We start from the raw sequence: 132911 nt of genomic DNA, 5'->3' as shown, positions 1-132911 counted from the left end.
AAAAGAAATCTAAGGGTATGTGAACTAGGTCCATTTGGATAGTTCCACATAGTCATCAAGGAACCAGGCTCCTTCCAACTTAACACAATCCTACCTCTTGGGAACAGCTGCCTCCACAGCCCAGAATGAGCCACAACCAGTGGTCAGGCCATCGTAACTGCTCTCTAGGAAGCAAGACAGAGGGAGGAAGGGTCTACCAACAAGCAAATTCCCACAAGTCCCATCCTTCTGCTTCTCCAGCACTGGCCAGAACTTAAGTCATTATGTCAAACCTTCTTTTTGGTGGGTACTTTGTCCTGCTCACTGTTGGGCTTCAGAAATCAGATAAGGGGAGGGGTATGAGGAGGAAACTGCCCTCTGTGCCACCATGCACATCAGTATTCTCTCATCCTTCTCAAAAGTTCGCATTCCAATATCCTAGCCCACAAACCCATCTCAAACCTAGCACACTCTTGTCAAAGAAAATGTAACTAAGGAAGCCGCGTGGCCATGAGTGCTTATTTATTGGTCAAGGAATGATGGAACCTTCTAGTTCTATTCTTTTTTTACGTTAGGAAAACGCAATTAGAGTTGATCTTCAGGGTCAGTAGAACTAGCTTCCTCTTAAAAGCAGTTCCTCACCTCCTCTTTACAAGACTAGTTACTATAGCTGCTTCATTTATAAGAAGTTACTAATTCTTTAGTATTTCACTAAAGAATCTCATTTCAGGTGCTTTCTGCTAAGCTTCTGCCTTTAACCCTCCTTTGCCTCCTCCCTCCTCAAAACTTGGACAAACACATCACGCAAGGGAAAAAAAGCAACATTTGTATTGTTTTATTTGTCAGAATTTCCAGAACCAGGGTCTCTACCGGACAAGTAGAAAAATAGAAAAGTTGACTACTTTGAAAAGGCATCTATGACAAACAAGAATACACTCAGAAAGGGGCTCACAGGACTCCGGCAAATACAGAATTAAGCCAGAGCAGTGTGCCTGGAACAACAGAAAGGAATTTGTGTCCCCACATTTTGAGATCTGTGTTTCCCTACAGAGCTGGTCTACAACAGAAGCCTCTCGTGGCCCCACTAGCTGGCCCAGTCCTGGAACCGAAAGCAGTCACTTGCTATTTTCCACACTGTGTTGCTTGGTGAAGCCTGGGCTGTCAGGATGAAGTTTTGGTTAAAGTCCCGTTGTTTGTTGCCTTCAAACTTCACTGTTCCACAGATCACAACAAGAACTGTGGTCTGGCTTGGGGTGGCTTCATCATGGACAGGCTGGCAGTCTACCACGTTGATTTGGAACTCACTGGAAGGCAACATTTCAAAAAACTCACTCAAGGACTCTTGTCCCGAAACAGCATTTCCATTCCACACCAGGGTGGCTGTGCCCATGTACAAGCGGGACAGCAGTCGCCGCCGCTTATCCATGGTGCTGTAGTACACATTCACAAACTCCTCAGCAGCTCTGCAGGCCTGATCCACGTAGGTCTTGAAGTCCACTGATGCCATCTCTGGCCCTGCTGAAGGAGGCCCAGGTGCTCCTGTGCCTGACGGAGCGGGGGCTGTGGAGCAGGAAGGTTGAACAGAACCCGTGTGAATGCCCAATTTCGTTCTGCCCCAACAATGGAATAAGTCTCCTTTTCTACTGGTGGCAAAACAATTACATACTGTAGGGAGATGACTCTAGGCTCAAATTTGGCTGATGCCTCACCTTACTAAGCCTCAGTTTGCTCATTTTAAAATGGAAATATCACCATTTGTGACACAGTTGTAATGTGAGAATTAAACAAGACAGTGTACAGCAAGTGCTTAGTTAAAAAGCCTGATACCTACATGTTCAAAAAATGGTAGCTATTACTATGAATTATAAGAATCTCATTTTGTAAAAGATAGTGTATTTGACTATGGAAGGTCATTTTTTCCTGGAAGTGTGGACCAGGTGTGACTGCCCCTAGAGAAGTGGAGAAACAGCGGATCCTGGATGAAGACAGTAGACCACAACTAAAGGAGAAGGGGCCCAATAAAGACCAATCAGATGGCACATGATCCTCAGCTGGTGGCAAGTCTGAGAAAACCTATCAAGAGCTCACCCAACAGATATTGGGAGAGCAAAGAGAAGGCAGGTTTCTTAAGAGGATAAGAGAGCAAATGTCACTAGGACAGTACCAAAATAGTGGTCACAATTCTCATGACAAGCAAACCTGGCAGCTGACTGGGAATGAGAAGGAAGGGCTCCTAGCTTCTGTGAGTACAAACCTACCAGGCAAGTCCTGTGAGCCAAAATGGAAAGACAAGTTAAAAATGGAAAGGCAAGTTCTGGGGCTCCTGAGTGGCTCAGTCTGTTAAACATCCAACTCTTGATTTCAGCTCAGGTCATGGTCTCAGGGTCGTGGGATCCAGCCTCGCATCCAGCTCTGAGCTCAGTGCAGAACTGGCTTATCCCCCTCCCTCTGCTTCCCCGCCCCAGCACTCTCTCTCACTCAAATAAATAAATAAAAATCATAAAAAAAAAAAAAGAATCAAGCAAGTTCTATGGGATAGAAGGTGGGGGGGTGGTGGCATCAAAAAAAGAATAACTGTAGATGAAATGTCAAATTTCCTTAAAAAAAAAAAAAAGGAAGTCCAAAAGCATAAAGAAATATTATTATTTGCTTGTCTCAGAGTATGGTACATGTGTTACAGTTCTCTGCTCTTTTTTGCGTCATTAAAATATTTCACTGTAAGCGGGGCACCTGGGTGGCTCAGTTGGTTAAGCATATGCCTTCAGCTCCGGTCGCTCAGGTCTAGACCTTCAGTGGGCTCCCTGCTCAGTGGGGAGTCTGCTTCTCCCTCTGTGTCTCCCCCTGCTTATGCCCTCTCTGTCTCTAATAACTAAAAAAATCTTCAAAAGAAATTAAAAAAATAAAATATTTCACTAAAAGAAAAAATTCATGACAGAACATTACTAAAGCAAAGGATATGTTTAGATATACAAACAAATTTTTTACGTCAGAGACTTTTTTTTAAAATATCAGCTCATGAAATAAAGATTTCACAGAGTTGGGAAAAAGTCAAGTACTCTTAAGGGCTGAGCAAAGTGGAGGCTTCTGCCTCAAGTAAAGAACTGTTAAGAGCAGGCAGGAGCTTGGTCCTAGAAGTAAGCAGTGACAGGACCAGGCAGACAGAGGTCTTTGCACTCCCTCCCCGGACTCAAAGTCAAGCCTCAGCAGATCCGGATTCTGAGCTGGGTATCTGCTGCCTACTTTACATACATCATCTCATTTAATGGTCACCACAAAAGGATGAAACAATTTTACAAAGGAGAAGGGAGAAACTTAGGGGTTGGATCAAGGTCCTGACAGCAAGCACACTCCTGATTTATCTTTAGAAGAAGGCATGTGGCCTTTGAAAATGTCAAACTATGTTGTCCTTTTACTTGCTTATCCTTTACCTGCTTATCCTTTACTTGCTTATTCTTTACCTTTACTTGTTGTCCTTTACCTGCACCTAGGAAATCAAGTCTCTAAGGGCACCTTTCCAGGACTGCTAGTTTGAAGCTGTCCTTTCAAGGGCCTCAGTTCCTCTCTTGCTGGAATTCCCGGCCACCTGACATCCACATTACTTCTCACCCTGACGTGCCCCAGTCCCTCCACCATCTCAAGTCATTCTCAGAAAGCCTCCCACCCCCCAAGTTCTGGCAAAGCGACTTTCCAAACATAGCTTAGCAACCTGTCCTGGCCCCATTCCCTTAAGATAACCACCTCCTTGTCTTGTGATTCTGCTACCTACAAAGCTAACAGCTCGCCCTTCTCTATCAAATCAGGGAAAAGAATCATAAAAAGCGAGATAAGTATCAGGCTGTGACGATGCCGCCTTCTCTCGGCAGCCCACACCGTCAGGTTCTTTGGAGCTGGACCAGAGAAGATGCAATAGGCCTCATTTCTGGCGGTGAGTCGCTTTTCATCAAACACATAAAGTCAGCCCGCCCTGGCCATCTCTGGCCCGAGACCTGCTCCAGTGCCCCGACTCTTCATCGCCAAGCGGATTTACTGCTAAGCACTTCACAAGGGCAAAAACCTGAAGCAGTATTGCAATGACACCACGAGGGAAAGGACAAAACCCGGCTGATTCCTGACAATGGGGGGAGAGAGTGGGGGTGCACGTGGCAGATGTCTCGTGAGTCCCTGGGCCGGCCCTGGGTCTTCAGACTGACGGCCGCGGGGGACGGTGGGGGACACTTACCTTCGCGGCTGGTGACGTCCGGGGTCAGCGCGGGCGGAGGTGGCGTCCTCGGTCAGCGGGGGGGCAGTACCCCCGGTCGGCGACCTCGGTCAACGTGGGTGGCTCAAGTCAGCTCGGGCGACCCTGGTTAGCGGGACGGGGACCTCGGCCAGCGCGGGCGTCTCTCGGTCAGCGCGGGCGGCGGCGCCCCTACCGGGCGCCCCCCCCCCCCGCGTCCCCCAGCTCCACGGAAGGCCGGTCCCCGAAGGTTGCGGGGCAGGCCTGCCGAGGCTCCGCGCTCCTCCGTCGTTCGCCTCAGGAGGAACCGGCAGAGCCGCCCTTCTCTCACCCTTCCTCCGGGATCCGTCCGCGTCGCCGAGATGCCTGTGCACCGGGACCTGCCGGCGCCGTCCGCGGCTTCCCGCGCGCGGCCAGCTGCGCGCTGCGCAGACGCCAGGGCCCACGGCTCCGCCCACTCCCGCCTCCCTGTGACGGGCAGCTGTGTCAGCCGGCGGGACGGAAGACCGGGAGGCTAGCTCCGCCCAGGTGTGGCTCAAGGGAGGGAGTGGCTTCCGGGAGAGGCCCTTTCCCAGAAGACCACAGAAAATCAGCGGTCGAGTTTTCATTGGCTCAACCAGTCATAAAAACCGGTCCAACTGGTTAGTTGGGATTCTTGATTGGATGAAATCTCCTAGGTCCCGGCCCCGGAACTAGAGGTGCGTGAGGTCTCTCCCAGTTGAGTGGAGGCCCGCTTGACAGAAGAGAATGGGGAAGGTGTGTGAGGCGGTCTCAGATACTTGCCCTACGACCTCCAGTCACCTGCAGTTGGGGTAACTCTAGTTAAAATTCTAGTTAAAAGACGACTTGGTGCAACGCCGGGGATCACCACCAGCAGCAGTGACCCAACTAAGGCTTTTACACAGACATAGTAAGCGGGGCTCCAGAATGTCCCGCGGTGGCCAAGCTGGTGAAGCCGGCAGAGCCCTTGTTGAACTCTGCCTGATGAAGCATCTCAGCTGATTACTCTCCTCGATAGTTTAAGTCCCTAAGGACTCAAAAGTTGACATCCTAAAGGACACATAGAAGAAAACCCATTTTAGTTAAGTTGGAAACTCAACTAAAAGCGAGAGAAGAGTCTAGGGTGGGAAGAGTCTGAGTTTGGGAAGTAACAAAAGTGTGCCAGAAAGGGAAATAAAGGCAATTTCCTTTCTTGTCCTGGGAATTGTCCAGCTCCGAGGAAAACCGCCTGGCTCCAGCTATGGCCCATGGCCTGGTTGGTATTGTGCTTCTCTTTTCCAGCCCTGAAACTAGCTGCATTTCCGCCAACTTGGAACCCGAACTTTTCTTTAAAACAAGAGGCTCAACGGGATGGAAGCAGTTAGTGTGGGACTTGGGAAACAATTTACAGCGGGGGGTAAAAAAGATTTCTTTAGATACAAGATCCTCAAATACATCCACTTGTCTGAGAGCCTGAATAATTCCTTCAAAACTGGGAGCCCTCTGGGCATGGTGCAGTTTACTGATGTTGCCATGTCTTTAGAGTGTGGTGCATTTAATTCATAAGTCCAGCTCTGAGGCCTTGTAAAAGCACAGGGCTTTAGCCCTGGGAGGCTGCAGAGCCAGCAACAGCAACAGGAGGGTAAGAGGGTAGGAACCTTTCAGGTTTGTGTCTCCAGCATTTAGAATTGTGCCTGACCCACAGCAAGGGCTCATTCAGTACTGTTTGAATGAACAGGCAGGCTGGAGTTCAAGTCCTTGTTCCACAACATTCTAGTTGTGATGAGTCCTCTCCAACAGCCACTCCCCAATGCTTGGAAGCAAGCCTGCTTTTACTCCCCTTGCAGTTCTTGACTTTGGGAGGTTAGAGGCATCCCCGACTCTAAGAGACACCACAGTGGCACTGTATGCCCTGAGCACGCTCCTGGGTTGGTAGGAGACCCAATTTAGGCCACTAAGTCTTGGAGAAAGTGTTTGCTAGGGGATTGGGGGAAAAACGCTTTTTCTCTCTCCTTCCACACATGTGAAATATGGATGGTGCAGCTGCAGCCATCTTGCCACCCTGAGGGGGAGCCCGTGGACAGAGAAGCAGACAGGAGACAGCGAGAGAACTCAGGCTTTTGGTGGCTGTGTTGGGAACCAAATCAGACCTGAAGTTTGGACTTTTCGTTTCAAGAGCCAGTGAATTTGCTTTATTTTTTTTTACTATTTAAAGTTGGGCATAAACATAAAGGTATTTATAACTTAACTAGTGTGACTTGGTGCACTAGCAGAGTGATGGTGACAAACGAGTTAACTTCCCAGAGGCTCAGCTGCCTCATCAGTAGAAGGGAAACAGTAGCAATATTCATTTCCTTCGGTTGATGTGAGGAACAAGTGAAACAATGCATGGTAAGTACTTAGCTCAGGCCAAGCACAAAGGAAGCATCCAGAAAACGTTAGTACGCTTGATGTTTTGCATTGGCAGCAACTTCCTTATTTGCCAACAGTTCCTCCAACAACTGGCTTTTAAACTTGGGACAAGTATAGTGACGAATTAGTAGGATTTGTCACCAAGTCACATGCACATCCTCTGGAAGATGAGCCTGGCTTAAGCAGTGGTGGTGCCAGCAGCCCCATTTGCTGCATGGAGTCCGTTCAGGGAGGAAGGGCTCATCTGGTCATACACGCTGAGCCTCTGGCAGCTCTGAAGATAGGCCTGACTTATGGATGTTGAGGTCTGTAAACACAGGATTGAGCTTTTCCCCATTATCAACATAGCTCTCTGCAGGATCCAACAGCATTTGTTTATCACGAGAGGCTGCATCACTTGGCACCAGGCGATCTACAGCAGTGGCTGGGCAGTTGTGCCCCCAATGCATTGTCATCAAAAACAAATGTGTGTGTGTTTTTTCCCCCATCTTAGCAGAATCAGATGAGCTGCTGCTGGACCAGAGTGAGCTGCGGCTACATTTCTGGGTCAGTTGAGGCCCTGGGTTTTGGGGATATTCTGGGAAGGCAGGAAGAACTGCCCATAAGCTTAACAGCTGAGGTGTGGCCTTGAGCAGAGTAAATGAAGGAGATGTGGAGAGCTATGCCACCAGAGAGAAAGAGAGGGAAAGAGGATGAGCTAGATTACACACACACACACACACACACACACACACACACACACACACACACTCACTAGCTGTGTAGAGTGGCTCCCTTGATTCCTGGTAGTTTCTCATCCTTATTGTGACGGATTTTATTTTCAAAAAAATGGCCACAAAAATATTTCAGTCCCACATGCTTGTCCAGAACCTTGCCTTGCCACACTCCCCTTGACTCAGGCAGGCCTATGTGAGTATGTAACTTCTGAGATAAAGCCTCTGCAAGGCTTTCTTGATACTCATGTGCTGTGAGTAGCCCAGGCCACATGGACAGGCCCATGTGGAGGGGAACCTTGGCAGCCAGCAGTCCTTTGAGTGGACGGCCTTGGAAATGGACCCTCTAGTCCTGGCTTGGGCTATCCGGGGCTGGTGTGGCATGGAGCAGAAATGAGGCTTCCCAGCCAAGCCCATATAGCAGATTTGTGAGCAAAATAAATCATTTTTGCCCTATTAAGCCATAGGGTTCATGGCGGTCTGTTACAGAGCAAGAGAGCCAGGACTCTCTCACCATTGTCCGCAAGTCTTGCTGAGGCCCTGCCCTGAGACTCAAGGAGAAAGTTTCAAGTGACAGTACCTCCCCTTTAAATTTACATCTGTATGAATCAGGTTTGCCACCTGCTGCCAAAGGAACCTTGAAGATGGGGCCCCAGAAGCCACCTTAAAGAATTCACCACTGTCCTGAAGCTGGCTCCCTCCTCATCTCTAAGAATTAGTCGAGACTGTAGAATTAGTCAAGACTGTACTTTTGAGAAGGGTATCAGTTTCTTAACTACAGCTAGAACCAGCTTCCCAAACACTAGCACATGCCCCTTTGCAAGACAAACATATTCTCTGTGAGAAGGTGAGGGGGAGCCCCAGCAGGATGGGCAGGTGACCCCATGAGCACAGGTCAGAACGAGGAGAGGCAGTGGATGCATGATCCCTGCAGCCAACAGGCTGAGGAGCTGACAGGGCTGAAGGACCTGTGTTTCCAGGAAGAGAAGTGTCCCCAGGGGAACCAGATACGGAGTTCATGAGCAGAGCTCCCTCCTGCCAGCACTACCCATGTTTACCCCTCTTTGTGAGTTTCTGCACTCTGCTGGCAAATACTTCAATCTCTTCGCTGACACCATAGCCTTGGGAGCCGGAAGCCTCCTTTCTCTTAAAGATGACATTAGGATTGTCTGCTCCAGTCAGTGTTTCTCTCACTTTTAACCCTGAGGGGATGGTCTTAGTTTTCTGTTTCTAAGCAGATTTCATGAATTAATGTATATGAAGTGGCTGGTGTGCAAATGTCCTGGTTTGGATTGCTTCACCAAGAGATGGAAGTCACTGATTTGGAAGGTGCAGGAGCACCAGTAGGGGAGTGGAGAATTGAGAAAAAGTAGATGTGGTATTGTGATTTATAATAAGAAATATATATTTGGTCTTCTGTTCCTAGCACAGAGCTCCTAAAGCCCTCAAAATTTCCTAAGTGTTGAGAGCCATAAAAGTGTTAATTAAAGTTTTTTGTTATGTTAATGAGGTAATTTTTGGGAAAGCCCTTGGATCTCTGAGGATGGGGGCTGGTTGCCAGGGGAACAAACCTTGTGATTAGAGGGTTGGAACTGTCAGTCCCACTCCTCAACCGTCCAGGAGGGGAGAGGGTCTGAAGATTGAATTTTAATCACTTCTGACCAATAATATAATCAATCATGCTTATGTAATGAAGCCTCCCTAAAACCCCGAAAGGTTTGGGTGCAGAGAGCTTCTGAGTTGGTGAAAACAGGGAGATTTGGGGAGTGTGGGGTGGTGTGCCTAGAGAGGGCATGGAACCTCTGCATCTTCTCCATACCTTGCCCTGTGCCTCTCTTCTATGTGACTATTCCTGAGTTATATCCTTTTATAAAAAAACCAGTCATCTAGTAAGTAAAATGTGTCTCCAAGTTCTGTGAGTCATTTTAGCAAATTAATTGAACCCAAGGAGTGGGGGTCATGGGAACCTCAGATTTATAGCCAGTAGATCAGAAATGCTTGACAACCTGAACTTGCAAATGACATCTGAAGTGTGTGTAGGGGACAGTCTTGTAGGACTCAGCCCTTCACCTGTGGGATCTGATGCTGTCTCCAGGTAGATAGTGTCAGCATTGAGTTGTATTGTAGAGTAACCAACTGGTGTTGGAAAATTGCTTGGTGTGGGGGGAAAAACCCACACATCAGAATTGATGGTCCCAATCAGAATATTAGTAGATTACTCAGCCAGCTCCCACCATGGTCAATGGAGCCTAACCATGCTGCAGAACTCAGCATAGAGCAGCGGCAGAACACAGGCTTCAGAATGCTCCTCCATAGAGGGCAGAGGAGGAGGGAGCTGGGGTATTCACACACCAACAACTGAGAGTTGAGGGGTCCTGGGGAGGGTGTCATTTCCCTGGCATTTCTGGCCTGCTGGCAAGAGGGGCCAAGAGGTTTCCCGGCTACATATGGAGAAAGCCCTTAGGCATTTGGAAATCAGCCTGTAGTTCACTGCTAAAAAGAATACAGCAGGCCCCAAATGGGATCACTTGTGCTAAACCTCGTGCCATCAAACCAAAACTTAATACCTAAGCTAACTGAAGATTCAGCTGCCCCCAGAAATGTAACCTTTAACCAGTCAACATGGAATTACCTAGTCAGCACTAGTGAGATAACCACCCTAGAGGCCCTTCCATTCCCCTTAGGAAGGCAACTTTACTTTGCTAATTTCCTTTTCTGCTCCTTTTTTGCCTTTAAAAACCTTTCCTTTTCTACAACTCGAGGGAGCTCCTTTCTACTTGCCAGATGGGATGCTGCCAAGTTTATGAATTGTTGAATAAAGCCAAATAGATCTCCAAATTTATTCAGTTGAATTTTTGTTATTTGACACCACTGAAATAGGAAGTCCCAGGCTCATGGTGGGCACATGGTATCCACTGCAGCAGGCATTGTAAGTGGTAATGCACAGAACTCCTGAATGACCTGGCACACTCAGTGTCCTTCATAGACATCACTAGAGGGTGTGGCCTGTGAAGTGGCTGGTGACAGGGCTATTGCCCCCAGACACCCAACCATGTGGGCTCACTGCAGATCTGGGGGGATGGGGCACCAACTCTTCTGTGTGCCTCCTTAAGCTGTGGTGCCCTGAGCTGACCACATGAGGAAGAGTAAGATGTCTCCTGCCCTCAGTGAGCCAAGGGGAAGAAAACTATCAACATGAGAGCCTCAGGGAATGATGAATGGCTTGCTTTGGAAATGCAGATCAAAACCCCAGTGAGGTCCTCTTTCGCACCCTCTAGGATGGGTATACTCAAGAAACGGAAAATAACAAGTGTTGTTGAGGATGTGCAGAAATCAAGACCCTCCTCCATTGCTGGAGGGAATGTAGAATGGTGCAGCCACCATGGAAAACCGTCTGGCTGCTTCTCAAAAAGCTAAACAGGGAGTTACCATGTGACCCCACAATTTCACTTCTGGGTATTCCCTCAAAAGAATTAATGACAAGTATTCAAACAAGTATATGAACATGAATAACAAAAAGGTGGAAGCAGCCCAAATGTCCATCCATGAAAGACTGGATAAAGAAATTGTGGTTTAGTCACACAATGAGATATTATTGGTCACAAAATAAGTGAAATGCTGACATATGCTGCAATGAAAACATTATGCTGAGTGAAAGAAGCCAGACACAGAAGGTCACATGTCGTATGTGTCCATTTATATGGAGTATCCAGACTAGATAAATTCAGAGAGATGGAATGCAGATTGGTGTGTGCCAGTGTGCAGGGAGGAAGGGGGAAAAACTGCTTCGTAGGTGAATTTCTCTTTGGAGTGACCTGTGATATCTACAGTGTCTTAAGCTCCTCTTGCTTCTCTGTCTTGCTGTGTGCCATCTCTTCTGACTGACAGAGCACAGGCACCTTCCTCCCGCACTTCACTTTCGTCTCACCGTTGCTTATGCCCCTGTGGCTCCTATGTGGGAACTGGAGTTCAGGCTCTGCTGTCTTCCTCCAGAGCCATTAGGACAATCCAGGTGGATCAAGCAGAAAGAACATGGGAACTTGGAGCTAGATAGACTTGAGTGACCTAACCCTCGGAGCACTTGATTTCCTCATGTAAAATTGGGGCACCATCCCTAGTGCTGACACAGGGATACACAGGCAATGCCTGTCTCTCAGGGGCACAGCTTGTCACGACAGCACCCCAATATCTGCTTCCATCTTCCTTCCTTTCCTTACAGGGATATTGGTTTTTCTGATTAGGAATCTAAGCATACTCTTCAAAGAGATTTGCCTAGGGCAGGGCTCTCACCAAGCAACATGGGCTCCCACTCTTCCTTTCCACCCCTGCCAAGCTCCAGCCACGCGGGGTCCTTGCTGCCTTCTACAGCCCTCAGGCTGCTCTCCCACCATGCCTGTGCTCCTGGCATTTCCCACATCTGCACAGATTCCCTCCAGCCTTCAGGGTCAGTTCCAGGTACCCCTGTCCTCCCAACCTTCCCCACTTTACTGAACTGTCTATGGTGCGTCCACTCTCTGAACGGTTCCTGTGCCCCTTTGACAGCTCTTGTTTTGTGCTGTCCCATTCATTTCAGTCATCTGTGGAAGAGCTCTCTCCCAACTGAGGGATGAGACAGCAGGCTATGTGGGCCCTGCTTTATTCAGAGTCAGCAGAGATGTTTGAGTGGTGAATTGATCTTGGGCTGATCCTTGTTTTCTGAGAGGCAGCTCTCAACTGGGAGATATGGGGGTGTCTGGGGAAGACACTAGCCCGCTGGAGCTGCATGATGTGATGAAGCTGCAGGACTCAGGAAGTAGATCCAGTGAATAAGCAGTGCACTGAGAGGGCCCCATGCCCACCTTCTAGGTCCCCATCCCTCCCAATAAAAGAGATTTGGGTGTCTGTGAAGAGGAAGAAGAAGGAGGAGGAGGAGGAGGAGGAGGAGGAGGAGGAGGAGGAGGAGGAGGAGGAGGAGGAGAAAAAGAAGAGGAGGAGGAGGACAAATAAAAAAAAAAAAAGAAAAAACAAAATTGCACTGGCTTGATGGGCTTGTTGCCTTGATGGGTGAGGAGGGTTTGAATAAGGAACCAGAATCTTGGGAGCTCAGAATCGAGTTACAATAATATTCCTTCTTGCCAGCAGCCTGGGGAAGCTGCATGGAGCAGATGGTGGAGGTGCCTTCCATTTTCTCCTTCCTGGATGAAGGTCCTCTGGCCACAGACTCGGGCCTCACCCAGGGCAGGGCAGGATGCCCCAGGGTTGTGTGTGTGGGGAGCTATACCCAGGAGTCTCCCTTGACAATGACAGAAGGAGGACGGAGGATAAATATCCCTGCTTCAATGATCTTTGGGTAGGATATGCCTTCCACCATCCTCAGGAGCTCCCCAGGGACTGACCCTAGTCTCTGACAGTGTCAACTTGCCCATGGACACACCCTGTCCTGGCTTCTTCCTACACCCCAACAGGTGTATTTTGTGATCACTTCCCCAATGTGCTGCTTACACTTGAGTGATGGTCTCAGAGTCAGCTCTGGGGGAATCTGAGCCTTGAGCAAGAAGAAAAGACTCTCAACATTTAAACTCCTGGGAAATCTACAGAGGTGTTCTTCTGGTCCCTTGAAGGGTCAGTATTTTGTTATCAGGTCTTTTTCAGTGACAAGCAGCAATAAACCCAATCACATCTAATTCTAACAAACTATAAGCAGAGGTTCCCAAACTTGAGGAAGCATCAGAACCCTCTGGAGGATTTGTTAGCTCACAGATGCTAGAGTCTTAGCCCCAGAGTTTCTGCCATAGAATGGACGGGATGAGGACAAGATTTGCATTTCTAACCAGTCCCCAAGGCATGCTGGAACTGCTGGTCCAGGGACCATACTTTGAGAACCACTGCTCTCAATGAGAGAACAAAACACCTGTGGATAAGGGCTCAGAGGTGTCCCAGGGTGAGGGCTGCTGGGAAATCCTCACTGACGCAGAGGTTTCCTAGTTTCTGCTGATAAAGATGACCCACAAATCCAAGCCTGGGAACTAATGTCTTTCATGATGTTAGAGTACTAAATCAAGCATCTTCTCCTCTCCCCTGGCAATTAGTTCAGACCTACCTGTGGAGCATAACTTTCCTACTTCAGAAGCTGTCTGGACTTCTTCAGCCCTTCCTTCTGAGTTGCTGTTTGCAGCAGTGGCCACAGGAGTGCAGTCTACACTTTGGAGAAAGCTGTTCTTGGATTCTGAGCTGGCCTCTGCGCGGATGGCCCCAGGACTGTGAGTCCATTCTTACCGTAAACCAAAGCACTTCATTCCTAGACCAAACATTTGAAAATGTTGCAAAGTCCAAGGACATCTCATTTGACTTGACGGGTGGCTGTGCAGAGGGACTTCTTTGTTGTTGTTTTCTTTCCCTAGGTGGAAGTTTTAGAAGCCTTTTGGAAAAGTGGATGTCCCTTTGCCTTCCCAAAGCAACAGAGCTTATATTTTTTGTTGTTTGCTATTTAGAATCCCTGAGGTCCTGTCTCTAAATGCTGCTTTGTTAGTGTTTTTAGTCAAATGTTTGGCATTTTGAACTTCTGTCCAGGAGTGGTTTCAAGGTACTATAAATGAACAGTATACAATGGGACAAAATGGCTAAAAGGGTGAGTGGGTGGAAGAACCAGTTCAGGTCCCCCAGGCAGCCAGCTCTTACTAGCCAGGTCCAGACCACATGGGGGTGGAGTTGCTATGACACTGACCCCCACAGAGGCCCGCCCCTCGGCTTCTCCCCATGGTATCAGATGGTCAGCATAGGTCAACACTTGCAGTCTGGGCTTTCTACTTCATGGGCCCTTGGAGGTTCTCAAGGCAGTGAGGGATCCCATCTCTGCTGAGCGAACCCTGGGAGCCCTGAGCAGAAGACCTGCCCCTACCCCAAGCCTCCCAGTCCCACCCTCCATAGTCCTTGGAGGGCCTGGCTTCCTGGGACTGCAGAAGGGCAGCTGTCAGCAAATGGCCAGGTGGCTCTATCCACTTTCTAGTAACCATCAGTCCTCTACCCTGAGTGGAAGCAGAGGCTGCCTTTAATTTAATTTAAAAGCTTAAGTCAAACTTCTGGCACATGTATAGAAGAGTTTATAAAGCAAAGCTAGTGCCTCTTGTACTGCCCTCCTTCCCCTCCCAAACCCTGTCCCTGGGGCAAACATTTGCAACTGTTTCTATTTAAAAAATAATTCTACAATAGTCTATTTAAAAAAAATAGAAACAGTTGCAAGTGTTTGCCCCAGGGACTTTGATCTCTGTTATCTCTATAAATTGAAACAATAAACTTATAATTCAATTGCTTGATTTATCAAGTTTAGACAATCTCCAATGACCCCATTACAATGATAGCTCATTTACAAGGTAGGTTCTTAAATATTTATTTATTTATTATTTTATTTTATTTTATTATGGTATGTTAGTCACCATACAGTACATCAGTAGTTTCTGATATCGTGTTCTATGATTCATTGCAGTTCTTAGCAAATTTCATCATGTTTAATGACCTTTAAATGATCACCCCTCTGCTTCTTATTCCACCTGTAATAGGGAATATCAGTTCTCTGCTCTCTCAGAGGAGATTAGCAGTTTTCTCAGCCATCTCTCCTAAAGTCCCATCTTCATACATTGTGAGATGCTGTCACACATGGCCACCCAACCTAAAGACTGTGCTGATTAGTTTCTTTCACAGCTAGCTGTGATGTATGACTCTTCTGGTTGATGAGATAGAATTTGAAGTGCTATGTGGGACTTACCAAAAGTAAGGAGTCAGGGCCATTCTCCCTCCTTTCTCCATTCTACTACCTGAAATGCAGATGTGATGACTGGTGCTCTCACTGCCTTTTTGGGCCAGAAAAAATGTGGGCTATATGCTAATGATGGTGGAGTGGAGACGGAAGGACTTGGCTGCCTTGTGATTTCATGGAGGTGCCTTAAGAACTCTGGACAGCTTACATGTAGACTTCTTTTAAGTGACTGAGAAATACAAGCCTATTTTGTTTACATCATTTGGGGGCTCATTTGTTAGATGCTATAAAATCTAATCCTAACTAATATAGTTGGGAATATCTTTGCATTGACAGTGTCAAGTTTGAGTATATTTACCTTCCATTCTACAATGATTATATCTCTTATTCTTTGCCTAGATGGAATTTAAATATTAAGAACAAGTAAATAGAGTTTACATTACTATGGACACTACAGATCCACACAGTATGTGAGGATTTGCTCTTCTCTCTCTCTCCCAAGACCTGTACCACCCCAAGAACGATGTTCTCAGATTCAAAGTCCAATGTGTTCTCTTGCTCTGCACTTCTTAAATCATGCTCACTTTCCTTTGCTTCCTACTTGGATCATGTCTTTATGGTGTAGCATTTTGTTCTTCTTGGAATTAAATTTTTTAAAAGTTTATTTTAAGTATTCTCTACACCCAACTTGGGGCTCAAACTCACAACCCCAAGATCAAGAGTCACATGCTCTTCTGACTATGCCAGCCAGGTGCCCCCTTTTCTTGGAATTTCTAATTGTTTTTATCTTTGTTGCTCTTGCTCTTGCTGTTGACAGAATAACAATGTGCCTTAATCACCACCTACAGGCTGCCAGCCTTTCAAGAATACATTTCATTGACTGAAATACCCTTTACTATTAGAGTCATAACCTTTTTTTTCTTTTAAAGATTTTATTTATTTATTTGAGAGAGAGAGAGAGCATGAGAAAGGCAGAGAGGGAGAAGCAGGCTCCCCGAGAGCAGGGAGCCTGATATGGGGCTCAATCCCAGGACCTTGGGATCATGACCTGAGCCGAAGGCAGACGCTTAACCAGCTGAGCCACCCAGGTGCCCCACTAGAGTCATTGCTTATGGACCTTTGGATCTTTCCAATTTACATGGGTTTCTTTCAACTGGGGAAATGTTATTCTATTTTTTTTCTGCATGAATTTCTCCTCTCTACTTTCTCTACCTTTTCTTTTGTCTCATAATTTGGACCCCCCCCTTCTTTTGCCTATGACCTGGTGTGATGATAAATTTACATGTCACTTTGACTGGGCTAAGGGATGCCCAGATAGCTGGTAAAATATTATTTTTGGGTATGTCTGTGAGGGTGGTTCTGAAAGAGATTAGCATTTGAATTGGTAAGCTGAAGAAGAAAAGAAGATTGCCCTCACTAATATAGGAGGGTGTGATCCAATCCACTGAAGCCATGAATAGGGGAAAAAGAAGGAGGAAGGGCAAATTTATTCTTTTTCCTTGAGCTGAGACAGTCATCTTCTCCTGCCCTCTGATATCAGTGGTCTTTGTTCTTAGGCTTTTTTTTTTTTTTAAAGATTTTATTTATTCATTTGACAGAGATACAGACAGCCAGCGAGAGAGGGAACACAAGCAGGGGGAGTGGGAGAGGAAGAAGCAGGCTCATAGCAGAGGAGCCCGATGTGGGACTCGATCCCATAACGCCGGGATCACGCCCTGAGCCAAAGGCAGACGCTTAACGACTGAGCCACCCAGGCGCCCCCAGGCTTTTGGACTCAGACTGAATTAGACCACTGTTGTAGTCTGGTTGCAGACTGCAGATCATGGAACTTCTTGCCTTCCACAATCATATGAACCAATTCCTTGTATAAGTCTCTCTCTCTCTCTCTTTCTCTCTTGTCTGTTTCTCTGGATATCCCTAATACATCTGGAAACTAAAAAAATAAAACTTTATCTTGCATCCTTTCCACTGATTTGTTATTTGTCATAATTTGCCACTTATATCTTTATTTTCTTTTTTTAAAAGACTTTATTTATATTTGACAGAGAGAGAGAGAGAACAAGAAAGGGGAGAGGCAGGCAAAGGGAGAGAGAGAGAAGCGGGCTCCCCACTGAGCAAGGAGTCTAATGCGGGGCTCAATCCCAGGACCCTGGGATCATAATCTGAGCTGAAGGCAGAGGCTTAACTGACTGAGCCACCCAGGTGCCCCTATATTTTTATTTTCTAAGATTTTTTAAATGATCTCATGTTCTCTGACTGGTCCTTTTTTTCTGTTCTACCCTACTTTTTTCTTTTCTTTTTCTCCTCCTCCTCCTTCTCCTTCATTTTTAATGTAATGCTTACAATATCTTCTCAGATTTCCCGAGACCATGGTTAAGACCATAGAAACCTCTGGGCAACCTGGGTTCGAATCCTGATTCTGCTATTTACAGATGCATGGTCTTGGGCAAGTTAACTAACCCCCCCTTTCCCCTGTGCTCAAGTTCATCAATCATAAAATGGGGGAGGCAACAGAAGTCCTTGCATTATCACCACCTGTCAAGTCTCTGGTGAGGGCTGTGGTAGATATCATTGTCTCAGGTGGCCACACAGTGTTGTGGATCTCCCATGCCATCTGCTTTTACATGGCTGATGCTCTCCCCTGGGTTCTGGACATGGATCTGGAGAGAAGTGAGTTCTCAGCTGTGTCATAAAAGGTGAGACGGTTTCCCCCTGGACCTTCCCCATCTCTTCCTGTCTCTGTCTCAGGAACTGGCCCTTGAACCCAGCTACCACGCGATGAGAAGGCCTGAACAGGGCCAATCTGAAAGAGGACTTGGAGAGGCCCATGTGGGAAGGAGCCCAGGCCCAGGTGACAGTCAACATTGACATTCGGGTGTGTAGTGAATGAGCCTCGTGCCTCTGAGTTTTCTAGCTGAGGCCCCAGGTAGCATGGAACAGGAACTAGCCATCCACACTGTACTCTACTGAAATTCCTGACCCACACACATCATGAGCTTAAAAAATGATTGTTTCATGCCACTAAGTTTCAGGCTGATTTGTTACACAGTCAGAGTAAGTGCCACAGGCCCTCAGCTGTGACAAAGCACGGACTGATCTGATTGGGTAGGCCCAGCCTTGTGCCCAGGTAAGGGCTGGGGTTTGTGGCAGCAGGCCAAACCAAAGTGCCCCGGGGCACCCAGGAAGGAAAATGTGCTGGATCACTGAGTGAGAGAAAGCACAGGCCTTGAGGCCGTGCAGCTCTGTGTCTGCCACATGGCCTCCTGGTGTCCCTCCCTGCACAGGTCTGGAGAACAGAGGCTTTGGGGAGGACACACAGCCTGCAGTCTTAGGGGGCAGCCATGCAGGCAGCCTGGTGTGTGGAAACAAGGACAAGCTGAGAAGCCTCTCCCGGGCAGAGGCTGCCACACAGGCCACTGCCCTCTGGGGCACATGCAGAGCGTGGCTCCGACAAGAACTCTGCCTGACAGCTCCACGGCACCCATGGTGGTGGCAGGACAGAGGGTGCCGAGGCAGCTGTGAAGTATCTGACGGTCTGGAGCGCTCCTGCGTGAGGCTGCTCACCAACGGAGTTGATCCCAGAGAACAGAAGTCTAACCAAGAAACACTGCCAGAGCTGCTCTTGGAAAAGCCCTTCCGTTTTCCTTGGAAAAGTCTTTCTTTAGTTCAGAGGACACGGAAACCACGAGCTCTTGCCACGTGGCGCACACCCTCCCAGGTCTTGGACTAGAGTGACGGATGGGTTGCATCCAGCTCACCTTTTGTCACCAACAGTCCTCTGGATCGGCTCCCGAACCCCTGCCAGCCTGTGTCACTTTGGTGGCCGGCAGCTATTCTGTGGTCAGCTTCCAAGGGAAGTTTGTCTGGAGCGGTCAGCATAGCAAGAACAGCCAAATGTGAAGTCAGGAGGAGTCTGTCCCAGGAAGTTAAACAGAAGTAGCTGCAGAGCCAAGCTGTTGCCCTGGCCACACTGAAATCCCCACAGTCAGCTTTTGGGCTCCTGGGGACCGTTTCCTCTATCAGGAGCATGGGGAAGTGAGGACTGCGGGTGGCAGTGAGAAGAATAAGGCTTACAGGCCAGAATCCAGGGCATAGGACATCGGTGGTGATAGTGAGGATGCTGACAAAGACACGAATGTCTGAGCATTTCTGACTTCAATTACTCCATCTTGGATCATCACGACAGTGCCATGAGGTATGTCCTAGGTTCGATTCCCCGGAAACATGCTCTGAGGTGGAGATTTGCGTGTAGAGGTCCTGGGGGTGGTGCTGTGGGGAGCCACACCTGGGACAGAGGGAGCCGCTGGGCCGTGATACAAGTGCAGCAGAGGCCTCTGCTGCCTTGGTGGGGGCAGGAGCTTTGCACGTGTGCAGAGACATCTGAAGTTAAGGCAAGGGTGCCTGTGCCCCTGCCACAGTGGTCACGGAGGGGGCAGGCCCTTGGGCGGTGGCTCCCTTCGGGTGGGGGAATGAGTGCCTTGGTCCTGGAGGGAAGGGTAGCTCAGCTCAGTACTCCCTACACATGGGTACTCTCAGGATCCCTTGCTAACAGCTGAGGAAGCAGGTTCTGAGAAGCAAGAGCCTTGCCCAAGGGGATAAACCCACCTGGAGGCGGCATTGTCACGTGGCCCAGAGGTCCTGACCTCATAGCCAGTCTACCTCCCACTTTCCTGCTGTGACAAATGTAATCCCCTAATTGCTGTGACAAATGTGAAGGCCTAATTGAATCGCCACTGAGAGCGGCTGGTCTATCTGAGTCCACAGGAGACGTGCTGGAGCGTTAACAAGTTTGGAGGCAGGCACTCAGGCAGGTGGGTACGTACACCATGGTCGTGGGGAGGTGCATACAGTCCAGCATGCTCAGCCTGTCAGCAGCAATCCTGCGTTCACTGTAATGCCCATCAGGGTTGCCTGGGAGCTATTGTAGGGTCCCAGCATACCCCCATTCACTCCTGCACACCCTTTCCACCCGCCTGACAGAATGTAAAAAGTTTTTATAAAGGCCTTAACTGGGTCAAGTACACTGTCCAGATGGTCTCAGCACCACATCACTATCTGAAGGCTCTGTCCTTGGGGGCAGTCTCTGGGAGCCAGTAAGACAAGCAGAATGCACTTTCCAAGGACAGGAGCAACTGATTGCTGGAGTCCACCTCACAGGTAAACTGGCTGTCCTGTCCTCTCAATGACCTCCCCCAACACTTAGGGAGGTAGTCCCCAGCATTTGTTGCCGGCCTCTCTCACTGGTCACCGGCCAAGTCTTGTTCATCTTGTGGGGTCCAGTTAAGGTTCTGACTCCCCACGATGCTTTCTCATTGAACTCCAACCCACTTCCAGCTCCGCCTTCTTGATATGAGGATTCATGCCGCAGACATTCAGTGGGCCTCCACTGGGAGCTGGGCATGTGCTGGTGCTCAGAGAGGGCAGAGCCCAGCCCCCTGTACCTGGAGGGAAGGTGGGTGAAGATGTGGACTTCTTTAGCTATTTCGTACAGAGGATAGTGACAGTCAGGCCCCTGCTAAGCACCTTAGGAGCATGGAGTCATTTAGTTTTCTGCGAACACTGTGGGAGGCTCGTGCATCTCCAGTGTAGAGAGAATAACCGGAGTATGGAGAGTGGCCACCTTGATGTTCCAGCCAGATACTGCATTGCTAACTTGGGCCTCCCCACCAAGAATGGGCCCCTCCACCCAACAATGCACCACCAACCTAAGAATGGACTTCCTGACCTAAGAACTGGACTCACCAACCTAAGTAAGTATAAACTCCCAGACCTGAGGATGAATTTCCCAGCCCAACATAGATTCTCACCTATAGAGGGGGCAGAGAAGGTAGAGAAAGGAGGGAGGGCGAGAGAGAGCAGGTGAAGGATGGATGGTGGATACTTTTGGCCCCTTTATGACCTGGCCTTGGCAGTCAGACGGTGCCCCTTCTGCTGCCTGCTGCATTTGGGATGGGATATAGATTGAGTGGCTGTCTTTGGAAAGGACAGCCTGGCAGCAGTTATATGACCTGGCACCATGGAGGGTAGCTTTCGGTGTGCTAGATGGAGGCAGAAGGACAAGCTAGAGACCAGTGCAAGGGCTGTATTGAATGCAGTAGCTCCGTGGGTGGGGAACGATGAAATAGAATGAAATATGGTCCAGGAGAAAGTATGGAAGACATGGGAGCTGATTGCGGGTGGGGGGGAGAGGAAAGAATGAGGATGAGCCCAGAGTCCTTACTTGGACCCCTCCGTGTGTGGTGATGCCACCAGATGATGTAGGGGGTACAGGAGGAGGGGACTGGTGCAATTTTGGAGTACTGTGTTAAGACGGTACGGGTGTCCCAGTGGGGAGGCCTTCTTGCACTGGGGTAAGGGCAGGCGAGGCTCTTGCTCAAGGTGTGCGTTTGTGACTGATGACAAATGGAACACAAAGCACAGGCATGGCTGACCGGGTTGGCCTTGGTCCGCGATGTACAAGGAGAAGAAAAGGAGCTCAGCTTTTGGTGTTCCTGGCATGGAGGAAGCTCTCCATAAATGGCAGCCATCACTATCGTATCACATCGTATGTTTTTCCAAAGGTCTCTTGTGTTGTTTGTGTCAGCCAATATATTAGCTGTATTTTACTCTCTCCACAAGTGCTTCTTTCTCTGTCAAATATTAGAATTTATTATACTTCCAGTGGTAGAGCAAAGTGGGCATGGTGAATCAGATGGGAAACTAGCTGCTTTCAGAGTAGAGTGAGCTCAGAAAAGATGGCAGGGGTGTGATGGATCAGCTCACGCGGACACCTGGGGATGCCTCAACGACTCAAGTACCTAGAAGAACAAAGCATGTAGGTGATTCTCTGAGGAAACTCACCAGGGAGAGTTAGGGGAACTTTGGAAGGGTTAAGATGGAGGGGCTTCGATGCAGTTCCTGCCTGAAGCTGCTGGAGAAGGGCTGATCTGGGTTTGATAGCCACTGAGCCCTCCTGCTCCCACTCCTCAGCCTGAGTGGTGCTGGGAGGAATCCAGAAGTACAGCCTGGGCTTTCCTGGCTGGAAGCAGCTCCTTAGCCTCCAGCCCTGGGGATTTCCACTTTGTAGATCTCCATCCAGCACCTTTTCTGAAGCATTTCTGTGCAGGCCTCTCAGCCAAAGTTTTCATTAAGTAGCAGATAAAGGAAGCACCTGCCAGCAAAAAACAAATAGATCACATGTGGGACCCCCGCACCTCAGCAAAGGTGTGAGTGCAGCGGGCTGTCCCCCTGGGCAGTGCCTTAGGGGTGGTAGTATTACTTATCCAGGGATTGATGGAATCCAAAAGACACTCTGGTTTCATGAAAGGGAGGAGAAATGACATTGAGGAGGCTTAGATTATCCATTTCGATTTACCTCTCTCCACACAGAACAGGTGGGGGAAACATAGTTAGCAGAGGAATGAAAACAAGAAAAATGGGACTTAGCCAGTATCAGACAGAGGCAAAGGCAAGTGACGTCTGGGTTCTGAATGATTTGTCTTTGTTCATATGTTTTGGTTGCTTTTCATTGATTATAGCTCTTATAAGTTGAATCCATATAAGGAGGGCTTGAGAAACCTATAATAAAAAACATAAAATGGAAATCAAGGGTTATAAAAGCTGTATTTATTCAGGAAATGGTGATGCTGTTTTATAATACTGAGTGGTAATTAATAATTTTAATGAAAACCCTCAAGGATGAATTAGATGATGATAGGGTTGATGCCCTTCTTACTGACCACCAAGTTACTGATGCCAACTTACTTACCGATCTAAACCGACTGAAACATGCGATCATGTTTTATAAATGGGCAATGTAGAAGAGGAATTTCCAGAGAGAATCTAATTCTGCGCAACATCATTTATTACCCCAGGTGGAAACCAGTTCCATGAGCAGCTATGCCTGGCTTGCTCTGGTCACAGATCCACCAGCGGGAGAGATCAGAGCTCACAGCTGGCCTTCAGTCACCCGAAATAACCTGGGGGCCCTCCATGTTGCACACCTGATCAGTTTCGAACCAGAAGAGGGGTGCCTGGACATGTGTGGATGGGTGGTTGAGGGAGATATTATTGGTGTTCATAGGAAAATAGGAGTTCCACCTCCGGTGAAATGATCCTTTCTTCCAGAGTCTGGCATTTTATTTCGATGATTCTTTAGAAATTATTTCAAAATTTTCTGCTAAGCAGATGTTTGTACAAGTGTTATCCAATAGCTCACCTTTATCCAAAGAAGGTGAGATGGGAGGTCTGGCAGTTTCTATATGGAAATGAAGGGGTTGAGTCTTACATATTTTAAGATTTATGATGGGAAAGAAGGGGGCCTCGACAGAATTCTACGGTGATGGCTTTTGATGAGGCTTTTGGGCCAGAAGGTGAGCTGATGCTCTGGATTGGGTCCCTGGAAAAGGGCCTTAGCTGGTCAGATTAGGCTTTAGGGAGCAGCTGAGAAACAGAAAAAAAAAAAAAGTTGTGCGTATGACCTGTTAATGATACCTTTATCTTCCCAGTCACTCATGCTTAAAACATGGCATTGGTCACCTCTCCCTCCTCCCCCAGGCCCCACCATAGGTCCCCTATTATATTTTCCAATATACTTCGCTTGGGATAAAACACCAAAGAAAAACCATGCAAACAAAACCATCAGGTCCTGTTAGAAGCAGCACATTCTCCAGAGGTCATTCCCTTTCTCCCTTTAATGCCAATAAAACCTGCTTCCCCTCAGCAGGCCACCAACATGTTCTTGAGGAGTATATTTTGGCCTGTAAGCTTGTATGATTTGTGGGTAAATGGGAAGGCCCTGGTTGTCCCAGGGGGTGTGGTAGATCCTGCCCTTCCTGGGTCCTTATACTGGTCATCGCACCAAAGATGCTTATGTCTCTAGGTGGGATAAGCCCCACGGCTACAGTTCTGGCTCTAGCACTCCTATGGGGCCAGGCTGAAGCTAAGGGCCTTGTTCAGCTACTTCCCTGCCTTGTTCTGCCTCCCTCCGTCTTTCTCCTGAGCCCTCCTTCAAATCTTGAGCACATACAGTTCTGTCTCAGGCTCCACCTTTACAAGACCTGGCTCAAGAGGGGCGTCTTAGCTCCTTCTCTCTCCATCTGTCTCATACGTGGCCCTGTTCTTCTCTCTTCCTTCCTCCCCTCCATGACTTCACACCTGGGTCATTGCAAGCACCTGCCATCTTCTTCTACCTGCTCCAGGAGTGTAACACTCCCCACCAATTTAATGCATTTTATGTAAGCTGCTGGATTAGCTCCCTCATACAGATCCTTGTTGCTAAATATCTAGTTTGGTTCTCACACTGTGTGTGGTGTGCAACCATGAGGCTTGCTCAAAATGCAGATTCCCAGTACCCATCTCTGATGTGTTGATTCAGTTAACCTGGGCAGGCCCTGGGAACATGCGCTTTTCATAAGTCCCCTCCCATCCAGACGAGTTGGATTTTGAGAAGTAGGCTTTATGTGAGACTGATTCTTCCCCACTTTTGGTAAGAGTCCTGTGCCCATCTTGTTCTCCTCTCTGGAGCATCTTCAAGGAGAGGATGTGCAGACTTTCATCTCCATGGAAGACAAGATTAGCCCAGTCTCTGAATACAGTCATTGTATGTCATATGTGTTTGGTAAAAGAAAAAAAAAGAAGAAAAGTCAAAAGGAGAAGAAGGCAAGGCCAAGGAGGCACGTGTGTCGGTGGTCACCAGGGGACGCCGTGGGCCCCCAGGTGTTCCACTGCACTTGGTGAAGTTTTTTTGTATCCTTGAGCTGTGTGTGCCAAACTATTGAGAATGGAGGGTAGTCCCTCAGAAGAAGAGTGAGTTCCACATATTGTCTTTGATCGAGAAATTCTCCCAGCTTCAGTCCATCGATGGTGTGCCAAAAAAATGCATCCAAGATGTATCATGGAACAAAGAACAAAATCTTACTTTTTCAGATAAAATTCTGCTGCTAGGGTAGACATTTCAGTTCTCAAGGACATAATCTTTTCAGAAGGCAGCAAATAAGCACATTGGTGAGCATGGCAATGTAGCCAAAGAGAAGGTGTCCCTCTGTCCCAGGGAGACCGACCCAGCCTTATTTAACCTATTTTTTTAAATTGAGGGAGCCCACTATGGGTTTTAGCAGCAGCGAGCCTCAGGGGGTCTGATTGGCTTCAGGCTTGCTGAGCATACATGGAGGAAGAGGACTGAAAAAATGGGTCTGGGTCCACCTAGAAGGCATGGATGGGCACTGGGTGGGAACCTGCTGGGGCAACCACAGGGCCCAGGGAAGGGTGAGAGCCTAAGGTACTGATTGGGAAGGGGGGGGTATCTTGGTGGGACCATGTTGCTGGACAATCAGGAGGCCTTACAGGGCAGCTCACTTTGGGAGGGAGTATGGGTCTTAGTGCACAAAGGGCTGTTGCTGGAGGAGCCCACTGGGCAGGCAGTGGAGAGCTGCTCACTCCATGGGTGTTCAGAACACAGGCCTCAGCAAACCTGAGGTCAACTGGCCTGAGGCGGTGCGGTGAAGCCTATATTCCTGGCCTGGAACAAGAGTGTGGAGTTTGAAACCTTGGTGGTTTGGGAACAGGAGCAACAGCTAGGAGCTAAAGGGCCACGGTGAGCCTGGGGCAGGGCATACAGAATGGCCCCAGGAACCTAGGTGACCGATGACATGGGATGACTCTCCTGTGGGGTCATCAGGGCTGGGGGTCTGCCTCGGGGGTCTACGGCCTCCCTGAAGAAGAGGAGAAGGTGTCCCCAAGGGAGAGGATGCAGGCACACCTAGCTATGACTCATCTTCACCAACTACGACCCTGCTGACCTATTGGAGACCCCTTTTCAAAGCTCTTTGCTCTTGTCAGTATTTCTGCAAGCCTGTGCTTGTTGCTTAGGAACAAACCCTGTGATCTGGAAATCAGATCAGATGGTATTTCGTTTTAAAGAGCTGTATAAAATGATTGCAAGCTTATCATCGTGTACTGTCAGGCTTTGTGACTGGCAGCCGCTCCCAAGTTGCAAGACTTTTTTTTTTTTTAAAGAAAGACAAATTGATGTTCAAAACTGATAACTGTTTTTCAAGATTCTGAGTTAACAACCGTTTTTACTGTCTTAAATAATAGCTACTTCCCTCTGTGTATGGCTTTATACATATTTTACAGAATTTTTTACAACATTTCTGTTGCAGGTGGGTTTTAGGATTATTTCCATTTTACAGATGAGGAACCCCAGGCTGACAGGGTGAGGCATTAGTTGAGGTGGTGGAGAGAGAATGAGCTAAGAGATTCTATCTCCCTTTTTCTCTTCCTCTCCCCCTGCTCTCTTTCTCTCTCTCTCTCTCTCTCAAATAAATAAATAAATAAATAAATAAATAAATAAATAAGTAAATTAATAAATCTTTAAAAAATAATTGATGTATAACGTTGTGTAAGTTTAAGGTGTACGGCATGTTGACTTGATGCCCTTAAATATTGCAAAATGATTGTCACAATAGTGTTAGCTAATGCTTCCATCATATCCCACAATTACCATTCGTGTGTGTGTGTGTGGTGAGAACATCAAGATCTTTTCTCTTCACAACTTTCAAGTATATAGTGCAGCATTATTAATTATAATCACCATGCTGTACATTACATCCCCAGAACTCATTCATCTTTTAACTGGAAGCTTGTAGTCTTTGACCAACATCTCCCCATTTCCCCCACCCTCTCGGTCCCTGGTAATCACCATTCTACTCTTGGTTTCAATGTGTTTGGCTTCTTTGATTCCATATATAAGTGATAGTATACAGTATTTGTCTTTCTCAGTCTGACTTACTTCACTCAGCATAAAGCCCTCATGGTTCATCCATTCTGTTGCAAATGGCAGGATTTCCTTCTTTCTTAAGGTTGAATAATATTCCGTTGTGCATATGTATCTGTCATACCGATTGATTTGCACACACTGACCTGTACTTGCACCCCAGGGATAAATCTCACTTGATCACGGTGCATTATTTTTTAAATGTGCAGTTGAATTCAGTTTTCTAATTTTTTGCTGAGAATTTTTGCATCTGTATTCATCAGGGATACTGGTCTATGGTTCTCTTTTCTTGTAGTGTCCTATGTGGCTTAGCAGGGTAAGGCCAGCCTTCTCAAATGGGTTTGAGACTGTTCCTTCCTCTTCAATTCCTTGGAAGAGTCTGATAAGAACTGGCATTCATTCTTCTTTAAATGGTTGGTAGAATTCACCAGTGAGACCATGTGGTCCTGGGCTTTTCTTCATTGGGAGGTTTTTGACTACTGATTTATCCTCTTGACTTGTTATTGGTCTGTTCAGATTTTCATTCCTCCTGATTCAGTCTTGTTAGATTGTATGTTTCTAGAAACTTATCCATTTCTTCTAGATTATCCAATTTGCTTGCATATAATTGTCCGTAGCAGTCATTTATGACCCTTTGTATTTCTATGGTTATCAGTTGTCATGTTTCCTCTTTCATTTCTGATTTTATTTGTTTGAATCTTTAGCTAAAGGTTTGTCAATTCTGTCTTTTCAAAAACCTGACTCTCAGTTTTATTAATATTTTAAATTGTTTTTTTCTGGTCTCTGTTTCATTTGTTTCTGCTCTGATCTTTATTATTTCCTAACTTCTGCTAACTGGTCTTAATTTGTTACTTTTCTACTTCCTTGAAATGTATAGTTAGGTTATTTATTTGAGATCTTTCTTTTTTCTTAATGTAGCTGTTTATCACTGTAAACTTGCCTCTTAGAACTGCTTTTGTAGCTTTCCATAGATTTCGATAAAGATTTGTTTCCATTTTTGTTTGTCCCAAGATTTTTTTTTAATTTTCCTTTTGTTTTCTTCTCTGACCCACTGATTGTTCAAGAATGTGTTATTTGATTTCCACATATTTGTGAATTTTCCAGCTTTCCTTCTGTTATTGATTTCTTGTCTCATAATTGTGGTCAGAAACAATGCTTGGTGTGATTTCAGTCTTCTTAAACTTGCTAAGACTTGTTTTGTGACCTACATATGATCTATCCTGGAGAATGTTCTGGTGTGCTGGAGAAGAATCTATAGTCTGCTGTCATTGAATGGCATGTTCTGTGCATGTCTGTTAGGACCATTGGTCTGAAGTATTGCTCAAGTCCAACATTTCTGTGTAGGTGTTCCATCTGGATGATCTACCCACTGCTGAAAGTAGCATACTGAAGTCCCCTTCTGTTAGTTGAGTGTTGTCTGTTTGTCCCTTCAAATACATTAGCATTTGTTCAATATATTTAAGTGCTCCAATGTTGGGTGTGTATATATATATATATATATATATATATATATATATATATATATATATATATTTATGACTTATATCTTCTTGATTTATTGGCCTCATTGTCATTATATAATTACCATCTTTGTCTCTTGTTACAGCTTCTGGCTTAAAGTCTATTCTTGATATAAATATAGCAACCCCTGCTCAATTTTGGTTTCTATATGCATGGAATATCTTTCTCCATTTCTGCACTTTGAGCCTATGTTGTCTTTAAAGCCAGAGCAAGTCTTTAGTGGTCAGCATATTATTGGGTCCTTTTGTTTGTTTGTTTAGCCACCTAGCCACTCTATGTCTTTTGATTGGAGAATTCAATTTATTTACATTTATAGTAATTACTGGTAGGTAAGGACTCGTTAATACAATCTTAGTCATTGTTATTTAGCTGTTTCATAGTCCCCTTGTTCCATTCTTCTTCTCCTGTTGCCTCCCTTTGAGTGTTGATTTTTCTGCAGTCATATCCTTTGATTCCCTTCTTTTTATCTTTTGTGGACCTACTGTAGGTTTTTGCTCTGTGGTCACAATGAGGTTTACATATAACATCTTAGAGATATAACAGTCTATATTAACTGATCATAGTTTAACTTGAATCTCATACAAAAACTCCACCCTTTTACTCCCCCCGTTTTATGTTTTTGATGTCACAATTTATCTGTTTTTATATTATATATCCATTAGCACAATTTTGTGGCCATAGTTATTTTTAATACTTTTGTTCTTGAACCTTCGTGCTGGAGTTACGTAGTTAGCACACTCCCACATCACAGTATTTGAGCACTCTGCATCTGGCCACAGGCTGCCTTTACCAGTGTGTTGCATATTTTCATATTTTTTCACATTACTAATTAGCTTCTTGTTGGATTGTCTTTTAGCTCACTGATTGTTTCTTCTGTTTGGTTAAGTTTGGCATTGAAGCTCTCTGTTAAATTCTTTATTTCAGTAATTGCATGCTTCAGCGGCACAATTCTGTTTGATTCTTTTATATGTTAAATTCTTCTATATGTTAAATTCTTCATGTGTGTTCTCCTGAAGTTCTCTGGACATCTTTAGAACAATTATTTTGAATTCTTTGTCAGGCAAATTTTAAATCTCCATTTCTTCAGGGCAGTGACTGGAGGCTTACTCTGTGTGTGTGTGTGTGTGTGTGTGTGTGTGTTCTCTGATTCTCCATGATCCCTGTAGACTTGTGTCTGTGCATTTGAAGAAGTAATCACCTCTTTTAGATTTTACGGGCTGACTTTGGTAAAGGAAGACTTTCAGTTGTAGGTGGGGCATGCTGGTGTGTGCTGTGACCCTGGGTGTAGCAGTGCAGGGTGCCAAGTGTGGGGGTTTGTGGCAGCACTGAGTCTGGTATGCATGATGTCTCCAGCTTGGGCACTAGGATCCACAGTACCAGAACTGGGTAGTCCTTGGCAAGCATTGTAAGGTGGCTGCAAGGGCTGTTGAGGTCCTAAGCTGCTCCTCCAGGTCCAGGGGCTAGGGACCAGAGCAGGCAGTGGTGGTGGCTGGAGCTGGTGGTGTGCACACATTCAGCCACAGAGGCCTGCTACAGGTGCCTATATAGTGGCAGGGGCTAGATAGGTGCAGACACATATGCAGTCTTGGGGGCCAGACTAGGTAGCAAGGTCCAGGGCAAAGTATAAACTTACTGGTGGCTAGTTGCAAGGGCCTTGACTCTTGGCATACTCACATATGTCTTCATAGTATCCCCCTCTGGTGTGTGTACACTGCAGCAGAGGCTGGTAATGGGTGTCAGGCTGGTGGTGTGCAATGCACAGCTAGAAAGGCTAGCCCAGAGTGCACACAGCAGTGGGAGTCCTCTGTGGGGGTCTATGGTGGCATCTGGCACTTGCACAGCTACAGTGGCCTGGGTTGGCTACCCGTGTGGTTGGTGGGCTCCCTGGGGCAGGGAGTAAGGAGAGACTCAGGTGTTCTTGGAGACCCTGCCAGAACTCATTACCAGTCTACCCAGTAGCGGCTAAATATACCTCATATTTATTGAGTGCATCCATCAGGCACTATGCTAACCACGTGACGGTGCTTTGCTGGGCCTCCTCACTCTTGCGTGCTTCAGGTTAGAGATTGTCTCTTGGTTTCCAGATCTCCAAATTCTGGGAAGGAAAGGCAGAGCTCAGACTCTGTCCCTTTACTCCAGGGTCTGACCTCATAGCCCCTAGGTAGAGTGGACTGCGGTGGGACAAGTGGAAAAATGGTGTTCTGATTAAACTCAGAGTAACAACAAAAAGGGCTTGAGGAATGGCTGACTCAATGTCTTCCAGGCTGTCCTGCCTGAGGATCTGAATCCAGACCCCAAATTCCTCCCCTTTATATGACAGGTATAAGCCCACACCCAGCAATAACAGTTTTACAGCCTGGTTGGGGCAGTTTTGCTCCACCTTGAGAGTTCCCAAGCTGGTCTTGGGGCTCTGGGGCAAGGGGAGGGCTCCTTCCTCCAAATGTCACAAGTGGATCACTTGACTTTGACTGTGGGGTACAGACTAAGTGGCAATTTCCACCCTGCTAGGGTGTCCAGACCTCTGCGTGTGCCTTTCTGTCTAGAAGCAGTTCTTGCCAATGTGGTAAGACAGAAAGCGTCAAAGAGCTCAGCCATCCATCGTCTGCTGGAGAAGTCAGTGAGGTTTGTGCAGTCCAGAGTCCTCCCCTGGGAGGTGCACGCACACAAGTTCAGGGTGAGCTTCCACCCCCACAGGTGGGAGTATGGATATGGTCGGGTGATACAGCTCCATATGGCCCTGGGTTGCTCTGCTGTGTGGCTTCCCCTGGGAATGTGGGTCAACCCCATCTCTACGACCCTGCATCAACTCTACCTACTAGCACAGGCGGCTCCTCCTCCAAGAACACCATGTAGTGTCTCTTCCCTAAGGGTAGAGGACGGCTAAGGGTGAAGGAGGAGACCCTGCCTCAGGATTCCTACCTTCCTTCACTCTGTGTGGCCTGGAGCCAAGGTGACTGCTCATTCCAATTTACCTGGGACTGTCTTGGTTTCAGCCCTGAAAGCCCCATGTCCCCAGAAACCCTCATTCCCAGGATGAATGGTCACCCCACCTCCAACATGCCTCTTTCCCTGGCTTAACGCCCATGACCAACCAGGGTTACAGGCATGAACTAAAATCCTAGATTTCCACGACAGGGTCTATTGTCCCTGGCAAAGTCAGGGAGAAGGAGCTGCAGGTCGAAGTCAGCAGTGCGAGTGGCTCGGAACACTTGCATTGACAACGGGCCCACAGTTACCCTGCTGTTGCTGCCACTGGGCAGCCACCCTGGGCAGGGTGGGTCTGCCTAGCATCCTCATTTCTACCCTGGGCACGGTGGTAGCAGAGCGGTGCATGGGGTGGAGGGAGAACTTTACTTCCCGTTTGATATCTTCTTCTATTTTTATATGATTCAAAAAATCTATTTTTATAGGATTCAAAAAAGTTTTATACTTAATTTAAATAAGATCAATCAATGAAACGGGCTAGGCCTTCCTCTCTCCCTTCCTCCCAGGGACACTTGCTATCCATGTTGGCAGCAATACACAGTCAAAGGTTGTCACTGTGAACACAGAAGGGGTGTGCAGGAAGCTGGGCCAAGGCCTGGTGTCATTACAGCAGGGAGGTGTTATCACATGTCATATTATACTTTCAGGGAGGTATTATCATATATCAAGTATTATAATAGTTTGAGTTGTTATCACACATATATCATAGCAGCAGCGAGGTGTTTTCACCTACCATATATCCTAATAGCAGTGAGGTGTTACGTAGCACATCTCACCATAGCAGTGAGGTGTCACCACATGGCATATCCCACTGTAGTAGTGAGGTGTCACCACATGGCATGTCCCACCATAGCAGTGAGGTGTCACCACATGGCATATCCCACCATAGCAGTGAGGTGTCACCACATGGCATATCCCACGGCAGTAGTGAGGTGTCATCACATGGCATGTCCCACCATAGCAGTGAGGTGTCACCACATGGCATATCCCACCATAGCAGTGAGGTTTCATCACATGGCATATCTCACCATAGCAGTGAGGTGTCACCACATGGCATATCCCACCGTAGCAGTGAGGTGTCACCGCATGGCACATCCCACCGTAGCAGTGAGGTTTCATCACATGGCATATCCCACCATAGCAGTGAGGTGTCACCACATGGCATATCTCACCATAGCAGTGAGGTGTCACCACATGGCATATCCCACCGTAGCAGTGAGGTGTCACCACATGGCATATCCCACCATAGCAGTGAGGTGTCACCACATGGCATATCCCACCGTAGCAGTGAGGTGTCACCACATGGCATATCCCACCATAGCAGTGAGGTGTCACCACATGGCATATCCCACCATAGCAGTGAGGTGTCATCACATGGCATATCCCACCATAGCAGTGAGGTGTCATCACATGGCATATCTCACCATAGCAGTGAGGTGTCACCGCATGGCATATCCCACGGTAGTAGTGAGGTGTCACCACATGGCATATCCCACCATAGCAGTGAGGTGTCACCACATGGCACATCCCACCGTAGCAGTGAGGTGTCACCACATGGCATATCCCACCATAGCAGTGAGGTGTCATCACATGGCATATCCCACCATAGCAGTGAGGTGTCACCACATGGCATATCCCACCGTAGCAGTGAGGTGTCATCACATGGCATATCCCACCATAGCAGTGAGGTGTCATCACATGGCATATCCCACCATAGCAGTGAGGTGTCATCACATGGCATATCCCACCATAGCAGTGAGGTGTCACCACATGGCATATCCCACCATAGCAGTGAGGTGTCACCACATGGCATATCCCACCGTAGCAGTGAGGTGTCACCACATGGCATATCCCACCGTAGCAGTGAGGTGTCATCACATGGCATATCCCACCGTAGCAGTGAGGTGTCATCACATGGCATGTCCCACCATAGCAGTGAGGTGTCATCACATGGCATATCCCACCGTAGCAGTGAGGTGTCATCACATGGCATATCCCACCGTAGCAGTGAGGTGTCATCACATGGCATATCCCACCGTAGCAGTGAGGTGTCACCACATGGCATATCCCATGGTAGTAGTGAGGTGTCATCACATGGCATCTCCCACCTTAGCAGTGAGGTGTCACCACATGGCATATCCCACGGTAGTAGTGAGGTGTCATCACACGGCATCTCCCACCATAGAGTGAGGTGTCACCACATGGCATATCCCACCATAGTAGTGAGGTGTCACCACATACATCATACATCATAACAACAGCGACCTCAAGGTATTATCACACACACACCTCACAATGCCAGGGAGGGTGGTTTGAATTTAGAGTGCACAGGAGGCTTCAGGTCCGTGAAGGGCAGCAGCCTCCTGCTGTCAGGCTGGGGCCGAGCTTGTAAGTAGTGTAGCCTGTTGGCGTTTCTGAAGGGCTCTTGGATGACTCTAAACTTTCAGGTGAAACCCTGATCCCGGGGAGTCGAGTTTAAAAGAACAAAACAAAGTAAAGGAGAAGCACAGGAACAGTGGTATTAGTGCTGATCCTCCGGTTGCATCCCAGGCACCTGACCAGTGTCCTCTCAGATGAGGTGCTTCCACCCCAGACAGCAGCCCAGCTCCCGCTGAAGCGGCACCTACACCCTGTCCGGCTCCTGGTGCTTCCTGCTGATCTTAGTGATGGAAACTATGTCCCTGAGGCTTTCCTGAAGGTGAACCTTCTGATAATGTGGTTGCAAGGGCAGATGGACCCGGCTGCTGGAGCAGAGTGAGGAGCTGCTTGCACCCCTCAAGGACCCAGCGCCCTGAGCTCAGAGGGCAGGTCTTTTCCTCCCCCACCCCCATGTCGGGCAAGGGTTTAGCACCTCCAGTCCTCAGTTCTCTCCTGTGTAGACTCTAATAGCAGCAAGCTGGCCTGCGGTGGTGACATGCACCGAGACAGGTCTCCACCGTGAGGCCTCAAACAGTAGCCCCCACCTCTTAATTGTTTTATTGAAACATAATATACACAAAACATCAAAAATGTTCCAAAATTCTATGTGTCTAGCTCCTAGTGAAACCTGCACTCATACTGAGAAGAACATCACCAGCACCCTATAATCTCCCCTATGCCTCCAGCCATTACTCCTCAGTGAAACCACTGTCTGGGCAGCCAGCAGCCAGGATTTGATCTGCCTGCGCTTGAACTTCCCATAGACACACTTACCCAGCACGCTGCTTTTTGTGGGTGTTGCCTCCCTCTCAACATTATGATTTGAGTTTCCCCATGGGGTTGTGTGGGGTTGCAGATTGTTTATTCTCCAGGATAGAGATGGCTCCACTGTGCATTATGCTGTGATCTATTAATCCGTTCTGCCGTGGTGGGCATTAGGGCTGTCGCGAACAGCTTAGAGACTGGCCGCCCAGAGCCCACCCAGAGCTGCAGTCAGGATCCGCATGGCAATGCTGTCCCCCATCCTGGTCTGACCCTCTCTGTATAGGCACTCTGGCTGGGGGTCCAGGAGCCTCGTCTGCACAGAGGGGGGAACCTCAGCCTCCCCAGGTGTCTGGGCCTCATTTAGACTTATGTCCCTGATCAGTCCAGCAGTTCCTAGCTGCATCCATCTGCTCTTTGATGGGATCCCATCAGGAAGACAAGCAGTATCTGGGTTGTGACAACAGAACATATTTGCAGGGAGGGTCCTTTGTTCGTATGTATGGGGGTCTCTGCTGTTATGAGCGAATGATGGAAAAACCCAGGAGTCCTGAGCAGGGCTGGAAGGACAGAGGGGAGGCAGGTGGATGCAGGTTGGTGTTTTAGTGAGAGGGAAAAGAGGGGCGGAGGAGGGGCGTGGACAAGTGCCGGGAGTGTGGGTCTGTGCTGCGCCAAGCCCAGGCATCCCGATGAAGTCTTCACTGTGAAAAAAACCACCTGTGTAGACATTGCACCCATCAGTTATATAATCGCTGTATCATCCTCAAAGTTCAGTCCCTTCGCCCCCAGCTCCAGGCAGCCTCTGCTCTGTCATGGTGTATTGGCCCCTGGTCTTTTAGAACTGCCAGGAATGGAATCGTACTCGTATGGAATCGTATGCTTTGTGTCTGGATTCTTTTGTTCAGCATAAGCCTTTGAGAGTCACCCATGATGTCAGGTGTATGCACGGTTTGTCCCTTTTTACTGCTGAGTAGTGACCCTTGTATGGATGGACCACAAACTGTTCAGCCATTCCCTGCTGCTGGACATGTAGGTTTTTCCAGTTTGGGCTTATTAGAAATAAAGTTTCTAGGGAACATTTGTGTGGAAGTCCTTTCGTGGTGTTGTCTTTTCATTTCCCTTGAGTAAATATCTGGGTGAATTCGTTGTCTTGTGGTTAAGGGTACATTTCACTCTGTGAGAAATGCCAGACTGTGTTCCAAAGGGATCGTGCCATTTCCCCCTCCTGCTGGCTGCGTGTGGGAGAGCTCGCTCTTCCACAGGCCCACCAGCACTTGGTGAAGAGTTACGACACAAAGACTTCCAGCTGCCGAAGTGTAAAGTACAGTCGCCTCTTGCCAGGATTGTGGTTAATTCAGAGCCTGCTGTTTGCTGTGGAGCAGAGGTTCTCAACACTGGATGCACACAAGAGCCACTGGAAAGCTTTTGAAAATTCCCAAGTCTGGGCCTCCCCTCAGATCAATTAAATTCAGAATTTCTGGGGCTGTCCCCAAGCATGACCATTTTTCAAAGCTGTCCAGCTGAGGTTGAGAACTACTGCTGCAGAAAAGGTAGTACCCTCCTCCTTTTGTTGAGGAGGGTGGGGCCTGGTGCCAGTAAATGCCAGTAAATGTGCTGCTCTCTCTCCTTTGAAAGACAAGAACTGGTCCCAAAGGACGTGGCTGCCCGGAGAGTCAGTGCCTGACATTAGGATTTTGATTGCTGAGGCATCCATTCCAGACATGCATCTCGAATGAACATATTGGCAGGTGGAGGACACAGCTTCTGGCTACATAACTACATTGGGAACAGGCTGCCCCACCCATGAAGGTTCTCTCTCAGAAACCGCAGGGTGGCCTAGACACCCGACGACGTGAGTGACCCCACTTCTCCCTTCCTGCTCTTATGCCTTAAATTTGCCAATTCAGAGTGAACCTGTGAAACCTTAGATACCCTACCCTAGGAAAGGCAGAGCCTCAGGTCTGCATGCGTGTTCTCTCTCTCTCTCTCTCTCTTCCCCCAACACCTGGCTGTGTGGCTTTTGAGTATGCTATGTACCCTCTAGAACCCATGAGTAATAAATCTTGTTCCTCATGGTTCCCTGATGGTTTTGCTTAAGAACCGCAAGGGCTGGCCCAGCCTCCACATTGGAGCTGGTGGGGGTGGGGAGTGTCTGTGGGGCACACTGGCAGTCAAGACAGCCCAGCACCTCAGGAGTTGCTAGCCGGAGTGCAACACTGACCCAGACAGGCCGGCCACCCAGCTGTCCCAGCTGCCTCCCGGGCCTCCTTCTTCTGCTTCAACCAATGGTGTTTATTCTGAGCTGGAGTGGGGAGTGGGGGGAGTAGAGGGCACAAGCCAGAGAGGAGGTCCCTCTTGTCTCCATTCCCAAGCGACACCCACAAAACAGCACACGCTTTCTGGGGCCTCTCCCCACCAGAAGCTCCTCTGAGTCTCATTTGCTGGGTTTGCCTCACGTCTCCGCCTTCACAGCCTCGGTGTGTGGCTCTCAGTTATCATGCCTTGTCCTTTCTTCCAGTGCCTGACATGGTCAGAGCCAGTCCTGAGGCTGCACAACCACCCAAGCATTGCTGACCCCCAACTCACACTTCCTGCTCAGATCCCAGAGTTTCAGCCTCAAAGACCCATGCCTCTCTCTTGGGGATAGTAGGGTATCTCAAATCAGTACAGTCAAAACCCAATGCTTGACTCTCGCCCCACCCCACCCACCTTCTTCTTCTCCATCTCTCTAAAGGGCAAATCCAGTCTCCTGGTTATTCTGTCAGAACTTCTACGGAAGCAGAATAACGGCCCCCAAGGATGTCCAAGCCCTACTTGATGGACCCTGGGAACGTGTTACCTCACATGGCAAAAGGTTGTGAGGAAGTTGAAGGTCTTGAGATGGGGAAATTATCTTGGATTATTCAGGTGGGCCTGATGTGATCACAAGCTCCCGATAGGAGAGAAGCAGGAGGCTTGGAGTCCAAGAAGGAGATGTAATGAGGACAAGGAGAGGTTGGAGCATTGCAGCACAAGCCAGGGATGCAGGAGCCCCTGGAAGCTGGAAAAGGCAGGGAACAGATTCCCCCTAGAGCATCCAGAAGGGACACAGCCCTGCTGACACCTTGACTGCAGCCCCTCAGGACCTGAGGCAGATGTCTGAGTTACAGCTGTAAGGTAATACATGTGTTTCTTGAAGCCACTGGTTTGTGGTAATGAATTTGTTAATGCAGCAATAGGAGAAGACTCTGTCTCCTCTCTCACTCACACCTGTGCCGGAACCATCGGCAAAGGCTGTCAGTGCTGCCTCCAAAATATTTCTAGGATCTGACCACTCCCAGTTCCTGCCCTCACCCCCTCACCAGCACGGGTGCAGTAGCCTCCTGCTAAAGACAGCTAGTGGCTCCCCAATACTTACGTTCTTATTTCTCTTTAGGAGTAGAACCATTTTTTTTTTTAAAAATGAAAAGCACCTGGTGGCTCTGAATGGAGACCTGCAATCCTCAGTCTCCCCTGGAGTTCTGGCCAATAGGAAATACACAGAAGTGTCCTATACAACTCCCAGGAAATAAGTGTAAGTGGGTAGAACAGGTCCTTCTTCACCCTTTCTCCACTCTTGCTGGTTGGAATATACATGTGCTGGTTGGAGCTGAAGCACCTCTGGGGACTATGAGGCAGCAATTTAGGCTGTCAGGGAAGCAGATTTTGGAGTCACAATATCAACCTTGATCTGCTTACCTCTTGACTTCGTTTATGTTAGAGAGAGAAAGGTCTGTCATTGATGTCTGTTATTTGAGGATTTTGTGTTGATCTCATAAACACACATGTCCTATATAGCCTTTCTCCTTCTGCCCTCACCCAAGGCCTTCACTGTTCTCTGCCCCAAATCCTCCAATGGCTTCCCTCTCTGACCCAAAACCAAAATCTACCAATGCCAACAAAGTCCCTGCATGATATAGGATATATACCCCCCTTTATCTCACCTACCTCATCTCCTACTCACACCTTCATGCATCTGTACCCACTGTAGCCAAAACAGCCTCTTTGCTTTTCTAGAGCACTCCATGTTTGCCCCTGCCTCGGCCTTTGCAGCTACCGTTCACTCAGGTGGAATGCCTTTCCACAGATACCAACAGGGCTGGCTTTCTCTCTTCATCCTGGTCTCTGTTAAGTGTCAGCTCACCTGAGAGACTCTCCCTGATCCTTCTGTCTACAACAGATCACACTTCCGCACCCCCCTGTGTCTGGTGCCTTGTGTTTCTGCATGACTGCCACTGAAACTGCATATTCTTTGTCTTGTGCACGATCTCCCTTCCTCTCCACAAGACGGGAAGAGCTTTGGGGGCTGGGCTTGTCTCTGCTTCGTGGACAGCTGTACCCTCATTATTAAGAACAGGGCTGGCACACAGCAGGTGCTCGGGAAATATTTGTGGAAAGCATCAATGAACAAATAAGCCACTCCTAGCTAAGGGTCCCAGCTTTTTAAGAGATAAAAACTCAACACAGTAAAACCTTGGTTTCAGAGAAACTGGATGCAAAAACATCCTGAAGAACAGGATGCTTGGAACAGATCACTGTAGAATTTGGGATCTTGTTTTCTGCTTGCCAATTATGGTGGGATGGTGGAGCCTTCGAAGGCCAATTCCTATTGAAAAAGGATCTTGCAGAGCAGAGGATTGGTAAGTCATGGTTTTTCCCCAAAGAAGTGTTTAGTTCTTCTAGGTTGTCACTCTAAACCAGTGGCTCTCAAGGGGACTGATGTTACCCCTGAGAGGACATTTGTCAGTGTCTGAGACACGGTCTGTTGTCACAACTGTGGGTGGGATGCTACTGGCATTTAGCATATGGTGTCAGGGATGCTACAATGTAAGCATGCTACAATGCACACAGCCCCCACAACAAAGGGTTAGCCAGCATCTAATGTCAGCAGGGCTGAGGTGGAAAAGTTCTGGATGAAACATATCTTGTGCAATAGCATTAACGTCATGTTACATTGTACTGTGCTGCATACGGAATTCTGCAAGGTTCTTTCAGTTCAGAGGAAATTAAAGGAGGACTGTGTTTTGCTTTCAGCATGGTTGATCCTTAGCTATTTACAAGTGTTTCCATCAATAGGTCAATAAAAGCCCATAAACAGTGAATAGTCAATGTGTGCCTGCACGCTGATTACATTCTATTTCTTTCTCTCCCACCTCTCCTCCTCCTGTGCACCTGCTCCCTGCCCTTGTTGCCGGACTTTCGCAGACTTACTGTAGTCTGACACTCTTCTAATAGTGAGCAAATGAGTGAATAAATGAATGCATGAATACATGCAGGAAGGAAGACAGCATGGAACTCAGTGTGACTGTCCTCCGCCAAGGGAGCTTCGCAGGGTGGGGTGGAAGGCTCACGAGTGAGCCTTTAGTAGACAACACGGGCTGCTGGTGAATGAAGGGGGCAGCTGGGGGGATGCATAGCATCTGCCCCAAGTTGGTTTATTTAATTGGTCCTCCGTTCTCAAATTTTATGGGGAAAATCCAAATGTGAATCATTTCTAGTTTCTAGGTAATCCCAGATATCAGCTTCTGCTGTTGGACTTTTTCTTAAAAGACAAATAACCAAAAGATGATGGTTTGAAAATTGTGGCCATTTTGATTCTGATGACAAGATCTAACATCCTGTGAAACTCAGGATTTACCAAGCAGGGCCTGGCAGGGGTAGAGCAGGGAAAGGAGGAAGACTGGGGCCTCTGTAGCATAGCCTGATTCAGAATGGCATTCCTCTAAAGGGCCACCACCTTGAGCACCCTGTAAGTGACCTGATTGGCCACAATACCTGTCTAGGTAGCCAACCCTGGGCTTTTATGACAGCACACTTCATTCTCTCTGTCTTCTCCTTCTCTGGCTTCCAGAGTGTACTGCACCCCAAAGCACATTAGAGATCAGAATGTCTGGAATTAGCAGAGGAGAATAGGTCTGTGTGGTTAACTTGGTGTAAACTTAATGGAAACCAGAATCCCTCTCTTGCTTGGCCCCACCCTTTGCACAGCTCTCTGTGTGGGCTCTGCAGGCAGAGAGCAAGGCCGCTCACTGCCCTGGGGCCCGTTTAGGATAGCAGCACCTCACTTTGGGGATTCAGTTGGGGTCAGGGCCAGAAATGGATGAAAAAGCAGAGTCAGACGGGGCTCTGTGCCTGCAAGATCTGGAGTCAGCAACCACACAGGGGAGATTATTTTGGTTTTATCCTCTCTTTGTTGTCAGCTTAAAAGTTGTTTGTTTTGAGGAATAGGACAAACAAAAAAAGGAAGGAGGGAAGGGAGGGAGGGAGGGAGGGAGGAAGGAAGGAAGGAAGGAAGGAAGGAAGGAAGGAAGGAAGGGGATTGGGGTGGGATTAATTCAAATACAAGGAGTTTGTGGAACAAGCTCTTCATGAGAGCTTCCCCTTGTTTGGGTACCACTGCGATTCCTTCTTGTGTTTCTCACCTGGCTTTGGCTGGGGGCCTGCAGGAGAGGGCTTTCACCCTGGGCTCAGAACACAAGCAGAAGTGTTATAGGGAAATAATGGGGACCTTTCCAGAGATGTCTTTCCCACAGAGGCAGAAGGACAGATATGCGGTTTTGCTTTAGGACCTTCTCAAAAGTGGGTGAATCTCATTTCCAAGCAGGGGTTTCAACCCTGAAAACCTGGCTCTGTTCTCAGACTTGCTTGGGGGCCCAACTGATCTTGGAGAGCACAAATGGGGAGGACATTTGTAAAATATTTGAGAAGATCAGCTGAGAGGGTAAGGCATGATCTCCTAGCAAGAGTGGGAAAGGAGAGTCAGTTATAAAACAGACACAATGCCTTTTCTAAAGGGGTGGGGTGGGGGTGGAGGGTGGAGGTGGGGGTGGACACAACTCCCAGAACACTGTCTTAGCAGTTGGGACCAAAGAGCCAGAAAACCTAAGTACCAGTTCTGATTTTTCTGGTTTCTTCCTTCCCTCCTTTCTTCCTCCCTCTTTCTGTTCCTTCCTTCATTCCTTTGTTAAGTTCATTTGCGGAGCACTTTGAGGCCAGTGAGTGCAAGAAAGCCGGGGGCAAATACACAAACATGTACCACCTTGGTTTCCCTATCTGTTAGTCACAGGGCCCTTTGGCCCTGACATTGCCCATGAGACTCTCCACCACCAGTGGATGCCCATGCAAAAGCTTGGGGGCAGGCTCAGCTTCCTGGCATGCGGCCTGAGCAGTCACACAGGGTCCTGCTCAGATGGGCCCTGCCCCGAGGTCAAGGCTTTCCAATTGCTATCCTAGAATTTTTAATAATTTTGAACAGGGAATCCTGCGTTGTCAGTCTACACTTGACCCAGGAGATGATGTTACCAGGTCAGCCTGGGGCTTTAGTTTTTCAGCCAGGGAGGAATTTGATGCGGCAAGGTAGCCTGTAGAGAAGAGGGCAGGACATCTGAGCTCTGCCTTATGGACCAGTTTGAGCAAGGCTCAAAGCCAGGGATGCCCCTCAGAAGAAGAACCCCATTTGGAATGTGAATAAAGGCCATCGTGCTTTGGGGACCAGGAGACCACACGTGGGATAGGGTTGGAGAGAAGACCTCCTCATCTTACGAGAGCCCAGCCCTGCTCCGGCATCCAAATAGTGTGGGAGGCCAGGAGTGGGTTGTGGTGTGCCTGTGCTCAGATCCTTCCAGAGGGGCAGGTGGATATGAATTGCAAGAGATGACAAGGAACAGCCACAGAGGGGACTAGGGATGTGGGGGATGGATGCTGTATGCCACTGCCGCTAATAGCTGTCTTTGTGGGAGCACGTTAGGCCACCTGCTGCCTGTGGTGGTTTTGGGGGTATTGGAGCCATTTTATTGGCACATGGGTACATTTGTACCTGGAGGATTCTGAAGTCCAGAGGCATTTGGGAACAGATTAAATGGAAGTCGGGAGACCCCTGGCTCAGGATTGCTATGTGACTTTGGAGCCTCAGTGTTAAATTGATCACAATAGGAGCTGGGCTTCACAGAGGCTCAGGAAATATTAGCAGCCACACAGCTCCTTGGCAAACCAGACCAGATTCTGTAAAGCTGAAATCAGAGCCCAGGAGAGCCTGGATTCTTTGTAGTTAACTGAACATAAGGGGAGATGGGCCTTCAAAGTCATCCAGAAGGACTGCTCCCTTCTCTGGAAGGAATGGAGGCCCAGAGCTGTGTTGTGTCATTCCTGGGGTCCTAGACAAAAATTCCCACCTCCTGGCCCCCAAAGGCTGCTCCTCCCATGAGACCAGACTAGGCCACCCCTAGGTCCTTTCAGGTCTGCCTGTCTGGTTTTCTCTTGGTTACCAAAGTGTGGTCCAAGAGAGCCAGCTGGAAAGCATTGAGGGAGGCTGAAGGTGGGGGAGGGCTAGCTGGGTCTCCCTAGCCTCCATGCACCTATCATTCTTATTTATGCTCAGGGCTCAGTTCAGATGTCTTTAAACTGGGAAGGCTTCCTGGAGCCTGTTGGCTACACCAGGTGATCCTAGAGCAGCCCTTAAGACAGCAGCTCTCAAACTCCCCATCCATTGTGTGGGCTCTGATCTCCTCACATGTAATTTCCCTGTTTGCCTAAGTTTAGTCAGCTTTAGGTTCTGTTGCTTGCAAACCAGAACCCTTCCTGGTCCAGCAAAAGATGGGGGGTGGGTGATTGTTTGATGTGTCGGGGTTGGGGGGATACACAGGAATGTACTTGGCCAGCTTGGGGTCTGTGGCTGTTCAGCATGGATATCTTGCCAGGTAACTGTGGATGTAAATCCTTGTGACTCACCAGGATGCAGTTGAATTTAATGAGCTTGCTGGGGTGGGAGGGTGGTGGGGAAGGGTACTGCTTCTCACCTGTCCCACTTTCCTTGCCGGCTGAGCTCTCGTTCTTGGGAATCATGCTTGTCTGATCAAACCTCTGGCTCTTCTGCAAGTTTGCTCAAATATTAAGCAATTTCCCCAGTGGACTGCGCCTGGAAATGGAGCAGAAAAATGCTCAACTCCAGAGAAAATTCTGCAAAGACGGGAGTTTTTGGTTTGCCAAGAACAGAGTGTTTGTTTGTGTCAGCCAGGGTCTGCAGGAGCCTTGGGCGACCCCATTCTCTCTTTGAATAGCAATTAATAACAGCAATGACCTTCACCCCAAAGCGAGGCCAGGAAAACATGCTTTCTCATAGATGTGTCCGCTAAATGAGCAGCTGACGCATGCTGGCTGGGTCCTATCTGCTGGATGAATGTTTGTGTGCAATCGCACTTAGTGGGACAGTGGCTCAGGCTCAGGCTCCAGGGACACACTCCTGCTGGTCCTTTTCTCAGGAGTTTGAAGGAACCACCTGAATAAGCCAGGGAGACCTGTGGCAAATGTGCATCCCTGATGCTGGGGCCAGGCTTCCCTCCCAGAAGCAGCAGCCTGTCTCCTTGGGCATCAGGGGCATCTCTTGAGGATATCTGCCTTCCTGTCAAACTTCAGCAGAAGTTTGCACAATCAGATTTGTTTATGCTGTGCCTGACACTGCGATGGATCGTTATAGTAAAGGTCCCCGGTGAATCTCAGCAAATCACCTTTTTGTGTTCATGCCTCTTTGCAGTGGGATGTTGTACTTCTTCCTATCAGGCACCGAGGCCTGTTTCTCCACCCCCACAATCTGGGCTGGCCTGTGAACTGCTTTGACCAACAGAACGTGGAGGAAGTGACACTGGGCCCATTCTGGAGCCTTTAAGTGCCCTGGAGCTCTTGCTGTTCCTTTCTTGAGGCCCTGAGACTTCCATGGTGGGTGGCTGACAGGCCATGTCAAGGAGGACTGAGGCACCCCAGCCAATAGCCATCACTGACTGCCAACCAGATCTGTAAGCGAGGTGGCCATGGAATGCCCAGCCCTGTGTAGGCCGAGTGGATTCGCAGCGGTGAGCCCAGATGAGTGCAGGAGGATTGCCCAGGCAACCCGCAGAAAATCACAGCTACTTTAAGCCACAAATTACTGGGTTGATTTGTTACACAGCAGTAGGAAACTGAAACAGATACACACTTGACTATCTTTTTAGAGAGTGGCTGGAAGGGTACTATGTGGCCATTTTTGTACTTTGAAAGCAGCATTGACTGCTCTATATTGAGCAAAGGTAAATAAGCAACAGCCTAAATTTATTTGAAATTACTCAATTCAAGAAATTCACTCTCCATATCAAAATTTGGTGTATATATTTGGTATATATATATATATATGTTTGGTATTTGTAGATAATATAAACTTGTAAGCTTTGTTTTCTCTTTTATTTTTTGTTTTGTTTTTTAAACTTGCAAACTTTGGACCAAAAATTCAACATCTTTTGCATGTTCTTTCTGAATCGGGGATTATTTTATTTGCTTGCTTATTTATTTATTTATTTATTTTTCTGGAGACATGGCCCTGAATATACCAGAATCAATTTTTAAAGTGTCTTCATGCCAAGTATTTAGGGGTGACGTACCATGATGTCTGGGGTTTGCTTTACATATTTAGCAACTCTTACAAAACTTCATTTCATGGTCTAAAGTTATTGCAATTATTACAATTATTTTTCAAGAGTTCATGATATCTGCTGAGCATGATGGTGACAAAAGATTTCGGTATTGTGTTCCCCCCCCCCACAGTCCCCAGATGCCCTCTCCATCTTCTGGAAATGTACTCCCTGTGAAGATACCCTAGGCGAGAGTTCATGAAGAAAGGCAAGTCAAAGCTGGGGAAGAAACTCAACCAAGAACCATTTTTGGAAACGAGTTCCTGTTAAACTCTACATGAAGGCAGGGTGAACTTGTGGCACCTGGGGGAGATGAAAGCCATCTTCTCCACCTCTGTACTCTCAACAACTGGCCCAGCTGGGAGTCTTCCCAACAGAGGTCTGGGGGGTGGTGTGTTGATAGTGGTGAAGGAAAGGGCTCCCCAGGTCTTTGGAAAGATGGACCATAACAACAAAGTAAAACCACATCTGCATTGAGTATTCTACAAAGAGGTGAGATACTCTCTGGCCTCCAAACTCCTACAAAAAGTGAAGGTTCCTAGTGCTGTCCCTAGCACTAACCATACCCTTGCCTGGCCTCCTGTGGGAAGAATTCTTCACTGAACGACATTAGATGCCAATTTTTGAGCCAAGAGGCGAAGCTGGTCTATTTAACCCCAATACCCACATAAACCTGACATCCCGAACCTCTGCCCAGAATGGAACCCCCACATCTGTCCATCCTCTCTGGAGCACTTCTCTCCTCCTCTGTCCTGGCTGCCCCCTTACCAACTCCTCAAATCACCCCACTGGCCATGCCCTGGGGACACTTCTGCCATTGCCAGATCCTGACATTTGGGGAGTGTTTACTCACTTCTCTGGCTTCTCCAATTACAAGCAAATTCTTGGAAGGTAGGACTGTGTCTTGGTCGTTTCTGTTTCTTGAGCTGTAGCTTGGTGCTTGACCCTGGATGGACACTTGTGTGTGTATTTAGAACAAATAAACAAGGTGATCTTTGAGAGAACAATTCAGTCACTTGTCTCTGATGGAATGTGGAGATCTGAAATAACCTGTTTGTCATGATTTCTATTTCTAAAAATTAAGGACAGGGGCGCCTGGGTAGCGCAGTCGTTAAGCATCTGCCTTCGGCTCAGGGCGTGATCCCGGCATTCCCTCTCTCTCGCTGGCTGTCTCTCTGTCACATAAATAAATAAAATCTTAAAAAAAAAATTAAGGACAGGTAAGTCTAATATCCCTTTTGCCAAGGATCATTTTGGGAACCTGAAAATGTTGTGGAGAGAATTTTCTGATTTCTTTCTTCCTATTTGTCTTTGTAACTCCAGAGACAAACACAAAGGCAAACACTTAATCTCCCTTTATCAGTCAAAGCAATGAAACAATAGCAGTTAGTTCAGCAACAGCCCCAGCTGTCATGACAGCAGGTGGCTGAAGGCACCTGGCCAGCAGTGGGGGAGACAGACCTTGTCTTGCTATCAGTCCTGCAGTGAAGGACGTCACTCTTGGCCTCACTGTGGACTGCTGGTGAGCAACCAGCAGCGGTCCCAGTGGACTTGCCCTGCCAGCTTTTTCTCAGAAAGTCTAGAAGTGGACAAGTCAGGGCAATGCTTCCTTCCTTGAATTCATGCAGAAAAAAGTGGCTCTTTTCTTGTGATTAACAAGTTCTGCATTTTGCCTTGTTTTTCTGTCCTGTGGAGGGTACATACGAGAAAACGTAAGCATATGACAGCACTTTGCATCATTTCTTGTCTTCTAGGATTAAGGATTACAAATGAAAACCTGAAGCTTCCTTGGTGTTGCCCCATATTTCATACTCATTCATCCATTCATTCATTTACTCATTCATTCATTCATTCATTCAACCAACAGATTTTTTTTTAAAGATTTTATTTTATTTGACAGAGATAGAGACAGCCAGCGAGAGAGGGAACACAAGCAGGGGGAGTGGGAGAGGAAGAAGCAGGCTCCCAGTGGAGGAGCCTGATGTGGGGCTCGATCCCATCACGCCGGGATCACGCCCTGAGCCGAAGGCAGACGCTTAACCGCTGTGCCACCCAGGCGCCCCATCAACCAACAGATATTAACTGTCAACTTAATGCCATTAGAAATGCAGCAATAAGTGATGGTCATTGTCCTGCCCTTGAATGGTGAAAACAGACAGATGGACACACACACACACAGACTGTGACAAAGAAGGTTGGGACACACTTGTGTGTTATGAAGCAAACGAATAGAATGAGACAGAACCCAGCCCTGCTTGACCCACCTGAGAAGAAATGAGCCATAAAGAATAAATGACGAGAGAGTAAAAAGGTGGACTGGTTTTAGATAGAATTGTCAAGAGAAGGCCTCTTTAGAGAGGACATTTAAGCCAGGTTCTTTTTTTTTATTTAAGGATTTTGTTTATTATTTGACAGAGAGATAGCACAAGCAGCGGGAGTGGCAGGCAGAGGGAGAGGGAGAAGCAGGTTCCCCTCTGAGCAAGGAGCCTGATGCAGGGCTCGATCCCAGGACTCCAGGACCATGACCCAAGCTGAAGGCAAACACTTAACCAACTGAGCCACCCAGACGCCCCTAAGCCAGGTTCTTAAAGATGAGGAGGGAAAGATCATTTTAGGCAAAGGGAACAGTTAATGCGAAGGCCCTGAGGTAGACAAGATTTTGGAATGTTGAAGGAGTGGATGGATGAGACTCATGGCTGGTGCTCAACGTTGGTAGGGAAAAAGTGGCACAGGATGAGGCTAGAGGGGTCTCTAGAGACAAATGACTTTGGGCCCAGATGCCAAGGAACAGAGAATTTTATTGGGAAACTAGTGGAAAAGTTTAAGGCATGGCAGTAAGAGAATTCATGTACTTTAAAGGGCATCGACACTTTGGCTCTGTGGAAATGGGTTGGAGAGCTGGAGGTGATGGTGGGGCTGGTGGGTGTGGTGGAGGGGGTGGGGAGGGGGTGGGAGATGTGAGGGGGTGGGCGGTAGGTGGAGGCAACTCGGAGACATTCGAAGTATGTTTGACCCTTGACTAACACGGGTTTGCACTGTGTAGTTCTGCTTAAATGCAGGTTGTTTTTATACATTCAGTATAGGACTGTAAATGTATTTTCTCTTCCTTTTGATTTTCTTAATAATATTTTCTTTAGCTTATTTTATCTTAAAATACAGTACATAATACATACGACCTACAAAATATGTGTCAATCAACTGTTGATGTATTGATAAGGTCAACAGGAGGGTATTTAGTAGTTAAGTTTCTGAGGAGACAGAAGCTATATGCCCGTATGCCCATAACCCTTGTGTCATTCAAGGGTTGCCTATGGTTGAGGAAAGAAGTCACAGCGGCCAGGGGAGGTAGTAACAGTAAAAACAGAAAAGGAGTCACGGGTGAGATGCATTGGAGATTGTATCCACAGGAATTGCTTCTGGGGCTGGGGAAAAAGGAAGCATCAGGATTTCCACAGCTGAAGGAAGCCAGAGCCTCTTCTGAGCCCATGCAGGGCTTGGGGGCCATGAGGCACCCATGTGGGGCAGTCCTGAGGCATTTGGAAAAATCACAACTGGAGCACAGGCAAGAAATTGGTCGGAGTTTACCATTACGAGTCATCATGATTAACAGGGTTATTTGCCTTCCTGGGAATAAACGAGCTTGTCTAGAGTGAGGAGGTGGTTCATGGCCAGAGATATGGGGGCCTGGCCCATGCCACCGGGGCAGGTGGTAGACAGGCTGGGCTGGGGATACCTAGAGCCTGTCTTGTGTCCAGTGGAGGGGAGAGGAGAATGAAGGGGTGGGCAGTCAGGGGAAGGAGCCAGTGGGCAGGGGGTCCCTGAACACCTTGAGTACTGGTGTGGGACACGCAGGGCCCCGTCAGTGAGAAGAGGAGGGGAAGAGGCAAGCGCTTTTGTTTTCACCTTTGTTCAGGGAAGTAGGAGCAGAGGCCTTGAGCAGGAGAAGGAAGAGGGAAAGAGGGCAAAGGCAAGCAGGACTCTTGTAGGAGAAGCCTTGGGGACCCGAGGACTGCCGGGCGTGTCGGGGTAGCAGGTGTTTTGCTGGACCCTGGGACCCAGGCTGGTGGGGTGTGAGGCCAGGAGGGGCTGTCGGTGGTAAGCTGAGGGAGGTATTAGCAGCCAGTGTTGGGGTGAAGCAGGCTGAGCAGTGGGGTGTGGGAGCCTGGGAGCCACAGGACGGAAGGTGGTGGTGGAGACAGGGTGGTGTTTGAAATCTGACTCCAGCTGTGGTTGAAGGCGATGGCTAAAGAGGATGCCAGTAGTGACTTCTCTCTTGAATTCCCTTCTCTATCTTGCTAATTACCCACAGTGTGGTTTTTTCAGAGGCTCCAGGGGTGCGTCATCGGAAATGTCACTTCTAATTGGGAAACCACGTCACCCCCGTCACACGGCTGCACGCATCAGGCTGTCCCACGGCCCCTGTACAGACAGCTGTGGCAGGAACGTGCTGCACAGAAGGCTGCAGACAGACCCCAGACAGAAGAGGAACGCCGCCAGTCGTGGAAATGGGGCCTGAGGTACAGACAGAGAGGGAGAGACAAGGCCGGGCCATGGGAGAGCCACAGGGGACGAGGCTGGCCGCGGGCAGGAGGAGGAGAGGCCTGGGCTCCCAGGCACTGGCTGACCATCGCCCTACACCTGCACAGTTGTCCTTTGCCACATACGCATTTCCCCCAAACCCGGGAGATTTATAATCTCCCACAGTGTCCCTGAGTCAGGAATTCAGACCGGTGGGTGACTTGTGTTTGCTCCATGATGCGGCCTCAGCTGGGAGATGTGACTGCCAGGGACAGCAATCATCTGAAGATTCATCCACCCACAAGCTGCGGGCTGCTGGCTCTTGGCTGGGACGCACATGTGTCTCCCTGCACAGGCTGGGCTTCCCCACAGTGTGGCTGGTCCCCTGGGGAAGCATGGGGGTGCGGAGGGAGAGAGAGAGAGAGGGGAGCAGATGCTGGTGGTAGCTGACTCTTGTTACCTTCCTCACGTCACCAGTCACAAGGCATGGTGTCCATCCTTCCTTGTGTGAGGTATTTTGGGGTGTAGGGGATGTGGGCTTACCTGTGGGTGTGGCTCACATTTAAGAAAAGCTCTGGCATGGGACCACCATGGGCCTCTTGGGCACACAGACTCCTTCACATCTTCTCAACTCTGTAGAAGAACCACACATCTGACTGACTTTTTTATTGACTCACTCTCATCTCAGAGTTTTGGAAAGAAGTTCTTAAATGGAAAGAAACTAAGTACACCTTCTGGCTGATTTGGGGGAGAGGAGTCGTGGAAAGTTGTTCCCAGGGGATTCCTAGGCAGAATCTCCCGGAGACTGGAAGCTCTTCATTCCGTGGAGAAGGGCCTGTGTGGGCTTGTCAAAGGGACAAGGAAGGACATGGGGTGGAACTCAGGAACTCAGCGAGGAGTGGGCGGGCTTGGCTCCGAGAGTCTGGCTTGGCTTGGGCACTGCTGCACTTACTTCTCTGTGACCAGGCCTCACCTTCTCTCTCTGTCTTTCTCTTCTGCTTGCTCTTTTGTAAAAACAATACCGTGTGCAGACTTAGATAACCCAGGTCATGCAGGTAACTCTCTCAGAGGCTGTGGCTCAGGGCAGGTAAGTGAGCGGGGTAGTAAGGAACACACTGGCCTCAGCAGGAAGAGGCTTTACTGGCAGGGAGGAAGGGAGGACTGCCGTAGAGAGAGCTGTGACCTGAGGTCTGCGGTGTGTCCAGGGTTAGACACTAAGGGTCTTCCTTTCATAGGGCAGACTGGACAAAGCTGAGAAGAACATCGGTGCAGTGGGGTGAACGGGTGGAGGTGGCGTGGTGTATCACCCCAACATCCGCCTGTTCTCGGGGAGGGGGGCGTGTGGATGGCCGTGTGCGGGCTCAGGCTGGGGGTGAGCGAAGTTCAGGGTCTGGAGAAAGGAGAGACTGCTAACCCAAGTTTGACTGGGGAGCATTTTGTTCAGATTGGTTAGGAGATATGACACAGTTCAGCTAATTTGCTAAGAGGCAAAGAATGGGGGTCTGGAGGGCCTGTGCTGGCCTTGTCACAGGTAAACCGGACAGAAAGGGTGAGTCTCATCTAAGTTGTGCCGGGAAGTAGTCCTTTGTCGTAAGCTCTTTCCAGAACTCCAAGGGTGGGGGATTTCTTACCTTCCTTGTCTTCCAGGAACCCTGGGCTCAGGTAAAGGTCGGCCTTCCCTGGTGGTTTCCAAAGACAGGCCTGTGTGCACACTGACTCACACCTGCTGTGGGCCAGGCCGGGCCTGTGCTCATCAGGACTGAAGACGCAGCGGTGAGCGAGCCGGCCTGGCTCTCTACTCAGCACCGTGCGAAGTGAGCTCCCCGGCCTCGCAGGTGCTAGCCGCAGGTGGCTGATTTTGTAAGGTCCCAGCAACGCGGCCGGCCCATGCCAGGGCCCACTGTCCCCAAGGTCTCCAAGGGGCCATGTATCCCTGCAGGGGCCACGGGAGGTTGGGGTATGGGTTGCAGGGCACTGGGGGAGGATTTGGGTCCCCATTCTGTGGGCTCATTGGCTTCTGACAAGTGGATATTCCTCTCAGGGTGGGATTAGAGTGTTGATTCAAGGTGTTCTCTCTTTCTGCAGCTGAGGTGTGTCTGGAAAGATTGTCTGAGAATTCCATTACATATCAAACCCATTCATCCTTTTTCAATCATTTCTGTACCGTAGTACAGCTTTCAGAGTAAAGAGCTTACTGTAGCTTTAAGTCCTCATTCTCCTGGGTCAGTTCACATGGTCTGGGAAGCCGTGCTTATGAAAGGGCAGGTTTGTCTCCATCCCATGTCATGGCCTTCTGGCTTTTATGTGTCGGAGCCATAGCACCACGTTTGGATCGATGCATCAGTAAAGCTGCTGTAGCAGGATAAACCCAGGTCTTACGTATCATGTGCCTGTCCCATATGAAACATAATAGTTAAGCAATCCACTCCTTTGGGATTTTTTGAGTAAATTTGGATTTTGTAAGTTTCCTATATTTTGTATATCATAACTCAATGATGGTGAAATTTCCTTGGGGTCTGGTTTTCAAAACACTGAGTGGGTGTGCAGTGACCTGCACCCGATCACTGGAGATCTGCAAGCTTAGCATGGTGACGGGCGGTGCAGGGCACGGTCGGCTAGAGTACTAGTTAAGCACAAACAGTCTGTGGAATGAGGCAGGCTGGGGCGGTCCCCGACTTCTGGAATCAGCAGCTGTCAGCGAGAGGTTATGGAGTTCTGTGGGTTGGTAAACATTTTCAGACAGCCCAGGGTTTCCACCCAAGATGCCGCGTCTGTGGAGAGAGATGACTTCAGGGTCCCGTCTGTGACACACGCTCCACGGAAGGCTCATCCTGGCCTTGGTTGACAGCACGAGGAGTGGAGTGTGTCTGAGGGATGGTGTTGGGCGGAGACCTCAGCCCTTCCTCATGAGACCCATAGAATGAACCCAGAGGGGGGATAGGGGAAATGTAAAAGTAAACATTAATATTGGGGAATCGTGAGTAAGACACAAAACGAGACTTGCAACAAAACAGCAACCCACAAGAGGTCACAAAATAAAGGACACGGTACTTTGGTAAGGGGCTGTTGCTGTCTCCTTGCCCCCCCTTAGTGTGGCTCTGCCCTGCCCAGTGCCCCTGCGGAGTGCACCCTGGGAGTGTCTCCAGTCCTGCGAAGCTGCAAGGACACAAAGCACCCCCCGCCCCGGTTCAGCCCCAGGGCATGCACCACTTCTAGGATTGCCCATCCCTGGTGCCTCATCATCCCTGGCTTTTTCTCTTATATCAGAGTGTCTCCCTCCATTAAAGGCTCCTATCTGAACCATCTGAATCAAATTGTTTTCAGCCAGCACCCCGACGAAATAATAAGAGAGAAATTTTTAATGACGCAAAAGCAGAGCAGGCTTCCTTGGGAGTTCCTGCCATTAGAGATGCTCAGGGTGACTCTGGTTGATGTGTCAGTTCAGGAGGCAGATGTCAAGATGAAATCTGACATGCAGGAGATTTACTGGGCAGCTCCCTGTCTGTAAAGGAGAAAGGGTCAAGGAAACCAGTGCAATGCAGCTCTGATACCTGGGAAAGGAGAGTGTGAAGGATGGACTGTTGGGGAGGGGGTGCTCTGAGAAACCTTAGCAAGCCCAAGAAGAGCCCTGGTGCCAAGGTTGCCCAGGGGGTCCCACTCGGGCAGGATAGCTGGCTCTAGGAGAGGCTGCCGTGCTCAGTCTTCAGCTGGGAGTAGCCTGGGGAGAGTGAGGCCTTGGTGGAAATGCCACAGTGGACCCAGAGGTGTGACAACTGAAGGCTGTCCACCAGCTTCTCCTGGAGACAGACCTGGATGGCACACCTCCATGGGCGCTGCCTTTTGGGAGATGTCTTGGAGGCCAGGGACCTTGGACAGGTTGACCTCCAGATTCTCTGCATGTGTGTCTGAGCTCATTTTAGGTCAGGCATGGGCTGTCCCTGTCACTGCCTTCCTGGGCGGGACTTGTCCAGATGAACTTTCCCGTCACTGTCACCACCCTCTATGGTTAGGAGCTGCTATCCCTGTGGCATGCCAGGAAGCGAGTCCTCCGAGGAGAACTTCCTGCCCCCACAGAGGAGGACAATGGATTCCTGATCTGTACACGGAACATTTGACACAGATCGAGAGCAAGCCTGGTGTGTATGCAACCTGGTATGTACAGTGTGCGATTTTGAGAATGCAGCCGCAAGTAGACTCTGAAAAAATATTTGGATGTTCAGCTGCTGGGTGTTCCATGTTGCAGATGCCATGGATGATGGAGAGGTGACCTGAGCACTGGACCTTGGTTCCCTGCATCTTCTGCTTCATATGCTGAAGGTTTGAGGCAAGAGACAGCAGCTTTGCACATTCCAGCTGTTGTCTTTAGTCCATCAGTGACTTTGGCAAAATGAGACAGTGAAACCAGCCAGCAGTGCATGAAAAGGGTACCTATCACCATTTGATGTGTTATACAATGGGGCTTATTTACATCCTCAAATTTTCTAGATGGTTTTTGAGGTATGCATTATGTTCAGTTAGTTGCCTACTGGATGCTCAGCTTTATAACCTAGCAAGAGGTCTCAGAACTGCTGACAATAATGATTACTATTTATTGAACACTTAATATGTGCCAGGCAGTGCATGAAGGGTTCTTGATATATCTTTATTCTTTTAACAATTCTATGAGATAAATGTTATTATCCCCATTTGTAGGATTGAAAGATAATGCTCAGAGAGAGGGTCAATAATTAGCTCAGTATCATACCTCTTATGCGTGGGGGATCGGAGATCTGAACCCTCTCTATGAAATTCTAAACCTGTGCCTTGACCAGAAAATCAGTGAAAAAAGGACAGAGAGCATCGGAAACTAGATTATACCTAAGATCATTGCTATGATATTGAAGCAGGGAGAAGGGAGGGAATGTATGTCACACCTTCCCCTGCCTTGCCTTGCAGATCTGGAAAGCTGCTTCTTAGCAGAGCTGTAAATACAGTGTCTCCTCATCCTGTTGGACCAGAGACATGGCTCCTGGGGCAGATGGCTCTTTGTAGAGACCCTGTGGACTTAGCAACCACTTCCTGTTGAGACTTGCTAAAACACCTCGACAAAACTATCCAGGTCTGTTCTCCCTTCAAGCTTTCCATCATCTGCCACATGCTACATAATATTTTGCTCTTTTAACGTACTATCTGAAGGAGAAGTAGGATAAGGAATCAGAGGTCCTCCAGGAATGTTGTGTAACCACTGCTGGCTGCTGCCCCCATGGTGGATCAGCTCCCTGGAGTGTGTTCTCCTCTTCAACCCTGTTTGCTGAGAGAAAGGGGTCTTTAACATCCATGGAAAACCAAGCCCCAGAGTCACGTCCTACCTGTCCTACATCATGAAGGCTCTGGCCAGCAAACTGTCACCCCAGCACATTAGCTCCAAGACAAGTGGGATCTATTGTGGCCGCACTGCCTATATTATAGGTGGGGCCAGTTCAGGCACAGTTTGATTTAGTAAGCAGATGGGTGAGCAGTGGTCATTCCGCCCACCTCCCTATTCTCCTTCTTGAGGCCATGAGTGTGCAAGGTTCATGGGTTGAGATTCATTGGGATCCCAGGAAGTGGCCTGAGATTGGGTGGTGTTTGTGTTACGGAAATCCCTGGTATACATCCATGCCGTTGAGATTTTTGTCACTTTCAGCATTTCTGTGGCCCATTTCTGTTTAATGGTATTTCTGTGTTGCTGCAACTTAATCCAGTAAGTTTTCTCTGTTCGTGTCACTGGACCTTTTCCTTAAAATAGCTATCCTTGTTCCTCTGTGCCCCCAAGGGGATGGTCCCTTTTACATCCCCTGTGCAGACTGTCCTTATGGTAGGAGTAGATTCCTTTGTCTTCTCTGACCTCACTGTCTATTGTTTTCTGCCAATAATGACACTTTGTGGCACAGACGCACAAGAACATCCGTAGTTCTTTTGTTGCAGCTCGTGTGGTTGATTGAAGATGACTGGGCATTTGTTGCTACTCTTTCCAATGAGAAGTGGCATCTGATTCCCCTGGCCTTAGGGACTGCTGGCCCAATAGAATGTTCCAGGATGCTCAGGCCATGACAAGCAGCATGGTTTCCGCCCTGCTCTCCTGGGCTGGCCTAGTCTCAGGACGTTTCCTCTTGGAGATTCATTCTTACAACCTGGACCCCATATTGCAAGAAGCTCAAGTCGTATGGAAAGGTGATGCCTAGGCACTGTGTCAAAGGCCCCAGCTGAGCTCCCAGCAACATCTGGAGGCCATGTGAGTGAGCCATTGCCACACAAAGTACCATAGATTGGGTGCCCAATAACCAAAATTTGTTGTCTCTCTTTAGGAGGCTGAAATCTGAGGTCAAGGTGACAGCACGTTTAGTTCCTTCTGAGGACTGGGAGGGAGAAGCTATTCCATACCTCTCTCCTAGCTGCTGGGGGTTTGTTGGCCATCTTCGGGGTTCCTTCTGCTGCATTACCACAATCTCTGCCTATATGTGGACATGGTGCCCTCCCTGTGTGTGCCTGGCTTTGTTTTAAGTTTCCCCTTTTTATCAGGGCACTAGTCGTATTGGATTAGGGGTCCACCCTACTCCAGTGTGACCTCATTTTAATTTACCTAATTATATCTGCAATGACCCAATTTCTAAATTAAGGTCATATTCTGAGGTCCTTGGGGATAGGACTTCAACATGAATTTTGGGGGAGCAGGGCACAATTCAACCTATAACAGCCATCTGGGATGTTCAGCCCACTTGTGCCTCCAGATGACTCCAGCCATAGCTACCTCCTGGCTCATCTGTGCAGAGACCCTGAGTGAGAACCATACTATAGAACTTAGTCAACCCAGAACTGTGAGAGTTAATAATAAACAGTAGTTTTTAGCTACTGAGTTTGGGGTGGTGTTTAGACAACAGTAGATGACTACAACTCTAGTTTTTGGAAGGTAATTAAGTACTAGGTTGGTTTTTGAAGATGCTAAGGTCCAGGGTGGACCACCTTCCCTACGTTTTGGGGGCAATGCCTAATGGTATGTCAACAAGGTAAGAGTCAAAACAACGTTCCTATGAATAGCAAGTTACTTTACTTCATGGTGGTATTTGCAACAATAGAGGCACCCTGCATTTTGTCGGTGACTCTAGCAGGATCTTGCTTTTATCCCTGGGCAGATGGCAGGCCCCTATGCTTGCATGAGGTCTGGCCCCTGGGCAGTCGAGTGAAAATCATCCCAGGCCAGGAGCTCGGGGCTGAGCACTGACTGCTTCTCCACTCAGCCCATGGAGTCCGTCACCAACATCATGACCAAAAGCAGCATCACAGCTGTTTATTCACTATGTTCTGGAAAGCCAAAACCAGGCTGTGGGTTGACACTGCTCTTTCTGCTTCTCTAATGTAGAAACTGAGTCTAACTGCAGAGGCCACCCAGCTAGAGACAGAGGAGCTGGGATTTGACCAGGCTCACCCACCCACGTGGGGTGTGGGAACAAAATTGTGTGTGTGTGTAGGAGGGCTCAAGGAGGAAGGGTCGTGAGGGTTGGAACAAAAGGCTCCTGTTCTCCAAACTTCTGTGGGAGTATGGGCTAGGTGGGCCTGGGAATCTGGGTTTTGTTCATTTGTAAATAACAAAAGTGAATTGTTTTCTGGGTGGTTCTCCTCCTCAGACTCCTCTGGGAACTGGTGTGACTGGCCCCATCCTCAGTCCTTTTCAGAGTCAATGATTGGTCAGTGTCAGTTTCCACCCAGTGGGACTGGGGTCCCTGGTGATGCTCAGTGAAGCTCAGGGCCAACCATCCCTATAACTGTGAGCCACGCTGCTCCTGCATCCAGCGTCCAGCTCACGCCCTTCCTGCTTCAGGCCTGGGGCTTCAAGAGGAAAGGCTGTGAGCTCCTGCTAAAATGCATAAGGCCCAGAGCAGCTTACAAATGGCAGCTCCTGTTAGAAAACAGCACCTTTCTCTCGCCAGCCACTACCAGCCCCTGGAACGTTTTGGTAGCCCTCCCAGGATTATCAGCATCTTCTTGTGGACCTGATGATGTGGGAAGAGTGCTGGCATAGCCAGTACCACCACGTTGCCACCTCCAGGGACCCCCGCGCACCCAGGAGTTTGTCCTGGTCCCATCTTGGGATGACTTGCAGGGGCGAGTCCAGACTTGCCACTTATAGCTTCGGGCTGGCACATCCTCTGCCTAGATTATTCCTGTTTCCCATCTTCATTGTGCTTAAAATTGTGTGTGTGTGTGTGTGTATGTATATATAAAATTTTATAAATATTACTTTTGAAATTATATATAACATAGAAATATACTTCATATGTATATATATATATTAAAAACCAAAATGCAAAGAGAATAAAATAGCAAGAACTCATGAGCCCTCCAAAGTGCATCAATGTTAATCTTGTCATATAATCTTCAAATTTTGTTTACATTAAAAAAAAATTTAAGTTGTAGGTCATGGTGAATCCTCCCTTTTCCTCTCCATTCCCATTAATTTGAGACAGCAACAGCAGAGCATAAAACTGATCTTGGAGCCCTTCTGAGCTCGAGGAGCAGGAAGGTGGACCCCTGCTTTACTTTGCATTTCCCTGAAGACTGAGGAGGACAGGTGTCTTTGCACATTTATTGGCCACTGTGGTTCCTGACTAGGGGATTCTAAAGTTCATTGATCCAGCTTATTTCAGGAAGTAATTCTTCTTATTGGAACTCCAGGCTCAGTGACATAGCTGTCAGGGAGAGTTTGGGACTTGAATCTGACCCATACCTGATAACAAAGCACAGGTGACCACATAGAGTGCATTATTCAGGGTGACTTTTATGACTCAAGTAGGTTATATAAATTTAAATAAAAATATGTAATATATTTATATATTTATTTTATAAATATATATTTACATTTGAATATATACATACATACATACATTTTAAACATCACTTAGGTACAATTTATACATTTAGTATTACTTAGATCAGAGACAGTTGGCAGGCAAACAGGCCACTTGCCATGGAAGTGTGTCAGAGGAAGGGACGGAAACCGTTTGAAAAAATGATCAGGCAGCTATTTTTGATTCAGAGAAATATGGCTTACACAGCTTCCCTTAAAGTAAAATAGAGCGGGATAAGTACCCTCTTCCTCACCCTCCAAGTTGGCATTTGGAGGTGAGGGGCATTTGGCAGAATGGTGGGGTCCTTTCACAGAGAAGAGGTAGGGAGTCATTCTGAGAAATTCCTTCTTCGGTGGAACTGCCCACAGGAGTTCTGTTCTCTAGCCCTCAAGCGAGAGTGTCACCCTGGCATGTGTGGCCCAAAGGTGACACCAACTGCTTGCCCCAAGCCATCCAAGTCTGGCTGACAAGTCACTGGAGTTCCGTATTACATTTGAATACATCTCATCTCTCAGGGAGTTAAAAGTGGGTTTCGTTGCAGATCATTGTTTGGTTTTCAGAATATGCTTCCAAAAGCTGCTTACTGATGAAGGAAGAAATCATTCTTTCCCTGGAGCCTGGCTGGGCCCTGGTCACTGTCACCACAATGCTGATCTCTGCCAAGAGAGCTCACCTCTGCGTTGACGTCCACGACATTTGGATCCTCTCTGCATGGCTCAGGAGTCCACCCTTTCCCCCCTGCCCCCCCGCAACCCCCACTCGCCCATGGCCTACAGCCTAGGGATGCACGTCTCCTTGGTGGAAATAGCTGGGGCTAAGGTCTGGGTGTGGCCAGCCTGTCCTTGTGGCACCTTGGCTCCATGCTCTTCCCAGAACAAAGGGCCCTTCCCCTTCCCTGCCATCTCTTCCGGGAGTCACTACTCACGATGCCTGACATTTGCCCTTTGTATTGCCCCTTCTGAATCTTTGCTGGTGAATTTTTCTGGGGGGTGAAGAGGACAGGAAGAGAGGCAGCAGAACCTCAGTGACCCCACCTAGAGGCCCAATCACAACAGAACAAAAGCCCAGACTCAGGTTCGGAGTTGCGGGAACGTTCAAGCCAGTGTCACAGGGAAGCTTCAAGGAGGGGTGCCTGGGAGAAAGTCAGGTCTCCTGACTGCATGATCCACCCAAAATGATGGTACAGAAGCTGGAAGGCAGGGCCTCTCTAGGCCCCTCCATCCCCTTGCGGCCTTTCCTTGCTGTCCTGCCTCTAGTGCTCTGAGCTTCCCCCAGTGTGTTCTCTGACGAAACCCCACATGGCTGATCTGACCTCTCTAGTGAAGCCCAAATTGATGGAGCTCCCAGAGTCTCACCTGTCAGAGTGGGGGGCCCTTCTTGCACAGGCGCTGAGCCCCTCACCCAAACTCTGCAGCTCTTCAGTTGCAAACAGAGAACAGCCCATCCCTGGCTCAGTGCTCCTTTCACCAGAAATGAAGATGGGAGGACATGGCCCTAAGTCTGCCATTTTGCCAAGAGGGAAGTTGTAGAGGGAAGGATTAGGTGGTAAGACTGAGCTCTTGTTTTTAGAGAGGCTTTCAGGGATGCTCCTTTGTGTAAGAGAGCCCAAGGGGAGGGAAATAAGGAATTCTACTGCTCTTGCCTGGAAGCATACCTGCTGGAGGATGGACCAGGTTGGGGTCCAAGGACAAAGGCAGCACCCACAAAGGGGGCTTTGGGAGCTGGTGGGATTTGGGGGCTGGATGTACAAATCAGGAAGGCTGGCTGAGATCCAGCTCTAGTCTCTTCTGGAAATGGAACTCTTGAGTTGTCTTTGGAAGTTCCCTGGGAGGGTGGGTCCTTGGGATCTGAGGTTCTGGTCCACCAGCATCTCCCTTAGTAGAGCAGCGAAGGTGGGGCTGGTGAAGGAGCTATCATTTATGGAATACCTGCTGTATGCCATGAACATTTTATACATAACGTGGTGGCCAAAATTTGTTTCCTAGTAGTTGGCATCAGAGTCCCTACAGGGGAGAATGCTCCTTATTGAGGAGATGCTTGGATCCAGGCTGAAACCATCCCTGTCCCTGTGATCCTGTGATATATAGTGAGAAATATGTATTTGGTTTTTGCCCCCAGTTCTGGCACAGAGCTCCTAAAACCCTTGGAATTTCCTGTGGTGAGAACAACAAAGGTGACTTTTGTTATGTTAACAAGGTGATTTATGTTAAAAAAAGTATGGGGGTTCGTTGCTGGGGGAACCCAATCTTGTGATTAGAGGCTTAGGACATTCAGTCCCACCTCCTGACCTCTGGACATTGAATCACTCACCAATGCCCAGTCCACTGTGATTGTATAAGGAAGTCTCCATAAAAACTCAAAAGGATAGGATTCAGAGAGCTTCCAGCTTGGTGAGCATGTGAAGATTCTGGGAGAGTGGCATACTTGGAGAAGGTGTGTAAGCCCCGTGCCCTTTTCCCACACCTTGCTCTATGCATCTCTATCATCTGGCTGCTCCTGCATTATTTCCCTTTATAATAAACTGGTGATATAGTAAGTAAAATGATTCTCTGAGTTCTGTGAATGGCTGTAGCACATTAATCAAACGCAAGGAGGGCGTCGTGGGATCCTTCAGTCTATAGCCAAGCAGTCAGAAGTACAGGGGTTAGCCTGGACTTGCAATTGGCCTCTGAAGTGGAGACAACCTAGTGGGACTAAGCCCTTACCTGTGGGATCTGACATTGTCTCCCTGGAGACATTCAGAATTGTACTGAATGGTAGGACACCCAGCTGGTGTTAGAAAATTGCTTGGATGTGTTGGGAAAAACCCAGAATTAAGTACAGAATATTAGTCCTTCTTTCCCCAGGTCTCAGGGGTCTGCTAGTTTTAAGACTTCTGAATAAGGGAAAAGAGTCTGGAAGGGAAGGGTGTGGGGGTAAAGGGAGGATCAGGTGGGGAGAGGGTGGGCAGGTAATGGAAGTCTGCATGGTAACCTCTGGGTGCCACTGCTTAGGACCTAAAACTTTGCAAAGGCTTTAAAAATGCTCTCAAAGAATATAGGAATGGTCCTTAAGCACACGAAGAGGTGCTCAATCTCCTTAAGCATCAGGGAAATGCAAATTAAATCACAATGAAGTTCCACCACAAACACCATGGGAATGGCTACATCAAACAGGCCTGGCCACAGCAAGTCTTTTTTTTTTTTTAATTTTTTTTAATAATAATATTTTTTTATTATATTATGTTAGTCAACATACAGTACATCCCTGGTTTTTGATGTAAAGTTCGATGATTCATTAGCTGCGTATAACACCCAGTGCACCATGCAATACGTGCCCTCCTTACTACCCATCACCAGCCTATCCCATTCCCCCACCCCCCTCCCCTCTGAAGCCCTGTTTGTTTCTCAGAGTCCATAGCCTCTCATGTTTCACTCCCCTTTCTGATTACCCCCCTTTCTTTATCCCTTTCTTCCCCTACCGATCTTCCTAGTTCTTATGTTCCATAGATGAGAGAAACCATATGATAATTGTCTTTCTCTGCTTGACTTATTTCACTTAGCATTATCTCCTCCAGTGCCATCCATGTTGCAGCAAATGTTGAGAATTCGTTCTTTCTGATAGCTGAGTAATATTCCATTGTATATATGGACCACAACTTCTTAATCCAGTCATCTGTTGAAGGGTATCTTGGCTCCTTCCACGATTTAGCTATTGTGGACAATGCTGCTATGAACATTGGGGTGCATATGGCCCTTCTCTTCACTACGTCTGTATCTTTGGGGTAAACACCCAGTAGTGCAAGGGCTGGATCATAGGGTAGCTCAATTTTTAACTTTTTAAGGGACCTCCACACTGTTTTCCAGAGTGGCTGTACCAACTTGCATTCCCACCAACAATGTAGGAGGGATCCCCTTTCTCCGCATCCTCTCCAACAATTGTTGTTTCTTGCCTTGTCCATTTTTGCCATTCTAACTGGCGTAAGGTGGTATCTTAGTGTGGTTTTGATTTGAATTTCCCTGATGGCTAATGATTTTGAACAATTTTTCATGTGTCTGTTAGCCAGTTGTACGTCTTCATTGGAAAAGTGTCTGTTCATATCTTCTGCCCATTTTATGATTTGTTTATTTGTTTCTCGCATATTGAGTTTGAGAAGTTCTTTGTAGATCTTGGATACCAGTCTTTTATCTGTAGTGTCATTTGCAAATATCTTCTCCCATTCCATGGGCTGACTCTTAGTTTTTTTTGACTGTTTCCTTGGCTGTGCAGAAGCTTTTTATCTTGATGAAGTCCTACAAGTTCATTTTATCTTTTGTTTCTCTTGCCTTTGGAGATGTGTCATGAAAAAGGTTGCTTGGCCACAGCAAGTCTTGATGAGGCCATGGGGTGGTTGGACCCTTGCTCATTGTAGGTGGGAAGGTGAGGCAGTACAGCTACTTTGGAAAGTTCTTTAGTGGTTTCTTAGAAAGGTGAGCTATGTTTATCTTGTGACCAAATAATTCCACTCCTAGGTATTTTTGCAAGAAAAATGGAAACATACGTCTACAAAGAGACTTAGTCATAAAGGTTCATAGCAGCTTTATTCATAATAAGCCCAAACTAGAGACAGCATAATTGCCCATCAGTAGGAAACAGACAAAGAATTGTGGCTTATCCATGCAGTGGAATACTATTCAGCAATAAAAAGAAGTGAACAATTGTACATGCTATGGCATGAGTGAATTTCAAAAACACTCTGCATGAAAGAAACCAGACACAACAGAATGGGATGCTATTTCTGTTCTAGAAAAGGTGAAATAATGCACAGTGATAAAAGTCAGATTATGGATTCCTTGGGGAGAGGTTGCCTGCCAAAGAGCAAGAGGAAACTTTCTGGGTGGATAAAACGTATGTCTTGGTAGGGGTGGCAGACGCATTGATGGGTACATGTGTCAAAACAGATCAACTCATACACTTTGGGTCTGTGCCTTTAACTACATACATTCACTACGTTCTGCCTCAATGGAAGTGGTCTTTAAATAAATCCTTGAGATCAGAAAACAATTATGGCCCCCAGATGCAGTGGAATACTGCAGTGTTTAAATGACCACAAAACATGATCATGTTATTGTAATTAGTTATTAAATAGCATGTCACTAAAAATGTACATTTGAAAGCAAGTGGTGACTCAGCTTCTTTTTCAAGAATTCCCAGGAATGTGTGATAATTGCCCAGATGTCTCAGCCAATTAATTATACATTAATCATGAGTTACCATTAGCCAAATGATTTTGAAGTTAAATTGATAAAAATCCTTTCAGTTTTTTTTAATAAATTAATTTATTTTTAGAGGGAAAGAGATTGAGAGAGGGACTGTGCAAGCAGTAGGAGGGGCAGAGGGAGAGGGAGAGGATCTCAAGCAGACTCCCCACTGAGTGCAGAGTGCAAAACTGAGCTCCATCTCAGGACCTTGAGATCATGACCTGAGCTGAAATCAGGAGTCAGATGCTTAACCAACTGAGCCACCCAGGTGCCCCCAAACCCTTTCAGGCTTTTACAACAGAATATTAGGTTGAATCATATAATGTTGCCATTTTTGTAGGTCAAAAATAAATATCAGTAAAGTCATATGGCGGGGCCTGACAGTGGCTGGGGGACAGTTGCATTTTGGTGTGTCAGATGTGGTGTTGACAGGATCTTATAGAGTCAGCAGTCTGTTGTGGGTGGAGGTCCTCTGTGGGGTACGTTCTTCCCCGTGACCCCAGAATCATCAGTGAATTCTAGATCCTTTGGATGACTGGCTGTGTGCTGGGAGAGGAGGTTGGTTGGAGGCAGTTTGCATTAGGGTTTTAGGTAATGAGAGACCCTAGAGCACTTCATACCATCCCCTCCAGCTCCTAAACCACCTCTGTTCTCCCAGGAGGCCATCCCTCTTTCCCGCCTGTCTGGGAGTTAGAACCTGCCCTCCTCCTCCCCATCAGGTCCAAAATGTCAAATGGTGCCTTCTTTTAGCTAAGGAGATCCCTTCCCTCTTCTGTGCTCCCAGAACCCTGACCACAGAAAACTGCACTTTTATTTTTTTAGAACTATTGCTTTTTGTGTCCCAAGAAACTTTTCATTTTTTCCCGTTTTCTTCTAGCATGCAGCACACATTATTCTAGCATGTGTGTGCATGCACGTATGCGTGTATATGGGTAGTCTCCCCAGCCAGAGTCAGGTGACTTGAGGGTGGGGAGCACAACTCAGCCCACCTTGCTTTTGCCATGTGGTGTGATTCCCTGCATGACGTTGGCTCTGAGTTTGTATCAAACTATGACGTATCACAAACCCCTGTGGGAGATGTTTGGGGGCAGGTGGGGCTGGTTTCCCCACCTTCTCATCCCAGCATGGAAGAGATGGTCTCATTTTCCCTTGGACTCTAACATGGGCTCCCTGAGCTTGCTGCATGAGTGGCTCAGCTCACACCAGCCCCTCTCAGGTTCACCTTAGGGCCAGCAATCTCTCCAAGCATAGACTTTCTCTCCCTCTCCAAGCAGAGAAGGCATTTCAGCTTCTTTGTGTCCCTTTTCTGCAAATGTCAGAACCTCTTCAAGATTCTTGGGTGGGGGTGATATCAAATGTGCATGCGTTTGAATGCGCTTGAATCCTTCCAGATGCCACCTGCTTCTTCCATCTTCCCCTCTCTCTGCATAAGAGTGGGAAGCGTGCACATCAGCCTCATCACCGCTTAGTGCAACTGACATGATTGCCCAAGCGGTTACAAGGATGCCAGCTCAGTAGCTCTCAGGTTAATCCCCGTTAAGCCACCAGGAAAAGGTGTTTATCAAACACAGACACTGAGGGTCCACGTGGTCTGCTTCAGTCTCCTGAGTCCATTCTCCTCGGAATCCCCTCAACTGGTAGACCCTTCATTCTTTCAGAAGGTTTTCCTCTGGGGTTCTCTGCCCTTACATTACTCAATACTTCATTAACCCTCAGTCAAAGTCGCACAGAAGCTAGAACGTAAATGACCTACAGTTGGAACAGGGCATGGTGGTTTCCCTGGTACTCTCCCCTTGGATGCTCCCGATGGTTTGCTAGGCTAGGCTGGCACTTTGAGTGGATGGGCACATTCTATTCCCCTGTGCCCCCTGCCCCTACAGTTCATTCCTGCCCCAGCCCTCTTTGTTATATGACACATCTTTTGTTTTTAGGACACATTATCTCCACTTTGGCAGAAATTTTCTACCTTGACTGTTTGCACAGCCCTTAGCAGAGGTCAGCCTCTAAATAAGAGGATGGTCATGGGGGAGCCCTTCAGCAAAGTCCATTCCACCTTTTACTGTGGGTTGAGGGAGAGCTAAAGCTCCATGTTGTTATAATGATGGTGATGTTATGACGCATATAACGTCACAGCTGGAGACTCTCCATGGAGGACAAGGTCTGGTGGCCCAGGACTCAGCGGTATCCTACCAGACGAGCCAAGAACCTGGGGAGGAAGTGCTTCCTAAAATCCATTTCATGGGAAGCACGTGCCGGCAACCACGTGTAAAGAAACTCTCTTGTATTTGTTGCATCTTTACTTACAGACATATGTAGGGTGGTCTTGTCTGACACTGGCCTCAGTGTTCTGAGAAATCTAGCAAAGGCAATGACCCTGGTTCACCGGGGTCGGCTCTTTGGTGTGTGTGCTTGGTACTGCTTGGCACAGCTCCACACCTCCACACATGCGCGTCTGGCTGAGCCATCTTGTGTTTTGAATCACGTGCCACCTACACACAACTCCCTAGAGAATCAAATAAAGCCTCCAGTGTCCCTTGGGGAAAACACCTGTTTATACAATGCTGGTCTTGGCTCAGCTTGGGGATGGTGATGGGTGACACAGGCCTGGGAGGAAGGGTTTGCATATTGTGGCCCAGGCCTTGTCCATGGAGGACATTCTGGGCACACCAGATGAGGGTGTCAGTTTCTGGTTAGGAGAAATCCAAACTTCAGAGGGCTGTATGTGTCCTAGGACATTTTCTGCACAATGAGTGGCCCAGGAGTTGGGTCAGGGAAGTGCTTGTCAGTTGATTGAATATTTTCTGAGTACCTGTCCCAAGCTGACCCATATCAGGCGCTGGCACTGCAGTGGTGGGTACACATCCCTGCCCCCAGGGGGCTCAGGGTCTGGGTGCAGAGGCAGGAGGGACTTGAGATAGACATGCAAAAGTGCACTTCAGGACAGGGGGACAGGTACTGAGGTGGGAGCAAACTGGCTGCGATGGGCACAGAAGGCACTGCCCCATATAGCCCAGGGCATCAGGGAAGGGTCAGGGAAGGGAGAGCTACACTGAGCCCCAAAGACAAATGAAAGTTAGTGGGACAGGACGGGGTATGCGTAGAATGCATCTGGGCTCTGAGGGTGGTCAGAGTGTTAAGAAATAGCACCTTCCGGGTCAGCCAGGCCACGGAGGGCTCTGAAGCCCCACTAAAGCCCTCCTCACCTGCAAGGAGCCCAGGAAAGGCTTTGTGCAGCAGTGACACAGACAGAGGGAGTTGCCCTTTTACACTGCTTCCTACTGCCGGGAACCTTTGAAAAACCATGCAAAGCATCCTCTTTTTCCATCTTTGGAGAAGCATTATAACTCCTTTTATCGAAGTGAGGGAGTGAAAACTCCAGTTACAGGGATTTTAGGGTGGTCCAAGGGTTTTATGATCACAGACAGATGTGGGTTTGTCATTATGAGGAAAGAGGGAGGTATTTGAGAGAGATGATCAAACACTGTAATGGGGACGTATGCTCTGTGAAGAGACCTCCCTCCACAGGGCATTAACAGGACAGCAGGCTGGGATACCAAGTCCTTCATTCATACTCTAGGGGAGTAGGAAGCAGGGTGACTGACAGGTGACCCCTGTGGGCAGGAGCGAGCCCCCTCTGCCAGGTGTAGGCCAGTGGCAATGCAAGGCTCCTCCCCAGGGAGGGTCCATGTGAACCTGGGGCCGAGTGAACCTACTAGATGGCCATGGGAGGGGACGCAACGATGATGCAAGGACAACGGGCTGTGTGGACATGGAGAAGCCAAAGAGAAGTCGGAAAGCCTCAGGCATGTTTTCTGAATGCCACATGGTAAAGTGGCTTCTTTCTTCACTGGTGGCTTTTCAGGGAAGTCTGGGTCTGGTGCTCATTCCCAAGGGACAGAGAACTGCCCGCACGTGTGTGCGTGCTCGCGAGCGCATGTGTGGGAGGTGCATGGGCTATGTTTGATTGGGGTTGCTATCTAGGAGGAAAACTGTCCACTTAGAGGAATGTTTATATTTTGTCTTTGAGTTGGGGGAAATTCAAATTTCCTTTCACTCGGCTGGCTAATTACTCTAGGAGGTGGCAGCTGGCAGCTGGCAGCCCTTGGCCATTTCATTTCTTGGAGGGAAAATGTGGGGGTAAAAGGGAAGGGTCAGGGGTCAGGGATCATACCATGTGGGTGCAGACTTGCTGGATGTAAGGCACTTTCTGAGCATCGGCTTGCCCGACACCTCTGATTTTGTCTCATCAAGGGAGATGAGGCCTCGTTCTAGATACGTTGGACCCGCTGCTCTGCTCTTTCTCCACAAGTCAGGTTGATGAGGAGCTGTATGCATGTTCACAACCAGGTGGATTTGAGGCATGAACACCTTGCAGGCTGCTTGTGAAGTGGTTTAACTGTGCATTTTCATTTTTAGGGATTAAATGCCTTGTTTACAGCTGACCATGCACCTCTCCTGGGTTCCTAGGGCCATTCTATCCACCCTGGGACACACACACTCACACACACATGTCTTCACACACATGCATCAATCCCTTCAGTGAAAGGTCTGGCTTGCTTCAAATGCCTAAGTGCTCTACAAAGAAATCCCGAGAATGTGGGAAGGTAGGAACTAGACACATTTGTGCTTACTCCATCATGAAGCAAAAAGGAAAATTATTTGGGGAACTATATTCTTTCCTTCTCAGAAGGTAATAAAACTAGATGCTGGAGAGCAATAGGGAGTGATGGGGAGTGATTGTCTTAAGACCGTGATTCTTAGACTTTAGTTCTTGTTAGAATCACCTGGTGAACGTCAAAAACCCTGCTGCCCAGGCCACATCCCATAGTAGTAAAATGGAACTTGTTCAAGGGTAGGGCCCAGGCATCAGTATGTTTAAGGCTTTGCAGATGAGTCTAGAGTGCAACCACCACAGAGTACCAGTGTCCCCGGTGACAGCTCCATAGACAGCTTTCTGATGTGTGATGCAGACGACAGCTGCCGTGGCTCACCTCCTGCCTGTTATTGCTCAGGATGTCTGCATTTTACCCTTAAATGTATCTGATCTTCTCCTGCTGGGTCTACACCTCTCAGGAAGTTACTTTTCTGCTCTCGGGACCTCTGTTTTCTACACTACGATGACAGAACTGGGCTAGGTCGCTCTGCCTGGACAGACCCTGAGTTGACACACCGGAGAAACCACATTTGGTGGGGCACATAAACACATGTCTTTGTTCTTCATCAGCTCGTTTTGAGCTAGACGTGAGGGTTTGGTTAGTGCCAAGGCTCAGGCAAGGCGACGCCACCATCATCTGATGTTGTGACAACTTTCGCTGCATTTCTGCTGAACTTGGAGCTCTCACAGGGAGGGCTGTTTCTGCTTCTGTGGAGCCTGTCTGTCCTGGTGGGTCAGTCCTGGCTCAGGGAGGAAATTCCTACAGAAAGGGAATTCACAAGGGAGGGAGGTGGGACCCCCTTCCACCTCCAGACCTGCAGAGGCTTGTCCAGCTTACCTGTGGTTTGAGAGTGAAGCACTGGCTCTTGGCTCAGGACTGGGTCTGATGCTCATTTGAAATCCCAGCTGAGTTGGGACGGTGACAAGTGGGGCTGCCTTCATTCTGTGCCCCAGGCCAGGCACACTCCAGAAGAGGGCTGTGTGGGCAGGATCAGCATCACACCTCCTTCCTGCTTGGTTTGCATGTGAGCGCCCAGATACTGAGATTATCACACGCTCTGTGCTAGGTTCTGTCTGCCAGCTTCATGGCAGGAAGACCCCAGAGCCCTCAGTGCGGACAGGGCAGCTGGTTCACATGAATATGAATTTCTGTCTCTTCTCCCTGGCACTTCCTCTCCCAGTCCCAATGGGAGACAAGTTCTTTGCTCTCCTGACTTCATGTGAGGCTTGAAGACAATTTTCTTCCAGTTCTTGGAGGGGCTTCTGCTAGGGGGGAGATCAGGAGAGGCAGCAGTGGCCAGACAGAGGGGAGTGATTGCCTCTACCTGACTTGAGGTATGCTCAGGGCAGGTCTTTTAACAACTGAGAGTCTCAAAGGGAAGGGAGCTTATTCCCAGGTTTGCCCAGGGCAGGCTAGCTTTATTCCTGACAACTGGGGTAATCAGGGTAGGACTAGGGTGAGGCAAGAGAGACACCTAACATTTAAAGACGTGCCTACTCTCTGGGTCATGCAAATGCACCGCCTGGAGGGAGAGCGTCTCCTTAAATTTTGCATCTTAGGCACTTCTCTTGCCTCAGCCTAGTCCTGACCTTAACAGTGATTATGAATTGCAACCATTATTCAAAACTTTCCCAGTTGGGAAGACAAATTATGCAGGCACCCTACTCAGAGAAGCGGTGGCTCTGGTGTTTCTGGGGAGGTTAAAGCTGAGTGCCTGGGTCCCAGGGTAGGGAAAGATGGCCATGGCCTGAGCTGGGACAAGGGGCCATGGAAGTGTGTATATTCAAATCGCCTTTGAGAATTTGGGTGATGAGGAAGGCTGGGTGTGCTGGACTGAAGACCAGAGACCCCTTTACCATTTTTTGGGCCCCTGCATGAGCCTCTAAGAAATGGTAGTTCTCTACCATTTCCAAGGAAAACAGTGAAGTTTTCATAGGACAAGGGGGCACTTCCATTGCTTTTCGTTTTCTTTTTCTTCAGCAAATTAAGTCATTTATTCATGGTTTGGAAAGCGTCCTGTTGCTTTCCAACATGCTGGGCCATGGAGACCCCAACCTGTTGCTCTGGTCCTGGAGATTTCGTTGGACATTAAAAAATCTTATGTAGGCAAGGGCACCACCTCTGGGTGGGACACACACTGTGCTGGCCCCAGTGGACCCAGTCCACCCCCGGGAGGGGAGTCTGTGGTGGGCTGCCTGCCAGGGATGAGGCTCTGGGGAGGGGTTTGAGGCCCATGGGCAGAAGGGCTTGTACTATCAGCCTTCAGCACAGTGTTAGGTGTCCATGGATGGGATGTGTGGGCACACTGCCCAGGCTGCTTTCCTCCCAGGACACCATGTGTTCTTCCCATCCCACACTCCTTGGACATTGGCCAAAGAATAGTCTCGCACTAGCTTTTTTTTTTTTTTTTTTTTTTTTTTTTTTTTTGGCAAATCCCGGCTAACTTAATCTGTGGATTGGAGACAAGCTCTATGTGGGAGAAATGTGCTGAAGATGCAGTAAGAGACCATGACAAGCGTTCCCCTCCCATACTCTGGAAGACAGGAGGTCAAGTGGCTAGGTTAAACACAGTAGTGTGTTTCCAGAGAGGCCCAGATTGTTGGGGTGGGCTGTGTCTTACTTTCATGTTAGTGCTTGTTCCCCAGAGTTAGGGACAGATGGTTTCCTTAGCTAAACAATGGTTTGCAGTAGGGTTTAGCAAGCTGCACTGTGTCTTGCCAAGAACTTTCTGGAAGTGGTGATCTGTTCACATAAAGCCATGGGTCACTGTCTTCCCTTTGCAGCCCAAACCATATCCCTCTCATGCTGGGTGAGGGAAGTGCAAACAGGGCTTTCTCTAAGTTCCTGGCAGCACACACATGGGCCCAAGGAGGAGCTGGGAGGGTGAACAGCACCTGATCGTTCTCAGTCCAGGGACAGAGATGCTACCCAGTATTGAAGAAGCTTCCTTAATGGGAATTGCCATGGATGGGGCAATTTCCTGTCGGCTGATCCCAGGAGGTCCACTGAGAAAGAACCTAGGAGAAGGTCAAGGGAATTTTCTTCCATCCCCACAAAACCCATTCTAGAATCTCACTGAGCCAATAATATAATCCACAGGAGTTATACTCACATAATAAAATCCTAAGTTAAGTCAAAGCCACTTAATTTCAAAAAATAGAAATTAGAAGTGAAAGATTGTATGTCCATCCCTCATCTTGGTGTCCAGGATATAGTAAGGTTCGTGAAACATCAGTTCTCCCCCCTCGTCAGGTACCAAAAATACGAAAAGTAAAATAGAATATGCCCAAAGTGAGAACTGGAGCCTACCCAGGATCCTGCACTGTCTAACAATGATACTTTATAACTGAATTATTATTATATTTGATAGTTCTTCAGGAAACACACTTTTGAATTGCTAAGACAATTCTAATACATTTTACACAAATTTTCTGCACAGGGTTTTTGGCTCACTAGAACTGGATTTGTCACAGCCTCCCGGATTCTAGGCAGACGAAGTTTTACTATGTCCCCCAGGGCAGCACACCTATCCACCCACTCACCCACACCATATCACTCCCCAGCAGGGTCAGCTACCTGTTTCTTAAAATCTCGACACAAATATATTCGGCTTTGCAGGCCAGATGATCTGGTCACAACTGCTCAGCTCTGCTGCACCCACAGGCCGCATGGAAAGGAGACGGCACGGCTGCTCCAGAAAGAGGCTTCCAGCCATGGTTGCCGACCCCTGCTCCTGGGGGCGTGCTATGCGGTAGCAATATAACATGAGCCACATGGGTAACTTCACCTTGTTTGTGACCACATTTAAAAAAAAGAGGTGAAATTAATTTTAATATATTTTATATAACTCATTACATCTCAAGCGTTATGATTCCAACATGCAGTCAGTATAAATGAGGTCTTTTAGATTCTTCTTCCATATGGTCTTCAAAATCTGGTGTGTGATTTGCAGGTATGACACATCTCACTTTGGAGTAGCTTCTAATGATAGAACATGTGTCCAGTACAGCCACACCGGACAGCTCAGCTCTAGACTGCTCTAGGGCCTAATTCACAAACTTTCTCTCCTTTTTGGAAGCACATTGTTTGGGTTTTCTCCATATGAAGGGCCAAGAGTGTGCGGTGGGGTGAGTTTTGTGTGTATGCGTGTGTGTGTGTATGAATGCCCGTGTGTGTGTGCATGTGCGCACGTGTATATGTGGGCACATGCATGCATAGGTATGTGTGTGTATATGCGTGTGCACCTGTGTGCAGGTATATTATGTGTGTATGTGTGAGTGTGTTCATGTTCGCAAGTCTGTGTAGTCAGCAGCCTCATCCTCTGTGGGAAGCAAGATTACAAGGACACAATCCCTGTGCCCAGCATAGAAAGCAGGATAAAAGGAATGCCCATAAAATACAATCCGAGGTGAGAGCTAGCAGGGAGCGGTGGGCAAAGGTGCAGGGCTGGGGTCAGCAGGAGGGAGAGTAAACATTCAGTGTGGGAGGTTAGAAGGATGGCAAGTTTTCATCAGCAGTGAGGAAAGGTTGGTGGCTATCTCTGGGCACTGACGCCTCTGTGAAGTCAGGAAGGTTCTGGACACATCTAGGGAAGTGTGAGGGCTCTGCTGGGACTCAGCGGGCAGTTTTACATGGGGAAAGAGGCTTCACTGGATCAGTGCTGTGGAGAAGCAGATCTGGTAGCAGTAGCCGGAAGAAGCCGAGGCTGGGGGCTAGGAGACCACCTGGGAGGCAGCTGACTGCAGTCCAGCCAGCTCTGGGTCAGGGAGAGGACAGGAAAGGGGGCCAGGACAGGGTTGGTCCAGCAGGCAGCGTGCAACAGCAGGTGGGCTGGAGGAACAGGTGGTGGGATTGGAAGAGACAGGTGCGTGGAGACCTCGGAGCTTTTCCTAGAAGCAGGGAGGGTGTGAGGAAAGGGAATGGCTTTGGGTTTGGCCCCATGGGGAGTGATTCAGTCTGCACAGATGTTTGGCTTCCTCTGGACACGCACTCTGTTCTCAGCCAGAGAAGGGCCAGAGGGAGCAGGGAAATGTTCCTGAGGCTCCAGCAGCAGAGGAGTGAGGGCAGAAGCTGTGGGTGGGAGGAAACTTCATAATAAAGTCCTTTTCTTCAGTGATACGACTTTGATTTAATTTAAAGGTCACTTCAGCATCCTGTTAATGAATGGAGATTAATTCCTGTCTCTTTACTTAACATCCTGACTCTGGTTATCATGCACTTTCCTCTGACATTTTCTAAGATCTGATGAATTTCTAAACTTTCTCGGGTACCAACAAGCACTTCAAAGGCTTTTCAAGATATGGATGTATTGCGATATTCCCCTTCCTCACCCTGCATTACTAGTTAAATAGAATTGTGTAATCACATTGCACAGCATTTCTTTTGAAGTCCGTGATGGGGGACGATTTCATCCACTCTGTTGTCCTTTAAAAAATGCTACAGGTCAGTGCTAGAGCAAGGAGTCATTGGGATGGATCCTGGCCCGCTCTGCCAACAAGAGGGTGTGTGATGGCTAGGAGCCCTGAGGTCTGCTGTCATTTTCCGAATGTGTCAAAGGAGGTATGTGGGCCCCATCGCTGGGTTGCCCCCTATGCTCCACAGAGACAGAGAGTTGAGGCTGGTCCTTCAAGGGGGGGTGGGAAGAGGGCTTTCAAGAGAACTCTCCCTGCATTTCCTCTTACAACAGAAGCATCTGGTTTGGAGTTCCATGTAAAGTTTAATTCTGGGGAAAACAATGTTCCATGGTGTGACATCCGATTCTCCTTTTCTTACTGGTGAGGGCACGTGGATGAGGGTGAAAATCATCCCAGGCAGTTGGACCCTGCTTGACCCTCCTGTCTCTTTCCCCAGCCACACCAGCCACAGAGGGGACCACAGATGGCGGAACCACCAAAATGCTCTCCTGAATTGCTGGGTCACTGAACGAACGACAGTCACCTCGAAGAACTATCCAGATATGCAGTAGCTTCTGACTGAGTGGGAATTAAATGTCCTTTGTGTTAAGCTCCTGAGATTTTGCAGTTGTTACTGTAGCATGACTTACCCTATGCCTACCATGAACACTCCTACAAACAGCTTTACCTGGGTCAGAGTCCTGTCCTGTTCCAGGAGCCTATGACATTCTAATTTTCTTTTCTGCATACAGAGTGTTGGCTATTCTTTGGTTGCAAACTGAGACAGCCCAGGACTGTGCATGAAACAAGAGGGCACTGATAGGAGAGAGCAGAGCCAAGAAAGCAGGGACTTGCAGACCTGCTGGGTCATCTGCACCAGTCCCAGCTGAAGGCAGTCAGGGGTGTGAAGAACAGCTAGACAGTCTTTGAGGAAGGAACAGGTGGGGTTCTGGGCCTGCAGAGAGGCCTGGTGGCTGGTTGGGTGGCGGGAGGGCTCTGGGTATGGAGAACAGTATGCAGAAGCTCTGTGCTAGAATCCAGGAGAACTTCCTCCAAGGGGTGCCAGGTACAGTCTTATGCATTAGTGAGCCTGAGTACCAGGCTTGGCATATAGGCTTTCTCTCCCAGGATAAGGGGATAATGATAAGGACTAAAATTCCTAATGCTATTTCCTGTAGGCAAATGCCTTACTTGTGCTATTTCCACTTGTTACCATATTCCTGAGAAGTAGGGAAATTACCTTTATTTTGCTCACCAGAGAAATGCAGCCTGGAGAGGCTAAATAGTTAATTTAATGTGAGTCTGCTGCCAAGGCCCCTACCATTTCTTCCACACCAAGCTGCTTATCCAAGGAGAGACTCTCAAACAAGGCTGGAGGAGAGGTAAGCCCGCAGCAAGGTGGATTTGAAGGAGAGTCAGCTAGGTGTCCTGCCCAGAGGACATAAACTCTGGGAGACCAGGCCAGCAACCTTTTCCCTACTGAATTCTCTGGCTGGGGGCTTCAAGGCTGGCCCTGAGACTGAGGGGCAATCTTGGTCAGGGGCACTGTCTGGGAAACCTGGCTTAAGCCAAACATTCCTTAAATCACACTATTGTTGTCCCGCTTAAGTTCCACTCTTGACATAAAACCTGTTGTTCTGATGGGAGGATTGAGATATGAGGGATCCAAGGGGGAGTATATGGTATCTCTTTAAAGGTTTGGCGTTTATTTCGTGGGGGTGAATGGGAAGGCGGTAATCTTACTAATAAAAACTGCACCTGAAAACAGACCCAGTGGAGTGGCCTTGGCATTGTCTAGTACCCAGCAAGGCAGCTCCCATTTCTGCACTGCCTGTTCTCTTTTTGGTTGTCTCTATAATTTCCTAAACTAAACAGCCTGTCGGGAGGCATATTTAAGGGGTTAAATGTAGTTGGTAGAAGGAATCACTATTTTCTGATGCACACCATTAGCCAGGCTTTACCCACTGTCAGAAATTCAGTGATGGCACTCACTGTTTCTTCCAGTGACTCTGGCTCTTGAGAGAAAGATCTTAGAGGAGAAATTACATTTTTTCACATGCTAATAAGGCATTGCAATCTCCCAATGGTGATCATTTTTTATACATTTGGGGAAAGTACTATTTCAGAGAAAAATCTAAAGATAATAAAGCAATTCATGTTACTATGTAAAAAGTAGTTGTTACTAACAACTATATAATCAGATCAGTTTCTTTACTCATGCCTTCATTAACTAAAAACCATGTAGTGTAGGTGTACATGTGCAAGACACTGTGCTAAGTGCTGGCGCAGGGGTGTGCACAGGAACTAGCCTTTTCCTCCTCTGCCAGTAGGGTGGGTACAGTCTTGTGAGGAGCCAAAGGGGATCCCAGGTCATCACAGAGCACGTCTGCATCAGACTGTTCCTGCACCTGGAGAATCTTCAAAGGGAGCCAGAGAGCTAAGGGCTCTATGGTACTGGAAGTGGAGTGCTGGCCTGGTGACAGTGCAGGGGCACTGGTCTTTGTGGTGGGATAGCCGACACCCTTAAGTCTTGCCCTGTGCCAAGAACACATATTAGCTCATTGCATCCTCCTAGCTGCCCTGTGAGGCAGGGGCTACTATTGTCCCCATGTTATAAGGAAGTTAAATGTTTTGCCCAAGGTCACATGGCTAAAAACTGGTAAAGCTGGGATTTGAACCTGGACAGCCCACCTCTGAGTCTGCACTCTGAATAGCAACCTTATGTGTATCATCTACCAAAGGGGCAGAGAAGCAAGAGCCTCCCATAGGAATGGAGTTTATCAACCCCGTGGATTGTTGATTACTCTTTTGATCCTTCTGCCATTGGCTGTGACTCATACCATGCTGAATATACAGTGTTCTCAATCAACAACTAAACTACATGCATGCCACGTCTGTGGCAGGTCATCGCCATGAAGGAGCCACTAAGGAGCCATGGAGTATATAGCGGGGGTAGATCTGGGTAAAGGAGGAATGGCCACATCTAGGAGGAAATGCAGATGACATTCTTGGAGTGCCCTAGAGATAATCCTGATGGGGAATGTTTGGGGGTGCTATGGATGGAATGTGTCTCCCCCAAATTCACATGTTGAAGCTCCAACCTGTGATGTGACTGTATTTGGAGATAGGGCCTTTATGGAGGTAACTAAGATTGAATGAGGTCATAAAGTGGTCCCTGGTCCAATAGGATGATGACTTTATCAGAAGAAACACCAGAAGTCACTCTTTCTCCACAATGTGAAGGTGCAGTGAGTAGGTGGCTGTCTGTAAGCCAGGAAGAGGGCTGTCCTCAGGAACAGAATCAGCCAGCACCTTGCTCTTGGACTTCGAGCTTCCAGAATCGTGAAGAACATATTTCTGTTGTTAAAGTCCCCCAGTCTGTGGTGTTTTGTTAGCAGCCGAGCAGACTAAGACAGATTTTGGCACTGGAATATGGGGAGCTGCTGTAACAAATCCCAAATAGGAGGAAGGGCTTTGGGACTGGGTGGTGGGTGGAGGAGTGTAGAGGAAACCGCTAGAAAGGGCATAGAGGGCCGTGAAGGGCCTGTGGGTAGAACATGGTGTTGAAGAGGAGCCTAGTGAGGATTCAGAAAGGAAAGAGGAGAGCTGCAGAGGTCTCCCTCTTCTTAGAGAATCTGTAGTCAGAAGGTTGGTGGAAATGTAAACATTAAAGGCCATCCTGATGAGCTTTCAGATGGAAATAAGCGATGTCATTAGAAAGTGGAGGGAAGGCATTATCTGCTATAAAGTGGCAAAGAACTTGGCTGAGTTGTGTTCCAGTGTTTGTGGAAGACACAACTGTGAGCACTGATATTGGGTATTTACCCAAGGAGATTTCTAAGTAAAATGTTGATTCGGTCTGGGTCCTCCTGAGGGCTCACAGTAAAGTGTGAGAGGAGAGATGAATTGAAGGAGGAATTGTTAAGCAAAAAGGAGCCAGAACTGAAGGATTTGGAAAGTTCTCAGTCTGCTCATATCAATAAGGAGATCTGTGCAGGTGTGAGTCACAGATTTAAGCAGCCACCTCTGCAGAAGCTAGGAATAGAGGTGAGATTATTCCAGCAGAGACAATGCCAGCTTGAACTAAAGCGAAAGAGAAAATGGGACAGAATGAAGAATGGCTGTGGGATTTCTTTCATTCTAACAGGACTGTATGATAGAGCTATTTGGCTGTGAACAAGCTTTATGCCCCCCCCCCCCCAAAAATCAAATGACCTTCGAGGAAAGTCAGAGATCATTAGGGTTGCCACTCCCACCACAGACCCAGGGTGCAGTGCTGTTTCCTTCTCAGTTTTGGAGGACAGGGACCTTGCAGAGAACTTTGGGGGCAAGGGTGCTGTCCACTGAGCTGAAGGATCCAGATTGCCCCACAGGACCATGGGAGTGAGCCTGCCACCACTTGGCAGGGCACCAAGCCAAAGACCGTTATTCTCCAGCCTTAAGATCTAATGGAATTTGCCTGGATGGTTTTGGACTTGCTGGCGACCTGTCACCCTTCCTTCTTTCCTATTTCTCCTTTTTGAAAAGTGGTATCATCTATGCCTTTCCCACCATCATATTTTGGAAGCATGTAACTTGTCTGGTTCACAGATTCACAGCTGGAAAGGAATCTTGTCTCAGGAAGAACCGTACCTTGAATTTCATCTAGATTCTTACCTATGTAAATGAGACTTTGGACTTTAGACATTAGAAATGATCTTGGGACAAGTTAACACTCTAACTCACTGGGGTTAAGGACTGTTAGGGTAAAATGAATGTTTTTGCATGCAAGAAGGACATGAATTTGGGGGGACTAAGGGTGGAAGATAAGATGTTATGGACTAAATGATCATACCTCCCCAAAATTCCTATGTTGAAGCTCCAACCCCCAACGTGACTATATCTGGAGATAAGGCCTTTATGAAGGTAATGAAGGTTAAAGGAGGTTATAAAGGTGGGGCCCCAATCCAGTAGGATTGCTGACTTTATCAGAAGAAACACTAGCACTCATTCTCTCTCCACCATGTGAACACAGTGAGGAGGTGGCTGTCTGCAAGGCAGGAAGAGGGCTGTCATCAGGAACTGAATCAGCTGGCACCTTCATCTTGAACTTCTGGCCTCCAGAACTGTGAAGAACATATTTCTGTTGTTAAGCCACCCTGTCTGTGGTACTCTGTTATGGCAGTTGAGCAGAGTAAAATGAGGGGGGTGTTCGAGGATCACGGTGGGCTTCATGAAGGCACTAGAGTAAATCTGGGCCTCCAGAGGGAATGCTGATGTGGAGAAGATAATGAGGCTTCTTGGCTGAAGAGGAGGGGACTAAGGTACTAAGGGTATACCTCAGACCCCTTGGCTCAGGCAACCTTGGTCCTGGGCTTCTTGGTGTCCCTTTTCTGCTGCCTTCTGTGACCCAATGAGAGAAATTGTTGCATATTATTTGGTAAGGAGGGATGTTCTCTTCCCATGGCTTTAAGCGCCCACTTGCCCAGTTTAACAGGTGTTCAGTGACATCATGGTTGGACTGTTACCCATGGGACACATTTTCTCAGGCGTGTCTCTCCCTAATGTACTCACGCTACCATCCCCTCTGGAGGAGTCATCTCTGTAGAAGGAGTTTGGGCAGTTTACCCAGCTTCCATAAGGCCTTGTTTCCTACAACTCTATGTTACTAATAATGGTGCTGGTACCAGAAATTGCCACAAGATTCAGTGGAAAATTCCATCAGGCCCTTAGAGGGGCTTGGCATATGGCAAACACCCAATCTCTGCTAGCTGTCAGTGATGAGGAAGATGAGAAGTAGAGATTTCCAGATCCTTCTCCATCTTCCATGGAAGATCTATCTCATCTTTGTTTTTCATTTTAGCTGGAAATATACAAACACATTTGAATGGAATGAGAGATGTTTTAACGTCTCTATCACAGCTCAGCACATGATCCCTGCAGTCTACCAGGCAGGGTTGAGACGTTATTTTGCTCACCACCCATATGACCTTACAGACATTTTTAACTTCTCTAAACCTTGGGTCCCTCACACGGAGGCTCAAAAGCCTCATTGTGTACTCTTGGGGTGTTGTCAAGGTTTCAATGCACTTGCCAACATGCCAAAAACACTCTTGCATAGCTCTTCTTTGAAATGAATGTTTCAGTGTGTTAGTCTGCTAGAGCTGCCATAACAATGTACCACAGACTAGGTGGCACAACAATGAAAATTATTGTTTCTCAGTTCTGATAAAAAAAATTAAAACAAAGATAAATAAAATAAGCTAGAGAAAAGAATAATAATACAGAATATCAGCAAAACCAAACGTTTCCTTAAAAAGATCAGTAAAATTGACAAACCTTTGCTTAGATTGGCTCAGAAAAAAAGATTCAAATTATTATATTAATGAGTAAAATTATTGAGTATAATAATTTCTGATTATAATCAAAAATTAATGTGGGGACATTACTACAATTCTACATACATAAAAAAGATTATAAGAGAGTATCATGAAAAATTGTACATTAAAAAATTGGAAAACTGAGACAAAATAGACAAATTTCTAAAAACAAACTCATAAGGACTGAGTCATGAAGATACAGAAAATTTTTAATACACCTGTACATAGTAAGAAGAGTGAATCTGTAATCAAACATCTTCTGACTCTGGTTCATCAGGCTTTCCTGATGAATTCTACAAAATATTAAGAGAAGAACTAACACCTATCCTTTAAAAAAAATTGAATTAAAGGAATGCTTCCTAATTAATTCTATGAAGCCAGCATTGCCCTGATAGTAAAGCCAGACAAATACACTACAGAAAAGAAAACTACAGACCAATATCTTTTAGGAATATTGATGCAAAAAAATCCTCAACAAATAAATATCAAACTGAATTCAGCAACATACTAAGAAGATTATACACCATGACCAAGTTGGATTTTTTCCTGGAATACAAGGATGGTTCAACATACTTCAACATATGAAAATCAATCAACAGAACACACCACAATAAGAGAATAATGAAGAAAAAACCCTACATGATCACCCTATTTGGCACAGAAAAAGTATTTGACAAAATTCAACACCCTTCCATGATAAAAACTCTCAACAAACCAGGAGCAGAAGGAAACTATCTCAAAACAAAACAGAACAGAACAAAACAAAACAGAACAAAACAAAACAAAACAAAACAAAACTATATTCGAACTCTCATAGTGAACACCATACTGAACATACTACAAACTTTTTCTCTAAGATCAAAAAACAAGGAAAAGATGCCCACTTTTACCGTTTCTATTCAACATAATACTGGAAGTTCTAGCCAGAGCAATTAGGCAAGAAAAAGAAATAAAAGGTATACATATTGGAAAGGAAGAAGTAAAATTATCTTTGTACACAGATGATCCTACATGTAGAAAACTTTAAAGATTCCATAAAAAACCTGTTTGAACAAATAAATGAATTCAGCAAAGTAGCAAGATACAAAACTAAGACACATAAATCAGATGCATTTCTATACACTAACCATAAACAATCTGGAAAGGAAATTTAAAAAACACAGTTGTATTGATTATTTATTTATTTGTTATTAAGTAAATAATTCTATTTATTTTAATGGCATTAAAACTAATAAAATAATTATGAATTTACTTAACCAAGAAGTTGAAAGACTTTTACATTGAAAACTATAAAATATTGCTGAAAGACATCCATGTCCATGGATTAGAAGACTTAATTTTGTTAAGATGTCAGTACTAACCAAAATGATTTATAGATTCAGTACAAGCCCTATCAAAATCCCCATGTTAATTTTTGTAGAAATAAAAATTCCATCCTATAAATACATATGAAATTTCAAGGGACCTTAAATATATGAAACAATCCTGAAAAAAAAAAAAGTTTGAGGACTCTCACTTTCTGATTTCAAAACTTACTACAAAGCTACAGTAAACAAAGTTGCGTGATACTGGCATAAAGACAAACATACAAACCAATGGAATAGAATAGAGAGTCCACAAATAATCTCTCACATATATGGTTAAATGATTTTTGATAAGTGTGCCAAGGGAAGAGACAGTTTTTTCAACAAGCAGTGTTGGAAAAAGTGGATATCCACAGGACAAAGAATGCAATTGGACCCCTATCTAATATTCTATACAAAAATTAACTCAGAAGTGACCAAATACCTAAATGTAAGAGCTAAAACTATACAATTATTGGAAGAAAACATAGGGAAAGGGCTTCGTAACATTGGGTTTTGGAATGATCTTTTAGGTAGGACACCAATGGCACAGGCAACAGAAGGAAAAACAGACAAATTGGATTTCATGCAATTAAAATTTGTTCATTAAAAGACACTATTGACAGTAAAAATGGAACTCACGTAGTAAGAGAAAATAGCTGCAAATCACATATCTGATAAGGGACTAATACCCAGAATATATAGAGAACCCCTAAGATTCAACAACAACAAAATCAAACAACCTAATTACGAAAGTGTAAAGGACTTGAATAAACATTTCTCCAAAAAAGATATACAAATGGTGCAGTGCATGAAAAGGTGCTTAGCATCTCTAGTCATTAGGGAAATGCCAATCAGAACCACAATGAGATACTATGCCCATTATAATGGCTATTATTCAAAACAAAAGCAAAAACACCCCCCCAAAACTCCCAAACCAGATAATAACAAGTGTTTGCAAGAATGTGGAGGAAGTGGAACCCTTCCGCACTGCCAGTGGGAATGTAAAATGGTGCAGCTGCCGTGGAAAACTCGTGGTTCTACAGAAAATTTAACAGAGAATTATACAGTTCATCAATTCCACTTCTGGGTATAAACCCCAAAGAACTAAAAAGAGAAACTCAAGGAGGAATTAATCGGTACACCCATGTTCATAGCAGTGTTATTCAAAACAGCCCAATGAGGAAACCCAAGTGTCCTCTGACAGATGAATGGATAAACAAAATTGGTATACATTGGAATATCATTCAGCCTTAAAAAGGAAGGGAATTCTGACCCCTGCTCTAACACGAACGAACACTATGCTAAGTGAAATAAGTCAGTCACAAAGAGACAAAATACTGTATGATTCCACTTATTTGAGGGACCTAGAATAGTCACATTCATAGAAACAGAAAGTAGAATGGTGGTTACCAGGGATCACCAGGACAGGAGAATGGGAAATTACTGTTTAATGGTGATAGAATTTCAGATTTGCAAGATTTTGAAAAGAATTCTGGAGATCAATGGTGGTGATGGCTGTACAACAGTATGAATGTATTTAACACGACTGAGTTGTACACTTAAAATTATTAAGATGTGAAGTTTATGTTATGTGTATTTAGCCACCACAATAAAATAATTGGGCAGGAAAAAAGACTTAAGAAGATAACTCAGTGAGGTGGGTCACTTTTCTCGTGCTAAACAGCATTTAAGAGTATTTTCATGTAAGTTGGAACATTTTGTAGTCCTAAATTACATTTAAAAATATTTTCACACAGGAATTTTTCATGCAAATTATGGGTAAGGAAATCGTTTCTTGAGCCAAGGTAAGAGCTTGAAAAATTGTGTGTGCATGTGTGTGTGCTCACTTCTACGTTTGTGTCCATGAGCATGAGTGTATGTGTGTGCACGCATGTTTATGTGTGACTGTATGGGTATGGATGCATGTTTGCGGGTGTATGTGAATGTGTGTGTGTGTAGGACAACATAGTGTAGGAAGGGAGTGCTTTGGAATTCTAATCCAGAGAGGTGAAGCCACGTGTGTGGTCTGGGCTCTCAGGCCTCACAGAAGGACCTGGATTGATGAGGACGGTGGTGATGGGGTTCCGAGGAAGGTGGGCTGCAGGGCTATGGTAGAGGCAGAACCTGATTTCCCAGGCCAGCTGGATATTTGAGGCTCAAGGTCAGCAAGATGTGAAGGCTGGCCAGGGAGACAGGGAATGGGACCCTGGCCTCTGGCACAAGATGCTGTGTCCATACAGGGCTGTGAGTGGTGAGGTTTGACCAGCTTTGCATCTCTTCCAATGAGGCTAAGCAAGAGCTGGTGGTTTATTTGAGGCCAACAATTTTGCCCTCAGCGGACAAGTCTATAGACAGACCATCTACTCTACAAATCCTGGAATTGGGTCCTAAATGGAAAGGACACATTCAGCTATACGACTATCAGGGTGGCTGCAAAGCTCTGGAGAGCACCTCAGGACCAAGGTGCCCAAAGTGAGGACCCCGGGCTAGAAATCTGTATCAAGAGGACATGATAACATTGTTGTGATACTGAGAGGGGCTCTTCCAAAAATTTCCCCATGGAGACCACTACAGGCACCAACCACAGGAGAAGAAAGCATGTGAGAGACACATCCAGAGATGGGAATAGCCGGGCTTCTTGCTGACCACCAAGTCTCTAACTCCACAGAATTAATTCAATTATTATTTTCTTTAACCATTTAAATTAATGGTTTACACACACAGCCACTGAGGGATGCTCCTAATTCCTCCCTTCATCCCAAGGGGGGATGGGGCTTTTTGAGTAGGTACCCCAGCATCCTTGCCCCTTGGTGAGAGGGGTCTGACATGCATTGTCCCTGAAAGTTCCTGGTGGGATCCAGCTCCGTGGCCCACAGTGTTAATACCCCACTGAAACCTCTTTTGTTGGCTGTCCCACCATGGCTCATCTCCCTCTTCCCACTCCTGCTTCCTGAAATGACTCCCAAATAAGGTACTTGCCCCCAAATCCTTGTCTCAGCAATTGTTCTGGGAGAACCCAGCCTGAGGTATTTTAGTTTGAAAATTTTAGTTCTCAATGAAAATTTTAGTTCTTACAGTTTTCCTAGTACACTGCTGCCTCTGCAAGTAAAGCAAAAACTTGATTTAGTTCTTTAGATATCTAAAATCTGAATACTTGGGGTATCTAAATCTAAGAGAATCCACTCAATTTTCCTTCTTTAATTCTTCAATATGAATCCTCATATATAAAGTCCAAGAGAGAAGTCAAATGCTTTCTTTTCTCTCCATCTCTCTCCCTTGCTTTCTGAGAACAGAGTTGTTTTCTAATGCCTTCTATAGACACTTCCAGGGAGATGGGTCTGTTCCTTTCCTGAGGTCCTTGCTGACCCCTAAATCATGATTTTTTTAAAATAAGAAATTTCATGGGGCATCCTTTTAAATGGGTCAACTAGCCTAAGATCCCAAGAAACTCATTAATTACCTGAAACTTTATCTTTTGAGGAGAAGGTTAGGGTCCAGCTGTTGAACAAGGAGGGCACTTCGCTGGGAACCCCACTTTCTAACTAAACCAACATTCGCAGGACCAGTTCAAATGAAACAGGCATTTATTTTTTTAAATCAGGAGACTGGAAAATATCTCTTGGTAAACTGGATTTTATTTCCATTTGAAGCATATACATAACATATTTGAATATTCCTCATACAAACAGAACAACGTTGGTGTTTTCCTAGAAACTAGAAAATTTGGCAACTGTGGCAAATGTCGAGGGTGTTGTCAGATTTGGGGAGTTTCCCTTTTTAGCTCAATGGCTAATTAGTGTAGAACATAATGGAATCAGAATGGGAGGCATTAGCAAAACTCATTTGAATGGTCACAGCTCGATTTTTGTTTTAAGTTTAATTTCATCTCTCAGATATTCTTTGTGAAGTTGTGTCACCTGTTTTTGAGATTTGGGTCAACTCTGACAAAAAGAAGAAGAAAGAAAGAAAGAAAGAAAGAAAGAAAGAAAGAAAGAAAGAAAGAAAGAAAGAAAGAAAGAAAGAAAGAAAGAGAGCCAGACAAATGTGAAGCCTAATTTCAGCTCTTTCATTTACTCCCATGTGACCCTGGTGAGAAATTGGAAGCCTCAGCCTCCTAATCTCTGAAGTGGGGATAACAGTGGTTATTTCTGGTGGGTTGTGTGAGGATTAACTGTGCGTGGTTGGAACTCAAGAGTAAATTTCATTCCCCGTTCCTCTCATTTACTGTCCTTCCATTTTGTGGAGGGTACTGATGTCCTTCTTTAACCTGCAGGAGAGACTTGTGGTGGGAACGTCTGGTGGAGTGGGTGGCTGGACTGCTGGACACTCTCACGTGGCAGCCTGCGGACAACTCACTTTCTGGGTTGCATGCAGGGCCAGCCTTCAATGTCAGAGCAGGTGGAGTGTGTCTCACGCAACGTCAACTGGTAAGTCCGGACCCTAGTGAAGACCTTATGCCTCAGGTTAAGTGAGAGTGGAGGCCAGCGAGCCATTGTTGGCTCTGAGATGAGTCCGCCAGTGAGAGACTATCTGAGCAGCTGGTGTGTAACGGGGCCTCCAGGGCTCTGTTTCCCAAACAGGGATCTGTCCCCGAAAGCACGCAGCTTGTGTCACCACAAAAACTGAGGTTAATGTGAGCCCTTCTGCAGCTGTTGGTAGAGTGACAAGATGAAGGAAAGGTTTTAGGCTTCCAAGGATGGCAACTTTGGGGAGGTAAATATATGGGGGGAGCTAATGCAATAAAGTTTGTGTGTGCAGGTCCATCTCGGTGTCAACTTTCTGTCTCCTTCCCAGCCATAAAACCTCCCCGGGAGAGGGGATTTATGGCAGTCCTCATTTCCCAGAAGTTTCTGCTATTATTCAGATAAGGAAAGCTCCTGGAAGGCTTCCTTCTGCATCTGTTGAATTTCAAATGCCTTTAGCTCAAAATAATCATGCTGAAGTGGCATGCTGTGAGCTGGCATCCTCTGGACCCTTTCGCTCACCCTTTTGACATTTTAAGACACATCACATATTAAACACTGAGTTGGTGGCTGCGGAGGGAGATTCAGGTAAGAAGTTGGGACATTTACTCACCAGATTATTTTGAGGATTAAATTAATATTTATATAGCACATAATAAAGGTTATATAAGTATTAGTTAATATTATCATCATTATAGCATCGAGAAAAATATGGAAAGATATCAAAATGGCAACAATGGCTATCTTTGGAGTATGGGGCTGGGGGAAGTACCTTTTCTCTTTCTATTCTTCTTTATTGTTTGAATTTCCACAATAAGCATTATATGCATTTGATTATTAAAATTCCCATAATTCCCTGTTAAAAAAAAAAGAAGTTGGGACATGAGCAGTCTGTGAAGGGGGAGAAATATAGATTGGGACAAGCAGAAAAGAACACACCTAGGCACATTTCCCAAATCTTACCAAATCAGTGTGTCAGGCCTGGGAATAGGTCGATCCAGTGAAACAGTCCTGTCTCTTGTTGGGTAGTAGTCTTGCACCCTTCACGACACTGCGATGGTGTGTCAGGCAGAGCTGACAACGGAGAGGGCATTTGTAGCCCTCATGGTACAGACAGAGCTCAGAGGCATCGCGGGTTTAGTTCCAGACCACTGCAACACAGCAGGTTTCATAAGACAACGAGTCGAATGAATTGTTTGGCTTCCCAGTGCATATCAGAGTTACGTTCACATTCTACTGTGGTCTATTAAGTATGCAGCCGCATTATGTCTAAAACAACAATGTACATGCCTTCATTAAAAAATACTTTATTGCTAAAAAAAGGCTAACCATCATCTGAGCTCTCTGATCACTGAGAGATCTCTGATCTCATGATCACTGATCACAGGTCACCGTAACAAATATAAGTAGTAAGGAAAAAGCTTGGAATATTGTGAGAATTAGTAAAATGTGACACAGAGACATGGAGTGTGCAAACGCTGTTGGAAAAATGGTGCCAACAGGCTTGCTCTCTGCAGGGTTGCCGCAGACCTTCCATTTGTAAAAGCACAGTATCCTCGAAGCATAATAAAGCAAAATGCAAAAGGATGAGGTATGCCTGTGGTAATTTCCAGAGAGGCAGTGTGGCCTGAAAGAGCTATCCCAGGACCCAAGCCCCCACCCTGCCCCCAGCAATGGTGGAGCAGATGCTGTTCCCAGGCTCTTTGGAATGAAGACGTGCTGTCACCCAACCATGTTGTTATTGCAGTGGTGTTTTACTCCTGATACAAGCCCTTATACAGTTCTGATATCAGAAAAGCATGTGGTGCTCCAAAGCAAACCCTTGGATGGACCCCCGGTGTGCTCAGATTTACTTTGGTGTCTCCAGACAGTCCTTGCCTGGCAGAACCACACCTCTTAGGAAGCATCAGGAGAGATAATGGGCTCCACAGGATGGAGGCCCCGGGGCCAAAAGCTATTTACTCTCCATGTGTGGGGCTGTGTCCTTGTACATGCTTTGAGGTTGGTGAGTTTTGTTTTCCTAAATCTCTTGACTGTGTTAGCATACAGTTTGTAGACTGGAAATAGTATAGGGCTGAGCAGAATAAACAGTGTCCCTAATTCCCGTCCACTTTCAACCCAGCCATAACCCCTTAGCTGGAGATTGGGCAAATGTTTTCTCAATCCCCCTTAGGAAGAAAAAGGAAAGCAAAGAAAGGAAAGACAAAGCTTTCCTTATACCAAAACATTGCCTCCTAAGGGGCCTCCAGTGGCACATGACTTAGCGCCTCACATGCCCTGCCCTGCCAGCCCCTGGTGCCATCACCCAGCCACCAGTATTCTCCTGGTCCTGTCCCCGCCGCTCTCCTCCCATCTCAGAGCTTCAGACTCCTCTGGTCCTGTTCCCAGACCCTGAGCCCTCCTTCCTAATGAACGGAATTTCCCTGTTCCAAAAGGATTCCCTTTCCTTAAACAAGTTCTCCTGACTTGTTTTCAGATACACCACTTTCCGAAAAGGCCTCTGAGCCATTCTCTTATAAACATTTAAGAACAGATTTTGAGTGAAACTGATTTCAAATGCAATCACACTATGTCCCCTTTTCATGGGGGTTGTGCTCCTTGTTCATGGTATAGGAGCATAGGCACCGGTGGGTGCACTCAGGACCCTGTTGGGGACAGATCAGGAATCCCACCAGACTGGTCTGCAGGCATGCTGCAGGGGACTTTTGCAGTCGTGGGGCTCTGCCAGAGAGACCAGGTTGGCTGTGGTTAACAGCAAGAACTCAGTGGGGACATAATCCTGGTGCTGATACAGCCCGGCACCGGCAGAGGTGACCTGCTAATCTCATGCCCACTTCCCCATCCTCATCAGTCTGCCTTTATTCTTCCTGTCCTTCAACAGTTCAACAAGGCTGAGAAGGGGAGTGCTGCTGCTCTATGAGGACTCTAAGTGAGGACTGGAGGCGGGATGTCCTGCTCTGGGCAGCACTTTCTCGTCACTAAGAGGACTGAGAGTCACACCATTATTACTATGCATAATAATCGGACCTTCCCATGGGGAAGACACTGCACTAACCACCCCCTCCAGTGGCTACAGCCCCCATCACCAACCCTGCTGGTAAATTTTCTGTATCTTACTCATCATTCCCCAATGATGCTGTTCTGGTTTGTCTATTTGCTGTGGATTGTCTCCCCCATGAGGACAGAAGTCCCTCCGAAGCAGGGGCCTTGCCAAGCTTTCACTGCTGTCTTCTGGTGTCTGGAACAGTGCCTGGCCCAGAGTAAGCACCCACAGTCATTTTGGAGAGAGTGCTGTGTGGACGGGCCGCTGGTCTGAGGTGACTGAGCTGGTCCATAGCAGAGGTGAGGTTTCAGCACTGTCCTTTCTGGGCCATTGTCTGTGTTTTTCTGCACAACCACACAGCTTCCTGCTGGTGTCCATGGCTTTGCTCTTGAAAACACCTCCTGAGTCTGAGAAAGTTTCGGGGCCAGAGTTTCTAAAAAGGCCCCAGTCCTGCTCAGAGAAGGCTCAGTCCTGCTCCAGAGAGGCCAGCCAGGACTGATGATGAGTGCCACGTTCCCCTCAGCCAGAAGGACGGCACCGAGGGCAGAGGAACAGATGATGTAACACAGGGCAACATGCTACCCACATGTTCCCCCGTCACCGTGGGGCAGTGAGCTCCTGCTGGGGCTGGGCACCTCCTGCTGTCAAAATAGGAAAGACAGCAGAGCTTTGCTCTTACAGGACGTTCTTGGTTTAATTCATGCTGAAGCACAGGCAAGGACACATCTTGTCTGGGCGCCCAGCTTTGAAGGGAGCCTGCAACTTTAAATCTCCAGAGGGAAGTGCACTTGGTGCTGCCTGGGGAGGTGGGCCCAGAGGGACAGCAGAGGAGGGGCTTGGCTTTTCCTGGGGCAACGGTGGCTGACTTGGCTCTGAGACACCTGTGGGCGTCTGAGGGCTGATCTGCATTTGGGCAGGACGTCTCCCTTCTACCAGGGAGTAAGCTGCCTTGAAAAAGTAAAGACAGCTGGAACCTTTAGGTAAGAATCACTTCCCCAAATGTGGGAGATGAGACACTTGAAAGGAGAGGAGTGATGGAGAAAGAGGGAGTGAGGCCCTGGTCTCAGCCCCTCGTGTGGGAAGTTCAAGGAGCCTCAGTTCACCATTTTGAGAATAGATGTGGTGGTGGCACTAATGGGAGGCACCCCCAACTGTTTAAGATGTCCTTTCTGGCCCTGCAGGCACTGGCCACTGAGCTCCGGTCTGCAGTTGGATGCCCGTCTTGAGGGCTGCGAGTCGGGCTCTTTGTGATCACCTGCTTGAGGTTTTGGCAGGCTGTGCTACGGCAGGAGTCCTTTCCAGAAATAGGATCTGCATCAGCAAGCCTAATGCAGCAGTTAACCCACACTGAGCAGTCACTCATGTTTTGTTAGGAGATTGACCCTGTGAATGCAGACACATCATAAAACAAAACACAAACCATACCATACTACAACCCAGGAAACCCACGGGTAACAAAGAGTGGAATTTACTGCATATAAACAGAGTTCAAAGGTAGATGCTGGACTTTAGAAGATAGAGCATCTGTGATTCCACCAACAGGAACAAATGGTGATCTGGGTAGGGGTGGACAGGGTGGCTCAGGGGAACTTATGCTTGAGTGTAAGGTCTGTACTAACAAGGGTCAAAGAGTCCGAAAAGCAGAATTGACATACTAGCTTCATCACTTCAGGCTGGGTGGATTGATGGGTCACTTACATTCTTAAAAGTTAGGAGTGGCACGTTTTGTCCTACCTGCTACCTGTCCTCTCCCACTTACTACCTGCCTTATCAGCTCCCTGCCCTACCTGCTTACCTGGGTTTGGTCTTGCTTGCCGTGATCTCAGCCTCCAACTGGTGTAGCCTCAGGCAAACAAGATCAGTTCTGGGGAACTTAGAGGCAGATGCCTGAGAGTAGCAGCTCCTTTATGCTAAGAATAAATAAAATACATTTTCTCTGTGTTTATTAGCATAAAATCATGCCAACATTCCTTCTTGTTCTCTGCCTAATGTGTATTTGGAGGTGAACCTCCACCAAAGGCACTTATGGCTCTGGAATTCAGATCCTCTGAGCTTCTCCCAGGCAAGATCATCCCTCAAATCAGCTGGGTCAGAACACTCCAGACAACTTTTTGAACACAGACGGCTGTACCCCACTCTCAGGTGTCTGCTTCAGTGGGTCGCATGGGACCTAGAATTGCATTTCTTACAAGTTCCCAGGGGATGTTGATGCTGCTGGCTGGTGACCCTACTTTGAAGCTCAGAGTTGTGGACATTTGCCTAACAGAAGTCCCATCCCCTAGTTTCTCAGAATGTGACTGTGTTCTTTAAAGAGGTGTTCAGAGTTCCACTGGTAGTGGGATTTGAGATCTGATCCCAGAGAATTCTAAGCAGCCCCACGACTGCCACTGGCCAAGTTCCCATATCCCCCATCGCTCCAGCCACCACTCTCCAGTGAAAAGCCACAGCCAGCCCCAGTCATCATCCCCACAACCATGAGCACTGAAGCCCAGACCCAGCAGCCACCCGCCACCCCATTCTGCCAACCCCACCCTCAACACTGCCCACATGAAGCCAGGCACTATGGACAGCCTCCCAGAGAGTGGAGGCTCAGGCAGCCTCACATAGGTGGTGCCTATTGGTGGGGACAAGGTCACTGCAATGAAAGTAAGCAAACAGCATAATAATTGTTCAAGTAAGAAATAGGAATGACACCAAGGGAGATGTATCTGTACATCAGATTGCCATAAAGAATAACCCCAGGGAGTACCTTCACAGAGCAGGAGAGGAAGAGACTGTGGAGTTTGCTGTTGAAGGAGGAAAGTGTGACGGGCACTGGTGGAGCTCCAGTGCAGGGTGGTAAATATACAGTTCACCGTAACCATTACAGAAGCTATCCATGTCACAGGGGTCCTCCACGCAATCACCCGCACAGGTACCAGAATAGTGACAGTGAGGAAAAGAAAGAAGGGTCAGAGAGGCCGGACCCAACAGCACCAGCCCAACCGCAGGCACAGTTCCCATCTCTCTCTCTGAAGAGAGCCTATGGGATCAACCCCAGCGTTCCAACCCTCCTGAGCAGGAAGAAGGGATGGAGGGTGCTGACAACCAGGATGCAGGAGAACAAGGTAGACCAGTGAGACGGACCACATATCAGGTTATAGACCATTGTTCTGCACGGGCCCGCCTTGCCTGAGACAGCCCAGAGAGGATGACAATGAAAAAGATAAGGAAAATCAAAGAGATGAGATCCAATGTCAGCAGCACCTCAGTGTCAGTACCACCACAACTTCAATTACTAACGGAGATGCCCAGAAAACCCTAAACCACAAACTGGCAAAGAGACAAAGGCAGAGGATCCACCAGCTAAGAATTTGTCCCCCTGCCAAGGATGAGCAAAGGGGAGCTGAGTAAATGCACCATGTCTTCCATCACCTGGCTTTGTCATCCAACAAGAAGAAATGAATATGAAATTCCAGCAATAAGAAATCAACAAAAGATTGGACATAAAGATCCTAACTGCTTGCTCTTTGTCCATTGACCAGATAACTAGAATATCTGCATTATCTCCACAGCATGGAGCTTTTTTATTTTTACTAAAGATGTCTCTTTTTGGTAATGACAAACATTTTTTTTTGAAGCCTGGTTTTTCTCAATACATCTTTAAAGGTTTTTAAATTGTTTCATATCTGGTCAAGTTGAGAGTTTTAATAACCTCATTTTAAATTTGTAATAAAAGTTTACAACTTGATTTTTTCAAAAAAGTCAACAAACAGCAAACATCTGTTAATAAAGATCTTAAATAATTGTCAGGAGAGAAAGAAAGAAAGAAAGAAAGAAAGAAAGAAAGAAAGAAAGAAAGAAAGAAAGAAAGAAAGAAAGAAAGAAAGAAAAGAAAAGAAAGAAAGAAAGAAAGAAAGAAAGAAAGAAAGAAAGAGGAAGGAAGGAAGGAAGGAAGGAAGGAAGGAAGGAAGGAAGGAAGAAAGAAAGAGAGAGATGGGGCGCCTGGGTGGCTCAGTAGTTAAGCGTCTGCCTTTGGCCCAGGGCGTGATCCCAGGGTCCTGGGATCGAGCCCTGCATTGGGCTCCCTGCTCCACTGGGAGCCTGCTTCTTCCTCTCCCACTCCCCCTGCTTGTGTTCCCTTTCTCTCTGGCTGTGTCTCTCTTTGCCAAATAAATAAATAAATAAAATCTTTAAAAGAAAAAAGAAGAGAGAGAGAGAGAGAAAGAAAGAAAGAGAAAGGGAGAGACATAGGCATACACAGAGAAGACCAAGTGAAGACACAGAGAGAGGACAGTTATCTACAGGCCTCAGGAGAAACCAGTCCTGCAGATATCTTGATCTCTCACTTCCAGCCTCCAGAAGTGTGAGGAAATTAATTTTGGTTGTTTAGCCCCTCAGTCCATAGTCCTGAGCAGACACATACACCTCCCCTCAGAGGTGGGCAGGCCATTTAAAGCCCTTGTATTCCTCACAGCATGAGGCTCAGTGCTGGATTATAATTTAGCCTCAACAAACAAGTGTCAATGACAGTAGTGACTGCAAGGACTCATTGTTAGCATGTTTGATCAAATGTGCGAGTGTCAAAACAATGCAGATACAGAGTGAAGGCAGAGGCAGGAGAGCATAAACAGAGGGGTGGTCTGTGTCTTGGCCCACTGCCGCCCATGTATGTGAGCTAACCTCTTTAGGGCTCACATGTCTCATTGTAAAATGAGGGTAATAAAGACACCATTCTCAAAAGGCTGTCCCTAGAATTTGCATAAGATAATTCAAGTCGAGAATTCGGCACAGTACCCAGAATGAAATACAGACACAATAGGAGTTGGCTATTATTCAGGTTTTTTCTAATAATAATTACAGTGATAAAAAAGTACAGTCAGGTTAGGAGTATGCCTCGGCACACTGCAGAATGAAATTTGTTCTTAGAAAGATAAATCTATCTGGGAAACAAACTGAGGGCTTCAGAGGGGAGGGGGGTGGGGGAATGGGATAGGCTGGTGATGGGTAGTAAGGAGGGCACGTATTGCATGGTGCACTGGGTATTGTACGCAAGTAACGAATCATGAAATTTGATATAAAAAACTAGGGATGTACCGTATGGTGATTAACATAATATAATAAAAATATTATAAAAATAAATAAGGGAAAAAAATTTTCAAATAAAAAAAAAGATAAATCTAGCCACAAAGAGGCTTTGAAATTTGTTTGGAATATTTGCCTGCAGTGGAAGAGTGTTGGCAAAAGCCCGTCTCCATCTTTTTCTTGTCAGTCCTACAGATTACTTTGGTTCTCATTTCACAGTAATAAACGTTTGTTAGGAAATATGAAACAATCACCGAAAATTAGGTGAGATAAAAAGCTACCCAGAGCTCATGAACTAAGGTTGTGGTATTTTTATATATTTCTTTTCTGTCTTTCAAAAAATCTTTTTATAGGTACTACTTATTTGTATCCAATTTGTACCTGTACATAGTCTAAGGAGTCAAACTGCTTTATAAGGTTCCGTGCTGGGGTGGCTGCCCTCTCCCAGTCTGTGCTCCATTTGTCCGTGATCTCCTTCAACTGACGCTTCCGCTCTATCTTCCTATGTCCAAATCACATACCTGTGCTGCTACAGCGTGATTTTTCAGATCAGACATCATCTGTTGACTCTCTTTATGAAGATGGGATTTAAATCCTCTGGTTCCATTACCAGAATGGTGGTGGCGAAGGGCTTTAATCTGCACCCAACTTGCCAGATGCAGTAGACTTTATTCTCTGACTGCTCTGTCCTGGGATGCAGGACATGAAGGCAGCATGCCCAGCATCTTTATCCAGCAGGAGCCCAGTGGCCACTTCTTTTGCCTCCTCAGCCACTTGGGCTGTGGATGGCTGTCACCAGAGAAGAGCCATGCCATGCGGGGTCACCTGGATGCAGAGAAGTCACAGCCATGGTTTCCCCGCGATCTCTTACACTGTCCTGGTTATATAGGCCCGAGGCTGGTGTGCCAGTTCACAGGGTCCCCTAGAGATGAGGGGTTCTAGGGCAAGCCAGGTGGACACTGTGTTCATTCCTCATTTATCTTACATCTGTCGTCTTCACAGAAGCTGTATTGTTAGAAGACAGACTCAGGTCTTCTCAGGAAGGCCAGGCCTGATACTAAACTTTTACTCATACACACAATTCTCCCTGCCTACAACACACACACACACACAGACACACACACACAGGTACAGATGACCACACTTCCAACCTCTTCTCAGCATAGCTGTATTGCAGTTTTGGTGAAGTCCCCATTCAATGTTTATATTCTGTGACTATGTCACTATCATTGACATGAGCCCTGTAGTAAACTATAATTGCTTTTTGTCTTCTGTGTGAATTTTTGTTTTCCCTGGAGTTCATAATTGTTTTGTTTTTTGTTTTTACTTTTCAAATACAAATCACTAATTTATTCCCAAAATCCCCTCCAGTAGTTTAAGATATTCATGCCAGATGCTCTTTTATTTTAACAGACTTTATTTATTTATTTTTTAAATTTATTTTTCTAGCACCAAAACATTTATTTATTTATTTATTTATTAAATGATTTTTTATTATATTATGTTAGTCACCATACAGTACATCCCTGGTTTTTGATGTAAAGTTCGATGATTCATTAATTGCGTATAGCACCCAGTGCACCATGCAATACGTGCCCTCCTTACTACCCATCACCGGTCTATCCCAATCCCCCACCCCCCTCCCCTCTGAGGCCCTCAGTTTGTTTCTCATAGTCCATAGTCTCTCATGTTTCATTCCCCCTTCTGATTAACCCCCCCTTTCTTTATCCATTTCTTCCCCTACCGATCTTCCTAGTTCTTATGTTCCATAGATGAGAGAAACCATATGATAATTGTCTTTCTCTGCTTGACTTATTTCACTTAGCATTATCTCCTCCAGTGCCGTCCATGTTTCTGCAAATGTTGAGAACTCGTTCTTTCTGATAGCTGAGTAATATTCCATTGTATATATGGACCACAACTTCTTAATCCAGTCATCTGTTGAAGGGCATCTCGGCTCCTTCCACGATTTAGCTATCGTGGACAATGCTGCTATGAACATTGGGGTGCATATGGCCCTTCTCTTCACTACGTAACGGACTTTATTTTTTTAGAGCAGTTTTAGGTTTGCAGCAAAATTGAGTGGAAAGTACAGAAAATTTCCCTATCTCCATGTCCTTGCACTTGTTCCCACATCCTCCCCAACTATCAACGTCCTGCACCAGAGTGGTACATTTGTTATGATCAATGAACCTACATCAACACACTATTATCACCCAAAGTTCACAGTTCACATTAGGGTTCACTCTTGGTGTTGTACATTCTATGGGTTTTGATAAATGTATAAAGACATCATTACAGTGTTATACAGACTAGTTTTACTGCCTTAAAACTCCTCTGTGCTCCACCTATTCATCTCTCCTTTGTACCTAACCCCTGGCAACCACCCATCCCTTTACTGTCTCCATAGTGCTGCCTTTTCCACAATGCCATATAGTTGGAAACATAGAGCATGGAGCCTTTTTGGATCAGCTTCTTTCACTTAGTAATATACATTTAAGTTTCCTCTAGGTCTTTTCATGGCTTGATAGTTCATCTCTTGTTATTGCTGAATAATATTCCATTGTGTGAATATACCACAGATTATCCATCCATCTTAGATGCTCTATAATTCCTTTCTCTTGAAGAAGTTTCCCCTAGAGCCCTTACCCCTCCATTGAGATAGAAATCTAGATCTGGTCCATGGCTGCCAACATAGCATCTTCACCTGGTGTTTGCCCTGGAAACCCCCTCTCCGGTCCTGTGTTGATTTTCTGCTTCTGAAATCTGAACATGTCTCCATGTTCTCCAATTCACTACCTCAGTTTTGTGGAGTATAAACTCTAATAGCTTCCTGAGAAAGAGAGAAGGGAAGGAACATTTCTGAAATATTGCACATTTGAAAATATCTATATTCTACATTCATACTTAATTGATTGGCTAGGTATAGAATTCTGGGTTGGAAATTATTTACTTTCAGAATTGAGAAGGCATTGATTTACATCTTCTAGTTTCCAGAGTGGCTGTGGAAAAGTTGATGCCTTGTGGCCCTTGGTTTTTTGTATAAACCTTTATGGTTTCCTTCTAGGAATTTTGGTGTGGGTTTATTTTCATCCAGTGTGTTGGACTGTTGGAGGGCTCCTTCAGTCTGAAAATCCCTGTTCTCTAGCCATTTCTTCTTTACTTACTTATTTATTTATTTATTTATTTATTTATTATTTAATGATTTTTTATTATATTATGTTAGTCACCACACAGTACATCCCCGGTTTCCGATGTAAAGTTCGATGATTCATTAGTTGCATGTAACACCCAGTGCACCATGCAATACGTGCCCTCCTTACTACCCATCACCGGTCTATCCCATTCCCCCACCCCCTCCCCTCTGAGGCCCTCAGTTTGTTTCTCATAGTCCATAGTCTCTCATGTTTCATTCCCCCTTCTGATTACCCCCCCCTTTCTTTATCCCTTTCTTCCCCTACCGATCTTCCTAGTTCTTATGTTCCATAGATGAGAGAAATCATATGATAGTTGTCTTTCTCTGCTTGACTTATTTCACTCAGCATTATCTCCTCCAGTGCCATCCATGTTGCAGCAAATGTTGAGAATTCTCTAGCCATTTCTTAGCCAGATTAGCAGTATATATTCCATGAGTGTGTGTATTATGGTGCAGCTGGCTGGCTCCCCTGTTCCTGGCAGATTGAGGTGCCCCCTTCACTGCTGTGACCACCTCAGTCCTAGAGGAAGCTGAGTCACTTCCCAGGGCTCATCACAAACTATTAAAAATGCTGTGCCTGTAAGTGAATTCTCCACATATTTAAAGTAATAATAGCTTAACAGGAGCTAATAAACCCCACAAACACCCAGGCTCCATTACACTAAATTATTGTGCTTAAAGAGAAATGCCCAGCCATTGTTAGCTACTGAAAGATGAATGGGCTATTTAGGATTCCTCCCTGGGCTCGCCCAGCTCAGTTCCCTCATGCTCAGTTTGGGTGAGTGGCTCAGGGGTGAGCAGCTGCATTAGGAACAAGAGGCTGACCTGATAGGATTCTGTCACCTGATAGTTTGGATTTATCAGTCATCAGGCACTGAGGCTTCTCAAACACAGAGCTTGCTTCAGTTCAGGTCAATCTCTGCCCCATCAATGATATGGGCCTTTCTCCTCTAAAGAAAATCTTTCGAGTGTTTGATGGCATAATAATGGCTGCTGCTTAAGGAGAGGTATGGCATTGGGCTTTATGTATGTTGCATTTGTGACTCTGCCATGATGCTGGGCAGGTGTTATTTCCCCTCTACAAGGAATGAACCAACATCACCAAAACCTGGCAGAGATCAGATTCACATCTGGGTCTTTTTCAGTCCAAGTACCCAGTTTTCTCCACTGGGCAACACTGACCCTTGGTCAGATGCAAATGTATATGCTGGTATACAAGAAAATTTATGGGAACCTGTGAGGTGACTCGCGTGAGGGAAGGATGATGGTGAATCTCTCCCCCAGGGAAGGGGGGCTATGTCCGTTTCAGATCAAGTCATGCAGGATAGAAATCTGCTCTGTAGGTAGCATGGAGACAGTAAAAGGGGCACTGAACTGTACCCAGGGTCTGAATCAGAGTCCAGGCTCTGACACTCAGCTCCTCTGAGCCTTAGGTTTTTCATCTCAAGATGGAGGATGGAAATGTGGCCTATTTAGGGTTATGGGACTGTGTGAGGACCAAGATGAAGTAATGTGTGTGCCAAGCATTATTACTAACTGTGAAGCCCTATGTGATCACAGCCCTTCGGTGTTGGCTACGCAGCCATGAGTGAGGACCAGCTGTTCATATGGGATTGTGGTTACTTAAGTAGCTAGGTGGGTTTTCTGCCCAAATAAATGATAGTTCTTTGCTTTTCATTTCGGAAAGGAGCAACTGGCATTTCCCTGGACTGACACTGGGACTCTTGATTCTTGTGGGGTGTGAAAAGGTGTATTTTGGGACCCAGTGTGGAAAGAGCTTTCTTCTTTGGTGGGTTTGGTGCCCCTTGTGCTCTAGGCAGGATGGAGGGTAGGTCCTGGAGGAAACAGGAGGGGCTGGGCCCATCTCCTCATCCACCTTTGTCCAGTTTCACTGCTGACAGAGGCATCTGTTTCTGTGTCCATTAAGTCCATGCTCCCAAGGTCAGCAATGCCTTCCAGGTCTTATCAGCGATGAGTGACACTGGAGAACAGGCCGGACAGGGGAGGGCGAGCTGTTTGAAAGAGCAGGATGGGAATGTTTGCAATAAGCCTTCCCAGTTTGAACTCTGAAATTTATTTGTTCTTGTTATTAATGGCAAATGCAGAATGACAAGCATGAGATGTGCTCCTGGTATTTTTACGTACACCCTTCCTGTTGCTAGCCCAAGATAGGCTAGTCAGAGTCACTGTGGATTGAGTCCTGAAAATCCTCATTGTTTTCCATGCTTTAGAAGTGACATCTCTATTTTGAGATGAGGGACCTGAGTTTACAGGAGTGAGGTAGCCTTGACAGTCAGCTGGGGGCCTTGTGGCGGGGCTGGGACCAAAGCCTGGCATGGGATGTGGAGGTTTGCTACAACAGCTGGGTTGTCTCAGTCATCTGCTATGAACTGGCACTCCTTGTTTGCCTCCTGCTCACTTGTCAGATGTGGGGTCCACACTGGGCTGGGTTGAACAGCATCTCCCCACATTCATATTCCCTCAGAACCTCAGAATGTGACCAAGGAAGGTGACACCTCATAAAGTCATTGCAGGTGAAGTTAGTTAAGGAGGGGTACTGCTGGAATCAGGTGGGCCTTCATCCTCACAGGAGGAGAAGAGACGCAGAGACAGACGCACACAGGGAAAAAGGCCATGTGATGATTCAGCAGAGACTGAGTGAAGCCACCAGGGGCCCCCAGAAGCTGGCAGAGGCAAGGAAGGACCCTCCCCTGGAGCCTCTGGAGGAAGTGTGTCCCTGCTGACACCTTGATTTTGGATTGGTGGACTCCAGGACTCTGAGAGGACCCATTTCTGTTGCTTTAAACCCTCTACATTTGTGGTAATTTCTCACGGCAGCCCCAGAAAGGAATACACACACTCAGCACTGTTTGGATATGAGCTGGTCAGAGTGCAGGCCTTGTTAGGTCACATCAGATGAAAGTTTTCCTTCCCTGCAACACCTGCTTTGGGGCCTGGCCCACGGTTTATATTACACATGGTTGCCCGTCCCTGGCTGCCTTTCCTACTTAGCTGGGGAGGTCATGAGTCCCACCCAAAAGTGCTCCTTCCTCTCCTTCCCCAGAAGGGAGGGAACTTCCTGGACCCTGGGTCATCAGAATCTCAGAGCACCACCCAGGGTTCCCTCCTGTGGCCTCAGAGAGGCAGATCCATGGAGGAGCCCAGCCAAGTGGCTCTCCCAGATGAGGGCAGCCTTCAGGATAGAGACAGTGAGGGGAGTCTAGCAAAAGAAAGCTAGTGCTGGGGAGCCCCATCTCTGAAGGACCCAGGTCCACTGGGGTCCCATACAACCCATCCCAGATTGGGTCGGAGTCCTATCTCCAGCATCTGTGACTTAAAGTCTGAGGAAAACTCACTGCATAGAAGGGTTTACACCATATTTGTCAGCCAGCTAGAGACCCCAAATCTGTCCTGAGCTGGCGTTCCAGAACAGCCCCAGTCTGGCTTCTCTGATGTAGCCTCGTGACTATGGATGCAGGGAGAACCCCATGGAAGCTCAGTGCCTTCCCCGCCCAGAATGTGGATGATGACTGTGCTGGAGAAGGTGCTGTCTGCCAGGTTTCTCCACCGTGAAGTCACTGTGTTTCATTTTCATGGAGTCCAGCTTGCCCTCAGCAGGGAAAAGGGAACTAAACTCCCCTACCTGGAGGGGGAATACCTACACTGTAAAGGCTGCTTTTCAGCAGCAGGCTTGAGCAATGGGAATCTGAGTGAGGTAGAAGGGCCCACGGGGACCCCCAGCCTGATGAAACAGGTTCATTAGGGGACCCACCTCAAAATAGCCATAGACCCTAGCTGACCAATGGGACGTTTACACCCAGGCACAGGTACCAAAAAAGGAAAATTGCATCTGTTCCCATACCTCCTCGCCTCCCCCTGTACTAGAGCCCCCCATCACTGCCTTCTGGCAGACAGTCTCTCCTTTGTTGTCCTGCCCATAGCTCCCTTGAAGTGTATTTAATAAACTTCTAACTCCTTTGCTCTGCCTTAAGTGGATTCTGTCACCACCTGCTCCACCAGTCTCCACCTGAGATGGGGTCACTACGCACACACTTACTGGTCTGTCCTCCTCCGACTGCGCTGGCCCCACCCCATCTCTGTTTATTTTACCCTCAGCACTTAGCACTGGGGACTGCTGCTGCATATTTGGGGTTTTCTCTTTGTCTCCCCACAAAGATACCAACTCCAGGGTAGGGCAGTGGGGGTGGGACTGGGAGGTGGGGTGGGGGGAGTGGGGGAAGCACTCCTCTGAGACCATCCTTGCCAGTTGTAGACTATTCCTGGGACCTGGGGCAATCTCTATAAAGTGTTTCTGAAAAGCTGGGAGGGGGAGACCTTAAATTTAGGAATGCCAAGAGTGCCAAAGTGACAAAGTGCTGGGAACCCAGAGGCTAGTTGACCATTTTGAAATATTTATTTATTTGTTATTTATTTATTTATTTATTTATTTATTTATTTATTTATTTGAGAGAGATAGCAAGCGAGCGAGTGAGGGCACAGGAATGTGAGTGGGAGAGGAACAGAGGGAGAGGGTGAGAGTGGCCTCCTTGTCCTTGAGTTGTGGAATAGGGAGGCCACAATCTCAAGGCAGAAAGGGCCCACTGAACTTGTCCAGATCTGTAGCAGAAACCTGGCATGGGGGTGTTCAAGGCCTGATTCAGGCCCATGCGGGGATGCTGGAGCTTGCTTGGACCTGCTGCTGAAAGCTGACTGTCAAACCTTCAGGATTCTCCTGAGCCAGGCAGTAGACACGGCCACTATTACAAAGTGAATTAGAGGGGCGCCTGGGAGGTGCAGTCGTTAAGCGTCTGCCTTCGGCTCAGGGCGTGATCCCAGCGTTTTGGGATTGAGCCCCGCATCAGGCTCCTCTGCTAGGAGCCTGCTTCTTCCTCTCCCACTCCCCCGGCTTGTGTTCCCTCTCTCACTGGCTGTCTCTCTCTGTCAAATAAATAAATAAAATCTTAAAAAAAAAAAAAACAAAGTGAATTAGAAAAACCTCCAGTGAAATAAACTGTATTGAAACAAAGGTAATAGTTATCCAAAATTCATCCTTTCTAACTATTTTACAGTTCCATTACTGATGTGCTTCAGGTGAATTTCATCCACTGTGTCTGTCTGGTGGGAATATGTTGTGACGGTGGCTTCCTTGTGTCTCTTGCCTACCCTGCATGCAGACTCCACACTGATAGCCTGAAATTGGCCACAGTGGGAGTCAGCAAATACTACAAATCAGGACGTTTTTGTGTTCTGGAGAGCTGTTTTTCAACATTTACCAGCACTACTAGCTCCACCCTAGAACTGCATCAGAATTTCTGTGATTGGGCCTGGAATTTTGTCCTTTTGAAAAGTTTCCCAGAGGATGCTGGGGTGGCCAGCCAAGCAGAGTCTGAAGAGTGGATTTGGAAAATGCTGACTGTCCATTCTTCCGGAGCTGGGATTTCTGCCAATCGATGTTCAGTTGGTGCTTGAATGCTTCCAAAGATAGGGAATTCACTATTGCAAAGCAACCGTTGAAAGACACTGTCCAGCCCATTCACTCATGGAGTGCTGGAATCTTCTTGTTGGCATCTCTGCTCAATACCACCACAGACAGAGAGCTCTCTGTCCCTAAGTAAGTCCTGTGCTGGGATTGCTCAGGCTCTTCCAGTTATTCAGTATAGTGAACAGGGTGCTGTTCCACTGCAGGTGCACCCGTCAATCCTAATTGTCCAAATTCCATGGTGTATTAATGCAGGGCTCATCTGTCCCCAGAAAAGAGCCCTCTGAATACTCGGAGACACATCTAGCCCTACTGCCTTCCCTCACATGCATTTTTTTTTCTCCAAGCCACACATTCCTGCTGCTCCAAGCCCTTCTGCTATGTATTGCTAAATTCCTGTTGAATATTATCTAGTTGGCTTGGCCAATCTTTCTAGTTCATTGAGGCTTAGGTGGTATTGATCCTGTCCACCAACCTATTACTTCTTATTTCTAGTTACAGCTAATCACCTAGTCTAAGCAGCTACAAAAGTGTTTTATGGGGTGAGACCTCTAAATAGCAACCTTTCTTGAGGCATTCAGGATGGTATTTGATTAGCAAATGTTCAGACACGTATTTATTGCTGAAAGCAATGCTCTTCTGCCAAAAGTAGTCTCCATGTTTGCAGAGAACAAAATTTAGCAAGAGAAACAAATACACTGGCAAAATGTTCCCAACTGACTACCAATCCGGAATGTGACCCTAAGGAGGATTTTTAATCATCCCCGATTCCGTGCTATGTTTCTCTCACTTTGATTCTCCTAAAAACATCTGATTTGTATTTCTGAGATGCACTTTTCCATACATCTTGGCAAGGTTAGACTTCGGATTTCATCTCTTTGCCAGTACAGATGTGTCCCTTCCCTTTGATCAATAGTTATTCCACTTGGCATGCCTCACTACTGCACAAAGTAATTGTCAGAAATTCAAAGGGGGTAAATTGATTGTTGTGTAATATCCTGAAACCCTTCAGACTGTGAAGATGGATGGAATGACATTCACGGATGCCCATAAAGTCTTCCTCTGCAGGTGGGGACCATTCTCTGACCAGGTGACTGAGGTGTGGCCAGAACAAGCCAGACATCGCGCCTTTATGTCTGCCTCCTTATGTCCTTTTGAATGTCCTTGATGGGTTAGAAGGACATCCCAGGTTACAAAAAGAAGCCTTCTAAGCACACGAAGTCAGAAACACCATCTGAGTTTAGTGTTTGCTCTGTCTGGCCCACTGTGACGATTAGAAGCTTTGAGCTCTTTCAAAGGCTCTCCTCTTGGGGTGTGCTGTGGCAGGTCACCCTGGGAGGTGGGGTGTTGAATGCTTATCTCTTCACACTGCTGTCCCTGAGACACATTTCATTTCAGACCCTCCAGGACGGGGGAGGGAGGGTGAGACTGCGTAGTAGGTGCTGTGGGGATGGCAGGGAAGTTTTCACTTGCTCTGTGTTGTTGTGATCAAGGTGAGACCCTTTCAAGTCTTGGTGGGACTTATCAGTGGACTCTGTTGGTGATTTCTCCTGGGTAATGCTCACTGGGACTTCTCATCTCCTCTCCCTGGTTAAGGTCATGTACTCCCAGGCACTTGCTCCCAACAGCCCCATCCCATGTGAGCTCACTGGGATCCTACATCCCCATAGCTCCTGTGGTTCAGGTCCCATCCTTAGACATACCTGTACCAAGTTCATACATCTCTAACCCGAAACAATGGCAAAATCTTCCCTTTTAGGAGGAAAGAAAGTGCAGTGCGGGTACAGTGTCTAAGGGAGGAAAAATCAATGTTTGCTGTTTTTTTTTTTAAGATTTTATTTATTTATTTGAGAGAGACAGAGAGAGATAGAGAGATAGCATGAGCAGGGGGAAGGGGAGAGAGAGAAGCGGACTCCCCTCTGAGCTGGGAGCCTGATGTGGGCCTCAATCCCAGGATTCTGAGATCAGGACCTGAGCCAAAGGCAGACACTTAACCAACTGAGCTACCCAGGCACCTCCAATGTTTGTTGCTTGATGGAAAGTGTGTGTAAATGTGATGCTTCTTGGAATAAATGCACATCCTCGTTATTTTGTTCCATTCTCCTTTTCTCCTCCTCTTCTGAGCTAACAGATTCAACAAAGAAACATTTGTTCATTTATTAAAAAGAATACTTCTGTGCCTCTAATATGCATTCTGGGCACAGAGGACTCACCACAAAACATGTAACAACCCTGCCTTTGTAGTGTTTACAATAGTTTTCCTGAGAGCTGATATTTGAAAGGAGGTTATAGTCCGCTCCAAGGCTGTGTCTGACGTCTTCATCAGGAGTTATCACTTCCCTTACTTATTATGTCCTTTCTACTGTGGCAGTTGTCAGGGATTGAAGATTGGGATCCACGTGGGCTGCCATCAGGAACTTTTCAGCAACAGTCATAGAGGTTCGGGCTTTGCAGGTATCTAGACTTGCATGGAAATCTTGGATTTGCTCCAGGCAAGTTACTCAATTTCTCAAAAATATGATTCCCTCACATACAGAATGGTGGTGCTTTATAAAGTACAGACAGATCTCAGAGATGTGGGTTCACTTCCAGACCACTGAAATAAAGCGAGTGAGTCAAATGAAATTTTTGGTTTTACAGTGGTTATCAAAATTATGTTTATACTATACTGGATGTTATTGTGTGTAATAGAATTATGTCTAAAACAATGTACATACCTTAATTAAAATACTTTATTGCTAAAAAAATGCTAACCATCATTGGAGCTTTCAGTGAGTTGTAATTTTTTGCTGGTGGAGAGACTTCCCTTAATGTTGATGGCTGCTGACTGATCGGGGTGGTGGCTGCTGAAGGCTGGGGTGGCTGTGGCAATTTCTTAAAATAAAACAATGAAGTCTGATGCACTAATTGACTCTTCCTTTCACAGAAGATTTCTCTGTAGCAGGTGATGCTGTTTCACAGCATTTCACCAGGAGTAGATTCCATCTCAAGAAACCACTCTTTGTTCATCTATAAGAAGCAACCCTTCATCTGTGAAAGTTTTATCATGAAATTGCAACAACTCAGACACATCATCACGCTTCACTTCTGATTCTAGTTCTTTTGCTATTTCTACCACATCTGCAGTTATTTCGTCTACTGAAATCCTGAACCCCTCAAAGTCATCCATGAGGGTTGGAATCAACTTCTCCCAGGTCCTGTTCAATATTGATATTTTGACCTCTTTCCATGAATTATGAATGTTCTTACTGGCATTTACCATGGTGATTGTTTTCCAGAAAGATTTTTAATTAACTTTGCCAATATCTGTTACTGTCTATCGCAACTATAGCCTTAAAAAGTGTATTTCTTACATAAGTCTTAGAAGTCAAAATAACTCCTTAATCCATGGGCTGCAGGATGGATGATGTGACAGCAGACATGAAAACAACATCAATCTCACTGTACATCTCCATCAGAGCTCTTGGGTGAAGAGATGCATTGTCATGAGAGTAATATTTTGAGAGGAACCCTTTTTTCTGAGCAGTGGTCTCAACATTGGGCTTACAATACTCAGTAAACCATGTTGTAAACAGACATGTTGTCATCCAGGTTTTGTTGTTCCAATGATAGAGCCCAGGCAGAGTAATAATTCTTAAGGGCTCTAGGGTTTTCAGAATGGTAAATGAACATTGTCTTAAGCCACCAGCTGCATGAGCCTCTAACAAGAGAGTCAGCCTGTCCTTTGAAGCTTTGAAGCCTAGGCATTGACCTCTCCTAACAATGAAATTCCTAGATGACATCTTCCAGTAGAAGGCTGTTTCCATCTACATTAGAAATCCATTGTTGAGTATAGCCACCTTCGTTGATTAACTAGATCTTCTGGAAAACTTGCTACAGCTTCTTCACCAGCTCCTGCTGCCTCTCCTTGCATTGTTCTGTTATGGAGGTGGCTTCCTTCCTTAAACCTCATGAACCAACATCTGTGAGCTTTAAACTTTTCGTCTGCAGCTTCCTCACTTCCCTCAGCCCACACAAAATTGAAGAGAGTTAGGACCTTGTTCTAAATTAGACTTTGGTTCAAGGAATGTTGTGGCTGGTTTGACCTTCTATTCAGACCACTAAAATTTTCTCCATATCAGCAATAAGGCTGTTTTGCTTTTTTATCTTTTGTGTGTTCACTGGAGTATCACTTTTAATGTCTTTTAAGAACTTTTCCTTTGCGGACAGAGATGTGCTAGCCCTGGAAGTGAGGGCTGGGACGCCGGGTGTGGGGCGCACATCCCGGGACGCTGTAGGGTTTAGCAGCACCAACAGAAACAGAGTTAAAGTGGCCAGAAGAGCCCAGTGGAGAGAGGACTGCGATCCCTCTGTTCTGAGACAGAGGTTGGGATTAGGCTACTGCTGCTCTGACTCTCAGAAGAGCCATGGCAAACCACCAGGGAAAGCCGCAAGAGAACAAAAGCCTGGAAATACTGGCTCACAGTGTGCCCATCCCCATCCCCCCTCTCAGGGGACAGGGAGACTCTACCCAAGCAGGGTTGCCTGAGTATCTGCAAGGCAGGCCCCTCCACCAAAAGGCAGGCTGAAAAATCAACAAGCCTACATCACTAAGGTCCCTACAAAACAAGGGCAACTGCCTGGGTCCTGGTCAATAATTTGGGCTCTGGACAACCCCGCAACCTCTCCCCATCAGAATGACGAGAAGGAAAAAACCTTCCCGGCAAAGAAAAAACGAGTCTGTGGCCTCTGCCACAGAACTAATGGATATGGATATAACCAAATTATCAGAAATGGAGTTCAGAGTAACAATGGTCAAGATGATGTGCAGACTTGAAAAAAATATTAACAAAAATATTAACGAGAATATAGAATCTCTAAGGGAGGAAATGAGAGTGAATCTGGCAGAAATTAAAAATACTATGAATCAAATGCAGTCAAAACTAGATGCTCTGACGGCCAGGGTGAATGAGGCCGAAGAACGAATTGGCGAATTGGAGGATGGGTTAGTAGAAGAGAAAGCTAAAACAGAAACTTGGATCAAAAAAATCCAATCTCAAGAATGTAGGTTACGGGAGATTACTGACTCAATGAAATGTTCCAATGTCAGAATCATCGGCATCCCTGAGGGGGTGGAGAAAAACAGAGGTGTAGAAGAGATATTTGAACAAATTTTAGCTGAAAACTTCCCTAATCTAGCAAAGGAAACAAACATTCATGTCCAAGAGGCAGAGAGGACCCCTCTCAAGCTCAACCATGACAAACCTATGCCATGTCACGTCATAGTGCATTTCACAAATATTAGATCCAAGGATACAGTATTGAAAGCGGCCAGGGCAAACAAATTTCTCATGTACCAAGGCAAAGGCATCAGAATTATGTCAGACCTGTCTACACAGACCTGGAATGAGAAAAAGGGTTGGGGGGGGCATTTTTAAAGCTCTTTCAGAGAAAAACATGCAGTCAAGGATCCTTTATCCAGCAAGGCTGTCATTCAGAATTGATGGGGAGATAAAGACCTTCCAGAATCACCAGTCATTGACCAATTTTGTAACCACAAAACCACCCTACAGGAGATATTAAGGGGGGTTCTATAAAAGTAAAAAGGCCCCAAGAGTGCTACAGAGCAGAAAGTCACAATCTATAGAAACAAAGACTTTACAGGCAACGTGGCATCATTAAAATCATATCTCTCAATAATCGCTCTCAATGTAAATGGCCTAAATGCTCCCATAAAACACCACAGGATTGCAGATTTGATAAAAAGACATGACCCATCCATTTGTTGTCTACAAGAGACTCATTTTGAACCTAAAGATACATTCAGACTGAAAGTAAACAGATGGAATACCATCTTTCACGCCAATGGACCTCAAAAGAAAGCTGGGGTAGCAATCCTTATATCAGACAGATTGGATCTTAAACTAAAGACTGTAGTTAGAGATACAGAAGGGCACTATATTATTCTTAAAGGATGTATCCAACAAGTGGATATGACAATTATAAATATCTACGCCCCCAACGGGGGAGCAGCAAGATACACAAGCTGACTCTTAACCAGAATAAAGAGACATATGGATAATAATATGTTAATAGTAGGGGGCCTCAACACTCCACTATCAGCAATAGATAGATCACCCTAAGCAGAAAATCAACAAGGAAACAAGAGCTTTGAATGCCATACTAGACAAGTTGGACCTCATAGTTATATATAGAACACTACACCCAGAAAAAAAGAATACTCATTCTATTCTAATGCTCATGGAACATTCTCAAGAATAGAACATGTTCTGGGACACAAAACAGGTCTCAACCGATACCAAAAAACTGACAGTATTCCATGCATATTCTCAGACCACAATGCTTTGAAATTGGAACTCAACCACAAGGAAAAATTTGGAAGAAACTCAAACACTTGGAGACTAAGAACCATCCTGCTCAAGAATGAGTCGATAAACCAGGAAATCAAAAATCAATTTAAACAATTTATGGAGACCAACGAGAATGAAAACAAAACAGTCCAAAACCTATGGGACACAGCAAAGGCAGTCCTAATGGGAAAATACATAGCCATCCAAGCCTCACTCAAAAAAATAGAAAAATCTAAAATACAGCTTTTATATTCTCACCTCAAGAAGCTGGAACAGCAACAGAGGAACAGGCCTAATCCATGCACGAGAAAGCAGTTGATCAAGATTAGAACAGAGATCAATGAATTAGAAACCAGGAGCACAGTAGAGCAGATCAACAGAACTAGAAGCTGGTTCTTTGAAAGAATAAATAAAATGGACAAACCACTGTCAAGACTTATCCAAAAGAATAGAGAAAAGACCTAAATTAATAAAATTATGAATGAAAAGGAAGAGGTCACAACCAACACCAATGAAATTGGAAGGATTATTAGAAACTTTTATCAACAGCTTTATGCCAATAAATTAAGCAACGTGGAAGAGATTGAGGCCTTCCTGGAAACCTATAAACTACCAAGACTGAAACAGGAAGAAATTGATTTTTTTAAACAGTCCAATTAATTATGAAGAGATTGAGTCAGTGATAAACAACCTTCCAAATAACAAAACTCCAGGCCCGGATGGTTTTCCTGGGGAATTCTACCAAACATTCAAAGAAGAAACAATACCTATTCTCCTAAAGCTATTTCAAAAAATAGAAACAGAAGGAAAGCTACCAAACTCATTCTATGAGGCCAATATTACCTTGATCCCCAAACCAGGCAAAGACCCCATCAAAAAAGAGAATTACAGACCGATTTCCCTAATGAATATGGATGCCAAAATTCTCAACAAGATCCTTGCCAATAGGATCCAACAGTACATTAAAAGTATTATCCATCATGACCAAGTGGGATTCATCCTTGGGATGCAAGGGTGGTTCAACATTCGCAAATCTATCAGTGTGATAGATTATATCAACAAGAAAAAAGCCAAAAATCATATGATCCTCTGAATAGATGCAGAAAAAGCATTTGACAAAATACAGCATCCTTTCCTGATTAAAACCCTTCAGAGTGTAGGGATAGAGGGTACATTCCTCAATCTCATAAAAACCACCTATGAAAATCCTACAGCGAATATCATTCTCAATGGGGAAAAGCTGGAAGCCTTTCCCTTAAGATCAGGAACACAGCAAGGATGCCCACTCTCGCCATTATTATTCAACATAGTACTAGAAGTCCTTGCAACAGCAATCAGACAACAAAAAGGGATAAAAGGTATCCAAATTGGCAAAGAAGAAGTCAAACTGTCTCTCTTGGCAGATGACATGATACTCTTTATGGAAAACCCAAAAGAATCCACCCCCAAACTACTAGAAGTTATAGAGCAATTCAGGAATGTGGCGGGATACAACATAAATGCTCAGAAATCAGTTGCATTTCTATACATGAACAATGAGACTGAAGAAAGAGAAATTAGGGAATCCATTCCATTTACAACAGCACCAAAAATCATACGTTATGCTGGAATTAACTTAACCAGAGATGTAAAGTATCTATATTCTAGAAACTACAAATCACTCTTGAAAGACATTGAAGAAGACACAAAAAGATGGAAAAATATTCCATGCTCATAGATCGAAAGAATTAACATATTTAAAATGTCCATGCTGCCCAGAGTAATCTACACTTTCAATGCTATCCTGATCAAAATACCAATGACATTTTTCAAAGAACTGGAACAAACAACCCTTAAATTTGTGTGGAACCAGAAAAGGCCCCGAATCGCCAAGGAATTGTTGAAAAGGAAAAACAAAGCTGGATGCATCACAATGCCAGATTTCAAGCTGTACTACAAAGACGTCATCAGAAAGACAGTATGGTACTGACACAAAAAGAGACACATAGACCAATGGAACAGAATAGAGAACCCAGAAATGGACCCTCGGCTCTTTGGGCAACTAATTTTTGATAAAGCAGGAAAAAACATCCAGTGGAAAAAAAGACAGTCTCTTCAATAAATGGTGCTGGGAAAATTGGACAGCTACATGCAAAAGAATGAAACTTGACCACTCTCTCACACCTACACAAAAATAAACTCCAAATGGGTGAAAGACCTTGATGTGTGAGAGGAATCCATCAAAATCCTAGAGGAGAGCATACGCAGCAACATCTATGACATTGGCCACAGCAACGTTTTTCATGACACATCACCAAAGGCAGGAGAAACAAAAGATAAAATGAACTTGTGGGACTTCATCAAGATAAAAATCTTCTGCACAGCCAAGGAAACAGTCAAAAAAAAACTAAGAGGCAGCCCATGGAATGGGAGAAGATATTTGCAAATGACACTACAGATAAAAGACTGGTATCCAAGATCTACAAAGAACTTCTCAAACTCAATACACGAGAAACAAACAAATCATAAAATGGGCAGAAGATATGAACAGACACTTTTCCAATGAAGACGTACAACTGGCTAACAGACACCTGAAAAAATGTTCAAATCATTAGCCATCAGGGAAATTCAAATCAAAACCACATTGAGATACCACCTTACGCCAGTTAGAATGGCAAAAATGGACAAGGCAAGAAACAACAAATGTTGGAGAGGATGTGGAGAAAGGGGATCCCTCCTACATTGTTGGTGGAAATGCAAGCTGGTACAGCCACTCTGGAAAACAGTGTGGAGGTCCCTTAAAAAGTTAAAAATTGAGCTACCCTATTATATAACCATTGCACTACTGGGTATTTACCCCAAAGATACAGACGTAGTGAAGAGAAGGGCCATACGCACCCCAATGTTCATAGCAGCATTGTCCACAATAGCTAAATCATGGAAGGAGCCGAGCTTCCCTTCAACAGATGACTGGCTTAAGAATATGTGGTCCATATATACAATGGAATATTACGCAGCTATCAAAAAGAACGATTTCTCAACATTTGCTGCAACATGGATGGCACTGGAGGAGATAATGGTAAGTGAAATAAGTCAAGCAGAGAAAGACAACTGTCATATGGTTTCTCTCATCTATGGAACATAAGAACTAGGAAGATTAGTAGGAGAAGAAAGGGATAAAGAAAAGGGGGGAAATCAGAAGGGGGAATGAATCACGAGAGACTATGGACTCTGAGAAACAGACTGAGGGCTTCGGAGAGGAGGGGGGTGAGGGAATGGGATAGGCTGGTGATGGGTAGTAAGGAGGGCACGTATTGCATGGTGCAGTGGGTGTTGTACGCAACTAATGAATCATCGAACTTCACATCAAATCCAGGGATGTACTGTATGGTGACTAACGTAATATAATAAAAAATATTATTATAAAAAAAATGTTAAAAAAAGAACTTTTCCTTCGCATTCACAAGTTGGCTAACTGTTTGGTGCAAGAAGCCTAGGTTTCAGCCTGTGTTGACTTTCAACATGCCTTCCTCACTAAATTTAATCATTTCTGGCTTCTGATTTAAAATGAGAGGCATGCAACTCTTCCCTTCACTTGAACACTTATAGGCCATTGCAAGGTTACTAACTGGCCTAATTACAATATTGCTGTGTTTCAGGGAACAGGGACGCCTGAGGAGAGGGAGAGAGATGGGAGGAATGGCCAATCAGTGGAGAAGTCAAAACACAGACATTTCTTGATCAAGTTCATATGGGCACAATTTGTGGCACTGCAAAACAATTACAATAGTAACATCAAAGATCACTAATCACAGATCATCATAACAAATATAATAATAATGGAAAAGGTTGAAGTAGCATGAGAACTATCAAAACGTGACACAGAGACATGGAATGAGCAAATAATTTTGGAAACATGGTGCCTATAGACTTGCTTGATGGAGGGTTTGTCACAAACCTTCCATTTGTAAAAATCACAGTATTTGAGAAGCACAATAAGATGAAGTGTAATAAAATGAGGCATGTCTGTAGTTTGGGATTTTAATGACAAGGTAGGGTTAAGCAGATGATCATGAAGGCATTAGAAACCATGGCACAAATCCATGATGGACTGGGCTCCAAAGGCTGGAAGTCTGACAGGGCCAGGGCCAGGGTCTCAGGCCAATGTAGAAATTTGGCAGAGGCCAGAACCAAGGGCTCAGCAATGGATGCTTAGCCCTAAGAATCTATTCAGAGCCCATTTTATGACAGAACCATGTCTTAGTAAGTTTACAGAAAAAGTCCAACTGCAAGGTCACGGGACAAATTCAGGCTAAGAGCCCAGGCATCCTTAATCCAATTCCAAAGTCAAATTCATTAGGCAGAAAAAATTCAAGCATAGAGGTTGTCCTAATTGGGTGGTAAAGATGTGAGAAACGAGTTCTCTCTGCAGACAGTGGGAACGTAAACAGATGTGACTAATGTGGATGCTGGGTTGATAATATCTATGGTCATATATAGATAGTCATATGGTTTGACCCAGTAAATCTCCTTCCACAATTTATCTTTTTTCTTCTGCCTTTAGAGGTAACCATATTAATAGTTTGTGTTGTTCATAAACTCCTTTTCCGTGCACATACAGACACGCACATATATATATATATATATATACATGTACTTATGCATCCCTTTCTTTTTTTTAACAAAAGATGAATTATTCATATATACCACCTATGACTTGCTTTCTTTCACTTGCTCTGTGGAAGACATCTCATATTGGTATTCATAGAACTACCTTTTCTTTTTTTTAGTTAATTAATTTATTTTTCTTTAAATTCAATTAACATATAATACATTATTGGTTTCAGAGGTGGAGGACAGTGATTCATCAGTCTTATGTAATACCCAGTGCTCATTACATCATGTGCCCTCCTTAATGCCCATCACCCAGTTACCCCATCCCCCCATCCCTCTCCCCTCTAGAAACCCTCAGTTTCTTTCCTATGATTAAGAGTCTCTTATGGTTTGTTGCCCTCTCTGACTTCATCTTGTTTTATTTTTTCCTCTCATCCCCTATGATCCTCTGTTTTGTTTCTTAAATTCCACATATCAGTGAGATCATATGATAATTGTCTTTCTCTGATTTATTTATTTCACTTAGCATAAACCCTCTAGTTCCATCCATGTCATTGCAAATGGCAAAATTTCATTCTTTTTAATGGCTGAGTAGTATTACATCATGTATATATACATACACACACATATATACACACTACATCTTCTTTATCCATTCTTCTGTCCATGGACATCTGGGGTCTTTCCATAGTTTGGCTATTGTGGACATTGCTGCTATAAACATTGGGGTGCAGGTGCCCCTTCAGATCACTACATTTGTATCTTTGGGGTAAATACACAGTAGTGCAATTGCTGGGCCATAGGGTAGCTCTATATTCAACCTTTTGAGGAACCTCCATACTGTTTTCCAGAGTGGCTGCACCAGCTTACATTCCCACCAACAGTGTAAGAGCATTTGCATCCTCACCAACATCTGTTGTTTCCTGACTTGTTAATTTTAGCCATTTTAACTGGTGTGAGGTGGTATTTCAGTGTGTGTGATTTTTTTAAAGATTTTATTTATTTATTTGACAGAGAGAGACAGCCAGCAAGAGAGGGAACACAAGCAGGGGGAGTGGGAGAGGAAGAAGCAGGCTCCCAGCGGAGGAGCCTGATGTGGGGCTCGATCCCAGAACACCGGGATCACACCCTGAGCCGAAGGCAGACGCTTAATGACTGAGCCACCCAGGCGCCCCTTCAGTGTGGTTTTAATTTGTATTTCCCTGATGCCAAGTGATGTTGAACATTTTTTCATGTGTCTGTTGGCCGTTTGTATGTCTTCTTTGCAGAAATGTCTGTTCATGTCTTCTGCCCATTTCTTGATTGGGTGTTTCTTCTTTGGGTGTTGAATTTGGCAAGTCCTTTATTGATTTTGGAGACTAGCCCTTTATCTGTTATGTCATTTGAAAATATCTTGTACCATTCTGTCTGTTGTCTTTTGGTTTTGTTGACTATTTCCTTTGCTGGGCAAAAGCCTTTTATCTTGATGAAGTCCCAATAGTTCATTTTTGCCTTTGTTTCCCTTGCCTTTGGAGATTTGTCTAGTAAAAATTTGCTGTGGCCAAGGTCACAGAGGTTGCTGCCTGTGTTCTCCTCTAGGATTTTAGTGGATTCATGTCTCATATTCAGGTCTTTCATTCATTTTGAGTCTATTTTTGTGTATGGTATAAGAAAACGGTCCAGCTTCATTCCTCTGCATGTGGCTGTCCAATTTTCCCAACACCACTTGATGAAGACACAGTATTTTTCCTTTCTTTCTTTCTTTCTTTCTTTCTTTCTTTCTTTCTTTCTTTCTTTCTTTCTTTCTTTCTTTCTTTCTTCCTTCCTTCCTTCCTTCCTTCCTTCCTTCCTTCCTTCCTTCCTTCCTTCTCAAGATTTATTTATTTACAGAAAGAGAGTGAGCATAAGTAGGGGGAGAGCAGCAGGTAGAGGCAGAGGGAGAAGCAGGCTCCTCACTGAGTAGGGAGCCTGATGTGGGGTTCGATCCCAGGACCCTGAGATCATGACTTCAGCTGAAGACAGACTCTTAATGACTGAGCCATCCAGGTGCCTGGAGACAGTATTTTTTCCATTGGATATTCTTTCCGCTTTGTCAAAATTAGTTGGCCATAGAGTTTAGGGTCCATTTCTGGGTTCTCTATTCTGTTCCATTGGTCTATGTGTCTGTTTTTGTGTCAGTACCATACTGTCTTGATGATTACAGCTTTGTAATTCAGCTTGAAGTCCATAATTGTGATGCCTCCAGCTTTGGTTTTCTTTTTCAACATTACTTTGGCTATTCAGAGTCTTTTCTGGTTTCATACAAATTTTAGAATTGTTTGTTCCAGCTCTGTGAAAAATGCTGATGGCATTTTAGTAGGGATTGCATTGAATGTATAGATTGCTTTGGGTAGCATAGATATTTTAACAATATTTGTTCTTCCAATTGATGAGCATGGAATGTTTTTCCATTTTTTGTGTCTTCCTCAATTTCTTTCATGAGTGTTCTATAGTTTTCTGAGTATAGATCCTTTGCCTCTTTGGTTAGGTTTATTCCTGGGTATTTTATGGTTTCTGGTACAACTCTAAATGGGATTGATTCCCTGATTTCTCTTTCTTCTGCTTCACTGTTGGTGTATAGAAATGCAACTGATTTCTGTGCATTAATTTTATATCCTGCCACTTTATTGAATTTCTGTATGAGTTCTAATAATTTTGGGGTGGAGTTTTTTGGGTTTTCCACATAGAGTATCATGTCATCTGCAAAGAGTGAGAATTTCACTTCTTTGTTGATTTGGGTGCCTTTTATTTCTTTTTGTTGTCTGATTGCTGAAGCTAGGACTTATAGTACCCTGTTGAACAGCAGTGGTGATAGTGGACATGCCTGCCGTGCTCCTGACCTTAGGGGAAAAGCTCTCAGTTTTTCCCCATTGAGAATGATATTCATTGTGGGTTTTCCATAGATGGCTTTTATGATATTGAGATATGTACCCTCTATCCCTACACTGTGAAGAGTTTTAATCAAGAAAGGATGCTGCACTTTGTCAAATGCTTTTTCTGCATCTATTGAGAGGATCATATGGTTCTTGTCCTTTCTTTTATTTATATACTGTATCACATCGATTGATTCGTGGATGTTGAACTACACTTGCAGCCCAGGAATAAATCCCACTTGGTTGTGGTGAATAATCTTTTCAATGTACTGTTGGATCCTATTGGCTAGTATTTTGGTGAGAATTTTGGCATCCATATTCATCAGGATTATTGGCCTGTAGTTCTCCTTTTTGGTGGGGTCTTTGTCTGGTTTTGGGATCAAGGTAATGCTGGCCTCATAAAAAGAGTTTGAAAGTTTTCCTTTCATTTCAATTTTTTGAAACAGCTTCAGAAGAATAGGTATTAATTCTTCTTTAAATGTTTGGTAGAAATCCCCTGGGAAGCCATCTGGCCTTGGGCTCTTGTGTGTTGGGAGATTTTTGATTACTGCTTCAATTTCCTTGCTGGTTATGGGTCTGTTCAGGTTTTCTATTTCTTCCTGTTTCAGTTTGAATCCATTTCTTCCAGATTGCCTAATTTGTTGGCTTATAGTTGCTCATAATATGTTCTTATAGTTGTTTGTATTTCTGTGGTGTTGGTTGTGATCTCTCCTCTTCCATTCATGATTTTATTTATTTGGGTCCTTTCTCTTTTCTGGCCAGGGTTTTTTAAATCTTATTAATTTTTTCAAAGAACCAGCTCCTAGTTTCATTGATCTGCTCTACTGTTCTTTTGGTTTCTATTTCATAAATTCCTGCTCCAATCTTTATTATTTCTCTTCTCCTGCTGAGTTTAGGCTTTATTTGCTGTTCTTTTTTTTTAATTTTTATTTTGTTATGTTAGTCACCATACAGTACATCATTAGTTTTTGATGTAATGTTCCATGATTCATTGTTTGTGTATAACACCCAGTGCTCCATGCAATACATGCCCTCCTTAATACCCATCACTGGCCTAGCCCAATGCCCATGCCCTCCCCTCTGAAACCCTCAGTTTGTTTCCCAGAATCCATAGTCTCTCGTGGTTCATTCCCCCTTCTGTTTGCTGTTCTATCTCCAGCTCCTTTAGGTGTAAGGTTAGGTTGTGTATTTGAAATCTTTCTTGTTTCTTGAGAAAGGCTTATATTGCTATATGGTTCCCTCTTAGGCCGGCCTTTGCCGCATCCCAAAGGCTTTGAGCACTGTGTTTTCATTTTCATTTGTTTCCATGAATTTTTAAAAATTCTTCTTTAATTTCCTTGTTGACACATTCATTCTTTAGTAGGATTCCCTTTAGCCTCCATGTATTTGAGTTCTTTCCAAATTTCCTCTTGTGATTGAGTTCAGTTTCAAAGCATTGTGGTCTGAAAATATGCAGGGAATGATCCCAATCTTTTGGTACTGGTTGAGACCTGACTTGTGACCCAGTATATGATCTGTTCTGGAGAATGTTCCATGTACACTTGAGAAGAATATGCATTATGTTGCTTTAGGGTGGAATGTTCTGAATATATCTGTGAAGTCCATCTGGTTGAGTGTGTCATTCAAAGCCCTTGTTTCCTTGTTGATCTTCTGCTTAGATGATTTGTCCATTGCAGTGTGTGGGATGTTAAAGTCCCCTACTATTATTGTATTATTATTGATGTGTTTCTTTAATTTTATTATTAATTGGTTTATATCATTAGCTGCTCTCATGTTAGGGGCATAAGTATTTAAAATTGTTAGATATTCTTGTTGGATAGACCCTTTAATTATGATATAGTGTCCTTTCTTATCTCTTATTACAGTCTTTGGTTTAAAATCTAATTTGTCTGATGTAAGGATTACCACCCCAGCTTTCTTTTGATGTCCATTAGCATGATAAATGGTTTTCCACACCCTCATTTTAAATCTGGAGGCATGTTTGGGTCTAAAGTGAGTCTCTTGCAGACAGCATATCGATGGGTCTTGCTTTTTTATACAATCTGATACCCTGTATCTTTTGATTGGGGCATTTGGCCCATTTATGTTCAGAGTAACTATTGAAAGATATGAATTTAGTGTCATTGTATTACACTGTTTCTGAATATTGTCTCTGTTCTTTTCTGGTCTTTGTTACTTTTGGGCTCTCTCTTCACTTAAAGGATCCCTTTTAATATTTCTTGTAGGGCTGGTTTGGTGATCATAAATTCTTTTAGTTTCTGTTTGTCCTGAAAGCTTTTTATCTCTCCTATTTTGGATGACATCCTAGCTGGATAATGTATTCTTGGTTTCATATTTTTCTCATTTAGCACCCTGAATGTATCATGCCAGTCCTTTCTGGCTGCCAGATCTCTATGGATAGGTGTGCTGCCAGTTTAATATTTCTACCCTTGTAGGTTACAGACCTCTTGTCCAGAGCTGCTTTCAGGATTTTCTCCTTGTCTCTGAGGTTTGCAAGTTTCACTATTATATGTCAGGGTGTTGGCCTATTTTTATTGATCTTTGAGGGAGGTTCTCTGTGCTTCCTGGACTTGAATGCCTGTTTCCTTCCCCAAATTAGAGACATTCTCTTTACCTCCTGCCTCCCTCTCTTTCTCTTTCATTTTTTTTCTGGGATCCAATTATTCTAATATTGTTTTGCTTTATGGTATCACTTATCTCTCAAATTCTCCTCTTGTGGTCCAGCAGTTGTTTATCCCTCTTTTTCTCAACTTTTTTTATTCTCCATCATTTTGTTTTCTTTATCACTAATTCTCTCTTCTGCCTCATTTATCCTAGCAGCTAGAGCATCCATTTTTTATTGCATCTCATTAACACCCTTTTTCTATTTTGACTCGATTAGATTTTAGTTCTTTTGTTTCTCCAGAAGGGATTCTCTGGTGTCTTTTATGCTTTTTTTTTAAGCATAGTATCTTTGTAATCATTATTTTGAATGTAGTTTCCACATCTTGTTTATGTCCATACTGATTAGGTCCCTGGCAGTCAGTACTGTCTCTTGTTCTCTTTCTTGAGGTGAGTTTTTCTGTCTTGTCATTCTGTCCAGGGAAGAATAGATGCATGAGAGAACAAAATACTAAAATGGCAACAACAACACCAGAGATATATACAGTGACAAATCAGAAGAGTCTTGAAACTGAAAAAGAGAGAGAGAGAGAGAGAGAGAATGTAATCAGACAGGTGAACAGAATAGAGCAATACACTGGATCCTGTGTGTATTTTGGTTCATTTGTCAGAAAAGTAGATACCCAAATTGTAAAGAAAGAAAATCTTATACATGTACAAAAATAAAGTTAAATATAATGAACAGATAGAATGTAACTGTAAAAATGAAAACTAAAAGACAAAAAAGAAGAAAAGAAAAAAAGGAATATAAACAGGTCGACAGAACAGGGCAATACCCTATATCCTCTGTATTTTGGTCAGTTTGTTAGAAGAAACTACATCTTAAAATTGTGAAGAAAGAAAAACATATATATATTCAAAAATAAAATTAAATACATTGAAAGGAGAGACTGTAACTGTAAAGATGAAAATTAAAAAGACTTTAACAAAACAAAACAAAGAAGAAGAAGAAAAGAGAGACTAGAGCCATACACTAGATTCTGGGTGTATTTTGGTCTGTTAGAAGAAACTGAAACCCAAAATTGAAAAGAAAGAAAAAAATATATAAATATACACACACACACACAAATTAAATATAATGAAAGGATAAAATGTAAGTGTAAAGATAAAAATTAAAAAGGAATTGAAAAAAAGAGTTGCTAAAATAAGAAATTGGTTGAAAAAGAAAGAGGAAAAAAATAAAATTGAAAGACTAAAGAATAGTGGGGAAAAACATGAATTCTATATGCTGTATTCCCCTAGTGCTAGAGTTTTGCAGTTCTTAGTGATCAATAAACTTGGTCTTGGCTGGATGTTCATGTTCTTGCTAATATTCTGGGGGAGGGCTCTTTTGCATCAATTTTCAAGTGTCTTTGCCCCGGGTGGGATTTCACCGCCCTTGCCAGGGGGCCAGACTAACTAATCTGCTCCAGATTGCTCTGTGTGGCTTTTGTTCCCTGAGGGCTTTCTGTGCAGCTTTGGAGGATGAGAATGAAAATGGCGGCCTCCCAATCTCCAGCCCGGGAGCTGAGAGCTTGGCACCCACTCCTCAGTGTGCCCTCAGGGAAAAGCAGTCAATCACTCCTGTCTTCCTGGTCTCTATCCTCACTCTGTGCTCTAGCTGCCCCCCCAGCCTGTGACAGAGCATTTCTGTCCTAGACATGGGATCCAGTCTCCAAACCCTGCAGACTCCTGTGGCATGCTCCGCACTGCTCCTCCCAGGGGAGGAAGTGGGGGGGGTCTCACTGGTTCTGGTGTTTGTTGGGCCCCTGCTCAGGAGAACAGTTGCCCAACCATGCCATAGTTCATGGTTTATGGCAACCCTCAGCTGAGAGCCCATTTCTGGGCTCACTGATTGCAGGTGGCTTCCTCACTCCTATGCCTGGGAACTCTGTCACACTCAGGCATAGTGACCCCAAGGATCCTGGGACCATACTGTCCCACCTAGGATTCCACCCCACTTTGCCACCTGAGTGCCTTTCAGGCAGGGATGTCCCTCACCAGAGCAGACTTCTAAATGTTCTGATTTTGTGCTCTGCTGATAAATCGCTTTCCAGTGCCAGCATATGGAGGCTGGTGGTTTATCTTCCCATATATTGCCTTGGATTCACTTCTCCACACCTTCTACCTTGCAGAAAGTGGTTGCTTTTCGGGGCACCTGGGTGGCTCAGTCGTTAAGTGTCTGCCTTTGGCTCAGGGCGTGATCCCGGCATTCTGGGATCGAGCCCCACATCAGGCTCCTCCACTGGAAGCCTGCTTCTTCATCTTCCACTCCCCCTGCTTGCATTCCCTCTCTCGCTGGCCGTCTCTGTCTGTCAGATAAATAAATAAAATCTTAAAAAAAAGAAAGTGGTTGCTTTTCTACTTGTAGAGTTGCAGTTATTCTTTTCTTAGATCTCCAGTTGAGTTTCCTAGTGTTCAGAATGATTTGATAGCTATCTAGCTGAATTCCTGGGACCAGACAAAACTAAAGTCTCCTACTCCTCCACCATCTTGGACTGGCTCTCCTTCCACAATTTATCTTAAGAAATAATAAGTGATCCAGGATATGTGTATAATGATGTTCATAGTGATTAGTTATAAAATTAGAAATCGGAAGTGACGTGTGTGCAACACTGATTATCATGCATAAGAAGATGCACATGTGAGATTCTCTGCAGCCAGGTAAATGATGATGTACAGCTTCAGGATCTAGAAGCATGGTAGAAGTTTGGGCATCCAAAATCCCAAAGATTTTGGATGGCAGATAATGAACCTTCATGTGGGAAACCTGGTGAGCAACTCCAAGGGATTCTTGAGAGAGAGAAAGCAGGGAAAATCAGAATTATGAAGCAGAAGCAGATGAACTGATAGCTCCCAACCTCACTGGAGAGTGAAGCCTCAGAGCTAAGAGCCATTGGAAGTTCTGAGTCCAGAGGCATGAGAAACCAGTGGAGGCACCTAACATTCTGCAAGGTGGTTTCTTTGGGAAGCTGAATCTGAAAACCCCTTTCTCAACAGGATCATATCAGTGGGGCTGGAAAGTCCAGGTGGAACACCAGGAACTCCTACACCCAGCAGGGAGGCAGCCCCATCTCAATCACACGAGCACCTCTGGGACAAACCCTGCTCCAGGCTAAGGTAAATGACATTGGCAGAGGAAAGGGACTCTCAGGTCCACAGGTGAGCAGATCACACACCACGAAAGACAGGCATTGGACTCAACTATGGAAATGAGTCTTGAAGACACAGAGCAAATAATATGATTTTAGCGTGTGCACAAGTGAGGCAAGTAATAACAGCATGTGGTGAAAGTGCTTTTGAAATATGAGGGGAGCTTTAGTATATTCAGTAATGAGACTTGGATTCATTAAGATACTTAGACACACATTTGGAAAAAAAAACGAGGTTCCTCTTCCTATATCTAGTGTTTCTGGAGTTTAATTTTGAGAAGGAAGTTAATACAAAAAACAATCTTTAGTTCTAATACATCTAGCATTGATGTAAATAAGGCCCAATCCATGGAAGTTATTATGGAAAACATGGAAAGTTTTTTAAAAAATAATTTAAAAAATCTCTATGGTAAAAGGCGTTACAAGCAAAGCTGTAAGACATGTAAAAACCTGGGAGAAAAATTTCATCTATACATATGTCATATAAAAATTTAATACCAGATTATAGAAAGAAGTTCCAAAATCATTTTAGAGACTAACAACACGGGGGCCGGGATATGACCAGATTTTTCACAGTAGAGGAAACGTACCAGCCAGTATAAACATCGCCACTATTCAGGGAAATCCAAACTAAAACAATCATGAGATAATACTTTTCACCAGTTAGCCTGGCAAATATTAAAATGTGTGATGATTTCAGATGTTAGCAGATGTGGGAAAACAGTTGTTCCAGTTGTTAAGAACAAATCAGTACAGATATTTTGAGAACAATTCGGTTTATTTATTAAAATAAAGGGTATACACATACTTCGACCCAGCAATTCTTCTTTTCTTTGTCCACTCTGGAGAGACAAGTGCATGCCCAAGGCCTTAGGGAGATGTTTGTGGCAGCAGTGTTGACTAGAACATGAAATCATGTGCAGGGTGAATGGGTGTGTGGTGTGGGCTGAAGGGGAGGGGACTTTATTTTCATATTGCTGGGGTCTTTTTTGATGCATTCAGGAACTGATTTTAAAAATTGAATTGCTACGTGAGAGAAGTAGGTGAGAGAATGAATTTATGTATGTAAAAGAATTACTATGTATGTGCACACATGTAATACATATGCATGCTGGAAAGAAAGACAGGAAAGAAAATCATTAAAACATTAGTGGTGTTAAGAGGGATCATAGATAATTATAAACTTTTTTTGGTTTTGTTTCTCATTATTTTCAAATTTTTTTTCAAAAACAAATTATTTTGCTAGTATATGTACATATATTTAAAGATTTTATTTATTTATTTGAGAGAGAGAGAGCAGAGCAAGAGAGAGCAGAGCAAGACAGCATGCGCAAGGATGAGGGGCAGACGGAAAGGGACAAGCGGACTCCCTGCTAAGGGAGGAGCCTGACATGGGGCTCGATCCCAGGACTCTGAGATCAAGACCTGAGCTGAAGGCAGATGCTTAACTGACCGAGCCACCCAGGAGACCCTGGTAGTATGTAAAGGACATTATCACCCAGAGACTGTGAGCACTCTGGGTGGATTTCAGAGCATCGTGAGCCTTGGCCATGGCCAGGGTGTGGGTAGACCTAATGGCCTGGTCCACTAGGAAGGGCAGGTAGGAGCCAGGAATGAAAGAGGGGTGCTCATGGCGTTCTAGGGGCCTGTGGAGTATCCAGACCCAGCATCCCTACCTGGAGATACTCTGGTTCTTCTGAGGTCAGAGTGTCCCTCTCATTCCTTCACCATGATCCTGAGGTGTAGGTGGGGACCTTGTGCCTGTGTGTCACATGAACCCCCATCATATTCTGCCCAGCTCCATTTGTTTGATACTTTACCTACAGCAAAGCCAGCATGTGTTAGTCCAGGATGGACACTCCTGAGGTTCAATGAGCAAGGACCCAGGCAAATGTGGCTCTGCACTGAGTGTCATGATGACTGGCCACGTCCACCCTGGCCACTCCCTGTGGGCGGGTGTGAGCAAGGACCGTCATCAGCTACCTCTCTCACATATTTGTGCCTCCTTCTGGATTTGCTGCAGAAGGCTTGGGAGACTCTGTGTGCAGAAGTTCTCGGATAGGGACTGAACTAAGGAGAATCTGACAAACATGTATAAAAGTCGCTCGATGATTAACAAATTGTGGTGAGAAGGAAATGTTTCCCAAAATGAATACGTCATTTGCTGAAAATCTGGCTCAAGGTTTAGGAGGAATTTTAGCCACCCAAGGGAGCTCAGGGCTCCAGTCTAGAGTGAGGCCCCCGGACCCAGCTGTGATTCCAACAGCCTTCACTTCTGTGAGATATGCGCCCTCAGTGAGCATTCCCGGCTCCCTGGACAGGTGTCACACTCATGCTCCCCGAGAGGTCAGAAACTGAGGAATCTTTGTTCTTGCTCAACTGGTCGAGGCTGGATGAAGTGCAGGCCTCCCAGACTCCAGCTCTCCTGGAGATCAGAAACCACCACTAAAGCAATAATAAAGGGACATATTGTTTTGGAATCTTAAACTAAATTGTAAGAAGTGCTGTGGCTTCTGAAAGCTGCTTGAGACCCCCGAGTCCTCCAGGGGCTTCATGCAGAGAGGCTGGGTCGGAAATACTGGTGCTTGGGGAAGACATCTGCTTTGGTTTCCAGCATCAGGGAGATTTACTGAAAACCAGAGCCATGTCTAGCTGTCTGATCTGGTGTGTGATGTTCCTACTCAGTGGGTCACCCAGCATCATTCTGCACCTGGAAAAGTGCAGGCTCTCAGTGAAAATCCTGGTGGCTTCAGCAGCTAAGAAAATAAAACTTTTGAAATAAAAACTAGTGAGAGAAAATCTTTTTCATAAACATCAGAGAAAATTGGGGAAAATACTGTGACTAAATGATGGGTGTTTATGGGTCCCCCAAACATGTGACCGCTTGTGTTAGGTGTTGCTGAAGCACTCCCAGCCATGTGTGGCCCAGAAGAGGAGGATCACAGGATCAGATCCCTCTGAAAACCACGGATCAGAGGCAATGTCTTATGGGGTGGACCTGAGACCTCCGATATTCAGACACCTGAGTTGCTGCCCTCCCCACACAGATACATCCACACAAACACATCCACACACACAGACAGATACACAAGCAGATACACACATAGATACAGATACACACACAGATACACACACAGAGATAGACAGATATACACACACAGATACATCCACACACAAATACATCCACACAGACAGATACACATACAGATACACACATAGAAACACACACAGATACAGACACACACTGATACACAGATACACACACAGGCAGACAGACAGATACACAGACAGATATACATACACAGATACACACACATGATATACACAGCCACGGATGCAAAAACATAGGCACACACAGAGAGACACACACAGACACACGATACACACACAGACACAGATACGTGATGGAGTGCAATTCCAGCCCAGAGGGGATGAGAGGGAAGGGAAGTAGGCATATGCACATGCATGTGTGTGTGCGTGTGTGTGTGTATGTGTGTGTGTGTGTGTGAGAGAGAGAGACACGTGGCCAGTTAGGGACAGCAGACCATTGCAGCAGTTTCTGTTCATGTACCAGCAGGGGCACAGACCTCTAAGCGTTCTACTGAGTGCATTAGAGACAGAAAAGAGAAGCCCATGAACGTGGAGGAGGGGCAGAGAAACACAGTGGAAAGAAAATAGGACCGACCTTCTGAGACGCTGGGTGGAGGTAGGATGGCATCAACACGTCCTCAAACAAGAGTCCTGCAGATTGTCTCCATGGAAGTGGGGACAGCACAAAGGCTGAGACCAGACCTCCTGTGCTCAATGCTGGGTCTACCCATCCTTCTGTGTGGTCCTGGGCAAGTTCCTTATCGAGTCTGTGCCCCAGTTTCATCCTCAGAACAATGGGACAACAGCAGCTGCCTCATGGATTGTGGGAAGGATCAATGAGGCGTTCGATGTAGGCGCAGAGGAGAGGTGTCCACGTTGGTCACCGCAGCTGCTGGAGTTTGATATTTCAGCTTCAGTTGCTCAGCTTGGGAGAGAGAACATGTTAGCCTGACCTGGAGGGATAGGTGGTTTCTGACAAGAAAGTCTACATTTCTTCCCTTATGCTTTCCTCTTCCTTCCTTCCAGAGCTGTTTTCACATGCTCATGGTCTTTGTGATGGCATATTGTGGATTCAGTTCCAATGAACAAACTGGGTGTTTAGACCAGCAGTTTGTAAGCTACGACTCTTGGAACAAATCTGGCCAGCCACCTCTTTTGCATAATCTGTGTGGTTGTTTTTTTTTTTTTTTTACATTTTTACAAGGTTGGGAAAAATCACATGATTAATATTATATGCAACGCAAATATTGTAAGAAATTCAAAGTTCAGTGTTCCATAAGTTAAGTTTTATTGGGATATAGTGACATCCATTTGCTTATATTTTACCTAGGTTTGCTTTCAAGCCACAACAGCCAGGTGCACTAGTTGCAACAGAGACTGAGTGGCTTGCAAAGTATGACATAGTTAATATCTGCTCTTTACAGAAGAAGTTTGCCAACCCTGGTTTAAACTATAAACTGCCCAGCAAGGATATCAGGTCAACCCTGAGGGTCAGGAAGGCTGCAGGACAGCCCTCCTTTGCCTGTTTCCCTAGCAGGGAACTTCTGCTTCTGTGATCACTCAGATGCTTCCTTTCTGTATCCAGGTGTGAAAGCAAGTCTTGAAGTTCAGGTGGCCAGTGCTGAAATGAAACTTGGGGGGAATGTAGGAGACCAGGTTCCTGGAATGATGTCAGCAGCTCTCAGCCTGGAGATTTTAGATCTCGTGGCCCGATGGCAGTGATGTCTTCTCTCTGCCCTCTGCACCCCACTGTGCACATTTACCTGCAGGTTCCAAGGCATGGTTTGGGCAAAGCTTAAGTAAGGGAGATTTTTCCTACAAGTGGGATGGCCATGCACATATTAAATTCATCATGGTTCAATTTTTAGAGATTTTCCTAATGAAAGCCCCAGAGTCAAGAAAAATCAGATGGGTCCTTTGGTGGTCAGTGAACCAATTGTGTGTCTGAAGGCCCTGAGTTACATGAGCCTGGGCTTTGAAGGAAGACATGCCAGTTGTCTCCCAGCTCTGATGAGGACAACCCCCAGGACTGGCCAGGTACAAAAGGGGAGGGGTTGGGTGGGCTCATCCCCTTCCCTTTCTCCATGGGTCCTTGTGCTCCCCTTGAACACCTGGTTGACTGCCTATTCCATGCCACCTGTCCTCTGAGCAATACCTCATAAGCCCAACTTCTGCTATCCACTTCCTACACCAATGGGTCCTTTCCTGGTTGGTAGAAAGAACCAGTGGTAGAAAGCTTATCTGCATGAGTGCATGAATGCTGCAAAATGCAATAATCTGTACTTTGGAAGATGTTTGTTTACCCAAAGAATATTTGTAGGGTTATATGGGGTCAGCAGTGTTATTCTAATGCTCATTTCTGCCTTTCTGTCTATACGTACCTATATTATGAAGTATTTCAAACATACAGAAAAATACATCAAATTATTTAACAACGATCTTTTGTAATTTTTCATTCCAGTAAAACATACAAAACATAAATGTCGCCATTTTAGCCATCTTTCAGTGTACAGTTCATTGGCATTAACCACATTCACCTTGTGCAACCATCTCCACCAACCATCTCTAGAGCTTTTTATCTTCCCCAACCAAAACTCTGTCCCCATGAAGCACTAATTTTATATCATTCCTCCCTCTTAGCACCACTTATTTTTTTTTCATGTTTATCCTTGTTGAAAATATACAGCTACCATGTTGATTTCATCCACTATAAAGTGGTCCACCGTATGGATATATCACAGTTTATCCATTTTAATATTGATGGATATTTAGGTCATTTCAGTCTTTACCTGTTGCAAACAGTGCTTAAGAAAACCCCACAAACCATGTACTTATCTTCTTGTGCACACATTTTAAGAAATTGATGTGTGGATGGTCTAGAATTTCAATGGCTGAATTATGGGGCAAGCCCAATTTTCAACATGCCCAAATCTTGCCAGTTTACTCCTCAAAGCTGTCCTTCAGATTTCTACTCCCATCAATCCTGTATGAAGATTCACGATTCCCAACCACGTCTCCAACACTTGTTGGTGTAGCATCAAGACTCTCTTTTGTGTTTTAAAGTATCATATTAACAATAGAGCAATTAAGGATTCTTAAAGGCCAACATAGCTGTGTTTCCATTTTCCATTGTTCTGATCGTCTACACTTTTTTGGGAAGGGTGCTGGGAAGGGTAACCTGATTTATTTTTTATTTTTGTATATTTCACCATTTTGACGTGTGTGAATGTGTGTGTGTGTGTGTGTGTGTGTACACATGCGTATGTATGTGTGTGTCTGTGTGTGTGAATGATGCAAACTGTCACAAACACTTTGAAGGATGAGGGGGGTATAAGGAATTAATGTGTGGAATATGATGTTCTAGAAGATAGATGAGAGGATAGTGTTATGTGTCAGGACCCCTCTCTAACAGTATCAGAATTTCAGCTAAAATACCATGATATGACTTGAACATTTTCATCTTTTAATTGCATTAATAAAATTGGATTTGATGTATAAATATTTGATTTGCACCTGGTTTGGGGCATTTCTTCATTTCTTTCTTTTTTTAATTGAGGGCAAAAAAGGGTCAGGAGTTGTGTTTGATAAAGGAATATTCACATTTTCATCTGTCCAGATGCTAGGAGGTGTTAGGTGATGCCTTAAAATAGGAAAAAAAAAGAATGAAAGGAAGTTTAAGAATGGAAAAATGTGTCAGTTACAATGTTTAACACCACAAGCAGAGGAATAGTTGACTCACATGGGCTTAAATGACAAGCTGGCACCTTTCCAGCAGCTCTGAGAGGGAGCTGTGCTGGCCCAGGCTCTCTGGCTCCCTGGCCAAGACTGACCACATAAGCAGGTATAAATCAAGGCTTGATGTGCCAACATAATGGCTCCTGATTTCACCCACACAGCCTATTTCCTCACAATAAACACCTTTGATTTAGGGGGTAAATAGGGTTTGTCTTAGAAGAAAATTAATTGAAACAGAGTTTGGCTTTCACCCAAGCCAGCCTGAGGCAAGAACTTGGCTCCCAGTGTGCTGTCTTCTGACTCACCTTGGACAACTGGCTTCTTGAGAGTGGAGCAGGAATCTAAAGAAACCATGACTGGGACCAGTTAGTTATTGGCTTCTAGCAGAATTGATCCCATACTTACATATTTATTTGGAAAATATGAAGGGAATAAATTTTCTCCCTGGTTCTAGGCAGTGTTCCAGGCATGGAGCTCAGTGTGGTGTGAAGGAGGGAGGATGGTGTAACCTAAGGGGGTTTCGTTGGCAGACAGCAATGGGCTGGAATTCTGGAATTACCCCATAGCTGGGTGTCTGTGCACAAACCCACATTCCCAAAGCTGCAGTTTCTACTTTCATTGAGTGGGTAATGGATGGACACTACCCACCTCACAGGATTTGATTTGCTTCTAAATTTGTAGACAAGATTTTTAAATCCTTGTCTATGCTTGTTCGTCCTTGGGCAGGGGCAGGGACTCTCTGGGGGCTGGGCATAGGGAGGCAGATATTACAGGTATTTCTCATCCCCTTGGTCTGTGTGTTAGCTGCTTCCAAACGATTCAGCCCAGCCTGGGCTTTGGAACATGGTCATCTTCTGTCCAGTGTTCTGAAATAACTCCCTGAGTTATAACTGACTCCTCAGATACCCAACCTCTTGTTTTTTGGGGGGGCTGGTCAGGTTTATAGGGACATCTGGAGGATGCTGGGGGAGCAGTGCTGACCCACAAGCTCAGAAACACCACATTCTGCTCTTGTGTCTGTACTGAGCCTTTTCAACAAAGGCTGGCTTATCTGGTGCTGTAGCTAAGGGAAATCTCTGTTAACTGGTGCAGAAGACCCTGGGGTCTGACCAGGTTAATAAAGAATACAAGAGACTCTCTGAGCTGGTGAGCAGTTAGGCAGGTCAAGTTTTCTCCAAATGCCAGTTTGAAACCCACCTTTTCCGGGGAGATCTCTGATAACTTAGTCAGTATTGCTTCTTCTCTTCTCAAACTTTTCATGTACTTAAAAAAAAAAGATTTATTTATTTATTTGAGAGAGAGAGAGAGAGAGAGAAAGAGCATGAACATGAGTAAGGGAAGGGGCAGAGGGGGAGAATCTTCAAGCAGGCTCCCCACTTAGTGCAGAGCCTGAAGTGGGGCTCCATCCCAGAACCCTAAGATGGTGACCTGAATCGAAACCAAGAGTCAGACGCTCAACCAACTGAGCCACCCAGGCACCCTTCGTATATTTTTCTACTTAACACATCCTTAGCAACTTGCTGTATGTGCTATGATTTAATTGGACCTTGTGATTTAATATTTCATTGGATTGGATGCTGTAAATATCACTGTAGCAGAATCTGTTGTTGCATCGCCCATGTCCCCTCGCTGTTAATACTTCAGGGCACATCAGCCTTCCAGCTGCCTGTGTGAGCAGGTTCTTGTCTAAGGGTTTTCTCTGCTGCCCACAGGTGGGTTGGAAGTGCCAGAGAATTCAGACACCCAGGGCAGCACTCAACCAATGGCGGAAGGGAGTGGGTGTGTTAATAACCCAGCTCTCTCATCTCAGGGCAATAGCAAGTGTGTCTATGCTATCTGCACTGTCTCCTAGAGCTTCCCAAGATGATTGCACTCCAGCTGCCCACATGATATCTTAATTGATGAGACACCCTTTATTTGTTGCCTTCCCTTCTTTGAATCAATTTCCCACTCCCCTACCTGGGCTCCTCAGCTCACCTTTCAAATGAACTTGCGCTTGGATCCTCAATCTAGAGTTGACTCTTGGAGGAACTCACTTAAGGAACTTCACTTCATTTCTGAATTTCTTTGCAAGATCAGTTTAAGTTGTACCTCTCACAAGCAACCTTCTCTGATAGTTCAAGTTGTTCAAGTTCATGATGCTTTCTCATAGCACTAATATTCTATGCATTATTGACCCCTTGCAAGATTACCTACTTATTGTATGTGATCTGATTTAATTGTTCTACATGATTTAGCCTTGAATGGGATCATAATATGGCATTTTTTTGGTAACATGACATACTCTATTCATAAGTAAGTCTCCGTGAAGTTAAAAGCAGAGCAGTATCTTTTCAGAAAAAAGAATAAAAGGCAATACACCATTTTATTTAAAACTACAGATTAGCTTTTCATAATAGAAGAGAATTGAGGTATCATTATGTTTCTGCTTCTCAGATTTCTATAAAATAGCACATTAAATCCACAGTCCAAAGAAATCACTTCTGAGTATGAGAGTGAACAACCAATTTCTTCTGATTCACAAGGGAATGTAACATTCAGATTCTCCTTTGGTTATGATGCCACAGTCATGAGGATGGCAGAGAAACTCACTGTAAGTATTGTACAGCCAAGTAAGGGTTATAGGGCAGTCATCTCCTAAAAATGATTCATCGGGGTTCATATACAAGTTGCAAAATATCGTAGGTTCAATCTTGGCGTAGAACCAAAAGTTGGTGCAGTATATTTGCATGGAAAAAAGGAGAAAGAGCCCTCTCAACCCCAGGAAAGTCTTCATTAGCCCCAATTGGAAACCAAATCCCACTCAGGAAACCCACAATACGGCATTTAAATATTACCTTCCCAACTAAGGTTATAAGCAACCTGTGGTGAAGAAAACTGTCTTATGTGACCTCTTAACTCTGCTGGTATGCAAGTGTTGGGCACTTGTAGATACTCATTAAATATTAGATAGTCGGTTGGTTTTGATTAAGTAAAGATATTTTGTTCTATTCTATGATGGTTAATTTTATGTGTCAACTTTACTGAGCCATGGGGTGCCTGGATATTTGGTCAAACATGGCTCTGAGTGTTTTTGTAAGGGTATTTTCAGATGAGATTAACATTCAAATCCACAAATGGAGTAGAGCAGATTTCCCTCCATAATCTAGGGCCTCATCTAAGCAGTTGGAAGATTGAATAGAACAAAAAGGCTGACCCTCCCCAAGTAAGAGAAATTCTTCTGCCTGAGAGTCTTCAAACTGAGACAGTAACATTTTCCTGCCACTCGCGTGAAATTGAAACATTGGCTCTTCTTGGGTCTCAAACCTGTTGACTCATGCTGCAGGTTTTGAGATTTGCTAGTCCCCATAACAATATGAGCCAATCCCATACAATAAATCTGTCTCTGGAGAATCATGACAAATATATACTCAAACTTGTTGAAAGTTTATAATCTGGGTATGGCAAATAGGCCAACTTTGCTCTATTAACCACAACACTTTATTCTTTGATCTTCCAGAAGGAGTTATTGTGTGTACCTCTCCTTTTGCTCAGTGCATTCCTTTATATTTCTCATTAAAGTTTTATAATCTAACAGATGGCCAAATCCAATCCTTGTAAACTCCTAAGGCAAATTAGTATTTTTGATTGAAGATATCAGAAGTACGTGGCTCAAATGTATTCTTTTTTTTTTTCCCTTTCTGGAATTAGTTAACAAATACTTACTAAGCACCTACTATAAGTCGGCCCCTGGAGATGCAGTGTCTCTCACAATCCAATGGCACTCTGAAGATGCCTGAAGAAATTGGGCCCACAAATGATGCCATTGTCCCAAAGTCTGTGAAATGTTGACCAAAGGGTACATGAACCGTCCACTTGTTTGTCACAATCCATACTCTGGATCTTACAAACAGCAATTCCTTAAGTGCGGGTTTCAGTTAGAATGTCTTGGCTAG

At 45.8% G+C, this 132911-nt stretch overlaps 1 protein-coding gene, 1 long non-coding RNA gene and 1 pseudogene across 4 annotated transcripts; 2 read left to right on the top strand and 1 right to left on the bottom strand.

Moving 5' to 3' along the window:
• Positions 1 to 799: 799 nt before the first annotated feature.
• On the bottom strand, positions 800 to 4650 carry NXT1 (nuclear transport factor 2 like export factor 1). The gene is made up of 2 exons (XM_045776803.2): positions 4199 to 4650; positions 800 to 1539 (listed from the first exon to the last, which is right to left on the bottom strand). Exon 2 carries the CDS (start codon positions 1484 to 1486, stop codon positions 1064 to 1066), a length of 423 nt encoding a protein of 140 aa, XP_045632759.1. The 5' UTR covers positions 1487 to 1539; positions 4199 to 4650; the 3' UTR covers positions 800 to 1063.
• Positions 4651 to 20129: 15479 nt separating this feature from the next.
• On the top strand, positions 20130 to 75330 carry LOC123779065 (uncharacterized). Of its 3 annotated transcripts, none has more exons than XR_015720973.1 (8): positions 20133 to 20781; positions 45060 to 45817; positions 49250 to 49443; positions 51092 to 53596; positions 53688 to 53868; positions 54380 to 54542; positions 73625 to 73741; positions 74033 to 75327. It is a non-coding gene; the product is annotated as an uncharacterized LOC123779065 (long non-coding RNA). The 3 variants fall into 3 exon arrangements; XR_006776070.2 differs by having other exon boundaries at positions 20134 to 20781; positions 49250 to 51258; positions 53455 to 53596; XR_015720972.1 differs by having other exon boundaries at positions 20130 to 20781; positions 49250 to 53596; positions 74033 to 75330.
• Positions 75331 to 91260: 15930 nt separating this feature from the next.
• Positions 91261 to 92160, top strand: LOC123779068 (Y-box-binding protein 1 pseudogene; annotated as a pseudogene).
• The last annotated feature ends 40751 nt before the right edge of the window (positions 92161 to 132911 follow it).

The sequence above is a fragment of the Ursus americanus genome, chromosome 22 (genome assembly GCF_024610735.1).
Source record: "Ursus americanus isolate L20-20 chromosome 22, mUrsAme1.1.p, whole genome shotgun sequence".
Taxonomy (NCBI): Eukaryota; Metazoa; Chordata; class Mammalia; order Carnivora; family Ursidae; genus Ursus; species Ursus americanus.
This window is presented reverse-complemented; position numbering and strand designations above follow the sequence as displayed.

Coding starts and splice junctions, on each gene's coding strand:
- NXT1 (XM_045776803.2), bottom strand. CDS start 1,486: ATGGCATCAGTGGACTTCAAGACCTACGTGGATCAGGCCTGCAGAGCT.